This window comes from Arachis ipaensis, chromosome B9 (assembly GCF_059453495.1).
Source record: "Arachis ipaensis isolate K30076 ecotype BB chromosome B9, ASM5945349v1, whole genome shotgun sequence".
Classification (NCBI taxonomy): Eukaryota; Viridiplantae; Streptophyta; class Magnoliopsida; order Fabales; family Fabaceae; genus Arachis; species Arachis ipaensis.
In genome coordinates this window covers 108,862,383-109,006,561 of record NC_142444.1, presented here as the reverse complement: position 1 = coordinate 109,006,561, position 144,179 = coordinate 108,862,383, and the positions used below count along the sequence as shown (strand labels likewise).

At 38.7% G+C, this 144,179-nt stretch overlaps 1 non-coding gene and 3 pseudogenes across 1 annotated transcript; 1 reads left to right on the top strand and 3 right to left on the bottom strand.

Moving 5' to 3' along the window:
* The first annotated feature begins 16,074 nt into the window (after nucleotides 1–16,074).
* On the top strand, nucleotides 16,075–16,906 carry LOC107616974 (uncharacterized; annotated as a pseudogene).
* A 26,381-nt stretch (nucleotides 16,907–43,287) lies between these two features.
* On the bottom strand, nucleotides 43,288–43,951 carry LOC148545857 (uncharacterized; annotated as a pseudogene).
* Nucleotides 43,952–67,356: 23,405 nt separating this feature from the next.
* On the bottom strand, nucleotides 67,357–111,502 carry LOC148545856 (uncharacterized; annotated as a pseudogene).
* Nucleotides 111,503–118,388: 6,886 nt separating this feature from the next.
* LOC148545855 (small nucleolar RNA R71) lies at nucleotides 118,389–118,496 on the bottom strand. Its single transcript, XR_015901125.1, has one exon. It is a non-coding gene; the product is annotated as a small nucleolar RNA R71 (small nucleolar RNA).
* Nucleotides 118,497–144,179: the final 25,683 nt, after the last annotated feature.

Below are 144,179 nucleotides of genomic sequence, written 5' to 3'. Positions count from 1 at the left end.
CACCATGAAGTGACATTTTTCCCAGTTTAAGACTAGGTTGGTCTCTTGGCATCTCTTCAGGACAAGTTTCAGGTGATCAAGACAGGAGCTGAATGAGTCTCCATATACTGAGAAGTCATCCATGAAGACCTCCAGAAATTTTTCCACCATATCAGAGAAAATAGAGAGCATGCATCTCTGGAAGGTTGCAGGCGCATTACACAGCCCAAATGGCATCCTTCTATAAGCAAACACTCCAGATGGACATGTGAATGCTGTTTTCTCTTGATCCTGGGAATCTACTGCAATCTGGTTATAGCCTGAGTAGCCATCCAAAAAGCAGTAATAATCATGACCTGCCAGTCTTTCTAGCATCTAGTCTATGAATGGTAAAGGAAAATGATCCTTTCTGGTGGCTGTATTGAGCCTTTTGTAGTCAATACACATGCGCCACCCTGTAACTGTTCTTGTAGGAACCAGTTCATTTTTTTCATTAGGGATCACTGTCATGCCTCCCCTTTTTTGGGACGACTTGGACAGGACTCACCCAGGGGCTATCAGAAATAGGATAAATAATCCCAGCCTCTAGTAATTTGGTGACCTCTTTCTGCACCATTTCCTTCATGGCTGGATTCAGCCGTCTCTGTGGTTGAACCACTGGTTTAGCATTATCATCCAATAAGATTTAAAGCAGAGCTTATGATCACTGGAAAAGTGTCATCTTCTCCCAGAAATACATATTTCAGGGATGGTGGTAATGGTTTGAGCTCGGGTTTAGGAGGTTTTTCCTCTTCTAGAGGAAATTTCAGAGGCTCTTTTATCTCCTCTGAATCCTCCAAATCAGGCTGAACATCTTTAAAGATGTCTTCCAACTCTGATTCGAGACTCTCAGCCATGTTGATCTCTTCTACCAAAGAGTCAATAAGATCAACTTTCATGCAGTCTTTTGATATGTCTGGATGCTGCATGGCTTTGACAGCATTCAACTTAAACTCATCATCATTGACTCTCAGGGTTATTTCCCCTTGTTGGACATCAATGAGGGTTCGTCCAGTTGCTAGGAAGGGTCTTCCTAGAATGAGAGTAGCACTCTTGTGCTCCTCCATTTCCAGCACTACAAAGTCAGTGGGAAAGGCGAATGGCCCAACTCTGACAATCATGTCTTCAATCACGCCTGATGGGTATTTAATGGAGCCATCAGCAAGTTGGAGACATATCCGGGTTGGTTTAACTTCTTCGGTTAAGCCAAGCTTTCTGATAGTGGATGCAGGTATTAGGTTGATGCTTGCCCCAAGATCGCACAAAACTGTCTTGGTGCAATTACCTTCTAATGTGCATGGTATCAGAATGACTGCACTGCATTCTTAGAATGACTGCACTGCATTCTTCAGTGAGGAGAACTCTTTCTGTTTCTCTCCAATCCTTTTTATGACTCAAGATCTCTTTCATGAACTTGGCATAAGAAGGTATTTGCTCAAGTGCCTCTGCAAATGGAATCTTTATTTCAAGAGTTTTGAGATAATCTGCAAAGCGAGCAAATTGCTTATCATGTTCCTCTTTCCGGAGTTTTTGAGGATAAGGTATATTGGCTTTATATTCCTCAACCTTAGTTGCTGTAGGTTTATTGCCTACAGAAGTGGCTGAAGAAGCCTTTTTAGAGGGGTTGTCATCAGCACTTGTGTGTGTCTGATCCCTCACTGGCAATTGAGTGCCAGAGTTAGAAGCTGGAGTGACGTGAGACGCCAATTCCTTGTCTGTTCCTGGCGTCTGAACGCCAGAACTGTGCCCATTTTGGGCATTCAGCGCCAGATCTTGCCCATTTTGGGCGTTCAATGCCAGATCCTTGCTTGTTTCTGGCGTTGAATGCCAGTCCTTGCTTGTTACTGGCGTTGAACGCCAGTCTTGGGCATGGTCTGGGCGTTCAGCGCCAGCCTTCCACCAGATTGCTGGCGTTTTAATGCCAGAATTACTTTTCCTTGGGCTCTTACTGTCCTCAGGTGAATTTTGGGTGGTTTACTCATTCCTTAGCTCTTTGCTGCCTTGAGGTGGGGTATTTAATGTTTTCCCACTTCTTAATTGAACTGCTTGGCATTCTTCTGTTATTTGTCTTGACAGTTGCTGCTTTGTTTGCTTCAATTGTTCTTCCATATTTATATTAGCCATCCTTGTCTCTTGTAGTTTATCCTTGAATTCGGCTAACTGCTTTGTTAGAAAGTCCAATTGCTGATTGAATTCAGCAGCTTGTTTTATAGGGCTGAGTTCAGCAGTTACTGTTTTAACCTCTTCTTTCATGGAAGGGTCACTGCTTAGGTACAGATGCTGATTCTTGGCAACTGTATCAATGAGCTCTTGAGCCTCTTCAATTGTCTTTCTCATGTGGATAGATCCACCAACTGAGTAATCTAGAGACATCTGAGCTCCTTCTGCAAGCCCATAATAGAAGATGTCTCACTGAACCCACTCTGAAAACATTTCAGAGGGGAATTTTCGTAGCGTCTCTCTGTATCTCTCCCAAGCATCATAAAGAGATTCCTTATCTCCTTGTTTAAAGCCTTGGATGTCCAGCCTTAGCTGTGTCATCCGTTTTGGGGGAAAGTATTGATTCAGGAATTTTTCTGTCAGCTGTTTCCATGTCCTTATGCTGGCCTTAGGTTGGTTATTTAACCACCTCTTAGCTTGATCTTTTACAGCAAATAGAAACAGTAATAGTCTGTAGACATCCTGATCTATTTCCTTATCATGTACTGTGTCAGCAATTTGTAAAAATTGTGCCAGAAACTCTGTAGGTTCTTCCTGTAGAAGACCGGAATATTGGCAACTTTGCTGCACCATGATAATAAGCTGAGGATTCAACTCGAAGCTACTGACTCCAATGGAGGGTATGCAGATGCTACTCCCATATGAAGCAGTAGAGGGGTTAGCATATGACCCCAGAGTCCTCCTGGACTGTTCATTTCCACTTAGATCCATGATGGAGAAAGGGAGATGATGAAAAAATAAAAAAAAAATTTATCTTTATTTATTTATTTATTTATTTATTTATTTCAAAAATAAAATAAATTAAAATAAAATAAATAAAAATAGGTGAAGATTTTCGAAAAAATGAGGGGAGAGAAAGTGGTAAGGAAGTTTTGAAAAAGATATGAGTTGGAAAAGATTTTTAATTTTGAAAAAAAATCTGAATTTTTTTAAAAATAATTTTCGAAAATTTGTTTTAGAAATAGAGAGAAAAGATATTTTTTTGAATTTAGTGAGGAAAGAGAAAAACAATAAAATAGCACAAGATTTAAAATTTTTTAGATCTAATGCTCCTAGTTTTCGAAAATTTTGGAGGGAAAACACCAAGGAACACCAAACTTAAAAATTTTAAGTTCAAGACACAAGGAAAACTCAAGAACACTTTGAAGACTCACAAGAACACAAGAATATGAACAAGAAAACACCAAACTTAAAGTTTGGCACAAAATTTAATCAAGGGAAAATTATTTTTGAAAAAGATTTTTAATAAAACTGGTGCCCAATCATCAAGAACATAAACCAACACTCTAGCCAATTGGGCAATAAATGTAACACTTGTTTTGAAGAAGGATATTTTTAACCAAGAACAATAATAAGAGACTCTAAACCAAAAGGACAAATTTTCCTAATCTAAGCAACAAAATAAACCGTTAGTTGTTCAAACACGAACAATCCCCGGCAACGGTGCCAAAAACTTGGTGCACGAATTGTGAATCACACTTTTCACACTCGTACCACTAACCAGCAAGTGCACTGGGTCGTCCAAGTAATACCTTACGTGAGTAAGGGTCGAATCCCACGGAGATTGTTGGTTTGAAGCAATCTATGGTTATCTTGCAATTCTTAGTCAGGAAGTCAATTATATTTATCAGTTGAGTTGCGAATAAACAAGAGAGCATGGATTAAAGGTTACTTGTTGTGCAGTAATATGTTGGAGTTTTGGAGATGCTTTGTCTTCAGAATCTCTGCTTTCCTCTGTCCTCTGATTCATGCACGCACGTCCTCCTATGGCAAGCTGTGTGTAGGTGGATCACCGTTGTCAATGGCTACCATCCATCCTTCCAGTGAAAAGGGTCCAGGTGCGCTGTCACCGCACGGCTAATCATCAGCAGGTTCTCAGTCGTACCGGAATAGGATTTACTATCCTTTTGCATCTGTCATTACACCTAGCACTCGCGAGTTTGAAGTTCGTCATAGCCATCCAATCCCAGAATCCTACTCGGAATACCACAGACAAGGTTTAGACTTTCCGGATTCTCATGAATGCCGCCATCAATCTAGCTTATACCACGGAGATTCTGATTAGGAAATCTAAGAGACATTCATTCAATCTGATGTAGAACGGAAGTGATTGTCAAACACACGTTCATGGATTGAGGAAGGTGATGAGTGTCACTGATCATCACCTTCTCCATAGTTAGGCGCGAATGGATATCTTAGATAGGAACACGCATGTTTGAATGAAAAACAGAAATACTTGCATTAATTCATCGAGACACAGCAGAGCTCCTCACCCCCAACAATGGAGTTTAGAGACTCATGCTGTCAAAGAGTACAAAGTTCAGATCTAAAATGTCATGAGATTCAAAGTAAGTCCCTAAAAGTTGTTTAAATACTAAACTAGTAACCTAGGTTTACAGAGAATGAGTAAACTATAACAGATAGTGCAGAAATTCACTTCTGGGGCCCACTTGGTGTGTGATGGGGCTGAGACTAAAGCTTTCACGTGCCTGGGGCTGTTTTGGGCATTCAACGCCAGCTTTGGATCCTTTTCTGGCGTTGAACTCCAACTTGCAACTTGTTTCTGGTGCTGGACGCCAGAATTGGGCAGAGAGCTGGCGTTGAACGCCAGTTTACGTTATCTATCCTTGAGCAAAGTATGAACTATTATATATTGCTGGAAAGCCCTGGATGTCTACTTTCCAACGCAATTAGAAGCACGCCATTTGGAGTCCTGTAGCTCCAGAAAATCCATTTTGAGTGCAGGGAGGTCAGAATCCAACAGCATCAGCAGTCCTTTTTTAGCCTGAATAAGATTTTTGCTCAGCTCCCTCAATTTCAGCCAGAAAATACCTGAAATTACAGAAAAACACACAAACTCATAGTAAAGTCCAGAAATATGAATTTTGCCTAGAACATACTAAAACATACTAAAATCTATATGAAATTAACCCCAAAAAGCGTATAAAATATCCGCTCATCAAAAAGATTTTGAAATTAGCAATAAAAAAGATATGATTGAGAAGATATGATCGCAATTTATTAAAAAAAAGATATGATTGAAAAGATATGATTGAAGAAATTAAAAAATTTGATTTTTGAAAAAGATTTGAAAAGATCAATTTTTGAAATTAGAATTTTGACTTAACTAAAAAAAAGATATGATTTTGAAAAATCTTTGACTAATTTAATGCAAAATTTCGAAATTTATGAGTAAAATAAGGAAGAGATATTTTTTTGATTTTTGAATTTTAATGAGGAAAGAGATAAACAACAAAATGACACTAAACTTAGAAATTTTAGACCAAAACAAAGAGAACAAACAAGAAAACTTTGAATGTCAAGATGAACACCAAGAACACTTTGAAGATCAAGATGAACACCAAGAACAAATTTTTGAAAAATTTTTAAGTAAATAAAAGCACAAGGGACACCAAACTTAAAATTTTTAGAAAATTAAACACAAATTTTCAAAAATTTAAAGGAAAACACAAAGAAGTCACCAAACTTCGAATTTTTTTAAAGATCAAGAAAGAACTAAGAACATGCAAATTCGAAAAATTGAAAGAAAATAAAAGCATGCAATTGACACCAAACTTAAAATATAAAACTAAACTCAAATAAAAAGACTCAAATTTAGTGACTCTAAACCGACAAAAATAAATTATTCCTAATGTAAGCAACAAAATAAACCGTCAGTTGTCCAAACTCGAACATTCCCCGGCAACGGCGCCAAAAACTTGGTGCACGAAATCACAATCACACTTTTGCAATTCCGCACAACTAACCAGCAAGTGCACTGGGTCGTCCAAGTAATACCTTACGTGAGTAAGGGTCGATCCCACAGAGATTGTCGGCTTGAAGCAAGCTATGGCTATCTTGTAACTCTTAGTAAGGATATCAATAATTCTCAGATTTAATTGTAAAAAGTAAAAAAACATGAAATAAAGACTTGTTATGCAGTAATGGAGAACAGATTGAGGTTTTAGAGATGCTCTGTCTTTTGAATCTCTGCTTTCCTACTGTCTTCTTCTTCACACACGCAAGGCTCCTTCCATGGTAAGCTGTATGTTGGTGGATCACCGTTGTCAATGGCTACCATCCGTCCTCTCAGTGAAAATGGTCCAAATGCGCTGTCACCGCACGGCAAATCATCTGTCGGTTTTCACTCATGCTGGAGTAGGATCTATTGATCCTTTTGCGTCTCTCACTACGCCCAGCTGAAAGAGACGGAAGATTGATGGTTTAGAAGTTATAGTAAACTCTCGTTGCAAGTATAGTTACTAAACCAAGCAATCAACCTTTCTTACAAACGTTTTGGTTGTCACAAGTAATAAACCCCTTTAAAATTGATAACCGAGTATTTAAACCTCGGGTCGTCTTCTCAAGGAATTGCAGGGAGGTATGTTCTTATTATTGGTTATGAGTTTGTAAATTGGGGGTTTTGAAAGTAAGGAAGCAGTATGTTGAACAATAAGAAAAATAGTAATAATAAAATAAACTCTTGGCAAGGTATTAAAACTGGAAGTCCTATCCTGGTTATCCTTATCAATTGTAATGAGAATTGGATTTTTCTCCCACCTTGTTAACCTCTAACTATGAAGGTAAGTTAAGTGGATGAATTAATTTTTATTCCTCAGGTCCTAGTCTTTCCTTGGGAAAAGTCAGAGTTATTGGAATTTGAATTAATTCTTGAAGAATTCCAATTTTTAATCAACAATGAGTTTGATAACTCAAGAGTCACCAATTATTTAACCAAAGCCAAAAGGAAAAATATCTAAATTAAATTAAAAGCATTCATATAAATAAAGCAAAGCAAAATTAAATCTGAAAATACCTCGAATTGTATTCACAAAAGAAATTAAATCTAACATGGATATTCATAAATTAAATTGGAAAAATAAATAAAAGAAACATTGAACCTGTGATCGCAAAAGATGAAATAATCATAAAGTGAAAAGAATCCTAATTCTAAATCCTAAGAGAGAGGAGAGAACCTCTCTCTCTAAAAACTACATCTACTCCTAAAATTGTAAATGTGAAAGCTTGTCATGTATGGATGTATTTCCCCACTTTATAGCCTCTAATATGTGTTTTCTGGGCCGCAAACTGGGTCGAAAACAGCCCAGAAATCGCTGGAGAAGAAATCTGCCACGCTAGTTTTTTGCCACTGCAACGCGTCCGCGTGGATCACTCGACCGCGTCACCTAGCGTCAGGGAAACTATGGCATATTATATATCAAATCGAAGCTCCGGACGTTAGCTTTCCAACGCAACTAAAATCGCGTCGTTTGGACCTCTGTAGCTCAAGTTATGACCGTTTTAGTGCGAGAGGGTCAGGCTGATAGCTTTGCAGTTCCTTCAACTTCTTGTATTCCTTCCACTTTTGCATGCTTCCTTTCCATCCTCTAAGCCATTCCTGCCCTGTAATCTCTGAAAACACTTAACACACATATCAAGGCATCGAATGATAATAAGAGAAGATTAAACATATCAAAAATTAAGACCAAAGAAGCATGTTTTCAATCAAAGCACATAATTAGGAAGGCAAATGTAAAACCATGCAAATAGTATGAATAAGTGGGTAAAGATTGATAAAATCCACTCAATTGAGCACAAGATAAACCATAAAATAGTGGTTTATCAACCTCCCCACACTTAAACATTAGCATGTCCTCATGCTAAGCTCAAGAGAAGCTATAAAGGAGTGAAGAGGAATGGTAGAATGTATGAAATGCAACCTATCTATATGGATGCAACTAAATGCAAAAATGTTTCTACCTACTTGGTCAAAAGTAAATAAGTTCTCCAAGACAAATATAAATCAAATTCCACTAATCTAAATCATACAATAAAAGACAAGTAAACTTGTAAGAAGATAGCTTATGAAAGAAGGGAACATAGAATTAAGCATTGAACCCTTACTAGTAGTGTATATGCACTCTAATCACTCAAGTGTATAGGGTAATTTACTCTACTCTTCTCTAATCATGCTTTCTAAACTTTGTTCTTCATCTATTCAATCAACAAATATTTAATGTACCAATGCAAACATCATGAGGTCTTTTCAAGGTTGTAATGGGGCTAAGGTAAGGGTGAGGGTATATATATGGCTAAGTGAGCTATAAATTGAATCTTTAATTAACCTAAGCTTTCACCTAACATATACTCTATATAATTCTAATTCATGCCTAGCTACCCAAAATTCTCACTTTTGTATCACATACTCATGTATCAACTTTTCTTTAATTTTATCACATATGCATTGATTTTTTTCATTAACTTAACATTGGGGTAATTTTGTCCCCTTATTTAATTTGCTCTTTTTCTTTTCTTTTTCTCTTTCTTTTTTTTTTAAATAGAAAAATAAACATAACTTATCAATGCACATGAATTTTTAATTTTTCTAGTCTCACATGAGTAGGTACCCAAATTCCAAATATTTTATCAAATTAAAAATATAACACATTTCCTTATTAACCCATGTTCCCATAGTTTCTCCACACTTAATTAACACACTATCTTAAGCTAACCAAAGATTCAATTAGGATAATTAGTTTGTTTTCCGCTTAAGGCTAGTGATGTGGTAAAATATAGAACAAATGGGGATTAAAAAGCTCAAGGTGGCTAACAAGGGTGATGTAAAGGGTAGGCTTATTTGGGATAAGTGAGCTAAAATCAAATAATGGCCTCAATCATATGCAAGCATGTAAATACACTAAATAATGGACATATAGAATGGAACAAAGAAAAGATTGCAATCATAGGGAAGAAAACACACAAGAATAAAATATTTATGGTTAAATAATGTAACCATGTAATTAGGCTCAAAATCTCACAGGTTGTGTGTTCTTTAACTCAAAAATCATGTTCTAAATACAACTTCTGATAAGTTTAACACAAAAATTTTTCAATTTAAATTAGTGAAATATTATAAAAATTTCTTGAAAAAGAAAATATTACTTCAACCAAGTAATAACTAAATGCATAAAATCAAACAAACATGCAATTAAATATGCAAATGCAACAATGAATAAACAAAGAAAATAGAATATTGGTGTTGAAAAAAATAACTAACCTTCGGAGATCGGTATCGACCTCCCCACACTTAAAGATTGCACCGTCCTCGGTGCATGCTAAAATGTACAAGTGGATGGGTTGTTCCAACTGACGCTTTTCTCCAAAGATTGTGCAGATGGACTTGTTTGTCTCCCCATGTAAACGTCTTCTGCTTCCCTTCCGGGTGGCCATCCTAAAAGAAAAAGGGAAGAAAGGTAACCCAGTAATAGAGATAAGAAAATAAGTGAAGTATGGGTGGGTTAATGCCAAATGAAAAGGGTCTCATTTACATGGAAGCTTCAACATGTACGTGAGAAAACAATAGAAGCCATGGCATACCAGTGGTACAAAATTTGTAACAATGGGGAAGAGAGTGCAAGACAATAGAAATTAATGTCAATGCAAAATTAATACAAATATCATAAAAGATTAGTATTGACTTAAATAATATTACCCAACAGTGTAAAACAAGTCACTGAGCACCAAAATAAATTCAAGAAAAGATGCAACAGTTGAATAAGAAAATTGTAACACCAATGGAAAAAAAATAATAAATTTAGAAAAGAAAATTAAAATGCAATGAATGAAAGTATGCAATTAAGTAAAAGAGAATGAAAGTAAAGAAGGAAGAAGAAAAGAAGAAAGAAATAAGAATGGAAAAGAAAAATTTGGGGAAGAAAAGATAAGATATTTGGCTGATCTGGATAAGCTGTGCGGCGCAGGCGACGCGGACGCGTGGGTGACGCAGTCGCGTGGTGCGCGATAAGGTTGGGTGACGCAGACGCGTGGGGCACGCGATCGCGTGACTCGATTTGTGCTAGTGGCACGAGTGTAGTCTCGTGGTCGCACAACTCTCTGTTCAAAACTTAGTATTGCCAAAATCCAGGGTGACGCGGTCGCGTGGTCGACGCGATCGCGTGAGTGGCCATCAATGGGTGTATGATGCGGACGCATGAGCCATGCGTCCGCGTGGTAAGGCGTGTGCGATCAGCACCAGTCTAGCACCACTCTCGCACAACTTTCGGTCGTGCACCCTTTCTTACGTCGATTTCCAGGTCACGCAGCCGCGTGAGTGACGCGGACGCGTGGGAGGCAGGTTCCCCATGTGACGCAGACGCGTGGGATGATTTGTGCTAAAGGCACGCCTCCAGCCACGCTACCGCGTGACTCTCTGTTCGATTTCTTTTCTTCACAACGCACATGTGACGCGGACGCGTCAGCGACGTTGCCGCGTGCGTGTTTTTTTTTTAATGCAAAATACAGAATGCAGTGCTAATATGAATGTTATGCAAAACTCCAGGTTTAATACAATAAAATAAAATAAAACTCGAAAACAAATAAAACTAAATAAAAATGAAAAAGGAACGATCATACCATGGTGGGTTGTCTCCCACCTAACACTTTTAGTTAAAGTCCTTAAGTTGGACATTTGGTGAGCTTCCTGTTATGGTGGCTTGTGCTTGAACTCATCCAGGAATCTCCACCAATGTTTGTAATCCCAATGGCCTCCGGGATCCCAAATCTTGTTTCTACACCCGTCTTCAAGTTGATTATCATGATTCCATCCGGGTGGTTCAGCCTTAGAATTCTTACTGAGGCGTCCAAACAACTTCCTAGACCCATTCAATCGAGCTCTACACCAACCTTTGCGTTTAAACTTAAAGCTTCCAACCATAATGAACCTTGCAGGACAATTCTTACCACTGGCCATCTTTCTCTTACTCTTAATGCCACAAAGAGCTCTAAGTTGACCATCTGTCTCAAGTAAACCATATTCAAGTGGAAAAGTAAAAGTTAAGGATAAGAGTTTTACCCACTTGAAGGTTGTATTGGATGGTAATAGCTTTGTGGGAGAGGTCTCCAACAAGTTTGGCACGGAGATTTCAAGCTCCATTTCCTTAAGCTCTTCCTTGACAATTTCCACCTCTTGATCAACCCCTTCCAATTCTTCAACCAGGGTATGCCTTGGAGGTTGTACACCCTCCTCAACATCAAATGCAACCGTCTTGGAAGGAGGTTCTATGTCTTGACTTTCCCATGGAGGTTCAGCATCTCGCAAGTCTTCAACCACTTTTTTCTCTTCAATAATTACTTCTTTGTCCAGTAGTTTTAATATAAAATCATACTCATCTTGATGATTTTCTTTTCATGACAACTCCTTTGAACTATTCTTTCATCTTCAAGGGTCTTTACTACCTGCACCTTTAGGGCCTCCTCTAGCTCCTTATGAAGTATGGATTCGCAAAGATGATCCCTTCTCTCTTGTTCCATGTCAATAGCATCATTGGGATCATGTTGCTCTTGGATTAATGGATGTAGGTGCTCTTCCATGGATGGTAGTAATGGGATGGAGAGATCATTCTGTGGTTGAAACGGAAGTGCACTAGAGCTTGAGGGTTGATTGTTGAAGGTATTTGGTGGTCCGATTTGGGCGAAGAGAGCTTGTATAGTAGAGTTTAGATCAAAACGAAGAAAACAACTAAGAACAACTTGAAGGTCAAGATGAACACGAAGAACAACTTGAAGATCAAGATGAACACCAAGAATAACTTTTTTTTTGAAAAATTTTTAATAACTAAATAAATACCAATAACCTCTTAATTTATGAAAAAGCAAAAAAAAAAAAAAAAAAATAAAAACAAAAAATCAAGCAAAAGAAAAATATTTACAATAACCAATAATAAGGCATACGTTTGCAATTCCCCGGCAACGGCGCCATTTTGAAAGAGACGGAAGATTGATGGTTTAGAAGTTATAGTAAACTCTCGTTGCAAGTATAGTTACTAAACCAAGCAATCAACTTTTCTTACAAACGTTTTGGTTGTCACAAGTAACAAACCCCTTTAAAATTGATAACCGAGTATTTAAACCTCGGGTCGTCTTCTCAAGGAATTGCAGGGAGGTATGTTCTTATTATTGGTTATGAGTTTGTAAATTGGGGGTTTTGAAAGTAAGAAAGCAGTATGTTGAACAATAAGAAAAATAGTAATAATAAAATAAACTCTTGGAAAGGTATTAAAACTGGAAGTCCTATCCTGGTTATCCTTATCAATTGTAATGAGAATTGGATTTTTCTCCCACCTTGTTAACCTCTAACTATGAAGGTAAGTTAAGTGGATGAATTAATTTTTATTCCTCATGTCCTAATCTTTCCTTGGGAAAAGTCAGAGTTATTGGAATTCGAATTAATTCTTGAAGAATTCCAATTTTCAATCAACAATGAGTTTGATAACTCAAGAGTCACCAATTATTTAACCAAAGCCAAAAGGGAAAATATCTAAATTAAATTAAAAGCATTCTTATAAATAAAGAAAAGCAAAATTAAATCTGAAAATACCTCGAATTGCATTCACAAAAGAAATTAAATCTAACATGGATATTCATAAATTAAATTGGAAAAATAAATAAAAGAAACATTGAACCTGTGATCGCAAAAGATGAAATAATCATAAAGTGAAAAGAATCCTAATTCTAAATCCTAAGAGAGAGGAGAGAACCTCTCTCTCTAAAAACTACATCTACTCCTAAAATTGTAAATGTGAAAGCTTGTCATGTTTGGATGCATTCCCCCACTTTATAGCCTCTAATATGTGTTTTCTGGGCCGCAAACTGGGTCGAAAACAGCCCAGAAATCGCTGGAGAAGAAATCTGCCACGCTGGTTTTTTGCCACTACGACGCGTCCGCGTGGATCACGTGACCGCATCGCCTAGCGTTAGGGAAACTACAGCATATTATATATCAAATTGAAGTCCCGGATGTTAACTTTCCAACGCAACTGGAACCGCATCATTTAGACCTCTATAGCTCAAGGTATGATCGTTTTAGTGCGAGAGGGTCAGGCTGACAGCTTTGCAGTTCCTTCAACTTCTCGTATTCCTTCCACTTTTGCATGCTTCCTTTCCATCCTCTAAGCCATTCCTGCCCTGTAATCTCTGAAAACACTTAACACACATATCAAGGCATCGAATGGTAATAAGAGAAGATTAAACATATCAAAAATTAAGACCAAAGAAGCATGTTTTCAATCAAAGCACATAATTAGGAAGGCAAATGTAAAACCATGCAAGTAGTATGAATAAGTGGGTAAAGATTAATAAAATCCACTCAATTGAGCACAAGATAAACCATAAAATAGTGGTTTATCACCAGCACTCGTGAGTTTGAAGCTCGTCACAGTCATCCCTTCCCAGATTCTACTCGGAATACCACAAATAAGGTTTAGACTTTCCGGATCTCAGGAATGGCCGCCAATAATTCTAGCTTATACCACGAAGACTCTGATCTGAATCAGGAGGCTAGAGATAAGCACTCAATCTAAGGTAGAACGGAGGTGGTTGTCAGGCATGGGTTCATAGGTTGAGAATGGTGATGAGTGTCACAGATCATCACATTCATCAAGTTGAAGTACGAGTGAATATCTTAGAATGGAAGCAAGCGTGATTGAATGGAAAACAGTAGTAATTGCATTAATTCATCAAAACACAGCAGAGCTCCTCACCCCCAACCATGGGGTTTAGAGACTCATACCGTAGAAGATACAATATGAAACGTGTAGAGTGTCATGAGGTACAAGATGAATCACTAAAAGTAGTTTTTATAATAAACTAGTGACCTAGGGTTACAAAAAATGAGTAAGCTAGAATAGTTAGTGTAGAAATCCACTTTCGGGGCCCACTTGGTGTGTGCTTGGGCTGAGCATTGAAGCTTTCATGTGTAGAGACCTTTCTTGGAGTTAAACGCCAGCTTTTGTGCCAGTTTGGGCGTTTAACTCTAGCTTTAATGCCAGTTCTGGCGTTTTGACGCCAGAATTTCTATGCTGAATTGGAACACCGGTTTAGGCCATCAAATATCGGGCAAAGTATGTACTATTATATATTGATGGAAAGCCCAGGATGTCTACTTTCCAACGCAATTGAGAGCGCACCAATTGGACTTCTATAGCTCTAGAAAATCCACTTTGAGTGCAGGGAGGTCAGAATCCAATAGCATCTGTAGTCCTTTTTCATCCTCTAAATCAGATTTTTGCTCAGGTCCCTCAATTTCAGCCAGAAAATACCTGAAATCACAGAAAAACACACAAACTCATAGTAAAGTCCAGAAATATGATTTTTGAATAATAACTAATAAAAACATAATAAAAACTAACTAAAATATACTAAAAACATACTAAAAACAATGCCAAAAAGCGTATAAATTATCTGCTCATCACAAGTGCACTAGGTCATCCAAGTAATACCTGGGTGAGTTAGGGTCGATCCCATGAGGATTGTGATTTGAAGCAAGCTATGGTTATCTTGTAAATCTTAGTCAGGCGGATAGAAAAGTTGATTGTTTGTTTAAAGCGCATAAAAGTAAAATAAATAAAACGTTACAAGGTTGATGGTGAATGCAATGATATAAAGATGGTTATCTTGTGATTTAAAGCAAGCTGTGGTTATCTTATAAATCTTAGTCAGGCGGATAGAAAAGTTGATTGTTTGTTTAAAGCGCATAAAAGTAAAATAAATAAAACGTTACAAGGTTGATGGTAAATGCAATGATATAGAGATGGTTAAGGCTTGGAGATACTTTGTTCTTCTAGATTAATCCGGTCTTACTGTCTACTCCAACTGTGAATGATTTCTTCTATGGCAGGCTGTATGTGATCAACGCCTTTCTTAAGGGATCGCCAATGCTATTCCAGATCTGAACTCCAGGGTTAGTGCATATCCAGTCTGATTGAGGGTGAAGCTCCTACAGTTCATTCTCTTTAGTGGTCCTACTCAAAACGCCACAGACAAGGTCGAATCTTTTGGATCAGAGAATGCTGTGCCTTTGGTTCTAGCTTCTACCACAAAGACTCTAATCTCCCCGTACCTCAGCTGAACTGGTGTCTCGAGAAGTCCCCAACGAAGTGGTGGATTAGCCGTCTAAGAGATGTATAATCAAGCTGGTGGTTCATCATTCACTACAAGAAAAAAGGTCTATGGCCACACTTTTTTTTGCCACGCTTTTATTCGGGATACGAGTTGCCGGTCTAAGATAACTTTTATCTAATAGTAGGTATTATGTATGGTCTCGGAACCTGTGAGTCTAGCTTCACGCTCGATACAGGAAAGAGAAGAGCTGCTAGCAGCGGAGGATGTTCTTTCGTATATGACTTCTATAGCTTTCCTAAATAGAGTACCTAATTCTTACTGCTTGTTCATTCCGGGTATGCGCAATCAGTACGATTGATTCCTTTAATAAATAAGGCCATTAGCCTTTTAATTCTTTAATTCATTCGTTGGAATCACTAGTAATCGCGGATCAGCATGCCAGCTAAAAGCAAGAACTCAAGATCGTACCTCGACCGATTAGTCAATGGCCACGTTTTTGTGAGGGTGGCGATGGAATATAGATTCAGCCATGTTTTTTTCGCCACGCTTCAAAAGCGTGGCGAAAAGGGTCAATGGCCACGCTTTTGTAAGGGTGGCAGTTGAATAGAGATACGGCCACGTTTTTTTTCTGCCACGCTTCAAAAATGTGGCCATAGACAAAAACAGGGACGTTTTGAAAGCGTGGCAACAGGGTTTCACTACAGTGGCGTTTATAAAGCGTGGCCATATCCTAGTGCTCTTTTGCCACGCTTTTAAAGCGTGGCCATATCCTGATGCTCTTTTGCCATGCTTTAAAAGCGTGGCCAAAAGACTTTTAAAAAAATAACCTAATAACCCGCCCCAAATCCAATAACCCCTCATTGGCAATCTCCCCTCGCTGCACCATTTTGAGGATTTGAGGAGAAGAGCTCAGATCCCCGCCCTCGCTGTGCCATTTTGATGTCATCGCCATTCCCTTCCTGCTTTCGGCCATCCCACACCCACCGTAATTGTCCTCCACCACCGGCGCCACCAGGCTCCTCGAACCCCAACCTGACCACGTACCTGTACCACACCGACACGGGCCTCGTGACTCTAACATGGTCACGCTCTATCTTAGGCCGCTCCCTCCACGCCCACGTCCACAACCACAACCCCTTCGATTCCCCTCTTCCATACAAAGCCCTTCATATTCTGGAAGAAGCATGGATCCAAAACCCTCTCTTCCACTACGTGACTCTTCTGGAACCTCTCCAAGGCCAAGTTCTCTTCCTCATTCTCCCCCGAACCCCACTCCTCCTTCTACCTCGCTCTCGTCGTCCACAACCGCATCATTCTCCTCCTTGGCGATTTCCCCAAAGACGCCTACTCCAAGTCCAAGGCTCTCCACGCTAACAACCCCCACTCCCTACTCCTCAAGAAGGAACACGTCTTTGCCGACACCTTTTACTCCACCACCACCATTTTTGGCGGCAAGACCCGCTGTATTGAAATCGACTGCGGCTCCTCCAGGGATAACGACTCTGCCTCCTCCAAGCTCTCTTTCTCCGTCGACGGCGACAGGGTGCTGCATATAAAGCGCCTCAAGTGGAAGTTCAGGGGGAATGAGAGAGTTGAAAGAACGGAGGGGGCACCAGAGCTGTCACGGAGGGAGCGCCGGAGCTTCTCCCGAAAGAGAAGGATTCAGAAGGCGACGAAGGTGGAAATGAACAAGGACAACAATGGAAGGCGTCAGAGGGAGAAGAACGAGCTAGCGACTCGCCTTGCGAAACTGAGTCGCAGCGCGGCGTGATGAAGAGTTCAGATAAACCTCCGAAGGGGTCGAATTCAGGAACCCTAGCTGCTGAATCACCTGTTGTGAACAATCGGAGTGATGGTACAGTTTAGTTTCAATGAGTATTTGCCTTTTTTTTAATCTTCAAAAATCTAAATGAGTGATTTCTTTGTGGTGAAATGGTTCGGTTGGGGAGCCCTGCTATGCCGCATATGGATGTCAAAGCTGAAAGTAAGGTTAGAGCATTTCCATGATAACTTGTTACTATTTTTATTATGTTTCTTAAATTGAGATTTTAAGTATTGTTTTGCTGTGATCGTTTTAAATTTTGTGGGAATCTCACTCTTCATGTTCATCTGCTTGAAGTTGTAAATTGTACTTATACATATGTGATACGTGAGAAGGGCTGGTTTTGGTTATGGTTAGAATTTTTTGAGCTGCCTGGTTTAGGGTTGTTCTTATCTTTCTTAATGTTGAGTGTATAGTCTGAGCTGCCTGGTTTAGGGCTGGCTGGTTTTGTTTATTGTGCTGTTTTGGTGTTGAATTCTGGACTTGTGATTGCTGTTTATTGTATTTTTTTTCATTGTCCAAAATAGATGCTGTGAAAGTGTTACTGTTTCATTAATTTTTCTTGGTTTGTTGTTGTTGAGTGCTGCTCTGCTTGTTGCTTGGTCCATATTAATTTATCAGCCGAGGATAAACTGAATTCAACATGGAGAGAGGCTTTCATGAAGGCATATAAGTCTATGAACAAAGAGCTCAGCTCACATCCGAATTTGGACTGCTTTTGTAGTGGGAGCACGGCTGTCACTATAGTGAAGCAGGTAACACACTGGACTGCTATTCTATATCTCTCTGTTTATTTTTTCTTTAATTGCTATTATTATTGTAAAAGAAAAGAAATAGAAAAAACACCAATCTCCAATATTGGTAGTTATACTATGACAATTGTTGAATGTTTCGTGGAAGGAAAGATATGTCTAAAGCTTTTGGAAAGTGAAAGTGAAGTTATTAGAAACTGAGTTTTTTAGTAGTTCCCATCTGACTGTTTTGTTTTGTCTCCTGCTAAAATGGTACCTTTTCTTTCTTTTCCCATATGCATCTTAAAAAATAATAAATAAATAAAATCCTGAGGAACATTATTGCTCTTATAATTTTAGAAAAATTATTACTTAAGATTATTTTTCCTCTCAATATATATATGTGCATTTTTCGATACTTGAACTTACATGTTCTTATCATTTATACAAAGAGTAAATTATTTATTACTATTTTTAATATTTTTTATGTTTTAATAGTGTGTCACCATTATTTATTGAATTGATGAAAAATTTAATTAACTGCTAGATTGGTATAAGCTTCGCATGTACGACCATTGTTAATCATAGGTTTTGCATTTTTGTAAATATGGACTTTGTAATCAGACACAAATACAAGAAGCCAGAAAGATCTTTAGTCTTTTTGAGATATTTATTATATTAAAATATATTTTGCTTCAAATTGATGCTATCATATTATTGGTACTAGACAAGGACTTCAAATCTTTGACTAATGCTAGTGCTTATTGTAAGGCAGAGAGTGGTTGGCACAAGAAAGATGAAATCCTTGATGACAGTTGGGTTCAGCAAAGTAGAAAGAAAGGGCCATCTACCTCGCATCTTGATTGATTGAATTGGGAGGTGCTTGTTGTCAATGAGCATATCTTCAAGTTTGAACTTTGAAGCAAGTTCCCTAGTGCTGTTGAGATGTTAGGTTATGCTTCTCGAATTTCAGGTTATTTTTTCAACCATTTGGATTGTGATAAGGAAAATACTAATCAACTATGATATGGTTTGCGTATTTGTTTGTCCTTGGTTTTATTCAATTTCTAGTGCTGAAGGAAGTTACCACCAGCATTGAATCAGGGGAAAATTAGCTTTTTGTTTAGTTTATTAAGTAATGTTAGTACCAGAGATACATTGATTCACAAATGCTGTTAATTATTCAACTCAATTTTTCGAAGGTTTTTATGAAGTATACTAGGATTGTATCATAACATTATGCTGTAGTTTTTTGTAGATCTGTGTTTTCAGTAAATAATCAATCGAAGATTGTAAGCAACTGCTTGGATAGGAAGTAACAAGCATAAGCATTTTCCAAAATTTATCTTATAGGAATAGCTTATTGATTTTCCATAATTTTGGGAAAACTAGAAACAACCTGTGCTGCTTTGCTCCTATGTTCCTTCCCACTTCTTCCGTGTTTGTTTATGACTGGTCAGTCTTCTCTGCTCCAAAGGTCACTGATTCTGCTGGTATGTTGTGAACGTAAAGATTTTCCCTCAAATTGTTACCTTGTTGCTGAATTAAATACAGATTGGTAGGTAGATTCACTGAAATGACCCAAAATGAATAAGTTCTTTTCAGCTGGAAGGCAAAATTCTAATTTAAGTCCTAACAAACAAATTTTCAATTTGTTTTTACTGTTTTATTTTTGGCAGAATTTGTGTGTATTGATTGTAGAGTTAGTATATTTTGTGTTTTTGAACAATTTAGTGTAGTTAGTGTACTTATTGCCCCCTTTTTCGCTTAACTATTATCTTGGAGTTTAATTCATGCTTGAAATTGCACGATCATGCGTACATTCTAGCAAAAGAGATGCTCAATCCAATCCTTTGGACTATCTGTAACTCTATTTTCATGCTCAATATTAGATAGAATGCATAGCTAAATTTATCTAGATTTTCTTTATTCATTTGTTCCATTTTCTACTTTTTATGATATCTGCGTTAATTTACTGTTCCCATTTTTCTTCTTCCAGATTCCAGAACTGTGATGGCAATTCTTGGTAATGGTCTCCTCTAATTATCATTCTTTTTTATCCCCCTCTCTTGTCATGTCCCAGTAGCAGTTTCTCATCCCCTTGCCCCCTCAAATTATATAAATAGCTCAAAGTATAGCGTTTGATTTAATCTGATTTTGATATATATTAGTATGCAGGACCTGTTGAAGCGGTAGATGATGTAACAGGTGGACTGAAAAGCTGTAGTTTTCTCTCCAATCAAGATGATTAGGCTTTACCTGAGTTCTCAATTTAGTGTAGTTAGTGTAAATTGCAGTGGCATTATAGCTTGTAGGATTTAAGTTGTATTGTTTCTGTATTTTTCTTCCATTTTTAGTTTTGAAATTTGAACTCGAGATTTATTTTGTATTTGAGTATTAGTTTTTTAATATATAAAACAATAGCAAAAATTATATGTCACTAATTATTATTTGATTTGTCTTATAATAAAAATTGCATACTATATTTATAAGTTTGGTAATAAAAAAGAACTGAAAATTTTATATTTTGTATCGATGAAGGTAAAAATTAGAAAAAGAATTTTTTTTTTTAACTTTATAAGGCTATTGCCACGCTTTCAAAGCGTGGCTGTATCTCTGGCTATGGCCACGCTTTAAAAGCGTGGCCATATCTCTCTCTATCGCCACGCTTTGAAAGCGTGGCCATATCTCTCTATATCGCCATGCTTCAAAAGCGTGGCCATATCTCTCTATTGCCACGCTTCAAAAGCGTGGCCATATCTCCCACATATGGCCACGCTTTTAAAGCGTGGCCATATCTCCCACATACGGCCACGCTTTAAAGGGTGGCCATTTGTAAAAAGCGTGGCAAAAGAAAAAGCGTGGCAATAGAGCAACCGCCACGCTTGCATACGCTACCCTTTCAAAAGCGTGGCAGTAGCTCAAAAAGCGTGGCGAAAAGCTATCGCCACACTTTTTTCAGCTTTTCGCCACGCTTTTGTTTTCTTGTAGTGATTGTCCGATGAAGAACTCACTCTAAACCCATGTAGAATGAGATAACCTTTTTCCGGTTTAACTCATTCATAATGATGAGGAACAAATATACATCTTAGAATAGAGAATCAAACACGTATTGAGATAGAACAGTGGTACTTTATTAATCCATAAAACTCAGCAGAGCTCCTCCCCTCAACCTAGGAGGTCTAGAAACTCATACTGATAGAAAATACAATGTGAAATTTGAAAATATGTTAGAGGTCTCTAAAAGATGTAAAAGTTATCAAATAAATACTAGACTAATGACTAAGGATTACATAAAAAGGGTAAAACAGTCTTTTAGTGCTAGAATCCACTTCTGGGGCCCACTTGATGAGTGGTTGGGCTGAGCTTGATTGAAATCCACGTGCTAGGAGGCCTCTAGGGCATTGAACGCTGGCTAGGGGGTCCTTCTTGGGCGTTAGATGCTGGTCTCTTCTCCTTTGGGCATTGGACGCCAGAATAGGGCAAGAGGCTGGCGTTGAACGCCAGTTTTGGGCCTTCAATTCTGAAGTAAAGTATAGACTATTATATATTTCTGGAAAGCTCTGGATGTTAGCTTTCCACAGCTATTGAGAAATCTCCATTTGAAATTTTGTAGCTCCAGAAAATCTCTTTCGAGTGCAAGGAGGTCTATTTGGACAGCCTCTGCAGTGCTTTGTTTGTCTCTGAATCAGACTTTTGCTCCAGCTCCTCAATTTCAGCCAGAAAATACCTAAAATTGCATAAAAACACATAAACTCAAAGTAGAATCCAAAAATGTGAATTTTGCACTAAAACATATGAAAGCTTAATAAAACTTAAACAAAACATATTAAAATCTATATGAAAATGATGGCAAAAAGCCTATAAAATATCCGCTCATCATAACACCAAACTTAAGCTGCTGCTTGATCCCAAGAAACCAAAAGTAAAGTAGGATAGAAAGAAGAGTAAGATACAGTAAATATTTGAGTTTTCAGCGAAGCTCAGTTTTAATTAGATGAGCGGGACTTAGTAGCTTTTTGCTTTTGAATAGTTTTGGCATCTCACTGTCCGTTGAAACTTAGAAGTGTTGGTTTCTTTAGGAACTTAGAATCCAGATGATATTATTGACTCTCCTAGTTCAGTTCTTTTTTATTCTTGAACATAGCTTTTGGAGTCTTGGCCGTTGATAAACCACTATTTTATGGTTTATCTTGTGCTCAATTGAGTGGTTTTTATCAAGTCTTTGCACACTTATTCAAGCTTTTGGAGTCTTGGCCGTTGATAAACACTGTATGTGGTATGACTGGCTTCTTGGTGAAGACAACTCTCATGCCAGGTGAGAAGCTTTCAGTGGGGACTTTTTTGTCCCTCCAGCCTTTAGGTACTTTCTTCTTAGCACCTTTGTTCTCAGTACTTGTTGATGGCTGCCCAACACCAAACTTAGAATTGGTGTTTGGGGGCTTAGTAAAGCTTTGCACTGAAAGAGATGGTTAGAACACTAAGTGTTGCATAGTTATCTCTCTTTTTTCAGAGGGAGAGTTGGGGTGAGGCATCTTGAACAAGATGTGATCCTTTCCTAGTTGTAGAATCAGTTTTCCCTTTGCTACATCAATGATAGCATTGGTAGTGGCTAGGAAAGGTCTTCCAAGGATGATGGATTCATCCTCATCTTCCCCACTATCTAAGATAATAAAGTTTGCAGAGATGTAAAGGTCTTCAACCTTTACCAATACATCCTCTACTAAGCCATATGCTTTCTTCATTGACTTGTTTGCCATCTCTAGTGAGATGTTTGCAGCTTGTACCTCAAACATTCCCAACTTCTCCATTACAGAGAGTGGCATGAGATTTATACTTGACCCTAGGTCACACAGAGCCTTCTCAAAGGTCATGGTGCCTATGGTGCAAGGAATTAGAAAGCGTCCGGGATCGGGAAGCTTTTGAGGCATCTTCTGCTGAACCAAAGTATTGAGTTCTTTGGTAAGCACTGGAAGTTCTTCCTCCAAAGGTTTTGTACCAAAAAGCTTGGCATTTAGCTTCATAAGAGCTCCTAGGTACTGAGTAACTTGCTCTTCCCTAGTGTCCTTATCCTCATCTGAGGATGAATATTAATTAGAACTCATGCACTGCAGGAGTGCATGCAAGGGAACCTCTATGGTCTCTATATGAGCCTTGGATTCCTTTAATTCTTGGATAGGAATTTCTTCAGTGGATGCTAAACACCCAGTAGGTGTGCCAATACTAGCGTTCAACGCCAGTTCTGGTGGTTCTTTGGGCGCTGAAAGCCTATCATGCATCCCTTCATTGGCGTTCAACTCTAGTTCCTTTGCCAAGTTGGGTATTGAACGCCCAGGAGGGACCTCCTTCCTGGCGTTCAACGCCATATTCCCTGGCTGAATGCTGAACGGGCAGAAAATTGCCGATTAAGAATTTATAATAAGAACAGCGTTGCAAGTACAGTTTTTAAATGATGAAAACTCTGCTTATCAATTTAAAAGGGTTGTCACAATTTTAGAATAAAAATACTAGGAGTAGAAATCCCAGGTCGTCTCCCAACGAGTTGACAAAGGAGTGCTATTTTATTAGTCATAAATTTTCTGTGAAATTTTAGAGTTGGAGAACGGGAAATTAAAATAATAATAAATTAAAGTACTGGAAATTAATAGGAGATTTTATGTATTAAAATAAAAAGGCTTGACTGGGAGAAGATTAATTGGAAGTTCTATCCTTGTTGAATTTTTCCAAGTATAATGGTAATAGGTTGTTGTTTCTGCTTAGTCATCCCTTACCGAATAAAGGAAAGTCAAGCAACTGAACCAGCTCCAGTTCACAAGTCCTAATCCTCTCCTATGGAAGGATTAGCGTTAGTGACTAGAGAGCCAGCCAACAACTTCCAGTTCCCGACTCTTGAGTATTCCAACACAAGGGTCTCCTTTTAATCAACTCCCAAGTCAAGTTGGGAGTCTACTCCATTGACATGAATACAATTTTCATAAACGGTAAAAGGGGAAGAAAAGAAGACATGATAAACTAAATAAAATAATAACTAAAAATTAATTAAAGGTAAAAATAGTTCTTTGCATTAATAAATCCCAAAATCATAAACATACGTATCTGAACAGGGTTAATGGGCGATTAAAAGAGTACGAGAAAAAGAAAACAAACTAGAATAATGGCAACTTCAACGGAGGTAGTGACTCTTCTCGATATCCAAATCCAAAGCATAAACTCTAAAACTATGAATGTGAAGAAAACCTAGAGGAAGTAGTGATTTTTCTCTAAGATTCAAAACTAAAAACTAAAAACTATACGAATGAGAATGTGTGTTGAGTCTCTGCTTCTGGCTCTAGTCTGTGTTTCTGGGCCAAAAACTGGGTCCAAACTCAGCCCAAAATCGCCCCCAGCGTCTTCTGCGTTATCTGCACGTGGCGCATGTCACGCGTACGCATCAGTCACACGTACGCGTCGATGGTCTTCTTCGCGTGCCACGCGTACGCGTCAGTTACGCGCATGCATCGCTGTGCAAATCTCCAATTCACGCGGATGCGTGAGTCATGCGTGCGCATCGCTTCTTGCTGGTTGTCTCCTTTATTTCTTGTGCTCCTTCCATTTATGCAAGCTTCCTCTCCATCCTCTAAGCCATTCCTACCCTATATAGCCTGAAAATACTTAATACACAGATCACGGCATCGAATGGTATAAAGGGGGATTAAAATACACAATTTAAAGGTTTAGGAAGCAAGTTTTCAACCATAGAACAAATTTGGGAAGGAATTGTAAAATCATGCAAATTGTATGAATAAGTGTGCAAGGACTTGATAAAAACTACTCAAATTAGCACAAGATAAACCATAAAATAGTGGTTTATCAATCTCCCCACACTTAAACATTAGCATGTCCTCATGCTAGGCTCAAGGAGACAAAAGGACTGAATGGAGGAAAGTAAGACTCATGAGATGCAACCTATGTATGTGAATGCAACTATATGCTAAGATGTTTCTCTTCACTTGGTTAAAGGTAAACAAGTTCTCCAAGACAAAAATAAATCAAATTCCACTAATTTAAATCACACAATAAAAGGCAGGCAAACTTGTAAGAAGATAGCTCATGAAAGCAGGGAACATAGAATCAAGCATTGAACCCTCACTGGTAGTGTATATGCACTCTAATCTCTTAAGTGTCTAGGGTTAATCACTTTACTCTTCTCTAGTCATGCTTTCTAAAACTTTGTTCTTTATCTAACCAATTAACAAATATTTAGTATATCAATGCAAACATCATGAGGTTTTTTCAAGGTTGTAATGGGGCTAAGGTAAGGGTGAGGATATATGTATGGCCAAGTGAGCTATAATATGAATCCTTGACTAGCCTAAGCTCTCACCTAACACACACACTCTCTGTACTTCTAAAATCATGCCTAGCTACCCAGAATTCTCACTTTTGCATCACATACTCATGTATCAAATTTTTCTTTAATTTCACCACATATGCATTGATCTTTTACTAAACTTAACACTGAGGTAATTTTGTCCCCTATTTATTTATTTATTTATGCTAATTATATTTTTTTTAAAATTTTTTTTGAACATGGAAGTAAACATAACATTTCAATGCATATGGTTTTTTCTGGTTTCACATGAGTAGGCACCCAAATTCCCAATATTTAAATAAAGTGGAAACACAACACATTCCTATTAACCCAAGTTTCCCACAATTCCCCACACTTAGTTAACACACTATCTTAAGCTAACCAAAGATTCAAATCAGGTAATTAATTGTTTTTCTGCTTAAGGCTAGTGATGTGGTAATATAAAGAATAAATGGGGATTAAAAGGCTCAAAGTGGCAAACAAAGGTAATTGGAATGGTAGGCTATTTGGGATAAGTGAGCTAACAACAAATGATGGCCTCAATCATATATATGCATGCAAATACACTAAACAATGGACATATAGAATGGAACAAAGCAAAGATTGCAATCATAGATAGGAAAACACACAAGAATAAAAATCATGGTTAAATAATGTAACCATATAATCAAGCTCAAATCTCACAGGTTTTGTGTTCTTAGCTATAAACCATGTTCCAAATTACAATCTTCAAAACAAGTTTAACAAAAATTTTCAATTTAAATTAGTGAAATGCTATAAAATAGGGTCTCGAAGAGAAACTCATTACTTTAACCAAGCAAAACATACATGCAAGCAACTACTATCATGAAATCTATCCTATCAAACAAAAGAAAAAGTCAAATATTGGTGTTAAGAGAGAGAAGTCACCTCCGAAAGTCAAGGACTGACCTCTCCACACTTAAGGCTTGGCACGGTCCTCCGTGCCATCAGTAAGAAGCAAGATAGGGCTGGAAGCATCGCCTCCGCTGTCTGGTTCGCCTTGGCTTCCTGTGCTACTGGATGAAGGGAGTCCGGGGTGTCCTTCTGTTCTGGAGGTGGATAAGTACCAACAATGAGTTCCTTCAGGTAGTTGTATCGGCGCTGGTTACGGCGCTCCATTTGTTCCATCCGCTGGTCTTGCCGGTCGAACCTCTCAAGGATCTGAAGGAACATCTGATGGGTGGATGGTGCTTGTGGTGTGGATGATGGTGGAGTAGAAGAAGGAGGAGTATCCAAAGGTGGGCCTGCAGGCTGGCTCGCAGAAGGAACTGGTGGCCTGATGTACTTCCCATTCGGGACATACTGGTCGGCTCTAGAGATCATGACCTTCGGGTCTCCTGCCCGATAGGACACACCTGCTGCAGAGACTAATTCTGAAACCAAGGCGGGAAAAGGCAGGTTACCCGCAATCTATACATGTCCCATTGCTTGCCGGATGTGTCGGGACAGGTTGAGGGGTTTCTCTGTCAGGATGCACCAGATGAGGACAGCCATGTCCGTTGTGAAGGTGGACTCATGAGTGCTCGAAAAGATATAGTGGGACATAATCTGTGCCCACACGCGAGCCTCCAAGGTGAGTGACTCGGCTGAGATGCTCTTGGGTTTTGACCGATGCGGCCCATAGATCCAGGTGCTGCCAGGTTGGGCTATAACTCTAAGGACACTATCCCAGTCGAACTGATACATCTGGCGCTTAAGAGAGGCTTCTTGAAATGCATCTGATCCTCTGGACTAGGTGGAAGATCCAGTATGCTCTGTATGGCACTCTCGGAGACAGGGACTTGCTGCTGACGAACATAGACAGTCTACAGGGTAGGCGTGTAGAAGTTGGAGCAGAACTCAACTACCCATGATAAGTTGGCCTCCCGCGGCTGCCTCTTCAAAAATCCCCACTGTCTCCTCTCTATTCGGGGCTTCATAAAATCAATAAAGTGTGTTGGAACAATGAGTAGATGCTCATTGTTGTAGTTCCTCTTGGCTAGGATGGGGAACATCTGTTCGCAGTAACGGTTAGTGAACCATGTGGAGTCCCGTGCGGGAAAGGCTTTTTCTGATTCATCAATTTTAATGAGCCTCTTCACCCGCTTTGTTGGCGGCTTTACGCTTGTAGATGGAAGCGCTTTAGCCGGAACTCTCTTGGTTCCTCTCCTTGCTGGTGTCTTGTCAATGGCTTTCCCTTTGCCTTTCTTGGTACCCATGCCTAAGGAAGAAAGAAAGAGGAAGACTGTGAAAGATATATATATATATATAACTAAAAACAGGAGGGAGAAAATTCCAAGTGATAATGAATGCCAAAGAAAAGATAGGAGCTTAAATACATGGTAGCTACAACATGTAGGTAAGACAGCAATTAAGATCAAGAATGCAATTCATAATAATTAGATGCATGAGTGTTTATGGCATGTAGAAACAGGCATGAGAAGCATAGCTCAAGCATCAAGTATTAAATGTGCCAAATTAAAGAGCACTTGTAATGATGACAATTGTGAATGATAATCCCAATTACATGTGGATTACAAATGTTGTGAAAAAGAGGCATTCAAGTAAAAGAGTAAAAGAAAATATGATTCAAAAAGCCATAAGAGCTTTTTCACAAACACTTGGTATGCAAGGTAAAATAGGAATGAAAATAATGTATCCAAATGTATATGAGAGCCAAAATTAAATGTCAATTGTCAAATCACTCCTCATAATATCCACAAGCGTAATGATAATAAGGTACTATCCAAATAAAACTCCAATACCAACATAAAAATGCATGAAAAGGAATGAAAAAGAAACCATAAATAGTGAAGCTAAAAGAAAAATTGAGAAGAAAGAAGAGTAATTAAAAGCAATAATTGAAAAGAAGAAGGAAAAAGTAGAGGGAGAAAAGAAAAGAACCTGATGTAGAAGATGGAAAGGGAAGGAAGAAAATAGTAGATAATAAGAAGGAATAAGGAAGAAAGAGGGAAGAAGAAAGAAGAAAGAATGATGATGGAAAGATAAATAGGATTGGGGGAGGGAAGATTGGAAATCAGGTGGTGTACTGGTTTAATTGTGCGTCGCATGCAACACGTACACGTACGGCACACGTACGCGTGAGTAGCATAAGTTTTAAACGATGCGTACGCGTGATAGTGGGATGTGCCAATCGCGCGAAGGTAGCCCTGCGCATGCACAACTCTCGGGTTGAAACGCATGAGGGCCAAACTCACATACGACGCGTGCGCGTCAGGTACGCGCACGCGTGGATGGCCATGGAACGAAAATGACACGCACGCGTCTGGGATGCGTACGCGTGATGAGGTTTGTGCTGCTAGCACAGTTCCAGCCCCACACCAACATAACTCTTTGGCCAAACCCCCTTTTATGCCAATTTTCAGGGTCACACGTACACGTCAGGGATGCTTACGCGTGGGCTGGGAAAAGCGCAAGCGACGCGCTCGCGTGAGGTACGCGTATGCGTGGGCTTGCTTGTACGCAAGACACGCTTCCAGCAACACTCCGGCCCAACTCTCAGGTCAATTCCTTGGTGGTGCGAACTCACACATGACACGCACGCGTCAGGGACGCTTGCGCTTCGCACACTCCCTTTTTTTATGCAGAATGCAGAATGTAGAATACAAAATGCAGATTGTAGAATGCAGATGATTATGCAGGACTTAAGAAGGAATACTGTGAAAAATAATATAAAATAAAACTAGGAATAAAAAGGGACGATCATACCGTGGTGGGTTGTCTCCCACCTAGCACTTTGCTTTTACGTCCATAAGTTGGACGGTCCGCAAGCTCAGTCTGCTTCTGTTGGTGGATCCTCCAAGAGAAAGATCTCTAGCTCCTTATTGTGCTTCATCTTCTCACCATGATACAGCTTTAAGCGATGTCCATTGACTTTGATGAATTTGGAGCTTGAAGGATGACTCAGGTGGAAGACTCCGTATGGCTCTGCCTTCTCTACTCTATAGGGGCCTTCCCATCTTGAACGCAGCTTGCCTGGCATGAGCTTCAGCCTTGAGTTGTAAAGGAGAACTAGCTCCCCAGGTCTGAACTCTCTTCTTTTGATATGCTTGTCATGCACAGCCTTCACCTTCTCTTTGTATAGCCTGGAGTTGTCATATGCTTCAAGTCGAAAGGTCTCCAGTTCTGCTAGTTGCAGCTTCCTTTTAGCACCAGCCTTCTCAAATCCCATGTTGCATTCCCTTACAGCTTAGAAAGCCTTGTGTTCCACCTCCACTGGGAGGTGACAAGCCTTGCCATAGACTAAGCGGAAGGGGCTCATTCCTATGGGTGTCTTGTACACTGTCCGATAAGCCCAAAGCGCATCTACAAGTATGGTGCTCCAGTCCTTTCTATGAGGCTTGATTATCTTCTCCAATATACGCTTTATCTCTCTATTAGACACCTCGGCTTGCCCATTGGTCTGGGGATGGTAAGCTGTTGCTACCTTGTGCACAATGCCATGTTTCTTCAGTAGACCTGTTAATCTCCTGTTACAGAAATGAGTGCCTTGATCACTCACAATTGCTTGTGGTGATCCAAAGCGACAGATGATATGATTTATAACAAAGGAGATAACAACGTTAGCATCATCAGTACGGGTAGGAATTGCTTTCACCCATTTAGAAACATAATCTATAGCTAACAATATATATAAGAAACCACTAGAGTTTGGAAATGGACCCATGAAGTCAATGCTCCAAACATAAAAAATTTCACAGAATAGCATAAGCTGTTGGGATATCTCATCCCTCTTGGATATATTTCCAAACCTTTGGCATGGGGAACAAGATTTACAGAAGGCAGTTGCATCCTTAAAAAGAGTGGGCCACCAGAATCCATAGTCTAAAATTTTTCTAGCAGTTCTTTGAGGGCCAAAATGTCCACCACTTTTAGAGGAGTGGCAGGCCTCTAAAATTGACTGGAATTCTGATTGAGGCACACACCTTCTAACTATCTGGTCAGCACCATACTGCCATAAATATGGGTCATCCCATATATAATATTTGGACTCACTTTTCAGCTTGTCCTTCTGATGCTTAGTAAAATTGGGAGGGAAGCTATGACTAACTAGATAATTAGCTATAGGTGCATACCAAGGGACTACTTCAGATATTGCGTGCAAGCTATCAAATGGAAAAGCATCATTGATAGGAGTGGAGTCATTCTTAATGTGCTCTAGGTGACTCAAGTGGTCCACCACTAAATTCTGAGAACCACTCCTATCCTTAATTTCTAAATCAAATTCTTGTAGCAACAATATCCAACGTATTAACCTTGGTTTGGACTCTTTTTTATCTAGTAAATATTTTAGAGCTGCATGGTCTGAGTATACTACCACCTTAGTACCAAGTAAGTAGGCTCAGAATTTATCCCGAGCAAAAACAATAGCCAGAAGCTCTTTTTCATTGGTTGTGTAATTAGACTGAGCAGCGTCTAAGGTCTTAGAAGCATAAGCAATTATGAAAGGATCCTTACCTTCGCGCTGAGCCAGCGCCGCTCCTACTGCATGGTTGGAGGCGTCACACATAATCTCAAAAGGCTGGCTCCAGTTTGGTCCTCTCACAATCGGAGCTTGAGTCAAGGCAATCTTCAGCTTATCAAACGCTTTCATGCAGTCCTCACTCAGCTCGAACTCAACATCCTTCTGCAACAGTCTGGATAAAGGCAATGCTACCTTACTGAAGTCCTTGATAAATCTCCGGTAGAAACCTGCATGATCAAGGAACAAACAGACTTCCCTCATGAAAGTGGGGTATGGTAAACTAGAAATCACATCTACCTTTGCTGGATCCACAGAAATACCAGTATTAGAAACAACATGTCCTAGCACAATAACTTGTTTTACCATAAAATGACATTTTTCAAAATTTAATACAAGGTTTGAACTAACACACCTGTCTAATACTCTAGCTAAACTATCCAAGCAAAGGTTAAATGAATCACCATACACACTAAAGTCATCCATGAAAACTTCCATACAGCTCTTAATAAGATCTGAAAAAATACTCATCATGCATCTTTGGAAAGTAGCCGGTGCATTACATAAGCCAAAAGGCATCCTCTTGTATGCATACGTTCCAAAGGGACATGTAAAAGTAGTTTTCTCCTGATCTTCAAGAGCTATATGGATTTGAAAATAGCCAGTGTAATCATCTAAAAAGCAGTAGTGTGATTTACCTGACAAGCGATCAAGCATCTGATCGATGAATGGCAGGGGGTAGTGATCCTTACGAGTAGCCTGGTTGAGGGGCCTGTAATCAATGCACACCCTCCAGGAGTTCTGCACTCTAGTTGTCAGGAGCTCTCCATGCTCATTCTTCACTGTTGTGACTCCAGACTTCTTGGGCACCACTTGTACTGGGCTGACCCATTCGCTATCTGAGATGGGATAGATGATATCAACTTCAAGCAATCTGGTCACTTCCTTCTTGACAACTTCTAAGATGGTGGGGTTCAGCCGCATTTGAGGTTGACGGACAGGCCTTGCTCCCTCTTCTAAAAATATCCGGTGCTCACAAACCTGAGGGCTGATGCCTACTATATCTGCCAAGCTTCACCCAATTGCTTTCTTGTGTCTTCTCAGCACACTAAGCAGTCGCTCCTCCTGTTGGGAAGTGAGTTCCCTTGAAATAATAACTGGGAGCTTCTGATTATCCTCAAGGTAATCATACTTGAGGTGGGGTGGAAGGGGCTTCAACTCTATTTTCTGCTCATGGCTAGGCACTTGATCATCTGGAGCTAGTGATGGTGATAATGTATCTTCATCTCGTTCAGAGGGCTTCCCCACACTTGCACCTTGCTCCATGTGCATCTCTTCTATTTCTTCTTGGTGAACTGCAGCTATAATTTCATCAATGATGTCACACTAGAAGACAGAATGATCTTCCGGAGGATGCTTCATGGCTTCATCCAAGTTGAAACTTACTGCTCTGCCATCTATCTCAAAGGAGCAAGTTCCTGAGAAAGCATCCAATTTGAACTTTGAAGTCTTCAGAAATGGTCTTCCAAGCAGGATGGATGATGGTCTTCCTGAGTCATTAGGGGGCATCTCCAAGATGTAGAAGTCAATTGGGAATGTGAGCCCCTTAATGCTCACTAGCACGTCCTCAGCAATTCCGACCACTGAGATTATACTTTTATTTGCCAAAATAAAACGTGCTGCCGACCTTTTTAAGGGAGGGAGCCTCAAGGCATCATATATAGATAATGGCATAATATTCACACACGCGCCTAAATCACACATGTAGTCAAAAAATTTTATACCCTCTATAGTAATAGTAACCATGCATGGACCTAGATCACTACATTTTTCTGGTATATCACCCATTAAAGTAGAAATAGAGCTACCTAGAGGAATAGTTTCTAAATCCTGTACTTTATCTTTATTCATGCATAAATCTTTTAGAAACTTAGCATGCTTAGGTACCTGGCGAATGGCATCAAAAAGGGGAATGGTTACCTCAACCTTTTTTAAGATCTCCACCATCTTGGGGTCTAGCTCCATCTGCTTCCTGGATTTCCTAGCAAGGTGTGGAAATGGAATGGGAATGGCTTCTCTTGTAATTTCATCTTCCTTTGGTGCTTCATTCCCTGGTTAAGCTGCTTCTTCTTCAACCGTGTCCTATACTTCCTCCTCTTCTTCAACTTCCTCTACCTCAACAATGTCTTCAACTTGAATGTCTTCCTTTGAGCTTGGCTCCTCATGACTCCTCTCTTGTAGTGTGGTTCCGGACCTTAAAGTGATGGCATTGATTCCACCTTTGGGGTTGGGTAAAGGTTGAGAAGGAATTGCACTGGAGCTGGAAGGTTGATTGTTGAGGGTAGATAATGATTCCATCTAGGAGACGAGCGTTTGTAGGGTAGCGTTCAGACCATTTATGGTAGAGGTAAGTGTATTCTGAATGTCTTGTTATTCTTGCACAAGAGAGTGAAGCATCTCGTCATTAGAAGAAGAAGGGGTAAGTAATTTGAGGGGCCTGCTGTTGGTTATTCTGAGGCGCTTGGGACTGCCTTTGGTGAGATGCTCTGTAAGGCTAGTTTTGGTTCTGCTGATGGTAAGGAGGGTTCTGCTGTTGTTGTTGTTGTTGTTGTTCCACCTCTGATTTCTACTGTTGTCTCTGCCTCCTCGGTTGTAGTTGTCCCTCCATCTCTGGTTAGAATTATCTCTCCACCCTTGGTTGGAATTGTCTCTCCAGCCTTGGTTGGAGTTATCTTGCCAACCTTGATTGTAGCTTCCACCTTGGTTATAATTGCTGCCTTGTTGATAGTATCCTTGATTCGGCCGGTTATAGAAATTATGAGTAGCTGCCAATGTGTTGTCTTCTTGTTGGAGTTGCAAACACTCATCAGTGTATTGAGTATAACAGGCACATATTCCGCACACTCTCTGAGGAACCAACTGTTGACACTGTTGTTGTGGGGGAAGCTGAGGTTGTTGTTGATTTAGCTGTAGCTGCTTCAGTATGTTAGTCATCTCTCCCAGAGTTTGTGTGAGAACAACAGTCTCACTACCAGAGGAAACCTCCGCAATAGCCTTGGGATGGTTGTTCCTGTGCTTGACATTCTGAGTAGGCTCAGCTAGATCGGTGATCAGTTGCCAAGCTTCTGTCGCCGTTTTGTACTTCTTCAGAGAACCATTACTCGCAACATCTAATGTAGTCTTATCCTGAGATTTCATGCCTTGTGTGAAGTAGCTGATCAACACCAACTGGTCAATCTTGTGGTGGGGACATGAGTCTAAGAGATTTCTGAAGCGCTTCCAATATTCATATAGAGTCTCTGACTCACCTTGGATAATGCAGGAAATTTCTTTTCTTAGTCTGTCTGTAACTTCAGCTGGAAAGTATTTTTCCAGGAACTCCCTTATGAGCAGATCCCAATTAGTAACAACTTCTTTAGGTTGGGTGTAGAACCACTCCCTTACCTTTCCCTAAAGAGAAAACGGGAAGGCATATAGCCAAATCGTAGTCTCATCTGCACCATGACGCCTAGTAGTTGAGCAAGCTGTTTGAAAATCTCTAAGGTGCTTGATAGGCTCTTGAGCAGGTAAGCCATGAAACTTGGGCAATAAGTTGATTAGCGCAGTCTTCAGTTCAAAATCCTGGAGAGTAATCCTTTTGGGTGACGCGCTTGATACGGTTGCATTGTAAAGCCTGGAGCTCCTGCCTCCTGGAGAGTAATCCTTTTAGGCTCCGCCATTATTACCTGCACGTAAATCAACAGAATCAGTAGAAGAGGAGCTTGTTTCTTCCTCAGATGGCGCTTCAGATTCGTCCTCAGATGAGATTGGTGAATTGGTAAGAACTACTTCACCATCCTCAGAGGTTAACCGACAGCGAGCTTGCCTAATACGTGAAATAGTTCTTTCAATTTCAAGGTCAAATGCGGCTAAGCTCGAATCAGGTAGTGAACGCGTCATTCAATGAAAGAAACATACAGCTCATGGTAATAAAATAAAATAAAATATGCAAATATGTAAAATAAAAAATATGTACACCAACCAATAATTTATCACACTATTGCAACTCCCCGGCAACGGCGCCAAAAATTGAACGGGGGAAAAATTGCCGATTAAGAATTTATAATAAGAATAGCGTTGCAAGTACAGTTCTTAAACGACGAAAACTCCGCTTATCAATTTAAAAGGGTTGTCACAATTTTAGAATAAAAATACTAGGAGTAGAAATCCCAGGTCGTCTCTCAACGAGTTGACAATGGAGTGCTATTTTATTAGTCAGAAATTTTCTGAGAAATTTTAGAGTTGGAGAACGGGAAATTAAGATAATAATAAATTAAAGCACTGGAAATTAACAGGAGGTTTTATGTATTAAAATAAAAAGCCTTGACTGGGAGAAGATAAATTGGAAGTTCTATCCTTGTTGAATTTTCCCAAGTGTAAAGGTAATAGGTTGTTGTTTTTGCTTAGTCATCCCTTACCGAATAAAGGAAAGTCAAGCAACTGAACCAGCTCCAGTTCACAAGTTCTAATCCTCTCTTATGGAAGGATTAGCGTTAGTGACTAGAGAGCCATCCAACAACTTCCAGTTCCTGATTACTCTTGAGTATTCCAACTCAAGGGTCTCCTTTTAATCAACTCCCAAGTCAAGTTGGGAATCTACTCCATTGACATGAATACAATTTTCATAAACGGTAAAAGGGAAAGAAAAGAAGACATGATAAACTAAATAAAATAATAACTGAAAATCAATTAAAGGTAAAAATAGTTCTTTGCATTAATAAATCCCAAAATCGTAAACATACATATCTGAACTGGGTTAATGGGCGATTAAAAGAGTACGAGAATAAGGAAACAAACTAGAATAATGGCAACTTCAACGGAGGTAGTGACTCTTCTCGATATCCAAATCCAAAGCATAAACTCTAAAACTATGAATGTGAAGAAAACCTAGAGGAAGTAGTGATTTTTCTCTAAGATTCAAAACTAAAAACTAAAAACTATGCGAATGAGAATGTGTGTTGAGTCTCTGCTTGTCCTCTGGCTCTAGTCTGTATTTCTGGGCCAAAAACTGGGTCCAAACTCAGCCCAAAATTGTCCCTAGTGTCTTTTGTGTTTTCTGCACGTGGTGCATGTCACGCGTATGCGTCAGTCACGCGTACGCGTTGATGGTTTTCTTCACGTGTCACGCGTACGTGTTAGGTACGCGCACGCGTCGCTGTGTAAATCACCAATTCATTCGCACGCGTGAGCCATGCGTGTGCATCACTCCTCGCTGGTTGTCTCCTTTATTTCTTGTGCTCCTTCCATTTATGCAAGCTTCCTCTCCATCCTCTAAGCCATTCCTGCCCTATATAGTCTGAAAACACTTAACACACGGATCACGGCATCAAATGGTATAAAGGGGGATTAAAATACACAATTTAAAGGTTTAGGACGCAAGTTTTCAACCATAGAACAAAATTGGGAAGGAATTGTAAAATCAAGTAAATTGTATGAATAAGTGTGCAAAGACTTGATAAAAACCACTCAAATTAGCACAAGATAAACCATAAAATAGTGGTTTATCAAATGCCCAGTGAGGGCTTCCTCACTGGCATTCAATGCCAGCTTTGATGCCTGTTTGGGTGTTGAACGCCCAGTGAGGTATTGCTCACTGGCGTTCAACGCCAGCTTCGATGCCTATTTGGGCGTTGAACGCCTAATGAGATGCTCTTCACTAGCATTCAATGCCATCCCAGTCTCTCCAGATTCGGCCTCAGCCTCTATGGTGATGGCGTTGCACTCTTTTCTTAGGTTTACTTCAGTGTTACTAGGAAGAGTATCAGAGAAAGTTTCAGGGATTCTCTTGCTCAGTTGACCAACTTGTACCTCCAAATTTCTAACGGAGGATCTTGTTTCAGTGATAAAACTTTGAGTCGTCTTAGAGAGGCTGGAGACTAGAATGACTAAGTCAGAAAGGATCTGCTTAGGAGTCTCCATATTCCCATGAGAAGATGGGAATGGTGGTCTATTGTTGAACCTGTTTTGGTTCCTTCCACCTTGATTGTTGTTGAAGCCTTGTTGAGGCTTCTGTTGATCCTTCCATGAAAGGTTAGGATGATTCCTTCATGAGAGATTGTAGGTGTTTCCATAGGGTTCTCCCATGTAATTCACCTCCTCCATGGTGGGTTGATCAGGATCATAAGCTTCTCCCTCAAAGGAAGCTTCTTGATTGCGGCCAGCTGCAGTTTGCATTCCACTCAAATGTTGAGAGATCATATTGACCTGTTGGGTCAAGATCTTGTTCTGAGCTACTATGGCATTCAGAGCGTCTACTTCAAGAACTCCTTTCTTCTGAGGGACCCTATTGTTCACAGGATTTCCCTCAGAGGTGTACATGAATTGGTTGTTTACAACCATCTCAATGAGTTTTCTTGCCTCTGCAGGCATTTTTTTTCAAGTGGAGTGATTCACCTGCAGAGCTGGCCAATGATATTTTGGACATTTTAGATAGACCATCATAGAAAATTCCTAGTATAGACCATTCTGAGAGTATGTCAGGAGGATACCTCCTGATCAGTTGCTTGTATCTTTCCTAAGCTTCATAGAGGGATTCACCTTCTTTTTGTCTGAAGGTTTGAACTTCCACTCTAATTTTACTCATCCTTTGAGGAGGGAAGAATTTGGCCAAGAAAGCATTGACTAACTTTTTCCAAGAGTCTAGGCTCTCTTTTGGTTGAGAATTCAACCATATTTTAGCTCTGTCTCTAATAGCAAAAGGAAAGAGCATAAGTCTGTAGACCTCAGAATTCACTCCATTAGTCTTAACAGAATCACAGATCTGCAAAAATTCAGATAGGAACTAATGTGGATCTTCTAGTGGAAGTCCATAAAATTTGCAATTCTGTTGTAAAAGAGAGACTAACTGAGGCTTAAGCTTAAAGTTGTTAGCTCTAATAGAAGGTATAGAGATACTTCTTCCATAGAAATCAGAGGTAGGTATGGTGTGTAACACCCTACCATACTTAATCTTATGCTTAAGTCATAAGACTGAGATAGTAAGGTATTATGACCTCTAAGAATAGAGAAAAGGATACTTAACTAGGAGCCTTGAGACAGGGGTAAAACAAAATCGAAAAATAAAAAGCGCAACGCTCAGGAAAGGATTACTTGCATGCTAAGAAATCTAATAGGAACATGATAAAGATAAGAAAAAGAATAAAGGAAAGCCAAGGAAACAGCATAACTAGCCCCTGACTCAGCCTGTGAAGCTAAGGCTGGCAAGAGGATATATATATATATATATATATATATATATATATATATATATATATATATATATATATATACATATGTACAAATAGAAAACCAAAATACACCCAAGGACTGCTTCGCTTCCCAGGATCCAGACGCCTAGCGAGGAGCCTCTCGACCTGCATCTGAAAAACAACAATACAATATGGAATGAGAACCGGAGGTTCTCAGCATGGTAAAAGTGCCACGCATATAATAAATAAGGTCCTGAGAATGCTATAGGCAATCCTAGAACTTCATTATTTAATTATCCAACTTAATTACTAAAACAAAAATCATAAACAGGGGTAGGTATTCTAAATCTACCTAACTTACTCAATTTCAATCTACACCTATCACCAAACCATTTCTCCATTTCCTCCATCCCTCCATCATCCATAATGTAACAGGAACAAACAACCAAACAAGTTCAAGCACAAGTAATGAACATATAATACAAGTAGCAAATATACAAGTAGCAGGTGATATATATCAATCAGGCATTCCCAATTAAGGCGTAGCAAACAAAGCACACATATGCATATGATGAATGTCTATCCTACTGGCCGTGAGCTCACGTGTCAGTTATTTTTACCAGAACCCGACACATCTGGTAGCTAACCCAGACATTGGTCTCTAGGTTGCGCATCTCCAGGAGGATCATAAACGAAAGAGAGTGCCTTTCCACATCGAAGGAGTGTGCCTTTTCACCTTCTCCTGGAGGATATACGAAGGAGAGTGCCTTTCCACATCGAAGGAGTGTACCTTTCCACCTTGCAACCAGAGAAGAATGTGGGGGAAACAATACGAAGGAGAGTGCCTTTCCACCTTCCCCACATCTGCATCACGACAAGAGAGGGAACTACCATCCTCAACTTGCCATATCGACCATTTCGGCCACACACAGTCATTCCCAAATCTCATCATTTATCATCATCATTTCCTTACATTCGTTCTTTATAGCCATAACAACATGTATTGATTTAGCTTTCACATCGTTCTCTTATAATTCATCACGTTTACCCTTTCCAGGTCCCGACCAAACCATTTATCAAACTCTTCTCAACCTCTTTAATATCGAATAATCTTAAAATCAACCCAACTCTAACATTAAATCAATCACATCACACGAAGATTAAACTTTAACTTCTCGAACCCATGACTATCACTAAGACATCCTCGACACTCTATTTTCTTTTTTGTTTTTAATATAACAAATAAACTCAGAATTGTGCAAACTTTATGTTCAGGAATTTATCTTGAAATAAGCTTTCTAACAAACTAAAGATCATAATTTTCTGATTTCTCTAGTCTCAAGAATAAAAGAAAAACTGTGACTGCTCTACAGTGCATAAAACCAGAAAACAGCAGCAGTATGTGATATTCAAAATTCAATATAAAATCCAAGTTAAATCCAATGACTTTAAAAATTAATATAGTTAAACTTTACTCATCCAGGTTTCTTTCTCAATTGGTTCTGAGTTAATGCCATTTTTAATGAAGAAGTTATATTACCTGGAAGTTAAATACAAATGAGTCAAAATCTGTTTTAGAAACCAACAAGCTTAGTACCTTTTAATTTGAATAACTTTTATTACAAAACTCCAATTAAGCTAAATTTTGGTTTGGGAACTCCTAGATCATCCAAGAACAAGTCTGTCTTAGTTGTAACCCAATTTCTATTCAATTTTAAGAGTTACAAGCATTGGAAGTTGGTGCATAACTTGCTGAAATCTGTTTCTTTTCAGCTTTGACCACCAATATTCAAAAATTCACAACTCCCAATCCTCAACTCTTAAAATTCTTAAGTTTTAGAGAAATAAAGCAAGTTAATCAAATTTTATAACAAAATTGGTTTCGCTCCAAAACTCAACTCGTAGAAGTCGCAGCAAGACAAAGAAGTTGCTGCTCTATTTGACCTTTTCTGCTGCTGGACAGATTTAACAACCTAACTTTAAAAATTTGCCATAAATTGTATCTTAAACAAAAAAGTCCCAAATTTTCCAGTTTAGTTTCTTGTATACCCATGTTTAGCCCAAACTTAGTCTTATACAATTCCTATCATTACATAATTAGTTACAGTATATGCAATACCACCACAACACAACTCTATATTCTTATTAACAAACACCAACCCTAATCCATCATAAATAAATATAAGAGCACACCATTAATAACTTCCACACCTCATAATTCTAATATATATCCACCAACAAATCTATTCCAATAACATTACAAGACTAATCATTAAATATAACAAACAATTCAACTTATCCTATGGTTCCTCTAACCTAAGTTTTCACAACACCGTAAGTATTAAACGTGCGAAACTTAAATCATACCTTGGCCGATCACTTAATTCACCCAAGGAAGCCTCTCAATACAAAATTACAGCCCTTCCAAACTCAACTAAAACAGCCATAAACTAAGCTTTGATCACCAACAAGCCTCCAAATATTCCCAATTAAATTCCAATGCATATATACCCACTTAATCTACACCTAATACATATACATATTCTAATTTCAGTTTTCCCATAATAAATATAAGATTAAGCTAGGGTTAGGGTATCCTTACCATACCCATATGCTCAATAGCTTGAACCCATAAGTCCCGGAAGCTAACTTGAACCTAGAACACAAGAATTGAACAATTTTTAACTTAATTGTTCATGAATTTCCGAAATTAAGGAAATCTGGCTGAGAAGGAAATAATGAGTTACCTACCAAATTGTTCCATGGGTTTCGTAGAGCTCGTCGCGGTGAACGTGTATTCACAAACGGTTCGTCAATCGAAGCTCCGGATCAAAAGTTATTGAGAGGTGAAGTTTGAGTGAGGGTTAGGGAGCTCTCTTCCTCCCCCAACCTGTTTAGCGTGTTTGATGCAGAATGGGGAAGAAGAGCTTCTGTCTCCTTTTTAAGTATGGGTCCGGTTGGACCCACGGTCCGATTTGGACCCCGGTTCAACCGGTTCGGTCTTTCCGATCCAATTTTGGGCCAAATTTTCGAAATTGATATCAAAATTCTCGTTTCGACGAGCTCTATCCTATTTTGATATTAGTTTTGCATTTTTAACTTTTCTAATTAAAATGCAATTTATTAACTAATTATTTACCGTTTTTAGTGGGGTTTACATGTTACCCACCTAATTAGGAATTTTGCCCTCAAAATTCAAAGTGAGTTACCTGAAAAGAGGTGTGGGTAGTCCTTCCGCATCTCTGACTCAAGCTCCCAGGTATGTTCTTCAATACCATCCCGGCTCCAAGCTACTTTACCGAGGGAACCTCCTTTCTGTGTAGATGCTTGCTGCTGGTATCATCAATCCTAACTGGAGTTATTGGAAGCGTTAGATCTTCTCTCACTTGGACTGATTTCGGTTCTAGGACATGACTAGGATCAAAAGTGTATTTACAAAGCTACGATACATGAAACACATCATGCAGGTTCGAGCGATGTGATGGTAGAGCGATCCTATACGCCATTGGTCCGATGTAACGGGGATTTAGCTTTTCAGTTTTTGATTGGTCATCCGATTCTAGTTCATTGAAGTGATCTTCAGGAATAGGTATCTTCTTCCTTCCAACTTGAGAAATCGTTTTCTTAGATCCGCCTAACTCTTTGTCGGCTTTCATAGTAAGAATTCTAACTCAGATTTGCGTAACTTTTTCTTTGTTGTCTCGACTATCAAATTCAGGAACTAAGGTATTCGATGCTCTAGTAATACAGGGGCATTTAGTGCTATATGAAGCTCCATCCTCTATCCTAGTCCTCGACGATCTATGTCGAAATCGGTAATTACTCTTCCTTACTCCCGGTGTAGGACCTCCAATGGTTGCAGTATTCCAATTTATGCTTTATTCTTTATTTCTGGCTACCCAAAAATATCTTCTCTGATTCATGGTACGTCTTAGCAGTTTCAGGGTAAGTTTGAAAATCCTGTCTCGTAAGTTCTGAAAAATAGTTTCTCATCTCAACTTCCAATCTCGACACATAACTCTCTTTTGGTATCTTCCTGATTCAACATGCCTCAATACTCTTAGTATCTCCTTATCACCATTATTGCGCTCCCCAAGTCCTTGACTCCATGATCTCTATTCCGGCATTTGACATATAAATCTCTTCTTAATTCCCTTTATTTACCAGACTTCGACATCTTTGATGGCTCCTTATTATCTCGTTATGCGTCCCGTACCTCATCGATTCCACGTTGTAACCTAGCAATGGATTTAGACCAACACTTCCAACACTCTCATTCTTCCAACTTAGAACTTTAACTCGTCTAACATTTTCTCCTTTGGAATTAACGTCCAAGAATTTTTTAGAAACTTCTTATTTAGGGCGTCTATCACAACCTCACGACGTTGCATCCGCATGCATCTTAAGTTTTTCAATAATACATCGTAGTAATTCCCTAAACGGTTTCTTAGGCTCAAGTGATCCGAGCATTGGCATGAAGGTCAATCTTCTTTCTATGGCTCAAAGGCTTTCATCGGATCCTGGTAATTTATTCCCACGGTGTACCTCATTGCATCTATTTAGTCACGAGCGATACGATCGGTGAGGATTAAGGCTCTAAATTCCTTAGTAATGTCACATGTTCGTTTTGTGTTCAAAGGTCTTGCTCTAAGAAATCAACGTCTCTCTGGTTACAGCTGAGATTCATACGCAATACTAATATAGGCTCGAGTTGATTTTCAATGAAATATTAAGCTTGAAAGACGAATGAATAGTGTGAACATTGTTCGTGAGAAAATAGAAAGAGTTTTATATACGGTCAATCAGAGTTATATCAACATAATAGAATGCACAAGAAGAAGAATTTAGGTGCATCTCAAGAAAGAAAACCAGACCAAAAACATTTGATAGTATGGATTAGTGTGATATCTCACTTCCTATATACAAATAAAATTTTAGGTATCAGTTTCAGTTTACCTTTTCCTTCTTGTGACCCACCATCATCTTGGGCCCTCTTACGTGAATAGACTATTGTTCCATTCTCCTAATTCACTTATCTCTAAAAGTCTTGATTATTCATCCAACGCCAACTAAAAACTTCACTAAACTCTGTAGGCTTTGACGACAATACCCTATTCGGAACGATTTAATTTGGTTCTAAGTTTTAACCTAGGTCTTTCTTCTCTATCTTAGACTATGAGTAATCATGGTATCCTGGAATAATTCATTGCTTCTCAAATCCAATCATTGCATTTACCTTAACCTGGTGATTATGATCTATCTGCATCATGAGTTTCCACCACGTGGATTAGGATAGTCCTTAACTAGATGCCTGGGTGATCCGCACCGGTAACACAAACCTTGCTTGTTTTTATGCTTCCTATTCGGTCGGTAGTTCTCAGTCCTCTTGAATTCTTGACTCCTTGGTGCCAAATTCTGATGGTGATCTCTTCGGTGGGACTCTCGGTTATCATTCTTTGCCACAACTGCGTTCTTCACACATTCTTCAGCTATCCAGCTCTTGTTCACAAGTTCAGAAAACACCCGAATCTCCATAGGTGCTACAAAGCTCTGAATGTCACTCCGAAGACCTCCTTCATACTTAATGCATTTTCACTCAGCAAAGTCCTCAGGAGCTCCCTGACAAATCCGTGAGAAATGACACAGTTCCTCAAACCTGCTAGTGTACTCAGTGATGGTCATCTGACCTTGTTTTAGCTGAAGCAGTTCAAGTTCCTTAGTATTTCTGGCTGAACTGGGAAAGTATTTCTTATAGAATTCTTCTCGGAACAACTCCCAAGAGATCACAACCCCATCAAGCTGCGGAATGCGCCTCACGCCCTACCACCAATGCTGAGCTTCACCTTGCAGCTGGTAGGTCCCAAACTCAACCCACTGTTCTTCAGGAACCTGCTGAGCCTGTAATGCTCGCTCAATGGCTTGTACCCAGTTATCTGCATCAGTAGAGTTCAAGGTTCCTCTGAAGGTCGGAGGATGAACCTTCAAGAAGGAGGAAAGCGTCATAGGACCATTATCGCCGTTGTTGCCATTGTTACCATTATTTATTTGGTTTCCTAGGGCTTCGGCTGTCGCTTGCATCGCCGCGGCCATATTCCCTAGAGTAGCCATGAAGTCTACAGGATTAGGAATATTCCCTGTCGCTTCAGGCATAGCATTGCCTAGTCTGCCTCTACCTCGCCCGCGTCCACGTCCGCGAGTCGACATCTGGTCCCTATACATACCAACCAAGTGATATCAAGTTGATCAGTCTCAATATCGCAAGTCTAGTTCTTTAAGTTCCAAATGCATACTCATGGACGTTTGTGCCACATATATCAATTAGATTTCCTAATAGCACATAGACACATACACAGAGAATGCACAGAAGCATAATCAGTTCGTCCTCAGGCTCTATAGTAACGAACTGCTCTAATACCATAATGTAACACCCTACCATATTTAATCTTATGCTTAAGTCATAAGACTGAGATAGTAAGGTATTACGACCTCTAAAAATATTATATATATATATATATAATAATAATAATAATAATAATAATAATAATAATAATAATAATAATAATAATAATAATAATAATAATAATAATAATAATAATAATAATAATAATAATAATAATAATAATAATAATAATAATAATAATAATAATAATAATAATAATAATAATAATAATAATAATAATAATAATAATAATAATAATAATAATAATAATAATAATAATAATAATAATAATAATAATAATAATAATAATAATAATAATAATAATAATAATAATAATAATAATAATAATAATAATAATAATAATAATAATAATAATAATAATAATAATAATAATAATAATAATAATAATAATAATAATAATAATAATAATAATAATAATAATAATAATAATAATAATAATAATAATAATAATAATAATAATAATAATAATAATAATAATAATAATAATAATAATAATAATAATAATAATAATAATAATAATAATAATAATAATAATAATAATAATAATAATAATAATAATAATAATAATAATAATAATAATAATAATAATAATAATAATAATAATAATAATAATAATAATAATAATAATAATAATAATAATAATAATAATAATAATAATAATAATAATAATAATAATAATAATAATAATAATAATAATAATAATAATAATAATAATAATAATAATAATAATAATAATAATAATAATAATAATAATAATAATAATAATAATAATAATAATAATAATAATAATAATAATAATAATAATAATAATAATAATAATAATAATAATAATAATAATAATAATAATAATAATAATAATAATAATAATAATAATAATAATAGTAGAGAAAATGATACTTAACTAGGAGCCTTGAGACAGGGGTAAAACAAAATCGTAAAGTAAAAAGCGCAACGCTCAGGAAAGGATTACTTGCGTGCTAAGAAACCTAATAGGAACATGATAAAGATAAGCAAAAGAATAAAGGAAAGCCAAGAAAACAGCATAACTAGCCCCTGACTCAGCCTGCAAAGCTAAGGCTGGCCAGAGGATATATATATATATATACAAATAGAAAACCAAAATACACCCAAGGACTGCTTCAATTCCCAGGATCCAGACGCCTAGCGAGGAGCCTCTCGACCTGCATCTGAAAAACAACAATACAATATGGAATGAGAACCGGAGGTTCTCAGCATGGTAAAAGTGCTACGCGTATAATAAATAAGGTCCTGAGAATGCCATAGGCAATCCTAGAACTTCATTATTCAATTATCCAACTTAATTACTAAACAAAAATCATAAACTGGGGTAGGTATTCTAAATCTACCTAACTTACTCAATTTCAATCCACACCTATCACCAAACCATTTCTCTATTTCCTCCATCCTTCCATCATCCATAATGCAACAGGAACAAACAACCAAACAAGTTCAAGCACAAGTAATGAACAGATAATACAAGTAGCAAATATACAAGTAGCAGGTGATATATATCAATTATGCATTCCCAATTAAGACATAGCAAACAAAGCACACATATGCATATGATGAATGTCTATCCTACTGGCCGTGAGCTCACGTGTCGGTTATTTTTGCCAGAATCCGACACATCTGGTAGCTAACCCAGACATTGGTCTCTAGGTTGCGCATCTCCAGGAGGATCATAAACGAAGGAGAGTGCATTTTCACATCGAAGGAGTGTGACTTTCCACCTTCTCCTGGAGGATATACGAAGGAGAGTGTCTTTCCACATCGAAGGAGTGTACCTTTCCACCTTGCAACCAGAGAAGAATGTGGGGGAAACAATACGAAGGAGAGTGCCTTTTCACCTTCCCCACATCTGCATCACGACAAGAGAGGAAACTTCCGTCCTCAACTTGCCATATCGACCATTTCGGCCACACACAGTCATTCCCAAATCTCATCATTTATCATCATCATTTCCTTACATTCGTTCTTTGTAGCCATAACAACATGTATTGATTTAGCTTTCACATCGTTCTATTATAATTCATCACGTTTACACTTTCCGGGTCCCGACCAAACCATTTATCAAACTCTTCCCAATATCTTTAATATCGAATAATCTTAAAATCAACCCAACTCTAACATTAAATCAATCACATCACATGAAGATTAAACTTTAACTTCTCGAACCCATGACTATCACTAAGACATCCTCGACACTCTGTTTTTTTTTCTGTTTTTAATATAATAAATGAACTCGGAATTTCACAAACTTTATGTTCAGGCATTCATCTTGAAATAAGCTTTCTAACAAACCAAAGATCATAATTTTCTGATTTCTCTAGCCTCAGGAATAAAGAAAAAACCGTGACTGCTCTGTAGTGCATAAAACCAGAAAAACAGCAGCAGCATGTGATATTCAAAATTCAATATAAAATTCAAGTTAAATCCAATGACTTTAAAAATTAATGTAGTTAAACTTTGCTCATCCAGGTTTCTTTCTCAATTGGTTCTGAGTTAATGCCATTTTTAATAAAGAAGTTACATTACCTGAAAGTTAAGTAAAAATGAGTCAAAATCTATTTTAGAAATCAACAAGCTTAGTACCTTTCAATTTGAATAACTTTTATTAGAAAACTCCAATTAAGATAAATTTTGGTTTGGGAACTCCTAGCTCATACAAGAACAAGTATGTCTTGGTTGTAACCCAATTGCTATTCAATTTTAAGAGTTACAAGCATTGGAACTTGGTGCATAACTTGTTGAAATCTGTTTCTTTTCAGCTTTGACCACCAATATTCAAAAATTCACAACTCACAATCCTCAACTCTTAAAATTCTTAAGTTTTAGAGAAATAAATCAAGTTAATCAAATTTTATAACAAAATTGGTTTTGCTCCAAAACTCAACTCGTAGAAGTCTTGATGACATGTCACCATGTCATGTTTTTCTATGCTTTTTCATACAAGAAATTTATGATTAGTGCTTAAATATTGCATTCTTTGGTGATTAAATGGTATATTTCTTTGATCTTTTGATTTGATAAACTTTGTAGGAAATAAGAAGAAAAAGAAGCAAAAAGAGCACAAAATAAGCTAAAAAGAAGAAAATAGGAATTTTGGGCACACTTTGAAGTTGGAGCAAACTTTGGAGGCTTAGGCCACGCTTCTAAAAGCGTGACCCATGACCAAATCAAGAAAGAGAAGCGTGGCCCAAACGAAGAAAAGCGTGGCTCAAAACAAAGAGCAAGAGAGGACAAAAAAGCTTGAGCTAAAGTTTGCCTCAAACTTTAGCTCAAACTTTTGGAGGAGCTTGACTACACCCTGGAGGGAGCAAAAGCTTGCGCCAACGTTTGCCTCAAACTTTTTGGCAAACGTTGGCACCACAAAACAAACACCCTGGAGGAAAAAGCTTGCGCCAACGTTTGCCTCAAGCTTTTTGGCAAACGTTGGCGCCACACACCTCACAGCCTGAAGGGGTATACTTCTAACAAGAATAACTTGAGCTACAGAGCTCCAAATGAGGTGATTCCAAAAGCAATGGAAAGTAGGAATCGAGAGCTTTCCAAGCATATATGGCACTGCATGGTGGACACTAAAATTGAGGGAGAAAACTGCCCCGCAATGTGCATAAACGAACATGGTGGCAACCTGCAGTGAGGCCAACTGACCCCTGCACCTTCGACGGAGTATAACTCGAGCTGTGGAGCTCCAATTGATGCGCTTCCAAAGGAATTGGAAAGTAGACATTTAGGGCTTTCCAACAATGTATAATAGTATGGGGTGAACAATATGTTTGAGCCTCCAGAACTGGCATTTTCGACCATGTTTGAGGCAAACTTTACCTCAAACGCTGCACACCAAGGCTAGCGACCTTGTCCTCTTCAAATGAGCATAACTTGAGTTGTAGATGTCCAATTGAGGTGATTTTAATTGGGTTAGAAAGCTGACATTCAGAGATTTCTAACCATATATAATAGTCTATAGTGGGCATGAAATTTGCAGCGTTGACAAGCAGACAAAGTAGTACCCCAACATGCATGCAAGAAGGCCCAACGTTTGGCTAAAAGTTTGACCTCAAACTTTAGCCCAAACGTTGGTAGCAGCAAATAAGGGCAGCTGGTATAAAAAGTTTGAGTAAAAGTTTGCCTCAAACTTTTACTCAAACTTTTACTCAAACTTTTATGATTCATGGCCCGGTTCACAATGGGTTTCTCTCCAACTCCAAGAGCAATCAACAGAGGCTTTTGTCAACCCAATTCCATCAAGAGCAAGGGCTCAATTGACACCACTCAAAGATACAAGAGATAGTTAGAATAGAAATTTCATTTTAATTGTAATTTGTTTTGAATTTCATTTTCATTTTGTAAAAATGCCTATATAAGGCATCATTCTCATTTTAGAAAGTAAGCCCGAATAGAGAGAATAGGAGGCGAGCTCCACTAGGGAGCATTAGGAATATAGAAATCTCTCTCTTTAGTTTTTTTTTTTGTTTTAAATCTTCGGTTGAGAATTGAAGAAATTCTGTTTCAATCTCACCTTGAGAATTCTCTCTGTTTTCTTCTTCTGCAATTTTAATCTCTCCTCTACTACAAGTTCCTTTGCTGCAAGTTTACAATTTAATTTACATTGAGCTTGATTTTGATCTTTGGTTCTCATTGCTTTCTGTTCTCACTAAATTCAATTTACATTCAAGCAATTTAATTCTTCTGCAAGTGCTCTGCATTTTACATTTCTGTTCATGATCTGATTTACTTTTCCTGCAAGTTTAATTTTCTCTAAGCTTTGATCTATTGCTCTCTTTAATTTCCAGCACCCACTCCCCTTTACATTTAATGCAATTTTACTTTTCTTGCAATTTAAGTTTTAGCTATTTTACTTTCTTGTTCTTTAAGTTACTTGCAATTTTACTTTCTGCACTTTATAATTCCTGCAAAATTACATTCTGTTGGCTTCAATTGTCACTCAAATCACTCAATGTTAGCTTGACTAAACTAATCACCCACTAAAGTTGCTTGATCCATCAATCCCTGTGGGATCAACCTCACTCACGTGAGTTTTATTATTTGATGCGACCCGGTATACTTGCCGGTGAGATTTATGTGTTTTGGAGAATTCGTTTTTCCGCAAAAACACCATTAAGTTTTTGGCGCCGTTGCCGGGGATTGATTTAGATCAACAATGATTAAGTGGGTGAGAAGTCTAGATCAAGCATTTTCTTTATTTTTGTTCTCTGTTCTAAGTTGAAACCAAGGTGTTTGAGTTATTGCCTCACTATGAAATTCTTTCTCTATGACATGAATTTCAAATTTCATTGATGTTTACAAAATACAAATGGAGTTCAACTCATCTTATGGTCAAACAAAATTTTATGGGATATCACCCACCATCACCAATCTCTAATGGTGGTTGGGAATATCACCAAGAAACTTCAAATTCTGGGCATTCCAATTCATGGAGCTATGCTTCAGAACCACAAGATGAGAAAGAAAATTATATGGGATATTTCCCTCCATCACAAAATGATGCAAGTCATGATTCTAATGGTGGCTGGGGGGAGCAAAACCAGAAAACATTTAAGAACCCATATTTCACTTATCAAGAGCCATCTTCACTTGAACGTACCTCCAATTCACTTATGCAAAATTGTCCAACCTCACCTTCCAGTTTTTCATCTGAAAATTTTTCATCACTGGACTTTGGCTCCACACAAAATTCTTGCCAAAGCTCACCACCCACACAAATTTCAATGAACCAAGGCCTCTCAAAGCTTGAGATCATGTTTGAAAAATATGAGAGAGAGGCACAAAAATTCTGGAAAAGGCAAGAAGCTCTCTCCAAAAATATGAATGGAGATTTAGAGAAAATAAGGAGGAGCTTAGAACCACTGAGAAAGAAAAATGAAGGCCAATTGATGGATATGAAGGAGAAAGTGGAAGAGCAAGATAAGGAGGTCACTGCATCAAGTGAACTTTCAATGAAGAATGAGGTGGTTGAAAATGAAACTGCACTTGAGATGACAAGAGCACATGGCAACTCACAACTCTCACAAACCTCCCTGGACCAAAACGCCTCAACACTTGAATCCATGATTGAAAGGTATGAAGAGGAGATGAAGAAAGCTTGGGAAGATCAACAAACCTCCTCAATGAAAAAGCTATTAAGTCAAATGTTGGGTGCAAGGGAGGAAGTGGAAGAGCAAGAAAGTGAGAAAGACAACCAAAGAATTTCAAACTCAAGTGAAGCAGAGAAGTACATGAAGGAAGAATCCACAGAACCACCATTGCAAGAGACTCTTGATGAAGACAAAACTCCAATAATCACACAGCAACCAAGTCGTAAATTCAAGGAAGTGAAGGCAATTAACAAAAGCACCAAGAAGAGGATTGTGACCAAGCTACAAAAGACAATATTCATGAAGAAAAGAAGGTTAACTCCAAGCAATCCTCCCCCTGATCCAGCAAGCAAGCTCAATCAAGCCATTAACAAAAGAAAGCTTGCTGAGGAGAGACTAAGACAGGGGGTAATAGCTGAATCTTCTCCTCCCTTGAGGTCATTCCTCTTAACAAACTGGAAGAAGAGGAAGAAAGTAAAGAACAAAATGCCAACAGTAGGTAACGTTTCTCTTCTATTCTTTGTCTTCTTTCTTTGCTTTGTTTAAATTCAATAAATTGGCATATGGTTACATTCTAAGTTTGGTGTTGCCATGCAACACATTGTTTTCAATCTCTTTGGATGATTGCATCAATTCTACATGGAAGTGTCACACTAAGATTCTAAGTTTGGTGTGCCACTTAATTTTCTATGCAATACATCCAGCAACATCACTTGTTTGCATAATCATAATGCCTTACAGTGTTATCTTTCATTTAGTTAGACAATTTTAGTTTTCTTTTTTTTGAGTCATTTTCTTGTTTTTAAATGCTTTCTTTTATTTACTGTGTTTGTTAATACACTACCAAGAGAGCTTTATTCATGATAGATTCTTGGCTTGGTAATTGTATTTAGCATATAACAGTTTCTTTCATTTAGTTTTATTTCAAATAAATTGACATGTGGTTGCATTCTAAGTTTGGTGTTGCTATGCAACAAAAATTTATTTCCAATCCTTACAAGATACTTGCATCAATTCTAAGTGAAAGTGTCACACTAAGTTTGGTGTGCTACTTATTCTTTATGCAAAGTATTATGCTCACCTTCTTAAGTTTGCAATCACAAGGTCTCTGTCTCCTGTGCCTTGATTGTTATCTTTAATTTTGCTTGTTTAAAACACATGTACTACTAACTTTTCATTGTGTAAGACATTCATGATCCATCTTAGCCCCATAGCTATTGTTCTAATTGTTGCTTGAGGATGAGCAAACATTCTGAGTTTGGCAAGGGAAGGAGGAGGAATAGAGGAAAAAGGACAATAATAATGAAGATGAACTACAAGGTTGTAGAGTTCCTTTTCTCCTCATTTGTTTTCCAGCACTTAAAATGCATGATTGTCTTTATGTTCTCTGTGTGCATGTGTGGTATGAATAAGCATAGCTTGAATACTGATTTGCAACATGGTGCCATGCCATTATGACTACCAACTTGAGTTTTGTAAAGCTTAAAGCAGTAAAGTATCATGATCATAAACAAACAAGGCATTAAAGAAGATTTTAGCATGTGCATAAAAGTATTGGAAAGCTAGTATGATTAATTGTTGCTCAATTGCATTGGATTTTATTTAATTGAAGTTTTCATCTAGTACATTTTGTGAAATCTTTTGAAAATCATGAAAACCTTGAAGAAGCAAATACAATTAAAGCAAGAAAAGAAAAAGGGAAAGAATGAGAAAGCTGAAGGCTCTGAGTACCAATGGCAATTTATTTGCTAAGTACTTGTGGTGTTTATGTATCAAGCCAAATGCTTGAAAACAAAACATTTAGAAGTCAAGGTTAGGTTCAAAGTGCAAAAGCACTCCCTCAAAGCTCAAGGCTCTGAGCATCAATGATTAGAGAGTCAAGAAAAGAAAAGAAAAAATTGAGATTAATAAAGTCCTCTAATCAAATGCTTGTGGTGCTTATGTATCAAGTGGTAATACTTGAAAACAAAGCATTTAGAAGTCGTAGCTTTGTTATCAACTCATGGGGCAAAGCACCCAAAAGGAGAAGCTAAATAAGAAAATCAAAAGCTTGTTTCAAGGAAGAAATATAAGAGAAAGATTTCATAAATTGAGCTAGATAGAAACATCAATCATTTACATCTCTTTTGCGATTGTAGCATGCTTAGAAAACTAGCTTACCATGAAAATTGAGCTGCTACTCTTCTTACCTTGGATTGTCAATCTTTAAATGCATGATTCTTTTCTTGCTTGGGGACAAGCAAGGTTTAAGTTTGGTGTTGTGATGACATGTCACCATGTCATGTTTTTCTATGCTTTTTCATACAAGAAATTTATGATTAGTGCTTAAATATTGCATTCTTTGGTGCTTAAATGGTATATTTCTTTGATCTTTTGATTTGATAAACTTTGTAGGAAATAAGAAGAAAAAGAAGCAAAAAGAGCACAAAATAAGCTAAAAAGAAGAAAAGAGGAATTTTGGGCACACTTTGAAGTTGGAGCAAACTTTGGAGGCTTAGGCCACGCTTCTAAAAGCGTGACCCATGACCAAATCAAGAAAGAGAAGCGTGGCCCAAACGAAGAAAAGCGTGGCTCAAAACAAAGAGCAAGAGAGGACAAAAAAGCTTGAGCTAAAGTTTGCCTCAAACTTTAGCTCAAACTTTTGGAGGAGCTTGACTACACCCTGGAGGGAGCAAAAGCTTGCGCCAACGTTTGCCTCAAACTTTTTGGCAAACGTTGGCACCACAAAACAAACACCCTGGAGGAAAAAGCTTGCGCCAACGTTTGCCTCAAGCTTTTTGGCAAACGTTGGCGCCACACACCTCACAGCCTGAAGGGGTATACTTCTAACAAGAATAACTTGAGCTACAGAGCTCCAAATGAGGTGATTCCAAAAGCAATGGAAAGTAGGAATCGAGAGCTTTCCAAGCATATATGGCACTGCATGGTGGACACTAAAATTGAGGAAGAAAACTGCCCCGCAATGTGCATAAACGAACATGGTGGCAACCTGCAGTGAGGCCAACTGACCCCTGCACCTTCGACGGAGTATAACTCGAGCTGTGGAGCTCCAATTGATGCGCTTCCAAAGGAATTGGAAAGTAGACATTTAGGGCTTTCCAACAATGTATAATAGTATGGGGTGGACAATATGTTTGAGCCTCCAGAACTGGCGTTTTCGACCACATTTGAGGCAAACTTTACCTCAAACGCTGCACACCAAGGCCAGCGACCTTGTCCTCTTCAAATGAGCATAACTTGAGTTGTAGATGTCCAATTGAGGTGATTTTAATTGGGTTAGAAAGCTGACATTCAGAGATTTCTAACCATATATAATAGTCTATAGTGGGCATGAAATTTGCAACGTTGACAAGCAGACAAAGTAGTACCCCAACATGCATGCAAGAAGGCCCAACGTTTGGCTAAAAGTTTGACCTCAAACTTTAGCCCAAACGTTGGTAGCAGCAAATAAGGGCAGCTGGTATAAAAAGTTTGAGTAAAAGTTTGCCTCAAACTTTTACTCAAACTTTTACTCAAACTTTTATGATTCATGGCCCGGTTCACAATGGGTTTCTCTCCAACTCCAAGAGCAATCAACAGAGGCTTTTGTCAACCCAATTCCATCAAGAGCAAGGGCCCAATTAACACCACTCAAAGGTACAAGAGATAGTTAGAATAGAAATTTCATTTTAATTGTAATTTGTTTTGAATTTTATTTTTATTTTGTAAAAATGCCTATATAAGGCATCATTCTCATTTTAGAAAGTAAGCCCGAATAGAGAGAATAGGAGGCGAGCTCCACTAGGGAGCATTAGGAATATAGAACTCTCTCTCTTTAGTTTTTCTTTTTGTTTTAAATCTTGGGTTGAGAATTGAAGAAATTCTGTTTCAATCTCACCTTGAGAATTCTCTCTGTTTTCTTCTTCTGCAATTTTAATCTCTCCTCTACTACAAGTTCCTTTGCTGCAAGTTTACAATTTAATTTACATTGAGCTTGATTTTGATCTTTGGTTCTCATTGCTTTCTGTTCTCACTAAATTCAATTTACATTCAAGCAATTTAATTCTTCTGCAAGTGCTCTGCATTTTACATTTCTGTTCATGATCTGATTTACTTTTCCTGCAAGTTTAATTTTCTCTAAGCTTTGATCTATTGCTCTCTTTAATTTCCAGCACCCACTCCCCTTTACATTTAATGCAATTTTACTTTTCTTGCAATTTAAGTTTTAGCTATTTTACTTTCTTGTTCTTTAAGTTACTTGCAATTTTACTTTCTGCACTTTATAATTCCTGCAAAATTACATTCTGTTGGCTTCAATTGTCACTCAAATCACTCAATGTTAGCTTGACTAAACTAATCACCCACTAAAGTTGCTTGATCCATCAATCCCTGTGGGATCAACCTCACTCACGTGAGTTTTATTATTTGATGCGACCCGGTATACTTGCCGGTGAGATTTATGTGTTTTGGAGAATTCGTTTTTCCGCAAAAACACCATTAAGTTTTTGGCGCCGTTGCCGGGGATTGATTTAGATCAACAATGATTAAGTGGGTGAGAAGTCTAGATCAAGCATTTTCTTTATTTTTGTTCTCTGTTCTAAGTTGAAACCAAGGTGTTTGAGTTATTGCCTCACTATGAAATTCTTTCTCTATGACATGAATTTCAAATTTCATTGATGTTTACAAAATACAAATGGAGTTCAACTCATCTTATGGTCAAACAAAATTTTATGGGATATCACCCACCATCACCAATCTCTAATGGTGGTTGGGAATATCACCAAGAAACTTCAAATTCTGGGCATTCCAATTCATGGAGCTATGCTTCAGAACCACAAGATGAGAAAGAAAATTATATGGGATATTTCCCTCCATCACAAAATGATGCAAGTCATGATTCTAATGGTGGCTGGGGGGAGCAAAACCAGAAAACATTTAAGAACCCATATTTCACTTATCAAGAGCCATCTTCACTTGAACGTACCTCCAATTCACTTATGCAAAATTGTCCAACCTCACCTTCCAGTTTTTCATCTGAAAATTTTTCATCACTGGACTTTGGCTCCACACAAAATTCTTGCCAAAGCTCACCACCCACACAAATTTCAATGAACCAAGGCCTCTCAAAGCTTGAGATCATGTTTGAAAAATATGAGAGAGAGGCACAAAAATTCTGGAAAAGGCAAGAAGCTCTCTCCAAAAATATGAATGGAGATTTAGAGAAAATAAGGAGGAGCTTAGAACCACTGAGAAAGAAAAATGAAGGCCAATTGATGGATATGAAGGAGAAAGTGGAAGAGCAAGATAAGGAGGTCACTGCATCAAGTGAACTTTCAATGAAGAATGAGGTGGTTGAAAATGAAACTGCACTTGAGATGACAAGAGCACATGGCAACTCACAACTCTCACAAACCTCCCTGGACCAAAACGCCTCAACACTTGAATCCATGATTGAAAGGTATGAAGAGGAGATGAAGAAAGCTTGGGAAGATCAACAAACCTCCTCAATGAAAAAGCTATTAAGTCAAATGTTGGGTGCAAGGGAGGAAGTGGAAGAGCAAGAAAGTGAGAAAGACAACCAAAGAATTTCAAACTCAAGTGAAGCAGAGAAGTACATGAAGGAAGAATCCACAGAACCACCATTGCAAGAGACTCTTGATGAAGACAAAACTCCAATAATCACACAGCAACCAAGTCGTAAATTCAAGGAAGTGAAGGCAATTAACAAAAGCACCAAGAAGAGGATTGTGACCAAGCTACAAAAGACAATATTCATGAAGAAAAGAAGGTTAACTCCAAGCAATCCTCCCCCTGATCCAGCAAGCAAGCTCAATCAAGCCATTAACAAAAGAAAGCTTGCTGAGGAGAGACTAAGACAGGGGGTAATAGCTGAATCTTCTCCTCCCTTGAGGTCATTCCTCTTAACAAACTGGAAGAAGAGGAAGAAAGTAAAGAACAAAATGCCAACAGTAGGTAACGTTTCTCTTCTATTCTTTGTCTTCTTTCTTTGCTTTGTTTAAATTCAATAAATTGGCATATGGTTACATTCTAAGTTTGGTGTTGCCATGCAACACATTGTTTTCAATCTCTTTGGATGATTGCATCAATTCTACATGGAAGTGTCACACTAAGATTCTAAGTTTGGTGTGCCACTTAATTTTCTATGCAATACATCCAGCAACATCACTTGTTTGCATAATCATAATGCCTTACAGTGTTATCTTTCATTTAGTTAGACAATTTTAGTTTTCTTTTTTTTGAGTCATTTTCTTGTTTTTAAATGCTTTCTTTTATTTACTGTGTTTGTTAATACACTACCAAGAGAGCTTTATTCATGATAGATTCTTGGCTTGGTAATTGTATTTAGCATATAACAGTTTCTTTCATTTAGTTTTATTTCAAATAAATTGACATGTGGTTGCATTCTAAGTTTGGTGTTGCTATGCAACAAAAATTTATTTCCAATCCTTACAAGATACTTGCATCAATTCTAAGTGAAAGTGTCACACTAAGTTTGGTGTGCTACTTATTCTTTATGCAAAGTATTATGCTCACCTTCTTAAGTTTGCAATCACAAGGTCTCTGTCTCCTGTGCCTTGATTGTTATCTTTAATTTTGCTTGTTTAAAACACATGTACTACTAACTTTTCATTGTGTAAGACATTCATGATCCATCTTAGCCCCATAGCTATTGTTCTAATTGTTGCTTGAGGATGAGCAAACATTCTGAGTTTGGCAAGGGAAGGAGGAGGAATAGAGGAAAAAGGACAATAATAATGAAGATGAACTACAAGGTTGTAGAGTTCCTTTTCTCCTCATTTGTTTTCCAGCACTTAAAATGCATGATTGTCTTTATGTTCTCTGTGTGCATGTGTGGTATGAATAAGCATAGCTTGAATACTGATTTGCAACATGGTGCCATGCCATTATGACTACCAACTTGAGTTTTGTAAAGCTTAAAGCAGTAAAGTATCATGATCATAAACAAACAAGGCATTAAAGAAGATTTTAGCATGTGCATAAAAGTATTGGAAAGCTAGTATGATTAATTGTTGCTCAATTGCATTGGATTTTATTTAATTGAAGTTTTCATCTAGTACATTTTGTGAAATCTTTTGAAAATCATGAAAACCTTGAAGAAGCAAATACAATTAAAGCAAGAAAAGAAAAAGGGAAAGAATGAGAAAGCTGAAGGCTCTGAGTACCAATGGCAATTTATTTGCTAAGTACTTGTGGTGTTTATGTATCAAGCCAAATGCTTGAAAACAAAACATTTAGAAGTCAAGGTTAGGTTCAAAGTGCAAAAGCACTCCCTCAAAGCTCAAGGCTCTGAGCATCAATGATTAGAGAGTCAAGAAAAGAAAAGAAAAAATTGAGATTAATAAAGTCCTCTAATCAAATGCTTGTGGTGCTTATGTATCAAGTGGTAATACTTGAAAACAAAGCATTTAGAAGTCGTAGCTTTGTTATCAACTCATGGGGCAAAGCACCCAAAAGGAGAAGCTAAATAAGAAAATCAAAAGCTTGTTTCAAGGAAGAAATATAAGAGAAAGATTTCATAAATTGAGCTAGATAGAAACATCAATCATTTACATCTCTTTTGCGATTGTAGCATGCTTAGAAAACTAGCTTACCATGAAAATTGAGCTGCTACTCTTCTTACCTTGGATTGTCAATCTTTAAATGCATGATTCTTTTCTTGCTTGGGGACAAGCAAGGTTTAAGTTTGGTGTTGTGATGACATGTCACCATGTCATGTTTTTCTATGCTTTTTCATACAAGAAATTTATGATTAGTGCTTAAATATTGCATTCTTTGGTGCTTAAATGGTATATTTCTTTGATCTTTTGATTTGATAAACTTTGTAGGAAATAAGAAGAAAAAGAAGCAAAAAGAGCACAAAATAAGCTAAAAAGAAGAAAAGAGGAATTTTGGGCACACTTTGAAGTTGGAGCAAACTTTGGAGGCTTAGGCCACGCTTCTAAAAGCGTGACCCATGACCAAATCAAGAAAGAGAAGCGTGGCCCAAACGAAGAAAAGCGTGGCTCAAAACAAAGAGCAAGAGAGGACAAAAAAGCTTGAGCTAAAGTTTGCCTCAAACTTTAGCTCAAACTTTTGGAGGAGCTTGACTACACCCTGGAGGGAGCAAAAGCTTGCGCCAACGTTTGCCTCAAACTTTTTGGCAAACGTTGGCACCACAAAACAAACACCCTGGAGGAAAAAGCTTGCGCCAACGTTTGCCTCAAGCTTTTTGGCAAACGTTGGCGCCACACACCTCACAGCCTGAAGGGGTATACTTCTAACAAGAATAACTTGAGCTACAGAGCTCCAAATGAGGTGATTCCAAAAGCAATGGAAAGTAGGAATCGAGAGCTTTCCAAGCATATATGGCACTGCATGGTGGACACTAAAATTGAGGGAGAAAACTGCCCCGCAATGTGCATAAATGAACATGGTGGCAACCTGCAGTGAGGCCAACTGACCCCTGCACCTTCGACGGAGTATAACTCGAGCTGTGGAGCTCCAATTGATGCGCTTCCAAAGGAATTGGAAAGTAGACATTTAGGGATTTCCAACAATGTATAATAGTATGGGGTGGACAATATGTTTGAGCCTCCAGAACTGGCGTTTTCGACCACGTTTGAGGCAAACTTTACCTCAAACGCTGCACACCAAGGCCAGCGACCTTGTCCTCTTCAAATGAGCATAACTTGAGTTGTAGATGTCCAATTGAGGTGATTTTAATTGGGTTAGAAAGCTGACATTCAGAGATTTCTAACCATATATAATAGTCTATAGTGGGCATGAAATTTGCAACGTTGACAAGCAGACAAAGTAGTACCCCAACATGCATGCAAGAAGGCCCAACGTTTGGCTAAAAGTTTGACCTCAAACTTTAGCCCAAACGTTGGTAGCAGCAAATAAGGGCAGCTGGTATAAAAAGTTTGAGTAAAAGTTTGCCTCAAACTTTTACTCAAACTTTTATGATTCATGGCCCGGTTCACAATGGGTTTCTCTCCAACTCCAAGAGCAATCAACAGAGGCTTTTGTCAACCCAATTCCATCAAGAGCAAGGGCCCAATTAACACCACTCAAAGGTACAAGAGATAGTTAGAATAGAAATTTCATTTTAATTGTAATTTGTTTTGAATTTTATTTTTATTTTGTAAAAATGCCTATATAAGGCATCATTCTCATTTTAGAAAGTAAGCCCGAATAGAGAGAATAGGAGGCGAGCTCCACTAGGGAGCATTAGGAATATAGAACTCTCTCTCTTTAGTTTTTCTTTTTGTTTTAAATCTTGGGTTGAGAATTGAAGAAATTCTGTTTCAATCTCACCTTGAGAATTCTCTCTGTTTTCTTCTTCTGCAATTTTAATCTCTCCTCTACTACAAGTTCCTTTGCTGCAAGTTTACAATTTAATTTACATTGAGCTTGATTTTGATCTTTGGTTCTCATTGCTTTCTGTTCTCACTGAATTCAATTTACATTCAAGCAATTTAATTCTTCTGCAAGTGCTCTGCATTTTACATTTCTGTTCATGATCTGATTTACTTTTCCTGCAAGTTTAATTTTCTCTAAGCTTTGATCTATTGCTCTCTTTAATTTCCAGCACCCACTCCCCTTTACATTTAATGCAATTTTACTTTTCTTGCAATTTAAGTTTGAGCTATTTTACTTTCTTGTTCTTTAAGTTACTTGCAATTTTACTTTCTGCACTTTATAATTCCTGCAAAATTACATTCTGTTGGCTTCAATTGTCACTCAAATCACTCAATGTTAGCTTGACTAAACTAATCACCCACTAAAGTTGCTTGATCCATCAATCCCTGTGGGATCAACCTCACTCACGTGAGTTTTATTGTTTGATGCGACCCGGTATACTTGCCGGTGAGATTTATGTGTTTTGGAGAATTCGTTTTTCCGCAAAAACACCATCAAGTCTTAGGAAGACAAAGAAGTTGCTACCCTGTTTGACCTTTTCTGCTGCTGGACAGATTTAACAACCTAACTTTAAAAATTTGCCATAAATTGTATATTTAACAAAAAGGTCCCAAATTTTCCAGTTTAGTTCCTTATATACCCAAGTTTAGCCCAAACTTAGTCTCATGCAATTCCGATTATTACATAATTAGTTACAGCATATGCAATACCACCACAACACAACTGTATATTCTTATTAACAAACACCAACCCTAATCCATCATAAATAAATATAAGAGCACACCATTAATAACTTCCACACCTTATAATTCAAATATATATCCACCAACAAATCTATTCCAACAACATTACAAGTCTAATCATTAAATATAACAAACAATTCAACTTATTCTATGGTTCCTCTAACCTAAGTTTTCACAACATCGTAAATATTAAACGTGCGAAACTTAAACCATACCTTGGCCGATCACTTAATTCACCCAAGGCAGCCTCTCAACACAAAATTACAGCCCCTCTAAGCTCAAGTAAAATAGTCACAAACTAAGCTTTGATCACCAACAAGCCTCCAAATATTCCCAATTAAATTCCAATGCATATATACCCACTTAATCTACACCTAATATATATATATATATATATATATATATATATATATATATATATATATATATATATATATATATATATATATTCTAATTTCAGTTTTCCCATAATAAATACAAGATTAAGCTAGGGTTAGGGTATCCTTACCATACCCATATGCTCAATAGCTTGAACCCATAAGTCCCGAAAGCTAACTTGAACCTACCAAATTGTTCCATGGGTTTCGTAGAGCTCGTTGCGGTGAACGTGTAGTCGCAAACGGTTTGTCAATCGGAGCTCCGGATCAAAAGTTATTGAGAGGTGAAGTTTGAGTGAGGGTTAGGGAGCTCTCTTCCTCCCCCAACCTGTTTTGCATGTTTGATGCAGAATGGGGAAGAAGAGCTTCTGTCCCCTTTTTAAGTATGTGTCCGGTTGGACCCACAGGTCCGATTTGAAATCCGGTTCAACCGGTTTGATCTTTTCGGTCCAATATTGGGCCAAATTTTCGAAATTGATATCAAAATTCTCGTTTCGACGAGCTCTATCCTATTCTGATATTAGTTTTACATTTTTAACTTTTCTAATTAAAATGCAATTTATTAACTAATTATTTACCGTTTTTAGCGGGGTTTACATGGTGTAGTCACCAAGAACCTTTCTTGCCTCTCCTTCGTGATTAGGCTCGGCTACCATGCTTTCAGCTTCTTGTTCGAAATTTTCTGAAAAGTTTCTTCTGGAGTGTTGTGCTTTAGCTTATTGTAAACGCCTCCTTAGAGTTTTTTCAGGTTCAGGGTCAGGATTAAAGAGAGGCTCTTTATCTATATTCTTGGTCATAAACAAGAAAAGAAAACAAGAAAGATGAAGAATGAGAGCTCTATGTTCAATAATAAAGGACTCCCTGTGAGATGTGAAGAATAAAGGAAAGACGAATGAAGATAGAGAGGAGAGAAGAAGAATTCGAATAAGAGAGAAGAAGAATTCAAAAGTTAGAAGTAAAAAGAGAAAATATTTTTGTTTTTATTTTTATTTATTAATTAATTTCAAAAAATTAAAGCTAATTAACTAAAATATTTGAAAATTAGATGATAAACTTTTGAAAATAGAAGAGAGAGATAGAAGAAATTTTTTGAAAATAGGAGAGAGAAGAATTAGTTAGGAAGTTTTGAAAAAGAAGAGAGAGAAAACAGCTAACTAATTAAGAAATATTTGAAAACAAGATAAGATAGAAGATTAGAAATGATTTGAATTTAAAATTTGAAATTAGAAAAGATAAGATAAAAATTTGAAAAAGATTTTAAAGAGATAAGATTAGAAATTTGATTTTTGAAAAAGATTTGATTTTGAAATTTAAAATTTAAAATTTAAAATTTTAAATTTTAAATTTTAAATTTTGAAACTGAATTTTAAAATTTGAATTTGAAATAAGATAAGATAAAGTTTTTGAATTTTAAAGAAAGTTAAAAAGATAAGATAAGAATTTAAAAAAGATATGATTTTTTAAAAGATTTGATTTTGAAAAGATTTGAATTTTGAAATTTAAAACTAAGATAAGATAAGATAATGATTTTGAAATTAAAATTTGAAAAAATTGTTGCTTTTTTTGAAAATTGAGATAAAGATAAGGAATGATATTTTATTTTTTTTTATTTTTGAATTTAATGAAGAAAGAGAAAAAAATAAAAAGACACCAAACTTAAAAATTTTTAGATCTAAGACACCTAGAATTCGAAAATTGCAAAAAAAAAAAAAACACAAAGAGACACCAAACTTAAAAGTTTTAAGATCTAACAAGAAGAAAAACAAGAACACTTTGAAGATCAAGAAAAACACCAAGAACAAAACTCAAAGAATTCAAAGAAAACAAGAACATACAAAGGATACCAAACTTAAAAATTTTGAAAACCAAAGACACAAATTTCGAAAATTTTTAAAAGAAAAAACACAAGGAAAAACCAAAATTAAAGATTGACACAAGATTCAACTAAAAGACACTATTTTTGAAAATTTTTAGAAAAAGACTCAAGAAATTCAAAAATCCATCAAGAACAAGAACAAAGACTCAAACCATAGATCAAGATTAATAAAGAGAAGAAAATATTTTTGAAAGCTTTTTGAAAAGAAAATAAAAGTCTCAGATAGAATAAAACTAAACCTATAAAGAAAAGGAAATTACCTAATCTAAGCAACAAGATAATCCGTTAGTTGTCCAAACTCGAACAATCCCCAACAACGGTGCCAAAAACTTGGTACGCGGAATTACACTTCGCACAACTGAACCAGCAAGTGCACTGGGTCGTGCAAGTAATACCTGAGTGAGTCAGGGTCGATCCCACGAGGATTGTGATTTGAAGCAAGCTATGGTTATCCTGTAAATCTTAGTCAGGCAGATAAAAAAGTTGATTGTTTGTTTAAAGCGCATAAAAGTAAAATAAATAAAACATTACAAGGTTGATGGTGAATGCAATGATATGGAGATGGTTAAGGCTTGGAGATGCTTTGTTCTTATAGATTAATCCGGTCTTACTGTCTACTCCAACTGTGAATGATTTCTTCTATGGCAAGTTGTATGTGATCAACGCCTTTCTTAAGGGATCACCAATACTCCTCCAGATCTGAACTCCAGGATTAGTGCGGATCCAGTCTCATTGAGGGTGAAGCTCCTGCAGTTCATTCTTTTGATGGGTTGAAAATGAAATTCCAACACCTAAACTCACCGGCAAGTGGACCGGGTCGCATCAAGTAATAATAACTCACATGAGTGAGGTCGATCCCACAGGGATTGAAGGATTGAGCAATTTTAGTTAGGTGGTTGATTTAGTCAAGCGAACAAGTGTTGATTTGAGTGATTTGTATCCAACAGAAGCTAAATTGCATGAAATTTAAAGGGAGAGGGATAAATGACTGTAAATTAAAGAGCAAAGGAAGTAAAGAAGCTGAATCTTAAAGTGTAAGTAATGTAAATTGCAGAAACTTAGATTGCAAGAAATGTAAATGACTGAAGCTTAAAGAAATATAAATTGCTTGAATTATAAAAGGATTTAGGAACTGGGATTACAGAAATTAAACAAGAAAAAAAGTAAATGACAATCAGCAGAGAAGTAGAAGAAGAATTGAGATGCAGCAGATCTAAACAAGAAAAGGAAAATTACTTGAGAAACCAAACAGAAAGTAAAATGCAGCTCAATTGCAATAGCTAAAGGAAAGTTGAAGATCTCAGGGGTGGAGGAGACTAGAAAATAAGTCTAGATCTCAAGTTCTTCCTTGATCCAACAAGAGAGTAATTGCAAGAGAAGCAGAAGACAATTGCAGAAGAAGTGGAAGATGAAAGCAGTAAAGAGAACTTAGATCCAAACCACAATTCTTTGAAATTATGCAGAAATTAAACAAGAGAGATCTTAGATCAAGAATAAAACAGAATTCCTTCAATTCTTAATCCAAGATTCAAAACAAAGAGTAGGAGGTGCAGACATAAGAACAAGGAAGAAGAGAGATCAATTCTCCTTCCCAATTCTCCAAAATAAACTCAGAGATCCAAAATCAAAGTAAAGCTCTCAAAATTACAAGTGAAAATTCTAAAAGAAGGTAAAACGTCCTTTCTAAATCAAACTAACTTCTATTTATACACTTCCTATTTATGGATTTTAGAATTTGGAGTGGACTTTTTAATTTGGTGAAGAATTGAATTAAATTAAAATTTTGGTTGATTTTTGGGCCCATGGGTGATTCCTCCCAGTAGAGTGCTCGATTGGTGCCAAGAGCATCACATTCTCCCTTGCCTTGGTCTTGCAATGTGCGTGACAAGCTCCAGGGTAGCACTCAGCTTTCCCCAAGAGTGCAGCATTGCCTTGTCTTGGCGTGCCAAATTTGCGCGACAAGCTTCCCTCTTGGCCGTGTCAAGTCTCGCGCCCACAAGCCTTGTTCCGTGTCAATGTTGCTAACAAATAAGGAAGGTAGCGCTCAGTCAATGCCAAGAGCGCAGCATCCTTCTCCTTATTAACGAGGCTCCAGGTTTGACCCTTGGTGGAAGCATTTCAACACTAATTCCCTTGTGAGGACAACAAAGGCAGCGCATGCCTTGAGTGGGGCGTCCTTAAGTTCGAACCTTTGGGGAATGCATTTGGCCAATTTTTGACTTATTTTCCTTGATGAGTAGCACCCCTTCCTCCCCTTAGGTGCTTGGTTCGATCCTTGGGGCTTTCATTGGCAAACATTACCCCTTGCAATTATTTTGGATGGAGCCCGATAAAGTGAGTGGCATTAACCGAGCATTGTGCTTTTCCTTTGCTTCCTTGGTTTATTTTTGTGCTCGGTTAAGTGGGAGAGCACAGCATTGATGCTTTGCTTCCCTGGCCTTGAGTGGCACTCTTATGGAGAGCGCTGAGCTCTTGGAGAGAGTGCAATGGTTTCTTTCCTTTGTTGAGCCACGCTTTCTCTTCCTTTAGCTACGCTTCCTTGGCCACGCTTTCTTGTTTTCTTCTTTTTCTTCACCTACAAGTAATCAAAACAACTAATCAAAGTATCACCAAATTCACAAGGTTTATAAATCATTCAAAAACCAATTAAATTTAGCTTAAACCTCATGATTTAATATCAATTAAAGGGTGGTTGATTGATTCAATAAAACCATGCAATTCCACTCCAAACCACTTATTTACAATGCAAGAAAGTGCATAAAACCTAATGAAACAAGTAAAAAATGCTTGAAAAGCTAGCATAAGATGACTTGTCATCACAACACCAAACTTAAACCTTACTTGTCCCCAAGCAAGCACTAAACATAAGAGAAAATGAAATGAAACAGAGAAGTATGCATATCCTTATTTAGCAAATAGTTGAACTTGGTTCATGGGGTTTTATGCAGACAATGATAGCTTATTTATTAAGTGCTGTTACATAGGATATGCTTCCTCAAAGGCTCACTAAGGTTGCTGCTATAATACTTCACTTTTGCTTGTTCCCTTGCTAGCTTTTCCTTCTTTATTTTGCTTAGAGAGCTTATTACTCATTGAAGGCTTGGTGGCAAATGTTGCAGCAGCCTTTTGGCTTAATTTTGCTCAATATTTCTTCACCACAGACACATGGCTCACATTTTCTTCCTAGGATCATTGATGCCCAGCATCTCTTTGGATTACTAAGTGTTTTGTAGCTAGGTTGCTCTTGATTGTGGACTTTTGGTTGGCAATCCCAAATCAGTTGATCTAAGTGGCCAAGTTTCAAAATACTCCTCAGAAGCTACTTGTCCAAGCATATCCTAGTACAAAAATACCACAGGCATATGTCCTAGGGTCTAAGCTATTGGTGTCTAGGCTTATTGTTTGTTTCTTTGCCAATTCTTGGCTTTTCTCTTTCTTTTTCTTTTTGTTTTGATTCATTCTCAAGGGAACTTTCATTAATTGACAGATTATAGCAGCAAACTAACTCACACTTCAAGGAATATGTTATTATGCAGCTTTTTGTTTTATGAGCTAACAATTGATTCAAACAAATACCACCACTAACTTTCATTCTAACTTTTGCAACATTGAACATTCACTTTTCTAGTTCAAACATTTTTTTTCTTTTATTCAAGCAGCAAGGAAACAAAACAAAATTCAAGCAAATGAAGGATGACAAGATTATGCAGATAGCATTCTTTAGCGAATTTTTCCACTTGTAACTAAATGAACATTTTAGCCAGACATATAGGGATTCCCAAGTTAAAATATTCCATCAACAACAAGGGTTAAGTGCAAATACAACCTCTTGGTTTGCAGCTTTTCATTCTTCTTTATGTTGTGTCCCTTTTGAGTCCTAATGCAGACTGTCTTTAATTGTTGGCTGTTTTCCTGCATAATCCTCAAAAGTTGCTTGCTTTTCAAGCCCTTTAAGCAACTGGTTAGTATGCAAAACTTAGTTGTGGGCTTTTGAGCTTATTTTGGTGTGTGAACACCAAACTTAGTCTCTTGCAAATGCTTCTTATGTAGCAATTTAACCATATGTGAGACCCTTCTGTCTTTGCTAAAGGTAATTGAACCATAGACTAGAAAACAGCAGATTGGTTAGCTAGTTTATCTGATTGCTTGAAGCTAGCATTATGCAGAAGGTGAGAAAGTGTTTTATGATAAGATTTTTGGTGGAACACCAAACTTAGAATCCTTCATTCTCCCTTAGATTTTTTTGGTGTGCAATACCAAACTTAGCTTCTTGCAATACAGAGAAAACTAATTAACCTTTTTATTCAAATAGCTACGAAAAGAAAACTACCTCAGGTTGGGTTGCCTCCCAACAAGCGCTTCTTTATTGTCACTAGCTTGACATCTTTCATTCTTTGATCAGTTTAAATTCTGAACCTCCTTTTCCTTGTCCCATTGACCTCATAAGTAAGGCTTTGCTCTGTGTCCATTTTCTGTGAACTGACTTTTGGTTCCCTCATCTAACAATTCAAGGCTTCCATAAGGGAGAACTTTTGTCACCAAGTAAGGGCCAGTCCATTTGGATTTGAACTTGCCAGGGAAAATTTTGAGCCTGGAGTTATATAGGAGTACTTACTGTCCTGGTTTGAACTCCTTCCTTGAGATCATCTTGTCATGCCACCTCTTGGTCTTTTCCTTGTATATCTTAGCATTGTCATAAGCTTCTAGCCTGAACTCATCCAACTCATTTAGTTGTAGCAGCCTTTTCTCCCCTGCTGCTTGAGAATCCAGGTTGAGAAGTTTAGTGGCCCAAAAAGCTTTATGTTCAAGCTATATAGGGAGGTGACTGATAAACCCCGATGTCAGTTCACACTTATTCGCAAGAAATGCATAGTTTTGTGTTTACCTTCCAATATTGCTCTATATAGGAAAACATGCTTATTTTGCCTCAAAATTGCCATATTTTAATTCTCTTCTATTGCCACTCGATGTCGTGATGTATTTGTTGAGTAATTTCAGGAATTATAGGGTAGGAATGACTTAAAAGAGAGGAAGAAAGCATGTACAAAAAGGGAGGAACTTGAAGAATTTAAATCTTGGGAGAAGCAGCATCGGCGCGCCCGTGCACTCCACGCGCACGCGTGGATGGGATTGGCTAGAAGCGGCGCGCAAGGAGGGACGCCTCCGCGCGGATCAGGAAATTTATATCTACGCGCACGCGCACTTGGCGCGCATGCGTGGAAAGCTGCACGTGACCTCATTAAAAGAAATCGTGCCTGGCGATTTCTGAGGCTCATTAGGCCCAATTTCAAGCTATTTCTGCATGGAAAAAGACCCAAGGATGCTAGGGGAAAGGGAGAGATCACTCATTTTACACAAGGACACAATTTTAGCTAGTTTTTGGTTCTTTTGTTGTTCTAGAGAGAGAAACCCTTGTTCTTTTCTAGATCTAGTTTTAATTTGATCTTTCCTTGTTGATTTGTGACTTGGATCTTGTTAAATACTAGTTTTAATTGTTCAATTTGAATTCCTTGTTACAATTTACTCATATCTTGTGATAGTTATGAATTCTTGTCAATTATCATTTTATACCCATTTCATGAATGTTATGAATCTTGACTTGTTAATGTTGCATTGATGATTTCTATATTTAGCTTTGTTGTTTGGATGATCATATGTTGATAATTGTTAGTGGGTACTTGTAGAATTCAATTTAATTGCCATTTTGAACATGTCTTTTGTTAATGCTTACCAAGTGTTTGATGAATTGTTTACTTTGATTATGGAGTAGTCTTTTTCACTCTTGGCCTAGGTCAAGGGAATTGGGTAAACTTAAGTCATTGGGTCTAATGGATTTGATGATTTGGGAGCCCTAGGTGGTCAATTTGATACTCATTGACGCCAACCCACTACTAATTTAATTAGTAGGTAGGTTAGGACTTATGGGTTGATGTGACCAAAGCCATTTGACGTACTTCAAGTCTAGGGGTAGATATTACGTACCTAAGACTTTGAGGGTAGACTTAATGAGCTTGGTTCCTTATAATTGTCAAGATATAGTTGTTAGACAAGGATGGTGACCCCAATTCCCTAGCCTAGCCAAGAGTTGCTTTTATTATTCATATTTGAAAATCAACTTTTTCAACCAATTGCTTTAGTTGTAGTTTCTTGTTTGGGTTATAATAGAATTAAGTGGAATGTTGTTTATTCATTGAAAGCACTCATGTTTTGTTTAGTTAATTGAATTAGTCGTTGCATTTTAAGATTACTTGCTTGTTAAGATTCCCATTTATTTTCATGCTCATAACTTACAATCCCGGATTTCTAAGCAATGTCGAAGCACATGTTTGCCCATTCCTTGTGAGACGACCCGAGGTTTGAATACTTCGGTTATTTCTATTGGGGTTGAACTTGTGACAACCAAATCCCTCTTCTAAATTTGATACGACCCGAGGATTGTTGTTGGTAGAGCTATACTTGCAACGAGGTTTTATTGAAGAGAACCTTTGCAAATACACACCCCTTGGGCCGCTCTATCAAATTTCTGGCACCGTTGCCAGGGAATGGTTGCAACGTATGCCTTGATATTGGTTATGTGAATATGTGAATATTGTAGATATTTTACTTCTTTCAATACCTAGCTATAGTTTAGATTTCTTTTACATTTGTGCTATGACTTTCAAGTTTGATGACTCGGTCTCAACCGAATTCTAGCTTAGCCAATTTTGATCCCGAGATTGAAAGAACTTTGTTACACACTCGGCAAGCTAGACGGCGGTTGGACTATACGCCTAGTACTTCGGCTTCTCTTGAGAAAAATACCGAATCACTAGATGTTACCGAGAGTGACTTGGAGTCCGCTACTTCCTATTCTTCTGTTGGCATTACTGATACATCTTTGCATCCTACAGGTGAGCCACACATGGCGGAGCCACGCCGGATCACTTTGCATGAGCAAGGAGCTCCGGATATCATACTTCAACCGTCGCAAGCAAGGTATCCTAACCTTAATCCGAACTTTGAGTTGAAGAGTAGCTTGATAAATCTACTTCCTAAGTATCATGGGTTGCCGGGTCAAGACCCCATCTGACATTTGAAGGATTTTCATGTTGCTTGTTCTACGGCTCAAAGGCATGGAGCCGATGTGGTAGCTATCATGGTTTTTGCCTTCCCTTTCTCTCTTGAAGCACAAGCAAAAACATGGTTCTATTCGCTACCGGATGAGATTGTGACTAATTGGGATTTCTTGAGAAGAGAGTTTCTTGATAAGTTCTTCCCACCGGAGAAGACTGAATACATCCAGAAAGAGATTTCGGGCATAATGTAAAGAGACCAAGAGAGTTTGTACGAGTATTGGTCTCAGTTCAAGAGGCTATTGGAGTCATGTCCACACCACGGAATGACCACTAATTTGCTCATTAGCTACTTTACCAGAGGTCTTTGTGCAGAAGATAGAAGATTGCTTATCTCCTCTAGTGGCGGTTCCCTTTCGAAAAATAAGATGGAGGGAGAAGCTTGGGATTTGATAAAGGATGTCGCTGAATCTACACAACATACAAGGGTGAGAAGTAATCCTCTCAAGGGTGTGGTGGAACCATCCCCTTCCGAAGCAAGTCTAACCAAGGCACTTGGGGATATGGCCGCCATCCTTACACAAATCCAAAGGGATCAAAGGGAGTATTACTCCATCAAGGCCGTCCAAGCCCCACCTCCAGTTGCTCAACTTGAAGGCCCTCCTAGAATTTGTGGTTTGTGCTCAAGCACCACACATTACAACGACCAATGCCATCAAATTCAAGAGGAACATGCCCTTGTGGTAGCCAATGTGAATTACAATAACCGTCCACCCTACCCTCCTCAAGGTCAAAATAATTACCATCAAGGCGGTAATTAACATCAAGGGTGGAGGGATAATGCGTGATAAACCACTATTTTATGGTTTATATTGTGTTTAATTGTGTGGTTTTATCATGATCTTTGCCCACTTATTCATTAAATAAGCATGCATTTATATTTCCTTCCTAAAGATGTTTTATGGTTGAAAACTTGCTTCCTAGAGACTTTTAATTATGTATTTTATTTCTCCTTTATTTCATTCGATGCCGTGATCTGTGTGTTAAGTGTTTCAGGCTTTATAGGGCATGAATGAGTTGGAGATTGGAAGGGAAGCCTGCAAAAATGGAAGGAACACAAGAAATTGAGGAGATGACCAGCGAGAGGCGACGCGGCCACATGGATGACGCGACCGCGCGGAAGAGAGCAAATTGCAGTGACGCGGTCGCATGGATGACGCGACCGTGTGGCATGGAATAGCACGAGTGACGCGGCCGCGTGGACGACGCGCCCGCGTAGTAAAGCGAAACGCGAATGACGCGTCCGCATGAGCGACACGATTGCGTGACGTGCGCGATCTGCATAATTTGCAGAATCGCTGGGGGCGATTGCGGGCCGTATTCTGACCCAGTTTTTGGCCCAGAAAGGCAGACTAGAGCTAGAGAACATGCAGAAACCAAGGAGAAGATTCATTCCGCATAGTTTTTAGTTTTCAGATCTAGTTTTCACTCCTCCTCTAGGTTTTCTCTCTACACATTCATAGTTTAGGATTGGTTATTTTCATTATTTTTGCATTGGGATATTGAGAAGAGTTATTGCCTCATCAAGACTTCGTCATTCTAGTTTGTTTTCTTTACTTAGTTTACTCTTCCATGTTCTTTGCTTTGTTTAATTTTACCATTGGAATATTTTTAGGATTATTTAATACAAGGATCACTTTTATTTTTAATTAATCTTTTCCTCATTATTTACAATGTCTTTCTTTTATTCTTTTTCATATGCTATGAATTTTACATTTACAATGAGTGAGTAGTTCCGTAACTTGATGGGGAGTTGATTGAAAGGAACCCTTGAGTTGGAAGGTTTAAGAGAAAGATTGTAATTGGGTTATTGTTGGTTTACTCTCTAGTTCCTGACACCAATCCTCCTGAGAGTGGATTGGGACTTGTGGATAGAACAGCATTCCAACTTGTTTGACCTTCCCCTACTTAGTAAGGGATAACTAAACGAAATAACTCTCAATTGTCAATTAATCTTGAGAGTATTCAATCAAGAATAGGGCTTCCATGTAATCAACTCCCAGTCAAGGCTTTTATTTAAATCTATATAAATTCTCTAATTTAATTTTCTGCCATTCAACCAAAACCTTTTTGAAAATATTCTGATTAATAAAATAGCACCCTTTCCTACAACTCGTTGGGAGACGACCTGGGATTCATACTCCCAGTATTTTAATTTTAAATTTCTGTGACACCTTTCTAAATTGATAGGCAAATTTCTGGCAAGTTAAGAACTATACTTGCAACGTATATAAATTAACAATTTTTAATTCGATAATTTTTGCCCGCATCAATTTTTGGCGCCGTTGCCGGGGAATTGCAAACGTGTGCCTTATTATTGGTTATTGTAAATATTTACTTTTTGCTTGTTTATTTGTTTTTATTTTTATTTTTATTTTTTCATAAATTAAGAGGTTATTGGTTTTTATTTAGTATTAAAAAAAATTTAAAAAAAAAAAATTTTTTTCTTAGTGTTCACCTTGATCTTCAAGTTGTTCTTCGTGTTCATCTTGACCTTCAAGTTGTTCTTAATTGTTTTCTTCATTTTGATCTAAAAATTTTAAATTTGGTGTCATTTTATTGTTTTTCTCTTTCCTCATTTAATTCAAAAATATATTTTCTCTTTATTTTAATTGAATTTTCAAAATTTGCATTTAAAATTTTTCAAAAATCATATCTTTTTCAAAATCTTATCTTATCTTATTTCAAAAATCAAATTTCGAAATTCAATATTTAAATTCAAATTTCAAAAAAAAATTTTAAAAATTCAAATTTCAAAAAAAAATTTTAAATTCAAAATTTCAAATTTCAAAATTTAAAATTTAAAATTTAAAATTCAAATTTCAAAATTTAATTTTCAAATTCAAAATTTAAATTTCGATAACCTTTTAATTTAAATTTATTTTTATTTTTGTTTTTAATTTTTTATTAGCTACTATGAATTCTCACTCCTCTCGCTTCATGTTTGATTCGAATGTTGTTGTTAGGAATGGAAACTATAATGAGAACTGGCATCAAGGTTGGAAGAATCAAAGATGGGAGGAGCCACAAGGATTTAATCAACTCTCATGGCAACAACCACCTCCAATGGACTATCAACAACCATTCTGTGATGCATATCAAGGCAATGCTATGGTGAGCGCTCTTTTGATTATCAACAACCACCACCATACGCCTATGAACCCCCTCCTCAACATAACTTTGGACCACCAAACTCACAAGCCCCTTTCCGCCATTCACCTCCATATGACCCTAACCCTCAACCACCATACCAACCACCTTATGAGCCATATGAACCATATATAGAACCACCCCAATTCCAACCCAATTACACACAAGAACCACCACTTCAATATTCACCATCTCAATATCCATCAATCTAAGAGCACTATGATCCTATTTATGAAAGCCGAGTGCATCAAGAGACAAAGGATCCTTTCAAAGAAACAGTGGATTGATTTCAGGCAACCATTCGTCAATTGGGGCAAGCAATAAATCGATTAGCTTCCTGATGTTCGGACACTCAAGGAACCCCATGGCTTCATGTGGACAATCTAATGAAGAACGTAGCATGAAGGAGATACTAGAAACTCCAGTGAACAGTACAGAGCATGACTTTGTACTGGAACAAGTGGAGGAAGCCGGAATTATTGAAGAAGAAGAAGTGGTTGAAGACTTAGGAGATGCAGAACCTCCATGGGAAAGTCCAGTCATAGAACCCTCTTCCAAGACGTTTGAAATTGATGCTGAGGAGGGTGTACAACCTCCAAGGCATATCACAGTTGAAGACTTGGAAGAGGTTGATCAAGAGATGGAGATTCAAGAAGAAGAAGCACAACCTCCCTTGCCCTTGGAAAGAAATGAAGAGGAGATTGAATTGGAAAAAAGCTACCAAGAGGAAGAGGTTGAAATTGAAGAAACTTACAAAGAGGTGGTAATTATCAGAGAAGAGCACAAGGGAGTGGAACTTGCAATTTCATTAAAAATACCTCCCCCTAAGTTGCCATCATCCTTCACAACATTCAAGTGGGTAAAATTCATATCCCTTAGCTTTCTAATTCCACTTGAATATGGGCTACTGGAGACGGATGGTCAACTTAGAGCTTTTTGTAACATTAAGAGTAAGAGGAAGATGGCCAGTAGTAAGAATCGTCCTGCAAGGTTCATCATGGTTGGAAGCTTTAAGTTTAAACGCAAAGGTTGGTGTAAAGCTCAATTGAATGGGTCTAGGAAGCTGTTTGGTAGCTGCAGTGAGAATTCAAATTACTTATCACCCAGTTGGAAAAATACAGATCCCGACAAGGATGGGTGTAAAAGCAAGATTTGGGATCCTGGAATCTGCTCTGACACTTGTTACCCCGGGAGCCTAAGAATCTGTTTGAAGCTTCTTAAGGGCTTTACATGCTTAGTTTGGGACCCCGGAGGCTACTGGAGATGTAAACATTGGTGGAGATTTTTGGATGAGTTCAAGCACAAGCCACCATAACAGGGAGCTCACCAAATGTCCAACTTAAGGATTTTAACTAAAAGTGCTAGGTGGGAGACAACCCACCATGGAATGATCGTTCCTTTTTCAATTTTAATTTTATTTAGTTTTGTTTGTTTTTGAATTTTATTTTATTTTATTGAACCTAGAATCATGCATAGCATTCACATTAAGCATTGCATTCTGCATTTTACAAAAAAAAAATCTCACGCGACGCGACCGCCTCAGTGACGCGTCCGCGTCGCAAGGAGATGGGTGAAAAATAAAAAAATGAACAGAGAGTCACGCGAGAGCGTGGTTGGAGGCGTGCCAATGGCACAAATCGTCCCATGCGATCGCGTCGCTGATGCGACCACGTCATACGGGAATAATGGCCTCCCACGCGATCGCGCGCCCCACGCGGCCGCGTGACTAGGATTTCGGCGTAATAATGGTGCACAGCTGAAAGTTGTGCTAGAGTGGTGCTGGACTAGCGCTGGACGCACAGTCCCCCTCACGCGACCGCGTGTCCCACGCGACCGCGTCGTACCCCAAAAACTGCTCACTCACGCGATCGCATTCCCCATGCGATCGCGTCACCTAAAATTTGGCATTTAATGATTTTGAACAGAGAGTTATGCGAGTGCGAGGCAACCCTCGCGCCACTGGCACAAACCGGGTCACGCGATCGCGTGACCGACGCGACCGACGCGACCGCGTCAATCACCTTAAGCGCAAGTCGCGCGACCGCGTGCCCCATGCGATCGCGTCGTTTGCGGCGCACAGTTTTCCTAATTTTGCCAAATATCATATCTCTTTTTCTCCCCAAATCCTATTTTCTCTTTTCCCTCCTTATTTCTTCCTTCCCCCTTCTTCCTTCTATTTCACCTTTCACTCTCTCTCTCTCACCTCCATTAACAAGGTTTTATTTTCTTCTTCCCTCCTTCCTCTTCTATCATTCCTTTTATTTTATATGTTATTTTATTTTCTTTTCTTTTTCTTTTCATTATTCATATTTTCTTTCTTCTTCTTTCCTTTTTACATGGTGTTAGAATTTTATTTGAGTCATTATTCTTCATTATATGCTTGTGTATTGCAAATTGTTTGGCAATTATATATTATTTTCTTTAAAGGGTTGCTTGCATGTTCACTTTAATACTTTCTATACCTTATTCACCATGCATGCTATGTGTTTGTGAAAAAGCCCATATGGCATTATGCACCTCTCTACATTATTCTATTCTACTATTCAATGCTTGCTTTTCATAAACTCCCTCTACTATTGTATTAATTAAACTTAATTATCAATACAAACGTGATGGTTTGTTATAAAGTGATGCTTGATCTATGCTACTCATGCCCTTTTCCGGCATGCCAATAAACACCTTGCATTCACTTGTTATTATATGCACTAGTTATTTTCCAATAATGACTTTTCACATGTACTCATGAGAATGTGTTAATGTCAGCTACCTCCTAATGTGCATCCATCACCACCTTTTCCGTTCTCTTCCTTGCTATTATCTCTTTGAAATTAATTTACTTTCTCTTCCCTTTTTCAGGATGGCCACCAAGAAAGGAAAGGAGAAAGCTACTCCCAAACCACCAGCAAGAAGAGGAACTAAAAGAGCACTAGTGGCAGAACCCTCCTCCACTGCAGTAAAGCCCTCAACAAAGAAGATTAAGAGGATAATAAAGGTTGATGATAAAGAAAGAGCCTTTCCAGCAAAGGACACTGCACGATTTTCCAATCGTTACTGTGAGCAGATGTTCCCCATCCTGGCAGAAAGAAATTACAACAACGAATACCTTCTTCTCCTCCCGCCCAATATTGCTACCTTTGTTGAGCCGCAAATTGCCCGAAGATAATGGGATTTCCTACAGAGACAGCCAAGGCAGGTCAATCTTTCTTGGGTAGTCGAGTTCTACTCCAACTTCCACCTGCCAACTCTGTAGTCTGTCTATGTTCATCAGAAGCAAGTCCCCATTACAGAAGAGGCCATTCAAAAAGCTCTATGTCTTCCCCCTATTCCAGACGGAATGGACGCCTTTCAAGAAGCCGCACTCAAGCGCCATATGTACCAATTTGACTGGGAAGCTGTTCTCAGAGTTATCGCACTACCTGGCAGCCGTTAGATCTACGGATACCATCGTACCCGCCCTAAGGGAATATCGGCTTCAGCACTTACCTTGGAGGCTCACGTATGGGCACAGATCATGTCCCATTACGTCTTTCCAAGCACTCACGAGTCCTCCTTCACTGCGGACATGGCCGTTCTACTATGGTGCATCCTTACAAACCAGCCTCTGAATCTACCAAGACATATCCGGAATGCCATGGGACACATACAAATTGTGGGCAACCTACCTTTTCCCGCCTTAGTCTCAGATCTTGTCTCAGCCGCCGGAGTTTCTTGCAGAGCTGGAGACACCAAAGCCATGCTTCCATGGGATGATCAGTATGTCCCCGATGGGAAGTACCTTAGACTTCCAACAGCCACTATCAGCCAGCACACTGAACCAGTTGAAGACATCCATTCTTCAACACCACAAGCACTTACAACAGACGAACTGCTCCAGCAGATAATCGAAAGGTTGGATCGGCAAGAACAGAAAGCAAAGTTAAGAGAGCGCCGTAACGAGCGCTGATTCAAACACCTCAAGGAGCTACTCAAGGGACACTTCAAGGACTCAGACACACCGGACTCCACTTCTTTTACCAGCACAGGGAGCCATGATGGTCCTGACTGTGGAGATACTGCTACCAGCCCACCCCTGTTCCTGACAGATAGCACTGAGGACGGTGCAAAGCCTTAAGTGTGGGGAGGTCGGTCAGTACCTGACTTCCGGAGGTAATTTCTCTTCCCTAGCACCAATAAATTAGGATATTTTAGTTAGATTTTCTTTTTTTTATAGAATAGGATAAACTGCATAGTAATAGGTTAGTTGCATGCATGTTCTACTTGATTGAAAAGACAATAAGTTTCTTCTAAGACTTTATCTTTGGAACAAAATTTCACTAATTTTTAAAATTTTTTTATGATAAATCTGCTTGAAGTTGTATTTGGAACATGATTTTTGAGCTAAAGAACACAGAACCTGTGAAGATTTGAGCCTTTATGTATGGTTACATTATTTAACCATAATTATTTTATTCTTGTGTGTTTACTTCTCTATGATTGTAATCTATATTTTCTTTCATCCTATATGTCCAATATTTATTATATTTGTATGCCTGCATATGATTGATGCCATTATTTGTTTAAACTCACTTATCCAAATTAAGCCTACCCTTTTCAATTACCTTTGTTAACCACTTTGAGCCTTTAAATCCCATTTGTTCTATATTTCACCACATTACTAGCCTTAAGCGGAAAAACAATTGTATATCCCAAATTGAATCTTTGGTTAGCTTAAGATAGAATTGTGTGTGCTAGTTAAATATGGGAAATTATGGGAACAAAAGTTATTAAGGGAATGTGTCATGATAATACAATGGGAATTTGGATACCTACTCATGTGAAACTATAAGAATTAAAAATCTATGTGCATTGATAAGCTATGTTTATTTTTATGTCTATATTTTATAAAAAAAATCAATAAACAAATAAGGGGACAAAATTACCCCAATGCTGAATTAAGAATTCAAAGATCAATGCACATATGATAAAATTAAAATAAAAAGTTGATACATGAGTATGGAATGTAAAAGGGAATTCTGGGTAGCTAGGTATGAATTCTAAGGTTACATTAAATATATAAAGGTTGGGTTAATTAAAGATTCAATTTATAAGCTCACTTAACCATAATCAGTGAGGGTTCAATACTTGAATTTCCATGTTCTCTGCTTTCATGAGCTATCTTCTTGCACTTTTATCTGTCTTACTGTATAATGATAGAATTAGTGGAATTTGATTTGTAATTGTTTTGAAGAGCTTATTTACTTTTGATCAAGTGGGTAAGAATCATATAGTTGCATTCATATATATAGGATTGCGTTGCATTGCATGAGTTTCTACATGTTCATACTTATTTATTTTATCTCCTTCAATTAAGCATGAGGACATGCTAATGTTTAAGTGTGGGGAGGTTGATAAACCACTATTTTATGGTTTATATTGTGTTTAATTATGTGGTTTTATCATGATCTTTGCCCACTTATTCATTAAATAAGCATGCATTTATATTCCCTTCCTAAAGATATTTTATGGTTGAAAACTTGCTTCCTAGAGACTTTTAATTATGTATTTTATTTCTCCTTTATTCCATTCGATGCCGTGATCTGTGTGTTAAGTGTTTCAGGCTTTATAGGGCATGAATGAGTTGAAGATTGGAAGGGAAGCCAGCAAAAATGGAAGGAATACAAGAAATTGAGGAGATGACCAGCGAGAGGCGACGCGGCCGCATGAATGACGCGACCGCGCGGAAGAGAGCAAATTGCAGTGACGCGGTCGCATGGATGACGCGACCGCGTGGCATGGAATAGCACGAGTGACGCGGCCGCGTAGACGACGCGCCCGCGTGGTAAAGCGAAATGCGAATGACGCGTCTGCATGAGCGACGCGATTGCGTGACATGCGCGATCTGCATAATTTGCAGAATCGCTGGGGGCGATTGCGGGCCGTATTTTGACCCAGTTTTCGGCCCAGAAAGACAGACTAGAGCCAGAGAACATGCAGAAACCAAGGAGAAGATTCATTTCGCATAGTTTTTAGTTTTCAGATCTAGTTTTCACTCCTCCTCTAGGTTTTCTCTCTACACATTCATAGTTTAGGATTGGTTATTTTCATTGTTTTTGCATTGGGATATTGAGAAGAGTTATTGCCTCATCAAGACTTCGTCATTCTAGTTCGTTTTCTTTACTTGGTTTACTCTTCCATGTTCTTTGCTTTGTTTAATTTTACCATTCGAATATTTTTAGGATTATTTAATACAAGGATCACTTTTATTTTTAATTAATCTTTTCCTCATTATTTACAATGTCTTTCTTTAATTCTTTTTCATATGTTATGAATTTTACATTTATAATGAGTGAGTAGTTCCCTAACTTGATGGGGAGTTGATTGAAAGGAACCCTTGAGTTGGAAGGTTTAAGAGAAAGATTGTAATTGGGTTATTGTTGGTTTGCTCTCTAGTTCCTGACACCAATCCTCCTGAGAGCGGATTGGTACTTGTGGATAGAACAACATTCCAACTTGTTTGACCTTCCCCTACTTAGTAAGGGATAACTAAACGAAATAACTCTCAATTGTCAATTAATCTTGAGAGTATTCCATCAAGAATAGGGCTTCCATGTAATCTACTCCCAGTCAAGGCTTTTATTTAAATCTATATAAATTCTCTAATTTAATTTTCTGCCATTCAACCAAAACCTTTTTGAAAACATTCTGATTAATAAAATAGCACCATTTCCTGCAACTCGTTGGGAGACGACCTGGGATTCATACTCCCAGTATTTTAATTTTAAATTTCTATGACACCTTTCTAAATTGATAGGCAGATTTCTGGCAAGTTAAGAACTATACTTGCAACGTATATAAATTAACAATTTTTAATTCGCCAATTTCTGCCCGCATTAATGCGCAAGGAAGCAATCAAAACCAAAGATGGAACAACTCTCCTTCTCATCACAACACTAACCAATCTTCATCCCAATACCATCACAACAACACCAACTACCAAGCCAACCAAAGCCACTCCAACCAAAACCAAAATAACTACACCAAGTACCAAGCACCATACCATAGACAACAAAACCAAACTCCTCCATCTTCCAACAATCAAGTTGAAAAGCTTTGGGCCGCTATGGAAAAACGAGATGAGAGTAACAAGGCTCAATTTGATTCCTTGAGTACCCAATTGGCTAACTTCACCAACTTGCTTTCAAGGATGAACATGACAAACCAACCACCAAACCCCAATAACAATACTAACCAACCCTCAAGTTCTTCTAACCTCCCATTCCAACCCCAACCAAACCCAAAGGGCAGTCTCAACGCCATCACTCTAAGGTCAGGGACTACATTAGAGGTGATACCTCCAAGGGTCATGGAGGATATTCATGAGGAAGAGGTAGTTGTTGAAGCTCAACATGAAGAAGAGGTGGTACACAAAAGGCATGAGGAAGAAGGAGTAAACCTCAAGGAACCCAAGAGGAAAGCTATAGTGGATGAGTCAATTCCTATCCCATTTCCTTCCATGGTGAAAAAAGCGAAGAAGACACCTGAATTTGATCTGAACATACTTCAAGTGTTCAAAAAGGTTGAGGTAACCATACCACTCCTTGATGCTATTCAACAAATTCCAAAGTATGCAAAATTTTTGAAAGACTTGTGTACACACAAGGATAAGATAGGAGAATTGGAGACATTATCCTTGGGTAGTTCAATTTCTTCCTTGATGGAACCTATTCCAAGAAAATATGGTGATCCTGGACCGTGCTTAGTGTCTTGTTGTATTGGTGGATACACTTTTCATGATTGTATGTGTGACTTGGGAGCCTGTGTTAGCATCATGCCGCTTTCTATTTATGTGCGGTTGAATTTAGCTCCATTGAAGAAGTCAGCGACGAGGTTTGCCTTAGCCGATAAAAGTGTGATCACAGTGATGGGAATAGCAGAAGATGTACTCGTGGTAATTCAGGATTTGGTTTTTCCGGTTGACTTTTACATCCTTGAAATGCCTCCAGCAGAAAATAGAAGTTCATCCTCTGTTCTACTTGGTAGACCCTTCCTCAAAACCTCAAGATTCAAGTTAGATGCCTTCACCGGTGTATATTCCTTCGGGGTTGGAGATAAGACTATCAAGTTCAATTTAGAGGAAGCCATGAAACACCCTCCCGAAGAACATTCCATGCTCCGATGTGATGTGATTGATGAAGTGGTAGCGGAAGTGCAAAAAGAAGATCATGGCAAGTTGTGCTACCCCGTTGTTGAGGAGACGAATGACCAAGATGATGAACAAGAGGAAGTTGTCAAGAATGAGTCCCATGAGCTTGATAAAAAGGAACCTCATCTTGAGACAAAAAGTGAACTGAAGCCCCTTCCATCTCATCTGAAGTATGCTTTCTTAGAGAATAACCAAAGGTTTCCGGTCATTATTGCTAGGGAGCTCTCAAGTGAAGAAGAGGGAAAGCTCCTAGATGTTCTAAGAAAGTACAAGAAAGCAATAGGATGGAGCCTAGCGGATATTGTGGGAATTGACCCCTGCAAGTGCATGCATAGGATATTTCTCCAAGATGGAGCTAAGCCGGTTAGGCAACCGCAAAGGAGGCTCAACCCAACCATCCTCGATGTAGTGAAGAAAGAGGTCACCCGATTACTGGATGCGGATATCATATACCCAATTTTCGACAGTGAATGGGTGAGCCCGGTTCAAGTTGTTCCCAAGAAGTCGGGCATCACAACGGTCAAGAAGGACGATGGTGAATTGGTCACTAAAAGGGTACAAAATGCGTGGCGAGTATGTATTGACTACAGAAGACTGAACGCCGCCACACGGAAAGACCATTACCCCTTACCCTTCATCGATCAGATGCTAGACCGCTTGGCAGGTAAATCTCACTACTGTTTTCTTGATGGATTTACTGGCTACTTTCAGATACATATTGCTCTTGAAGATCAGGAGAAGACCACGTTTACTTGTCTGTTTGGCACCTTTGCCTATAAAAGGATGCCATTTGGACTATATAACGCACCCGCTACTTTTCAGCGGTGCATGACGAGTGTCTTCTCCGATCTAATGAAGGATTGCTTGGAAGTTTTTATGGACGACTTCAGCATTTATGGTATCTCATTCGATTGTTGTTTAAAGAGCTTGGCCAAGGTCCTAGCTAGATGTGTTGACACTAACCTTGTCTTAAATTTTGAAAAATGTCACTTTATGGTACGACAAGGTATAGTGTTAGGACATGTAGTATCTCATGAAGGCATTTCTGTAGACCCGACCAAGGTCGACGTTATCACCACTTTGCCTCACCCCTAATCCGTGAGGAAGGTCGGCTCGTTTTTGGGACATGCAGGATTTTACAGGTGCTTTATCAAGGACTTCAGCAAGATTGCTTTGCCATTGTCGCGTCTACTCCAAAAAGATGTGGATTTTGAGTTTGATAGTGAATGTGTGAAAGCTTTTGAAGAGCTAAAGAGAGTTATTACCACAGCACCCATTGTGCGAGGCCCCAACTGGATGTTGCCATTTGAGATAATGTGCAATGCGTCAAACTATGCTGTAGGTGCCACGCTTGCACAGCGCAATGGTAAACTCCCCTTTGTCATTGCTTACTCTTCTAAGACACTAGACGCAGCACAATCCAACTATACCACTACTGAAAAAGAACTCCTAGCCATTGTTCATGCTTTAGATAAATTCAGATCTTATTTGCTAGGTTCAAAGATAGTGGTATACATGGATCATGCAGCTTTAAAGTACTTATTGACAAAGAATGAGTCAAAACCTAGACTCATACGTTGGATCTTGCTTTTGCAAGAATTCGACATTGAGATTAGGGACCGGAGTGGATCTCAAAACCTGGTTGCGGATCACTTAAGCCGCATTGAGAATTTAAAATTCGATCCATTTTCGATCAATGACTCATTCCCATTGGATAGTTTGCATGCTGTGTCGGATAGCTTTCCTTGGTTTGCCCCAATGGCGAACTACTTGGTTGCGAAAATCTTCCCTCCCAACTTTTCGAAAAATCAAAGGGACAAGTTGAGGAGTGATTCCAAATACTATATTTGGGATGACCCTCACTTGTGGAAGAGGGGCGTGGACCAAGTAATTCGAAGATGTGTCCCGGAGTCTGAATTCCAACCAATTCTTGATGCTTGTCACTCGTCTGAATGTGGTGGCCACTTTGGCCCACAAAGGACCACTAAAAAAGTGTTGGATTGCGGATTCTGGTGGCCAACCTTATTCAAGGATGCTAACCGGTTGTGTATGTCTTGCCATCAATGTCAGAAGTCAGGAAACACATCCTGAAGGGATGAAATGCCTCATCAACCTATGTTGTTCTGTGAGATATTTGATGTATGGGACATTGACTTTATGGGACCGTTTCCTAACTCTAGTGGGTATCTGTATATTCTGTTAGTGGTTGACTACGTGTCAAAGTGGGTGGAGGCCATACCTACCCGCCTTGACGATACCAACACCGTTGTTTCTTTCATTAGGAATCACATTGTATGCCGTTATGGGTCGCCACGAGCAATCGTGAGCAACCAAGGATCCCACTTTTGTAACAGGAGAGTAGAAGCATTGCTCAAGCGCTATGGAGTGTCGCATAAGGTTGCTACTGCTTACCATCCGCAAACAAATGGGCAAGCGAAAGTGTCCAACCGGGAAATCAAGAGAATCTTGGAGAAAGTGGTCAATCCACAAAGAAAGGATTGGAGCCTCCGGCTAGGAGATGCACTATGGGCGTATAGAACAGCCTACAAGACTCCGATAGGGATGAGTCCCTTTCGGATTGTCTATGGTAAGGCGTGCCACCTTCCGGTGGAGATTGAGCATCGAGCCTATTGGGCGGTCAAGCAGTGCCACATGGATTTAGCCAAGGCGGGTGAAGCTAGGAAGTTACAACTAGAAGAACTTGAGTGTTTGAGGAACGAGTCATATGAGAATTCCCGAATTTACAAGGAAAAGACTAAGGCATTCCATGACCATCACATCCGGAAGAAGGACTTTCAAGAAGGTGATGAGGTCCTCCTCTACAACTCAAGGCTCCGATTTATGCCTGGTAAACTCCGTTCTAGATGGGAAGGACCTTTCAAGGTGAAGGAGATGAAGCCCTACGGGGTGGTGGAATTGTTTGATCCCAAGAGTGAAATAACTTTCAAAGTGAATGGACATAGGGTGAAGAAGTATCTAGGTTGCAAGCCCTCAAAGGAGCTATATGTGTACATATTGGAGGATGCACCAAGGAGAGAGGAAGCTTAAGAAGAGGACCGTCCAACTTAAGGACGTTAAAGAAAAGTGCTTGATGGGAGGCACCCCACCGTGGTAAGATCTTCCTTGTTTATACCATCTTATTTGTATTCTTAGTTTCTTATGAATTTTGTGATCTTTTGATGATTGATTGAGTGCATAGGAATGCTAGCTTTGTTGCTTTTGTTGGATAGATAGGATGTTCATGTAGATAGGATGTGAAAATGACAAAGAAAAACAAAAATTCTCTTTGCAGAAGGGCACCGACGCGCCAGCGCACAGTGCGTGCGCGCGCCGGTAGCGAAATTTCACCCTTGGGCCAAAAACCCGAGAGTTATGCCCACTTCGTGCCCAACTCACGCCAGGCACTCGCGCGTCCGCGTAGATGCCGCCTGCGCGCACTCTGGCAATTTAACCATCGACGCGCTAGCGCACGATGCGCGCCTGCGCCGATGGAGATATGTGGACTCTCTGGTACAAAAACCAGAGAGTTGTGCCACAATCGGGCCAACTTTGTGCCAAAACTCACTCGTCCACGCGTTGTGCACATCCGCGCCAGTTGCGAAACACCTCAAGCACGCATTCGCGCAAGGTGCGCGTCCGCGCACTTGCCTCACTCATTCATTCTGGTACAAAAACCAGAGACTTGAGCCAACTTTGTGCCACTTTTGTGCCTGAGGCACAACTTCCCTCGCACGCGCGCACCATTGACGCGCACGCGCCATCTGCTAGCACCTTCACCGACGCGCCAGCGCACCTTGTGCGCGCGCCGGTTGCGCGAGTCAGTTTAATACCTTCGCGCCCTGCCCTGCTTTTCTTTCCCTCAACCCTTTCTCTTCCTTATTTTCTTTTTCTTTTCATCCATCACTTCTCTTTTCTTCTTCTTGTTCTTCCAAAATCCACCACCATTGTCTCCGGCCACTCACCGGTGATAACCCCTCTTTCACGGTGGCACTACACTTCTTCTATCTTCTCTCTCATCTTCACAAAAGAAGATTCAACCTTGCTTTTTCATACTCATCAAGGTTTAGCTTCTTCCATTCCTTTACTTCCATTTTTCCTTGCATTGTTTCTTCTAATTAGATGCTTCTTATTGTTTTACTTAGTTTCCATTTTACTTGCATGATGATGTTTCTTGCTTTTGTTTGCTTGCTTTTTCCTTATTTTTCCATGGATATTGAATTTGAGCTTAATGTGCATCCATAGATTTTTTGCCATTCTTTCTCTTACCTTTACCGTTGTGTGATGTTTATGTGATGATTGATGTTTCATTTTGGGCTTTGAATTGATTTAGTATCTCATAATTGCTCATTGCTTGATTATTGCACGCCAAGTGTTCGAGAAAATGCACATATATCATTTTGGCTCAATTTAGCCATGTACTTTCCGAATTGTGCTCCCTCCTCATTCACTTGCTTTCTCTTAAATGCACTGAGTCTAATTTGTATGCTTATAGTTGATACTTACCAATTAAATATTCATTGAACATGACTTGATTTTTATTATGGATGCTTGAGACTACTCTTCTCATGCCATTGCATGCTTTACTTCCTCTTGCATCCCATGTCAAGTATTGTGACCCTTGCCTTTACATTCACTATGGGCACCACAAGTCACTTGCATGTTTTCGCTAAATTGATTCTTGGGTTTAATGTTTTCCTTCATTCTCTCCCTTTTTAGGATGGCCACCAAGAAAGGCAAGGAGATAGCTCTAAGGAAACCAGCCGCAAAAAGGGCACCCCAAAAATCAAACTCTAAAGCGCGCTCTTCATTAGGAGCCAAACCTCCATCTAAGAAAGGGAAGACACCCGCTCCTCTTGATGAGAATGACAAGGGCAAATCGGCAAAAGATTCTTCAAGGTTCCCCAACCGCTTCTGTGAACTTATGTTCCCTTCCATAGCTGTAAGGAACTATCACCCTGAGCATCTACTAGCTCCGCCGGACAAGGTTGCTCCTTATATTTTGCCCCGCATTGAACAGCGAGGATGGGAGTTTCTCTTGAGGAAACCAAAGGAAATCAACCTCTCTTGGGTGGAAGAATTCTACACTAATTACCACCTGTCCTCTCTTCAATTGGTATACATGCGCCGGAAGCAAGTCTCAGTTTCAGAAGAGGCTATTCAGCAAGTGCTTAATGTTCTACCAGTGCCAAGTGACATGGATGGCTACCAAGAAGTCTTACGTCAGCGAGGAAAGTATGGATTTAATTGGGACTCGATTCTCCAAGTCATTGCTGAGCTAGAGGCATTTTGGATCCAAGGTCAGCTTCAGATGAGGCCTAAGTCCATTGATGCTCGCTTCCTCACTGTGGAAGCTAGAGCTTGGGCCCAGATCCTATCTCACTATGTGCTGCCTAGCACCCACAAGTCATCCTTCATGGCAGACCTCGCCTTGCTTATTTGGTGTGTTCTCACGGAAAAGCCGGTGAACATTCCGCTTCTTGTCAAGCAAGCGATGAGTCACGTTCACGACTGGGGTAATTTGTATTTTTCAGAATTGGTATCTGACTTAGTTGCTGCTGCGGGTGTTTCTTGGGAAGCCAAGGATAAGAAGATTATAGTTCCAACTAAGAGCGATGTGGTCCCAAGCGGGAAATACCTACACCTTCCCATGAGCAAACCAAGCCTCGACAAGGTCCCGCCACTTCTTTTTCCTTCTAGCTCATCATCACCACCACTGAGATCCACACATCAAAGGATAGAAGATCTTCATCGGAAGCTTGATAGATATGAGCGGCACAACCACCGCCGATATACCTACATCAAGAAGCTTCTGCATTGTGTTGCCCCTAGCATGGAGGAACCCGAAATATTCACATCCACCTCAAACCCAAGCGATGGGAGTTCTGATGAAGGGGATAGTGAAGGTTCCGGTGCTGACCGTCCCTTGCGTATTATTCGTAGCACGGAGGATCGTGCTAATTTCTAAAGTGTGGGGAGGTCGTTCGACTGATCTCCATAGGTAACATTCTCTTCCCCTCATTACCCATGGATTTATCTTTTGCTTAGAAGTTAGTATAGTGCATGTGTAGTTAGTTTTGCTTGTAAATACCTTTGCATGATGGTTAGTTTCTTTAGAGTTACTTGGTCAAAATAATAACTTCCTTTCCAAGAAACTGTGTTTTGGGTGACCTACCAAAATTCTAAAAAAATTTTTTTTTTGCAGTAAACTTGCTTTAAGAATGTATTTTGGAACATAGTGATTGAGCTAAGAACACAAGCATGAAAGTTTTGAGCCTATTGTATGGTTACATCTTTTAACCATTATTTCCACTCTTGTGTGCATATCTCTCTCTATGATTGTGATCCTTGCTTTGTCTGATTCTATATGTCCATTGCTTTGTGTATGAATGCATTTACATGATTGAGGTCATCAATTCAATAGTCACTTTTTCCAAATGACCTTAACCCTTTTATCTACCATTGCTAACTAATTTTGAGCCTATGGTAAACCCCCTTTGTTCTTGAAAATAGCACATCAACAACGCTAAGCAAAAAACCATGAATGTCCCTAAATTTGAATCCTTGATTAGCTTAGGTAAGTTAGGATATGTATCATTCAAATAGGAGGGTATACTTGGGAAATTCGGGTAGATATATAGGCATGTAATTGTAGTGTAATTGAAAATTCTAGGATTTTGGGAACATACTCATGTAGTGAATGATTAAACCATATGCATTGACATTTTGGTTCACAAAGAAACCCCAAGAAAAGGGGATGTATAAGGAAAAAAAAAGAGAAAAAGAAAGAAGAAAAGAGAAAGAAAGCAATGAAAGGGGACAAAGACGCCCCAAGATAAAGTAATAAAAACAATGCATATGGGCGTGAATTGAAAAGAATGCATGAGTATGCAAAAAGGGTAAAATTCAAGGGTAGCTAGGAATGTATTGTAGTTTTATAGGTTGTTCTATGTGTCTAGTGGATCCTAGGTTGATCAAGGACTCAAATTTTGAACCCACTTGGCCATATACATCCTTACCTTCACCCTAGCCCCATTACAACCCATGAATAAGACCTCATGATACTTGTAAGCATGCATTAAGTAATTGTTGATTGTTAGATAAAAAACATATCTTGGAAAGCATGATTAGGAGAAGATTGAGTGATGAACCCTATACATTTGAGCGAATAGAGCGGATACACTTCCGATGAGGGTTCGATGCTCAATGCTTGTTCCCGGCTTTCACAAGCGTTCGTTTAGCAAGTCATATGCATTCCATAGTGATGTTCAATTTGGTAGGATTCGTAGGATTCATGAATCACATACTATTTTCACCCTACATGCTCACGTGTATTCTTGGAGGATAGATTTACTCTTGACCAAGTAGGTAGATGATTTTACATTAGTTGCATGCATCCACTTAGATAGTTTGCATTTCATAAACCCTTTTCTCACCATGATCTTTGGTCTTTTTATTTTAAGCATGAGGACATGTTTGGTTTAAGTGTGGGGAGATTTGATAAACCCCGATTTTGTGGTTTATCTTGTGCTTATTTTGGGGGATTTTATCAATATTTCTCACACTTATTCGCAAGAAATTCATAGTTTTGTGTTTACCTTCCAATATTGCTCTATAATGGAAAACATGCTTATTTTGCATTAAAATTGCCATATTTTAATTCTCTTCTATTGCCATTCGATGCCGTGATGTATTTGTTGAGTAATTTCAGGAATTATAGGGTAGGAATGACTTAGAAGAGAGGAAGAAAGCATGTACAAAAAGGGAGGAACATGAAGAATTGAAATCTTGGGAGAAGTAGCATCGGCGCGCCCGCGCACTCCACGCGCACGCGTGGATGGGATTGGCTGGAAGCGGCGCGCAAGGAGGGACGCCTCCGCGCAGATCAGGAAATTTATATCTACGCGTACGCGAACTTGGCACGCACGCGTGGATCACAAAATCAATCGGCGCGCACGCACGCATGGCGCGCATGCGTGGAAAGCTGCACGTGACCTCATTAAAGGAAATCATGCCTGGCGATTTCTGAGGCTCATTAGGCCCAATTTCAAGCTGTTTCTGCATGGAAAAAGACCCAAGGATGCTAAGGGAAAGGAAGAGATCACTCATTTTACACAAGGACACAATTTTAGCTAGTTTTTGGTTCTTTTGTTGTTCTAGAGAGAGAAACCCTTGTTCTTCTCTAGATCTAGTTTTAATTTGATCTTCCCTTGTTGATTTGTGACTTGGATCTTGTTAAATACTAGTTTTAATTGTTCAATTTGAATTCCTTGTTACAATTTGCTCATATCTTGTGATAGTTATGAATTCTTGTCAATTATCATTTTATACCCATTTCATGAATGTTATGAATCTTGACTTGTTAATGTTGCATTGATGATTTCTATGTTTAGCTTTGTTGTTTGGATGATCATATGTTGATAATTGTTAGTGGGTACTTGTAGAATTCAATTTAATTGCCATTTTGAACATGTCTTTTGTTAATGCTTACCAAGTGTTTGATGAATTGTTTACTTTGATTATGGAGTAGTCTTTTTCACTCTTGGCCTAGGTCAAGGGAATTGGGTAAACTTGAGTCATTGGGTCTAATGGATTTGATGATTTGGGAGCCCTAGGTGGTCAATTTGATACTCATTGACGCCAACCCACTACTAATTTAATTAGTAGGTAGGTTGGGACTTATGGGTTGATGTGACCAAAGCCATTTGACGTACTTCAAGTCTAGGGGTAGATATTACGTACCTAAGACTTTGAGGGTAGACTTAATGAGCTTGGTTCCCTATAATTGTCAAGATATAGTTGTTAGACAAGGATGGTGACCCTAATTCCCTAGCCTAGCCAAGAGTTGCTTTTATTATTCATATTTGAAAATCAACTTTTTCAACCAATTTCTTTAGTTGTAGTTTCTTGTTTGGGTTATAATAGAATTAAGTGGAATGTTGTTTATTCATTGAAAGCACTCATGTTTTGTTTAGTTAATTGAATTAGTCGTTGTATTTTAAGATTACTTGCTTGTTAAGATTCCCATTTATTTTCATGCTCATAACTCACAACCCCGGATTTCTAAGCAATGTCGAAGCACATGTTTGCTCATTCCTTGTGAGACGACCCGAGGTTTGAATACTTCAGTTATTTCTATTGGGGTTGAACTTGTGAAAATCAAATCCCTCTTCTAAATTTGATACGACCCGAGGATTGTTGTTGGTAGAGCTATACTTGCAACGAGGTTTTATTGAAGAGAACCTTTGCCAATACACACCCCTTGGGCCGCTCTATCAGTGACAAGATTTGCCATATAACAGCTGAAAAGGGGACTTTCCAATAGGAGTTTTGAATGCTGTCCTGTATGCCGAAAGTGCATCTTCTAATTTTCTAGCCCAATCTTTCCTGGTTGCTCCCACAATCTTCTCTAAAATTCTCTTTAATTCTCTATTTGTAAGCTCAGCCTGGCCATTGGTTTGAGGGTGGTATGGTGTAGCTACTTTATGAATCACTCCATATTTGTGAAGGAGTTTCTCCATCTACTTGTTACAAAAATGACCCCACCATCACTTACAAGTCCCTTAGGTACTCCATATCTAGTGAAAATGTGCTTCTTTAGGAATTGAAGAACAATTTGTGCATCACATGTGGTCGTGGCTATTGCTTCCACCCACTTTGAGACATATTCCACTGCTACCAAAATGTATTTGAAGGAGTAAGAAGAAGGGAAGGGCCCCATGAAATCTATGTCCCAAAGATCAAATAGCTCCACTTCAAGAATGAAATTTTGAGGCATTTCATTCCTTCTTGTCAATCCTCCAGCTCTTTGGCATTCATTACACTGGTGAACAAACTCCCTGGTATCCTTGAAGATGGTTGGCCAGTAAAATCCACTCTGCAATATTTTAGCAGCTGTTCTCTCTGGTCCAAAGTGTCCAGTATATGCTGAACCGTGACAATGCCACAATATATCTTTCATTTCATTTTCAGGGACACATCTCCTAATCATTCCATCAGAGCATCTCTTGAATAAGAAGGGTTCGTCCCACACGAACTTCCTTGCTTCATTGAGTAACTTCTTTACTTGTTGTTTGGAAAATTCTTGAGGTATCTTCCTTCCCACTTTGTAATTTGCTATGTCAGCAAACCAAGGTGCTTGTTGAACTTGGAAAAGATGCTCATCAGGGAAATTCTCGTTTACTTGCTGTGATCTATCTTGATTAGCTTCTTGTGGCACTCTTGATAAATAATCTGCCACTTGATTTTCACTCCCCTTCCTATCTCTCACTTCAATATCAAATTCTTGTAGTAACAGCACCCACCTAATAATCCTTGGCTTTGAATCCTGTTTAGACATTAGATACTTGAGAGCAGCATGATCAATATATACTATAACCTTTGAACCAATCAAGTATTGCCTAAACTTATCAAATGCATATACAATTGCCAAAAGCTCTTTCTCAGTGGTGGTATAATTTTTCTAGGTTTCATTTAACACCTTGTTGGCATAATATATGACATGGTGTAACTTGTCTTTCTTTTGCCCCAGTACAGCACCAATAGCAAGGTTACTTGCATCACACATAAGTTCAAAAGGTAAGTTCCAATCAGGGGGTGTGATAATTGGTGCTGTAATGAGTTTTCTCTTTAAAGTTTCAAAGGCATGTTTGCAGTTGTCATCAAAGATGAAGGGGCTATCAATCATTAGCAAATTGCTCAATGGTTCTGCTATCTTTGAAAAATCTATAATGAACCTCCTATAAAAGCCAGCATGCCCAAGAAAACTCCTTACTGCTTCCACATTAACAGGTATAGGAAGTTTTTCAATGATTTCTATTTTAGCTTTATCAACTTCTATACCTTTGCATGACACTTTATGCCTGAAGAACTGAAGATTGATGGTTTAGAAGTTATAGTAAACTCTCGTTGCAAGTATAGTTACTAAACCAAGCAATCAACCTTTCTTACAAATGTTTTGGTTATCACAAGTAACAAACCCCTTTAAAATTGATAACCGAGTATTTAAACCTCGGGTCGTCTTCTCAAGGAATTGCAGGGAGGTGTTCTTATTATTGGTTATGAGTCTTGTAAATTAGGGGTTTTGAAAGTAAGGAAGAAGTATGTTAAATGATAAGAAAAATAAAATAGTAATAATAAAATAAAATCTTGGCAAGGTATTAGAACTGGAAGTCCTATCCTTATCAACTGTGATGAGAATTGGATTTTAATCCCACTTTGTTAACCTCTAACTATGAAGGTAAATCAAGTGGATTAATTAGCTTAATCCTCAGGTCCTAGTCAATTCCTATGGAAAGACTAGAGTTATTGGAGCAACTCCCAATTTCAACCACTGCTTTATTTGACAGCTCAAGAGTTACCAATTACTTAGCCAAAGCCAAAAGAAAAAAAATATCTAAATTAAATTAAAAGCATCAATATAACTAAAGCAAAACAATCTTAAATCTGAAATACCTCAAATATTATTAATTAAGAAAATCATAACATGAATGTAGCATAAGCCAAATTAAAAAGATAAATAATAATTAAAAGTATATAATAAAAGTAGAAAATAAATAAGAGGAACATTGAACCTGTACTTGAAGAGAAGTAATCCTAAAATTAAGAGAAATCCTAATCCTAAATCCTAAGAGAGAGGAGAGAACCTCTCTCTCTAAAAACTACATCTAAAAACCTAAAATTGTGAATTATGAGCTTCTCCTTATGAATGAATAGATTCCCCCACTTTATAGCCTCTAATCTGTATTTTCTGGGCCGAAAACTGGGTCGAAAACAGCCCAGAAATCGCTGGAGAAGAAATCTGCCACGCTGATTTTCGGAACTGCAATGCATCCGCGTGGAGCGCGCGTTCGTGTCGCCTAGCACCAGGGAACCTATAGCATATTATATATCAAATCGAAGCCCCGGACGTTAGCTTTCCAATGCAACTGAAACCGTATCGTTTGGATCTCTGTAGCTAAAGTTATAGCCATTTGAGTGCGATGAGGTTAGGTTGGACAGCTTAGCAATTTCTCCAACTTCTTGTATTCCTTCCACTTTTGCATGCTTCCTTTCCATCCTCTGAACCATTCCTGCCTTGTAATCTCTGAAATCACTTAACAAACATATCAAGACATCTAATGGTAATAAGAGAGGATTAAACATAGGGAACTTAAGGCCAAAGAAGCATGTTTTCAATCAAAGCACATAATTAGAAAGGCAAATATAAAACCATGCAAATAGTATGAATAAGTGGGTAAAGAGTTGATAAAAACCACTCAATTGAGCACAAGATAAACCATGAAATAGTGGTTTATCAACCTCTTCACACTTAAACATTAGCATGTCCTCATGCTAAGCTCAAGAGAAGCTATAAGAGAGTGAAGAGGAATGGTAGAATGTATGAAATACAACCTATCTGTATGAATTTAACTACATGCAAAATGTTTCTACCTACTTGGTTAAAAGTAAATAAGCTCTTCAAGACAAACATAAATCAGATTTCACTAATTCAAATCATATAATAAAAGACAAGTGAACTTGTGAGAAGATAGCTCATGAAAGTAGGGAACATAGAATCAAGTATTGAACCCTTACTGGTAGTGTATATCACTCTAGTCTTTCAAGTGTATAGGGTAATTCACTCTACTCTTCTCTAGTCATGCTTTCTAAAACTTTGTTCTTCATCTAACCAATCAACAAATATTTAGCATATCAATGCAAACATCATGAGGTCTTTTTAGGGTTGTAATGGTGCTGAGGTAAAGGTAAGGATATATGTATGGCCAAGTGAGCTTTATAAAGTGAATCCTTGATTAGTTTAAGATCTCACCTAACATATACATACTTTATAGAATTTAAAATACTTTACCTAGCTACCCAAATTTTTTCCACTTTTATATTTCATGCTCAAGTATCAAACTTATTTTTGAATTTTGTCCCATGTGCATTGATTCTTTTTATTTTGCATTTGGGGTAATATTATTTTTTTCTCTTTTCTTTTCTTCTCCCTTTTTTTTTGTATCCCCTTATTTAATTACTTAATATTTTTTTTTCAATGCACATGGTAATTTAATTATTTTGATTTCATATGAGCATGCTTCCCAAATTTTCAAATAACTTATTCAATTTAATTCCCTACTTTTTCATATCATCCCATGTTCCCATAAAATTCCCCACACTTAAATTATACACAATATCTATCTTAAGCTAACCAAGGATTCAACTTGGGATTTTTATTTTGTTTTTCTGCTTAAGGCTAGTAATGTGGTTATGAAATAGAAGGGGGTTAAAAAGTTCAAAGTGGGTAACAAGGGTGATGTGAAAGGTAGGCTTATTTGGGATAAGTGAGCTAATAACAAATAATGGCCTCAATCATATGCAAGCATGTAAATACACTAAATAATGAACATATAGAATGGAACAAAGCAAAGATTGCAATTATAGAGAAGAAAACACACAAGAATAAAATATTTATGGTTAAATAATGTAACCATGTAATTAAGCTCAAAATCTCACAAGTTGTGTGTTTGGCTCAAAAACCATGTTCCAAATACAACTTCAAACAAGTTTTAACACAAAAATTTTGATTTTAAATTAGTGAAAATTTTTCAAAAATAGGGTCTTAAAAAAGAAACTTATTATTTCTCAACCAAGCAGTAGCTAAATGCATAAAATCAAACAAACATGCAATTAAACATGCAAATACAATAATGAACAAACAAAGAAAATAAAACAATGCTATTGAAAAGAAGGTATCTAACCCCTGGAAGTCGGTATCGACCTCCCCACACTTAAAGATTACACCGTCCTTGGTGCATGCTAAGATGTGCAAGTGGATGGGGGTTGTGGTTCCTCAACTGGGGCTCTTTTTGTTCCTTTCTTTGCTGGTGGTTTGGGAGTAGCTTTTTCTTTACCCTTCTTGGTGGCCATCCTGAAAAGTGAAAAAGGAAAGTAACCTTTAAAGCTAAGGGTTAGTGCAAGGAAGAGAGCGGGAAAGGTGGTAATCAATGCACAATAAAGAAGAATGAAGTTAACAGATGGTCATGACTTCATGTGAAAAAGTTCATCAATGGAAATATAGCAAGTGCATGTAATGACAATTAAATGCAAGATGTTTATTGGCATGCTGGCAAAGGCATGAGTAGCATAGATCAAGCATTCATTCAATGTCCAAATTAGATTACCAAGTCTTTCAAACTAACAACATATTTGTAATAACAATTATATTTAAGTAGTAAAATATAAAAAGAGTTTTGTGAAAAGCAGGCATTTAGAGTAGTAGAATAAAAGAAATTCAAAAATAGTACACAATGTCATACGGGCATTTTCACAAACACGTAGCATGCATGGTAAATAAGCTATTGAAAATAATAATTTGAACATGCAAGCAACCCCTTAAAAAAATAATATATAATTGCCAAACAATTTGAACACCAAGTAATGAGAAATAATGAGTCAAAGAAATTTCTAACACCAAGTAAAAAGGAAAAAGAAAGAAAAAGAAAATATGGATAATGAAAGGAAAAAGAAAAGAAAAGAAGATAACATAAAAATAAGAAGAATAATAAAAAAGTAAGGAGGGAAGAAGAAAAAGAAGAAAAACCTTGTTAATGGGGGTAAGAGAGAGAGTAGAAAGTGAGAAAGAAGGAAGAAGAAGAAAGAAGAAAGAAAGAAAGAAGAAGGGAAAAGAAAATACAGGATTTGGTGAAAAGAAAGATAAGATATGTTGACAAATCAGGAAAGCTGTGCGGCGCAAGCGACGCGGCCGCATGGGGCACGCGGCCGCACGAATTGCGCTTATTCGGATTGACGCGGTCGCGTGACCCATTTTATACTACTGGCGCGAGGGCAGCCTCGCGCTCGCACAACTCTCTGTTCGAAATCTTATTTTGCCAAATTTTGGGGGGACGCGGTCGCGTGGTCGACGCGATCGCGTGAGTGGCCATTATAGGGGTATGATGCGGACGCGTGAGCCATGCATCCGCGTGGTAAGAATTTTGCATTCAGCACCAATCCAGCACCACGTTAGCACAACTTTCGGTCGTGCACCCTTTTTCACGTCGATTTCCAGGGCACGCGGCCGCGTGAATGACGCGGTCGCGTGGAAGGCCAATGTTCCCACATGATGCGGACGCGTCAGCGACGCGGTCGCGTGGGTCAAATTATGCTAAAGGCGCGCCTCCAGCCATGCTCTCGCATGACTCTCTGTTCAATTCTTTTCTTCCCAACGCACTAGTGACGCGGACGCGTCAACGACGCTGCCGCGTCGCGTGCGTATTTTTTTTTTTAATATATGCAATTATGCAGTATGCAATGCTAATGTAGATGGTATGAATAATTCCAGGTTCAATAAAATTAAAATAAAATAAAAACAAACAACATGAAATAAAATTGAAAAAGAAACGATCATACCATGGTGGGTTGTCTCCCACCTAGCACTTTTAGTTAAAGTCCTTAAGTTGGACATTTGATGAGCTTCCTGTTATGGTGGCTTATGCTTGAATTCATCCAAAAATCTCCACCAATGTTTGGAATGCCAACAGCCTCCGAGATCCCAAACTAGGCGCAGAAAGCCTTCAAGTAAGTTAAAGCAAGTGACAAGGCCCCAAGAGTGTTGACTTCTAGACTGAATTCCGGGGTCCCAAATCTTGCTTTTGCACTCGTCTTCTTGTTGATCATTATGATTCCATCCGGGTGGCAAGCAATCTGAATTCTCACTAAAGCGGTCAAACAACTTCCTAGACCCATTTAGTTGAGCTTTACACCAACCCTTGCATTTAAACTTTGAGTATGCAACCATGTTGAACCTTGCTTGACAACTCTAACCACTAACCATCTTTCTCTTACTCTTAATGCCACAAAGAGCTCTAAGTTGACCATCCGTCTCCAGTAGCCCATATTCAAGTGGAATTAGAAAGCTAAGGGATATGAATTTTACCCACTTAAATGTTGTGAAGGATGATGGTGACTTAGGTGGAGGTATTTCTAACGAATTTGCAGGCTCCACTTCCTTGTGCTCTTCTCTGACAACTTCCACCTCTTTGCAAGTTTCTTCAATATCAACCTCTTCCTCTTGGTAACTTTCTTCCAGTTCAATCTCTTCTTCATTGCTCACCAAGGGCATAGGAGGTTGTGCTTCTCTTTCTTGAATCTCCATCTCTTGATCGACCTCTTCCAAGTCCTTAACCATGACATGCCTTGGAGGTTGTACACCCTCCTCAACATCAAATGCAACCGTCTTGGAAGGAGGCTCTATGTCTTGACTTTCCCACGGAGGTACAACATCTCTTAAGTCTGCAACCACTTCTTCCTTTTTAATAATTGCTGCTTTGTCCAGTTGTTTAAGTATAAAATCGTACTCATCTTCGATGATTTTCTTTCCATGACAACTCCTTTCAACTACTCTTTCATTTTTAAGGGTCTCTCCTACCTTTACCTGTAGGGCCTCCTCTAGCTCTTTATGAAGTATGGATTCGCGAAGATGATTCCTTCTTTCCTGTTCCATATCAATAGCATAATTGGGATCATCTTGCTCTTGGATTGATGGATGTGGGTGCTCTTCCATAGAGGGTGGTGATGGGATGAAAAGATCATTATGTGGTTGAAAAGGAAGTGCACTAGAGCTTGAGGGTTGAATTTTGGAGGTAGAGGGTTGGTTCATGCGGGATATAAGATTTTGGAGTGTAGAGGTGAGACCATTGATGTTAGAGATGAGTGTATTATTATCCAATGGAGGTTGGGGTGGATCTATGTATGGCTCATTCGGTTCATAGGGTGGTTGGTATGGTGGATGTGGGTTAGGGTCATATGGAGGTAAATGGTGTAAAGGGGCTTGTGAGTTTGGTGGTTCAAAGGTATGTTGGGGAGGTGATTCATAAGCACAGGGTGGGGCTTGTTGGTAATTACAAGGGGGTCCACCATATCTATCAGAGTGGTCCTTGCCCATCATATCTTAGAGGGTGTTGTTGCCTAAAGGGTTGATCAGATCCTCTTGGCTCCATCTATCTTTGATTGCTTAGACCTTGATGCATATTCTTGTTATAGCATCCACTCCTTTCAACAGATTTAGAACCAAACTCAAAGCGAGAAGGGTGAGAATTCATGGTAGCTAATAAAAATTAAAAACGAAAATAAAAACAAATTTAAATTAAAAGGTTATTGAAATTAAAATTTTTGAATTTGAAAAATTAAATTTTGAATTTTGAGTTTTTAAATTTTGAAATTTGAAATTTGAATTTTTAAATTTTGAATTTTGATTTTTGAATTTTAAAATTTTGAAATTAAAATTTTGAATTTTAAATTTTGAATTTCGGAAATTAAATATTAAAATTTAAAATTTGATTTTTGAAATAAGATAAGATAAGATTTTGAAAAAGATATGGTTTTTGAAAAATATTTGAATTTTGAAATTTAAAACTAAGATAAGATAAGATAAAAATTTTAAAATCAAAATCTGAATTTTTTTTATGGAAAATTCGAAAATTCAATAAAAATAAAGAGAAAAGATATTTTTGAATTAAATGAGGAAAGAGAAAAATAATAAAATGACACCAAACTTAAAATTTTTAGATCAAAACGAAGAAAACAACTAAGAACAACTTGAAGGTTAAGATGAACACGAAGAACAAATTTTTGAAAAATTTTTAATAACTAAATAAAAACCAATAACCTCTTAATTTATGAAAAAGCAAAAATAAAAACAAAAATAAAAATAAATAAACAAGTAAAAAGTAAATATTTACAATAACCAATAATAAGGCACACGTTTGTAATTCCCCGGCAACGGCGCCATTTTGAAGAACTGAAGATTGATAGTTTAGAAGTTATAGTAAACTCTCGTTGCAAGTATAGTTACTAAACCAAGCAATCAACCTTTCTTACAAATGTTTTGGTTGTCACAAGTAACAAACCCCTTTAAAATTGATAACCGAGTATTTAAACATCGGGTCGTCTTCTCAAGGTATTGCAGGGAGGTGTTCTTATTATTGGTTATGAGTCTTGTAAATTGGGGGTTTTGAAAGTAAGGAAGAAGTATGTTAAATGATAAGAAAAATAAAATAGTAATAATAAAATAAACTCTTGGTAAGGTATTAGAACTGGAAGTCCTATCCTTATCAATTGTGATAAGAATTGGATTTTAATCACACTTTCTTAACCTCTAACTACGAAGGTAAATCAAGTGGATTAATTAGCTTAATCCTCAGGTCCTAGTCAATTCCTATGGAAAGACTAGAGTTATTGGAGCAACTCCCAATTTCAACCACTGCTTTATTTGACAGCTCAAGCGTTACCAATTACTTAACCAAAGCCAAAAGGAAGAAAATATCTAAATTAAATTAAAAGCATCAATATAACTAAAGCAAAACAATCTTAAATCTGAAATACCTCAAATAATATTAATTAAGAAAATCATAACATGAATGTAGCATAAGCCAAATTGAAAAGATAAATAATAATTAAAAGTATATAATAAAAGTAGAAAATAAATAAGAGGAACATTGAACCTGTACTTGAATAGAAGTAATCCTAAAATTAAGAGAAATCCTAATCCTAAATCCTAAGAGAGAGGAGAGAACCTCTCTCTCTAAAAACTACATCTAAAAACCTAAAATTGTGAATTATGAGCTTTTCCTTATAAATGAATGAATTTCCTCACTTTATAGCCTCTAATATGTATTTTCTGGGCCGAAAACTGGGTCGAAAACAGCCCAGAAATCGCTGGAGAAGAAATCTGCCACGCTGATTTTCGGAACTGCGATGCGTCCGCGTGGAGCGCACGTTCGCATCACCTAGCGCCAGGGAAACTATGGCATATTATATATCAAATTGAAGCCCCGGACGTTAGCTTTCTAACGCAACTGGAACCGCGTCGTTTGGATCTCTGTAGCTAAAGTTATAGCTGTTTGAGTGCGAAGAGGTCAGGTTGGACAGCTTAGCAATTTCTCCAACTTCTTGTATTCCTTCCACTTTTGCATGCTTCCTTTCCATCCTCTGAGCCATTCCTGCCCTGCTATCTCTGAAATCACTTAACACACATATCAAGGCATCTAATGGTAATAAGAGAGGATAAAACATAGGGAACTTAAGGCCAAAGAAGCATGTTTTTAATCAAAGCACATAATTAGGAAGGCAAATGTAAAACCATGCAAATAGTATGAATAAGTGGGTAAAGAGTTGATAAAAACCACACAATTGAGCACAAGATAAACCATGAAATAGTGGTTTATCAATGCCCAAGAACTATCCCTTCAGGAACCATGAAATGGCATTTCTCCCAATTCAATACCAGGTTAGTTTCTTGGCATCTTTTCAAAACAAGAGTTAAATGATGCAAGCAAGTGTTAAATGAATTGCCAAAGACAGAAAAATCATCCATGAATACTTCTAAAAATTTTTCCACCATATCAGAGAAAATGGAAAGCATACACCTTTGAAAGGTGGCTGGGGCATTGCATATCCCAAATGGCATCCTCCTGTAGGCGAAAATTCCAAATGGACATGTGAAAGAAGTCTTTTCTTGATCCTTGGGATCCACCACTATTGGATTGTACCCAGAATACCCATCCAAGAAGCAATAATAGGCATGGCCGACCAATCTTTCCAGTATTTGATCAATGAATGGGAGAGGGAAGTGATCTTTTCTTATTGCATCATTCAACCTTCTTTAGTCTATGCACATCCTCCATCCAGTTACTGTTCTGGTGGGGATCAACTCATTCTTCTCATTGGTGATGACTGTCATTCCTCCTTTTTTTGGTACAACTTGAACCGGGCTCACCCATGAGCTGTCAGAGATTGGAAAGATTATCCCATCATTCCATTGCTTCATGACTTCTTTTTGAACTACCTCCTTCATGGCTGGGTTAAGCCTTCTTTGGGGTTGAACTACAGGCTTTGATTCTTCTTCCAACAGAATTTTATGCATACAAATGGCTGGGCTAATGCCTTTGATATCCTCAATTGTCCAGTCCAAGGCTGTTTTGTGAGCTTTCAACACTTCAATCAACCTTGTTTCTTCTTCCATGTTCAAGGAGGAGTTTATGATTACTAGCAAGGCTTTTGCTTCCCCAAGAAACACGTACTTGAGGTGAGGAGGAAGAGGCTTCAACTCTTGTTTTGGCTTATCCTCTTTCTTGTCTTCAATGGATATTTTTGCCACTTCCTCTTCTTGTTCCTCCTGGTGCTCTTGATAATTGGCTTCAAACATTTCTTCTACCAAGCTTTCTATCATATCCACCTTCATGTAGTTTTCTTGCTCAAAGGGATGTTGCATTGATTTGAAAACATTGATGACCATTTGTTCATTGTGCACCCTAAAGGTCATTTCTCCTTTTTCTACATCAATAGTAGCTCTTGCTGTAGCTAGAAATGGTCTTCCCAAAATGATTGAGTTGTTTCCTTCCCCTTCTGTGTCCAAGATCATAAAGTTTGCAGGGAAGATAAATTTTCCAACCTTCACTAGTAGATTTTCCACAATCCCATTGGGTGTCTTGATTGATCTATCAGCCATCACTAGTGACATCCTGGTAGGTTTGATTTCTTCTGTAGCAAGCTTTCTCATCATTGAGAGAGGCATCAAGTTGATGCTGGCACCTAAATCACATAGAGTGTTTTCCAATGTCATCTTGCCTATGGTGCATGAAATCACAAAGCTCCCTGGATATTTAAGCTTTGGTGGGATACCCCTTTGGATCACAGCACTACATTCTTTAGTGAGCATAATGGTCTCCTTCTCATGCCAGCTTCTCTTTTTGTTAATGAGCTCCTTCAAGAATTTTGCATATAGAGGCATCTGCTCTAATGCTTCAGCCAAGGGAATATTGATCTCCAATTTCTTAAAGTCTTCAAGGAATTTAGGAAAGTGTTGATCCTTAGTTTTCTTGTTGAACCTTTGGGGGTATGGCAAAGGAGGTGTGAAAGTCTTCACTGCATGCTTCTGCCCTTGAGATGCTTCCTCCACTACCTGCTTCCCTTTCCTTAATTCTTGTGGCTGGTCATCCTTCTCTTCAAGCTTCTCTTGAGCTTGTTTGCTTGCTGTCACCTCTTCCTTACTGCTAGCTTTGTCATTGTCTATAGGCCTCTTATTATTTTCTTTGTTGCTCACCAAGATCTTTCCACTCCTCAATTGGATGGCTTTGCATTCCTCTTTAGGATTTGGAATGGTATCACTTGGGAGTGAGCTTGTTGGCCTTTCAATCACAATTTGCTTGGACAATTGTCCCATCTGCCTCTCTAGGTTTCTTATTGAGGCTTCTTGGTTCTTGCTTGTTATCTCTTGGTTCTTCAGCATTTTTTCTAGCAACATCTCTAAGTTGGAGATTCTTTGGGTGTCCTGTGATGGTTGTGGCTGGTTGTGAGATGGTGAAGGTTGATGGTAGGTATTTTGGTTAGTGGTTTGGTTATTGGGTGGATAGTAGCTGGAATTTGGGTGGTTGTTTTGAGGTTTTCTGTATGGATTGGGATTAGTGTTTTGCTGGTTGTGGTTTTGGTTGTTTCTTGAGTTGTTTTGGTTTGAATTTCTTTGCCATGGTTGTTGGTTTTGAGTGTGGTTATCTCCCTATCTTAGGTTTGGATGGTTCTTCCAAGATGGATTGTAGGTGTCACCATAAACCTCATTCTGGCCAGAGCCTTGGTTGTTCACATATTGAATCTGTTCTTGCTGCTGATCTTCTTGACTCTCTTTATTTTGCCCCCATGTGGTTGATGGTTGGCTTGTGTTTACTACTGCAACTTGGAGGCTATCAATCCTTTTAGCCATTTGCTCAAATTGTTGTTGGATTTGCTGCTGCATTATTTTGTGCTGAGCTAGGATTGTGTCTACTCCTTCCAACTCTAGCACTCCTTTTCTTTGTGATGGCTGGCGTTGTCTCTGATGGCCAAAGAAGTATTGATTGTTTGCCACCATATCAATGAGGTTTTGAGCTTCCTCTGCTGTCTTCATCAATTGTAAGGAGCCTCCGACTGAATGATCTAGTGCTTCCTGTGCCTTCATAGTCAAACCTTCATAGAAGTTTTGAAGGATGTCCCATTCATTAAACATCTCAGGGGGACATTTTCTAATTAGGGCCTTGTACCTCTCCCATGCCTCATAGAGAGATTCAGCATCCATTTGTGTGAAAGTTTGCACCTCAGTCTTAAGCCTGATGATCCTTTGAGGAGGGGTAGAACTTGGCCAAAAATTTATTCACTAGATCCTCCCAGCTAGTGATGCTTCCCTGTGGAAAGGTTTCAAGCCATTGAGCTGCTTTGTCCCTCAATGAGAATGGGAACAGCAGTAATTTATATGTCTCTAGAGGCATACCGTTGGATTTGACAGTATCACAAATCCTTAGAAAAGTGGATAAGTGTTGGTTTGGATCTTCAAGTGGCCCTCCTCCATAGGAACAGTTATTTTGTAACAAAGTGATGAGTTGTGGCTTCAATTCAAAGTTGTTTGCATTGACATTTGGGCTAAGGATGCTACTCCCACAATGTCTAGGATTTGCAAATGTATAAGAAGCCAATACTCTCCTTGGTGGTTGACCATTGTTGTTGGCCACTCCTACTGGTGGGTTCGTTGAGAGTTCTTCCATTTCTTGGAATTCTTCCTCTGAATTCTCTTCTCCAACAATGCCTTTCCCTCTTTCTTCTCTTCTTAACCTTCGAAGAGTTCTTTCGTCAGTTTCAGAGAAGGTAGGGATCCCTCTCCTTGCTTCTGTCATAAAACCACAACAACAAGAAACACAAGAGCACTCTGTAACTTGAGTGCAGTGAGAGTTAGTAGAGACAAAGTCTCAAATAGTTAGTGTGCTTGTTAGAAATTAAAGAAATAGAAAAGAAAAAGTGCTTGATCTAGACCACCACCTTACTTAATCATTGTCAATCTAATCAATCCCCGGCAACGGCAGCAAAAATTTGATGGGTTGAAAACGAAATTCCAACACCTAAACTCACCGGCAAGTGGACCGGGTCACATCAAGTAATAATAACTCACATGAGTGAGGTCGATCCCACAGGGATTGAAGGATTGAGCAATTTTAGTTAGGTGGTTAATTTAGTCAAGCGAACAAGTGTTGATTTGAGTGATTTGTATCCAACAGAAGCTAAATTGCATGAAATTTAAAGGGAAAGGGATAAATGACTGTAAATTAAAGAGCAAAGAAAGTAAAGAAGCTGAATCTTAAAGTGCAAGTAATGTAAATTGCAGAAACTTAGATTGCAAGAAATGTAAATGACTGAAGCTTAAAGTGTAAGAAATGTAAATTGCTTGAATTATAAAAGGATTTGGGAACTGGGATTGCAAAAATTAAACAAGAAAAAAGTAAATGACAATCAGCAGAGAAGTAGAAGAAGAATTGAGATGCAGCAAATCTAAACAAGAAAAGGAAAATTACTTGAGAAACTAAACAGAAAGTAAAATGCAGCTCAATTGCAATAGCTAAAGGAAAGTTGAAGATCTCAGGGGTGGAGGAGACTAGAAAACAATTCTAGATCTCAAGTCCTTCCTTGATCCAACAAGAGAGTAATTGCAAGAGAAGCAGAAGACAATTGCAGAAGAAGTGGAAGATGAAAGCAGTAAAGAGAACTTAGATCCAAACCATAATTCTTTGAAATTATGCAAAAATTAAACAAGAGAGATCTTAGATCAAGAATGAAATAGAATTCCTTCAATTCTTAATCCAAGATTCAAAACAAAGAGTAAGAGGTGCAGACGTAAGAACAAGGAAGAAGAGAGATCAATTCTCCTTCCCAATTCTCCAAAATAAACTCAGAGATCCAAAATCAAAGTAAAGCTCTCAAAATTACAAGTGAAAATTCTAAAAGAAGGTAAAAGGTCCTTTCTAAATCAAACTAACTTCCATTTATACACTTCCTTTTTTGGATTTTAGAATTTAAGTGGACTTTTTAATTTGGTGAAGAATTGAATTAAATTGGAATTTTGGTTGATTTTTGGGACCATGGGTGATTCCTCCCAATAGAGTGCTCGGTTGGTGCCAAGAGCATCACATTCTCCCTTGCCTTGGTCTTGCAATGTGTGTGACAAGCTCCAGGGTAGCGCTCAGCTTTCCCCAAGAGTGCAGCATTGCCTTGTCTTGGCGTGCCAAATTTGCGCGACAAGCTTCCCTCTTGGCCGTGTCAAGTCTCGCCCCACAAACCTTGTTCTGTGTCAATGTTGCTAGCAAATAAAGAAGGTAGCGCTCAGTCAATGCCAAGAGCGCAGCATCCTTCTCCTTATTAACGAGGCTCTAGGTTCGACCCTTGGTGGAAGCATTTCAACACTAATTCCCTTGTGAGGACAACAAAGGCAGCGCATGCCTTGAGTGGGGCGTCCTTAAGTTCGAACCTTTGGGGAATGCATTTGGCCAATTTTTGACTTATTTTCCTTGATGAGTAATGCCCCTTCCTCCCCTTAGGTGCTTGGTTCGATCCTTGGGGCTTTCATTGGCAAACATTACCCCTTGCAATTATTATGGATGGAGCTCGATAAAGTGAGTGGCATTAACCGAGCATTGTGCTTTTCCTTTGCTTCCTTGGTTCATTTTTGTGCTCGGTTAAGTAGGAGAGCACAACATTGATGCTTTGCTTCCCTGGCCTTGAGTGGCGCTCTTATGGAGAGCGCTGAGCTATTGGAGAGAGCGCAATGGTTTCTTTCCTTTGTTGAGCCACACTTTCTCTTCCTTTAGCTACGCTTCCTTGGCCACGCTTTCTTGTTTTCTTCTTTTTCTTCACCTACAAGTAATCAAAACAACCAATCAAAGTATCACCAAATTCACAAGATTTATAAATAATTAAAAAACCAATTAAATTTAGCTTAAACCTCATGATTTAGTATCAATTAAAGGGTGGTTGATTGATTCAACAAAACCATGCAATTCCACTCCAAACCACTTTCTTACAATGCAAGAAAGTGCATAAAACCTTATGAAACAAGTAAAAAATGCTTGAAAAGCTAGCATAAGATGACTTGTCATCAATCTTACTCAAAACGCTACAAACAAGGTCGAATCTTCCGGATCAGAGAATGCTGCACCTTTGGTTCTAGCCTCTACCACAAAGACTCCAATCTCCCCGTACCTCGGCTGAACTGGTGTCTCGAGAAGTCCCAACGAAGTCGTGGATTAGCCGTCTAAGAGATGTATAATCAAGCTAGTGGTTCATCATTGTCCGATGAAGAACTCACTCTGAACCCATGTAGAATGAGATAACCTTGTGCTGGTTTAACGTATTCATAATGATGAAGAACAAATATACATCTTAGAAAAGAAAATCAAACATGTATTGAGATAGAACAGTAGTACTTTATTAATCCATAAAACTCAGCAGAGCTCCTCCCCTCAACCTACTGATACTGATAGAAAATACAATGTGGAATTCAAAAATATGTTAGAGGTCTCTAAAATATGTAAAAGTTCTCAAATAAATACTAGACTAATGACTAAGGATTACATAAGAAGGGTAAAACAGCCTTTTAGTGCTAAAATCTACTTCTGAGGCCCACTTGATGAGTGTTTGGGCTGAACTTGGTTGATCTCCACGTGCTAGGAGGCCTCTAGGGCATTGAATGCTGGCTAGGGGGTCTTCTTGGGGGTTGGACGCTGGTCTCTTCTCCTTTGGACGTTGAACGCCAGAATAGGGCAGGAGGCTGGTAAAGAACTGAAGATTGACGATTTAGAATTCAGAATAAATTCTCGTTGCAAGTATAGTTTCTAAACCAAGCAATCAACCTTTCTTACAAAAGTTTTGGTTGTCACAAGTAACAAACCCCTTTAAAATTGATAACCGAAGTATTTAAACCTCGGTTCATCTTCTCAAGGAACTGCAGCGAGGTGTTCTTATTATTGGTTATGAGTTTTGTAGATTGGGGGTTTTGAAAGTAAGGAACAAGTAATTTAAATGACAAGTAAAATAAATAAATAACTGTAAAATAAACTCTTGGCAAGGTATGAAAATTCGGAAGTCCTATCCTAGTTATCCTTATCAATAGTGATGAGAATTATATTTTGCTCTCCACTAAGTCAACCTCTAACTATGAAGGTAAGTCAATGGGATAAATCAATTTAACACCTAAAGTCCTAGTCAACTCCTAAGGGGAGACTAGAGTTATAGGAATTTAAATCAATCAGCAAAGATAACAATTATCAATCACAATGAGTTTGACAACTCAAGAGTTACCAATTAATCAACCAAAGCAAAAAGGAAAAAATCTAAATTATTTATATAAATAAAGGAAAGCAATCATAATTCTGAAATACCTCAATTTATATTAAATAGAAAATCAATCTAAACATAAAGAGTTCATAAGCCAATCTGGCAACATAAGTAATTGAATGAGAGCATTAAAGTATCTGGAAGTAAAAGAGAAATATAAAGTAAAAGAAATATTGAACCTAATGAAGAGTTGAAATTCTAAATTGAAATAATAAGAAATCCTAATCCTAAAACCTAAGAGAGAGGAGAGAACCTCTCTCTAAAAACTACATCTAATTCATCCTCAGTGAATAATTGAAGACTCGTTAATAAATGAAAGCTTTCCCCCACTTTACAACCTCTAATCTGTGACTTCTGGACTTGGATCTGGGCCAAAAAGGGTTTCAGAAATTGCTGGGAGCATTTTCTGTAATTTCTGGTGCATGGCGTCTGTCACGCGTCCGCGTGGGTCACGCGGTCGCGTCATCTGTAGTTTTCCTTGTCACGCGTACGCGTCATCTGTGTACTGCTCATGGCGCACGTCCGCGTCAGTCACGCATTCGCGTCGCTGCCTTTTCGCGCTGGTCATGCGACCGCGTCGTCCATGCGTTCGCGTCACTGCCATTTTCTTTAAAAACTCCATTTTGTGCTTTCCTTCCATTTTTGTATGTTTCCTTTCCATCCCTTAAGTCATTCCTGCCTTAGAAGATTTGAAACTTCTCAACACACAAATCATGGCATCGAATGGTAATAAAAGGTGATTTAAAATAATTATTTTTAAAGCATAGGAAACATGTTTTTCACATATATCACATAATAGGGAAGAGAAAGTGAAACCATGCAATTTACATGAATAAGTGGGTGAAGGATTGAATAAATCACTTAAATTAAGCACAAAATATATCATAAAATATGGGTTTATCAACCTCCCCACACTTAAACGATAGCATGTCCTCATGCTAAGTCCAAGATAAAGAGTAAGGTAAGGTTAAAGTGGTGGAATCTCATGCAATGCAATCTACTCTAAATTCAAACTACCTAAATGAGCCATGCAATTCTAATTATTATTCACTTGTATATAAAACTTACATGTAGTTAAATTAATTCACATCCTCAAGGAATCATATATGTGCATAGCCAAACCCTAGATAATGTTAAAGCACTTTTACAATTGAGATGGGTAAAAATATTTTTACAAACTTGCAAGACAATTAACAATTCAAGCAGAGATATATGGTGATGAGCTATTGAACCCTCACTGGATTTTGTGTTTACTCTCTAGTAACTCAGTGTTTATTGGGTTAATCACTCTATTCTTCTTTTTATCCTTACTTTCTATAACTTTGTTCTTCATCTAACCAGTCAACAATTATAGAATACAGATGTACAAAAATCATGAGGTATTTTTCAAGGTTGTAATGGGACCAAGGAAAAGGTAAGGGTATATGTATAAGGCTAAGTGAGCTAATAAGTGAATCCTTGATTAGTCTAAGATCTCACCTAACATACATATTTTGTAATTCAAAGTTTCTTAACCTATTTGTCCAAATTTTCTCACTTTATATTGCAAGCTCATGCATTAACTTTAATTTTATCCCATGTGCATTGATTTTGTTTAATTTGCAATTGGGGAATTTTTGTATCCCCTTTATTAAATACCGAAAAAAATAAATTTTTTTTAATGCACATGGTAATTCAATTGTTTTGATTTCACATGAGCATGCTTCCCAAATTTTTATTTTGAAACATCTTTATTCTTTTTAACTTTCCATCTTTGTTTCTATCATCCATGTTCCCATAAAGTTTCCCACATTTAAACAACACACAATTTCTATCTTAAGCTAACCAAGGATTCAACTTGGGATTTTTATTTTGTTTTTCTGCTTAAGGCTAGTAATGTGGTTTATAGAACAAGAGGGGATTAAAGAGCTCAAGGGGGCTAACAAGGGTGATGTGAAAGGTAGGCTAATTTGGGATAAGTGAGGAAAAATTTAAATGATGGCCTCAATCATCTCTTAGTATGTATATAAACTCTATAATTGGACATATAGATTAAAACAAAGTAAAGAACACCAGAATAAAAAAGAAGGACAAAACACACAGGAATAAAAATTATGGTTTAAATGTAACCATACAATTAAGCTCAAAACTCACAGGCTGTGTGTTCTCTAGCTCAAAAATCATATATCAGTTTCACATGTCATGCAAGTAAAAATTAAGAGTTCCCATTATTCTCAATGTAAATCTTAGGGTGCCTTTAAAGTTTTAGTGTTGTTCCTTGATGAAATGTTGTTAACTAACTAACATGTAATGCTATATATACAAGGGGTGTGGATTGTTTTGATTATGTTAAAGTCTCTAGTTTACTTCCTTTTTATTTTTAATTTAAACCAAACTATCATATACTAAAAGGGTAAACTATACTAATTAATCCACATATTTTATAACTAATAAGTTTAGAACTGCAACTAAACTAAATGGCTAAAATATAAACTAAAGTGCAAAATGCGGAAATAAAGTAAAAATATAGCAAAAGAACAATGTATAAGTACTGAAAAGTAAAAATAAAGATAAAAATACAGAAAAATAAACAAAATAAGATAAAAAGAGTCTGTAGTGGTTCACCAAAAAGATATGCCAGGGATGGCTACCTCCCCACACTTAAAATAAAACATCGTCCGCGATGCTCACTCAAGCTGGGTGTGAAGGAATGTCATCACCGGAAGGGTGGGCTGCTGGAGTCTCTGTGGTGGCCTGAGGGTCTACAGACTGGATAAGGGTAGGAGGATCTGTCTGCTGCAGTGGAGGCTCTGACTGGATAGGAATCTCTGTATCTGCAGCCTGTATCTGGTGTGGCTCCTCCTACTGTGGCGCAGCCTGCTCTGAGCCTGCATGCTCGACCTCTCTCTGTGGATGGGTCTCCTCCTCATGCTCGTCTGCCTCCTCCTCAGATGGCTCTGATGGTGTGTCAGGCTCGGAGGGGAAGTCGCTGCCAGATCGGATCATCATCTTGAGGTGCTCATAGCGTCGCTTGTTGCGATGTTCAGATCTCTTATATCGCCGCTTGTTGCGGCACTCCATCTGGTCCAGCTGCTGGAATAAGCGGTGCACCAGGTGGTAAACGGGCTCTGAGGCAGGTGGAGGTGCAGTGGGTGGGGCTGGTGCAGCAGTGGAAGAAGAAGGGGGCAGCTGAAGGTGTGGCTGTCTCATCAGAAGCGGTCAGGAATGGAGGTGTATAGCCTAAAGCTCGAAACTTCCTGCTGTAAGGGATAATCTTCTTGCAGTCCGCAGCAGGTGGCTTCTCATCAGCATCCTCCGAAGGCACGTCAGCTCGACGGCCTAGCTGGGTGACCTGGTAAGGAAAAGGAAGGGTGCCTCTGACATGGACCCTAGCCATATAGTGCCGGATGAATCGTGACAGATACAGGTCCTTACCCTCCAGCACACACCAGAGAAGGGTGATCATAGTAGCAGGCAGCTCCGTGTCATGAGTGCTTGGCATAACAAAGTTACTCAGGATCTGGTGCCAGAGCCGAGCCTCATCATTCAGATACATAAGCTTGATTCCTTTAGGCATTGTGGTGTTCTTACCCATGACCCATGGGACAGTCGGATCAAGGGCTAACCTCTCCTTGACAGCATCCCAGTCAAATCGCATAAACCTCATATCCTCTTCAGCCTTTTGGTAACCGTCAGGCTTATCGGACTTAGGCTGAAGGCGCAGAATATCCTCAATGGCTTCCTCAGTTACCAATATCTGTTTCCCTCTGAGGTGCACTGCATCCAGGGAAGTCTTGAAATAGTTGCAGTAAAACTCTCTTACCCAGGAAGCATTGACTTCTGTCAGGTTTCTCTCCAAGAAGAACCAGCCTCTCTGTTTGATCTGATCAGAGGTGTACTGTTTTAGTTCTTCTGGAAATTTCAGAGTTCGCTCCAGGTACAGGTTTCTAGAGGTGGCAAACATTGGATACTTCAGCTCACAGTATCAGTTTGCAAATTTAATTGGAACATTAGCAGGGAGGAGCTGGCCAGCCTTCTCCTGCGGGGTAAAATGCTTTTCCCGCCAGGAGTCATCATGCATAATGTCCAGGATAGGCATAGAGGATTCACCTCTTTTCTGTTTGCCAATTGTGGCTTTGCCTTTTCCTTTTCTTTGAGGGTCAGACATCCTGAAAAACAGAAATCTAGGATATAATAAAAACAGGAAAACAAGTAGGCAAATAACAAGATAAGCACATAGTGGCAAAGGAGCAGTAGAATTATGAAATGAGTTGAATAATTGTGCATTTTGGATTGTTTCGGAGTTAAAAAGCTGAGATGAGAAATTACATTCCAAAATATGTTATAAGTAGAATACCTGTTAATTAGGAAAAATAATAATCATGCCATGAGTGAAAAAGTTGAAGGAGTTAGGTAAAAAGCAAGGAGAAGTTAGAAAGTTAAAAGTGGTTAAAAGTGAAAAAGTGGAAAGCAGTGAGTTAGGAGAAAGAAAGTTAAAGTAAGTGGCATTGAGAATTGTTTCCTAAGTAACAAGAATTTCATAAATTTAAAGACTAGTCAACTCATATGCAAAAATATCAGGATAGTGATGATGATTCATAAAGATATAAAAATAGCAAAAAATTAAAATCGAATCATCAATAGTGCAATTTATTAACCAGGAAATCGAAAGGAATAAGAATGCTAGCCCATGCATTCATGAAGTGGTTTGGGAAAAGTTAAGTAATGCCAAATTCAAATTGCCAAAACCAAAATATTTACTAAAATCAAAACAATTTACAGAAAATTGGGCAGCATTCCGGCTAAAATTGGATGTTCCCGAGTAATAAACAGCAAGCAGAATAGTTCATAGAAATTAAAATAAATCTGCAAATAGACATAAATAATATGAACATGAAAGAGCAGTCTCAATAGCAGCATGAACAGTAAGAACATCATATGAACAATACTAACATCACAGGCAGAACAGAATTGCAGAATAGGTAAAACAAGCAACAAGTACGGTGCAATTAGCAGGCCTAAATTCACTAACCACATCCTAGCTACCTAACCACCTAGAATCCACTACAACAAACATCTCTAACTATCCTAATTCTAAACAAAAACTAAAAAATATGCAACTAACTATGAATGAAAGAAAAATGGCGTTCAGCGGAACCTGGTGGTTAGAGGCACAAGTATGGAACGAAGAGAGGTGGTCGGAGTGGGGTGGTATTGGCGGCAATGCGGCGGTGACATAGAGCGGTGCGGCGGCGAACCGTGGTTGACGCGGCGGTGGTTTGGTGGTGCTAGGTTAGGGTTGGGGTAATGGTAGAGAGGAGGTTAAGGAGGAAGGAATGGAGGGGGTGAGGGTGTTGGTGGTGGGAGGCGCGGCAGTGATGGTGCGGTGGCGGTGGCTGGCCGTGGTGGTGGAGTGGAGAGAAAGGGGAGGAGAAGGAGAAGGAGGGGAGAAGGAAGAAGGAGGGGGGTGGGCGTCGCAGTGGGTCCGGGTTGGTGGGGGTGGTGCAGCGGTCGGAGGTGGTTGGGGTAAGTGGTGGTGGTTGTGGGTAGCGAGGGGCTGAGAGGGAGCAGTGGGGGGGCTTTGGGGGGGAGAATGGGCGCGATGGGGGTAGGGTTTCACGTCACTGGAGTTAGTGGATTTGAATCCACGCGAACGCGTGGGGCACGTGGTCATGTGGCTAGAGGGGAATGGGGTTGACGCGATCGCGTGAGTGACGCGATCGCATGGAATGGGTAAAAGGATCAATGACGCGGTCGCATGAGGCACGCGACCGCGTCACTGGAAATTGTGCTAAACGCACAAGTCCAGCGTCGTTTCAGCGCAACTCTCTGTCTCTATTTAGGGTGTTGTGCAATCCACGTGACGCGGACGCGTCGCTCACGCTTTCGCGTGGGATGGGTGTTTTGCAAGTGACGCGATCGCGTCAGAGACGCGGATGCGTGGGCCGTTTTGTGCTAAACGCACACTAGCCGCACGATTCCATCCCAGATTTCTGGGCGTTGGATTTTTACGCCGATTTCTAGATCACGCGTTCGCGTGATTGACGCGGACGCGTGGGAGGTGGTTGTCACAACTGACGCGAACGCGTTAGCAGTGCGGTCGCGTCGCACGCTTTCCCTTTTTTTTATATATGCAGGTATGCAATTATGCAGTATGTAATGCTAATGCAAATGCTATGAGTGACATCCAGGTTCAATAAAAATAATATAACATAAAATCAAACAGTACAAAATAAAAATTGAAAAAGAAACGACCATACAATGGTGGGTTGTCTCCCGCCTAGCACTTTTAGTTAAAGTCCTTAAGTTGGACATTGGATTAGCTTCCTGTTATGGTGGCTTATGCTTAAATTCATCCAGAAATCTCCACCAATGTTTGGAATGCCAACAGCCTCCGGGGTCCCAAACTAGTCATGTAAAGCTTTTGAGAAACTTCAAACAGGTTCTCAGGCTCCCGGGGTGACGAATGTCAGAATAGATTCCAGGATCCCAAACTTTGCTTTTAAATCCGCCTTTGTCTTGACCTATATTTTTCCATCCGGGCAGTTTAGAAATAGTATTCTCACTAGGATGACTAAATGTCTTCCGTGACCCATTCAATTGAACTTGATACCAATCCTTGCACTTCAAATTGAAACGTGAAACCTTATTGAATCTTGTACACCAGCTCTGAGTATGAGCCATTTCCCTCTTACTCTTAAAGCCACCGAGAGCTCTAAGCTGGCCATCTGTTTCAAGCAAACCATATTCAAGTGAAAAAGTAAAGATAAAGGTTAAGGATTGTACCTTCTTGAAGCTTGTATTAGGTGGTAATGGCCTTGAGATAGGTGTTTCTAGTGGTTTTGTAAGTTCTATTCCCTTGTAATCTTTTGTGAATTCCTCCACTTCTTTGCAAAATTCTTCAGCTGCAACTGCGTCCTGATCAAAGTCTTCTATGTCTTCCTCATCACTTAAGTCATATGTTGGAGGTTGAGAGAAATCTACATCGACGTTATCTTCGTATTCACTTGGGTAAGGTTCTTCAGGCTCAAGGATATCAGTTGCGGATGCGAGTTCGTGACTAGGAGAGCTTGATTCAAGATCGTCACTGCCCATGGAATCAACTTCTTGGTCTGTTCTGTCCAATTTTTCACAAGGCATATGCTGTGGAGGTTGTGTACTGTCCTCCTTGGCATCAATTTCGGACTTCTCAGCGGAATCCTTTACGGTTCTTGATTCCCATGGAGGTTCAGCATCTCCTAAATCTTCAACCACTTCCTCCTCTACAACTATCATGGCTTCTTGATGAGCGGATAATTTATACGCTTTTTGGCATTGTTTTTACATAGTTTTCAGTATAATTTAGTTAGTTTTTAGTATATTTTTATTAGTTTTTAAATAAAAATCACATTTTCTGGACTTTACTATGAGTTTGTGTGTTTTTCTGTGATTTCATGTATTTTCTGGCTGAAATTGAGGGACTTGAGCAAAAATCAGATTCAGAGGTTGAAGAAGGACTGCAGATGCTGTTGGATTCTGACCTCCCTGCACTCAAAGTGGATTTTCTGGAGCTACAGAACTCCAAATGGCGCGCTCTTAATTGCTTTGGAAATTAGACATCCAGGGCTTTCCAGCAATATATAATAGTCCATACTTTGATTAAGGATAGACGACGTAAACTGGCGTTGAACGCCAGTCCCATGCTGCATTCTGGAGTCAAACACCAGAAACAGGTTGCAAAGTAGAGTTAAACGCCAAGAGAAGCCTCTACACGTGTAAAGCTCAATGCTCAGCCCAAGCACACACCAAGTAGGCCCCAGAAGTGGATTTCTGCATCAATTACTCATTTTGTAAACCCTAGTAACTAGTTTAGTATAAATAGGACGTTTTACTATTGTATTTACATCTTTAGTTTTATCTTTAGATCACGTTTGGGGGTTGGCCTCTCGGCCATGCCTGGACCTTCATCACTTATGTATTTTCAACGGTAGAGTTTCTACACACCATAGATTAAGGTGTGGAGCTATGCTGTTCCTCAAAGATTAATGCAAAGTACTACTGTTTTTCTATTCAATTCAACTTATTCCGCTTCTAAGATATTCATTCGCACTTCAATATGATGGATGTGATGATCGTGACAGTCATCATCATTCTCAACTTATGAACGCGTGCCTGACAACCACTTCTGTTCTACCTTAGATTGAATGGATATCTCTTGGATATCTAATACAGGGGACCGAGTCCGAGTTATTAGTGTCTTTGTGGTATAAGTTAGAACCCATGGATGGCCATTCCTGAGAACCGGAAAGTCTAAACCTTGTCTGTGGTATTTCGAGTAGGATCTGGGAAGGGATGGCTGTGACGAGCTTCAAACTCGCGAGTGCTGGGCGTAGTGACAGACGCAAAAGGACAGTAAATCCTATTCCAGTATGATCGAGAACCGACAGATGATTAGCCATGTAGTGACAGCGCATTGGACCATTTTCACAGAGAGGATGGGAAGTAGCCATTGACAACGGTGATTCCCTACATAAAGCTTGCCATGGAAAGGAGTAGGAAGGATTGGATGAAGACAGCAGGAAATCAGAGGTTCAGAGGGACGAAAGCATCTCTATACGCTTGTCTGAAATTCTCACCAATGAATTACATAAGTATCTCTATCCTATTTTATTTATCTTTTAATAAACTATAATCTCTTAATATATTTGAATCCGCCTGACTGAGATTTACAAGGTGACCATAGCTTGCTTCAAGCCGACAATCTCCGTGGGATCGACCCTTACTCACGTAAGGTTTATTACTTGGACGACCCAGTGCACTTGCTGGTTAGTTGTACGAAGTTGTGAAACAGATATAAGATCATAAACATGCGTATTGAGTTTTTAGCGCCGTTACCAAGGAAGGAATGATCACGATTTCGCACACCAAGTTTTTGGCGCCGTTGCCGGGGATTGTTCGAGTTTGGACAACTGACGGTTCATCCTATTGCTCAGATTAGGTAATTTTATTTTATTTTTAAGCTTTTTATTTCTTATATTCGAAAAATACAAAAAAAAAATTTTTCTTTTTTCGTTTTTCCCAATTAATTTTTCGAAAAATACAAAAAATTTGCAAATTCATAAAATCAAAAATATTTTTGTGTTTCTTGTTTGAGTCTAGAGTCAATTTTTTTTAGTTTGGTGTCTTGCATGTATTTCTTTTTCTCAAGAATTTTCGAAAATTCATCATATGTTCTTCATGATCTTCAAGTTGTTCCTGGCCAGTCTTCTTGTTTGATCTTCATATTTTCTTGTTTTGTGTCTTTTCTTGTTTTTCATATGCATTTTTAATTTGTTAGTTTCTAAAGTTTGAAAATTTCTAAGTTTGGTGTCTTGCATGTTTTTCTTTCATTAAAAATTTTCAAAAATAAGTCTTGATATTCATCTCGATCTTCAAAGTGTTTTTGGTGTTCATCTTGACATTCATAGTGTTCTTGCATGCATTGTGTGTTTTGATTCATAATTTTTATGTTATGAGTCTTTTTCATGTTTTTCTCTTTCTTCATTAAAAATTCAAAAATAAAAAATATCTTTTCCTTATTTTACTCAAAATTTTCGAAAATATGATTTGATTTAGTCAAAAAGTTTTTAAATTTAATTGTTTCTTATGAATCAAATCAAATTTTCAATTTAAAAATCTTATCTTTTCAAAATCTTTTTCAAAAATCAAATCTTTTTCATTTTACCTTCATATTTTCGAAAACTTTTTAAATTTGATTTTCAAAAGCTTTTTTATTTTATTTCTTAATTTTCAAAATCTTTACTAACATTTAATATGATTGATTGAAAAATTTCAAGTTGTTACTTGCTTATTAAGAAAGATTCAATCTTTAAACTCTAGAATCATATCTTTTTAGTTTCTTGTTAGTCAAGTAATCAACTTTAGTTTTCAAAATCAAATCTTTTTAATTTTCTTTTCAAATCTTTTTCAAATTAAAATTTCAATCATATCTTTTTCAAATTCAATTTTAAAATCTTTTCTAACTTCTTATCTTTTTAAAATTTATTTTCACATCCTATCCTTTTGTTTCAATCACATCTTTTTAAATTTCAATAATATCTTTCTTAAAAACAAATTTCAAAACTTTTTCAATCAATCTTATCTTTTTGTTTCAATCATATCTTTTTCAAAACTACCTAACTAATCCTCTCTCTCTTATTTTCGAAAATTCCCTCTCTCCTTTTTCAAAATTCCTTTTTAATTAACTAATTGTTTTAATTTTAATTTAATTTCAACTTTAATTTTCGAAATCTAACTTTCAATTTTAATTTTTATTTTAATTAAATTTTGAAATTCTCTCTCTCATCTCCTTCTATTTATTTATTCATCTACTAACACTTCTCTCCCATCCAAAAATTCGAACACCACCTCCCTCTCTGTGTTCGAGTTTTTCCTCTTATCTTCTTTACATTACATTCTTTTCTTCTTCTACTCACATAAAGGAACCTCTCTCTACTGAGGCAAAGAGGATCCCTATTATTTTCTGTTTTCTTCTTTTTCATATGAGCAGGAGTAAGGACAAGAACATTCTTGTTGAAGCAGATCCTGAACCTGAAAGTACTCTGAAAAGGAAACTAAGAGAAGCTAAAATACAACAATCCAGAGACAACCTTACAGGAATTTTTGAACAGGAAGAGGAGATGGCAGCCGAAAATAATAATAATGCAAGGAGGATGCTTGGTGACTTTACTGCACGTAATTCCAATTTACATGGAAGAAGCATCTCCATCCCTGCCATTGGAGCAAACAACTTTGAGCTGAAATGTCAATTAGTTTCTCTGATGCACCAGAACTGCAAGTTTCATGGACTTCCATCTGAAGATCCTTTTCAGTTCTTAACTGAATTCTTGCAGATCTGTGATACTGTTAAGACCAATGGGGTTGATCCCGAGGTCTACAGGCTTATGCTTTTCCCGTTTGCTGTAAGAGACAGAGCTAGAGTATGGTTGGACTCTCAACCCAAAGATAGCCTGAACTCTTGGGATAAGCTGGTCACGGCTTTCTTAGCCAAGTTCTTTCCTCCTCAAAAGCTTAGTAAGCTTAGAGTGGATGTTCAAACCTTCAGACAGAAAGAAGGAGAATCCCTCTATGAAGCTTGGGAGAGATATAAGCAACTGACCAAAAAGTGCCCTTCTGACATGCTTTCAGAATGGACCATTCTGGATATATTCTATGATGGTCTGTCCGAGTTATCAAAGATGTCATTGGACCATTCTGCAGGTGGATCCATTCACCTAAAGAAAACACCTGCAGAAGCTCAAGAACTCATTGACATGGTTGCTAATAACCAGTTCATGTACACTTTTGAGAGGAATCCTGTAAGTAATGGGACGCCTCAGAAGAAGGGAGTTCTTGAAATTGATACTCTGAATGCCATATTGGCTCAGAACAAAATATTGACTCAGTAAGTCAATATGATTTCTCAGAGTCTGAATGGAATGCAAGCTGCATCCAACAGTACTCAAGAGGCATCTTCTGAAGAAGAAGCTTATGATCCTGAGAACCCTGCAATAGCAGAGGTAAATTACATGGGGAAACCCTATGGAAACACCTATAATCCCTCATGGAGAAATCATCCAAATATCTCATGGAAGGATCAACAAAAGCCTCAACAAGGCTTTAACAATGGTGGAAGAAACAGGTTTAATAGCAAGCCTTTTCCATCATCCACTCAGCAAAAGACAGAGAGTTCTGAGCAGGATCCATCTAGCTTAGCAAACACAGTCGCTGATCTATCTAAGGCCACTTTAAGTTTCATGAATGAAACAAGGTCTTCCATTAGAAATCTGGCAGCACAAGTGGGCCAGCTGAGTAAAAGAGTCACTGAAACCCCTCCTAGTACTCTCCCAAGCAATACAGAAGAGAATCCAAAAAGAGAGTGCAAGGCCATTGATTTAACCATCATGGCCAAACCTACAAGGGAAGGAGAGGACGTGAATCCAAGTGAGGAAGACCTCCTGGGACGTCCAGTGATCAATAAGGAGTTTCCCTCTGAGAAACCAAAGGAATCTGAGGCTCAACTAGAGACCATAGAGATTCCATTGAACCTCCTTATGCCATTCATGAGCTCTGATGAGTATTCTTCTTCTGAAGAGAATGAAGATATTACTGAAGAGAAAATTGCCAAGTACCTTGGTGCAATCCTAAAGCTGAATGCCAAATTATTTGGTAGTGAGACTTGGGAAGATGAACCTCCCTTGCTCACCAATGAACTGAGTGATCTGGATCAATTGAAATTGCCTCAGAAGAAACAGGATCCTGGAAAGTTCTTAATACCTTGTACCATAGGCACCATGACCTTTGAGAAGGCTCTATGTGACCTTGGGTCAGGGATAAACCTCATGCCACTCTCTGTAATGGAGAAACTGGGAATCTTTGAGGTGCAAGCTGGCAGAATCTCATTAGAGATGGCAGACAACTCAAGAAAACAGGCTTATGGACAAGTAGAAGACGTGCTAGTAAAGGTTGAAGGCCTTTACATCCCTGCTGATTTCATAATCCTGGATACTGGGAAGGAGGAGGATGAATCCATCATCCTTGGAAGACCCTTCCTAGCCACAGCAAGAGCTGTGATTGATGTGGACAGAGGAGAATTGATCCTTCAACTAAATGAGGATAACCTTGTGTTTAAAACTCAAGGATCTCCTTCTGTAACCATGGAGAGGAAGCATGAAAAGCTTCTCTTACTACAGAGTCAACCAAAGCCCCCACTGTCAAACTCTAAGTTTGGTGTTGGAAGGCCACAACCAAACTCTAAGTTTGGTGTTGAGCTCCCATATCCAAACTCTAAGTTTGGTGTTGGAAGGCCACAACCAAACTCTATGTTTGGTGTTGAGCTCCCATATCCAAACTCTAAGTTTGGTATTGGGAGGTCCCAAACTTGCTCTGATTATATGTGAGGCTCCATGAGAGCTCACTGTCAAGCTATTGACATTAAAGAAGCGCTTGTTGGGAGGTAACCCAATGTTATTTAATCATTTTTATTTTATTTTCTCTTTATTATTTCATGATTTATTAGGTTGATGATCATGTGGAGTCACAAAAACTAAAACAAAAAAAAAATCAAAAACAGAATGAAAAACAGCATTGAAAACAGAACACCCTGGAGGAAGGGCTTACTGGCGTTTAAATGCTAGTAAGGAGCATCTGGCTGGCGTTTAACGCCAGAACAGAGCATGAAACTGGCGTTAAACGCCAGAAACAAGCAGCAGTCTGGCGTTTAAACGCCAGGATTACACCCAGAGGAAAGCTGGCGTTAAATGCCAGAAACAAGCATCAGACTGGCGTTTAACGCCAGAAACATGCACCACACTGGCGTTCAACGCCAGAAACATGCTATAGACTGGCGTTGAATGCCCAAAACAAGTATGGAAGTGGCGTTTAACGCCAGAAACATGCTACAATCTGGCGTTAAACGCCAGGATTGCCTACAGAGGGCGTTTACACGCCTAATTGGAGCAGGGATGTTAAGTCCTTGTCCCCACTGGATCTGTGGACCCCACAAGATCTCCTCAGAATTTGTGGACCCCACAGGATCTCCACCTACCCTTTTTCTCTCCTTTTCACACCTTTTCATGACTCTCTTCCCCAAATACCCCTCACCAATCAACTCAATCACTCTTTCCCATCACCTCTTCACCAATCACATCCATCTTCTCTTCCTCATAAACCCCACCTACCTTCAAAATTCAAAATAATTTCCCTCCCAAACCCAACCCTAAATGGCCGAACCCTAAACCCCTCCCCACTCCTATATAAACCCCTCATTTCTTCTTCATTTTCACACAACACAACCCTCTCTTCACCCTTGGCCGAAATCACTTCTCCCTCCATCTCCTCCATTTCTCTTCTTCTTCTACTTCTTTCTTTCTTCTTTTGCTCGGGGACGAGCAAACATTTTAAGTTTGGTGTGGTAAAAAAGCATTGCTTTTTATTTTTTCATAACCATTTATGGCACCTAAGGCCAGAGAAACCTCTAGAAAGAGGAAAGAGAAGGCAATTGCTTCCACCTCTGAGTCATGGGAGATGGAGAGATTCATCTCTAAGGTCCTTCAAGACCACTTCTATGAAGTTGTAGCCAAGAAGAAAGTGATCCCTGAGGTTCCTTTCAAGCTCAAGAAGAATGAGTATCCGGAGATCCGACTTGAGATCCAAAGAAGAGGTTGGGAAGTTCTCACCAACCCCATTCAACAAGTCGGGATCCTAATGGTTCAAGAGTTCTATGCAAACGCATGGATCACTAGGAACCATGATCAAAGTGTGAACCCAAATCCAAAGCATTGGCTTACCATGGTTCGGGGGAAATACTTAGATTTCAGTCCGGAAAATGTGAGGCTGGCGTTCAACTTGCCAATGATGGAAGAGAACTCACGCCCCTACACAAGAAGGGTCAACTTTGATCAAAGGTTGGACCAAGTCCTCAAAGACATATGTGAGGAAGGAGCTCAATGGAAAATTGACTCAAGAGGCAAGCCGGTTCAACTAAGAAGGCATGACCTCAAACCAGTAGCTAGAGGATGGTTGGAATTCATTCAACGCTCAATCATTCCTACTAGCAACCGGTCTGAAGTTATTATAGACCGGGCCATCATGATCCATAGCATCATGATTGGGGAGGAAGTGGAAGTTCATGAGATTATACCTCAAGAACTCTACAAGGTGGCTGACAAGTCCTCTAATTTGGCAAGGTTAGCATTTTCTCATCTCATTTGCCACCTCTGCAATTCGGCTGGAATTGACATAGAGGGAGACATCCTCATTGAAGAGGATAAGCCCATCACTAAGAAAAGGATGGAGCAAACAAGAGAGCATGGACCTCAACATGAGCATGAGGAAATTCCTTACCATGAAATCCCTGAGATGCCTCAAGGGATGCACTTTTCTCTACAAAACTATTGGGAACAAATCAACACTTCCCTAGGAGAATTAAGTTCCAACATGGGACAACTAAGGATGGAGCACCAAGAGCACTCCATCATCCTCCATGAAATTAGAGAAGATCAAAGAGCTATGAGGGAGGAACAACAAAGACAAGGAAGAGACATAGAGGAGCTCAAAAACTCCATTGGCACTTCAAGAAGAGGAAGACGCTATCCCCACTAAGGTGGACTCATTCCTTAATCTCCTTGTTCTTCTATTTTCCTGTTTTTTGTTTATTATGCTTTATGTTTGTGTCTTCATGATCATTAGTATTTACATGTTTATGCCTTAAAGTTATGAATGTCCTATGAATCCATCACCTCTCTTAAATGAAAAATGTTTTAATTACAAAAGGACAAGAAGTACATGGTTTTAAATTCATCCTTGAAACTAGTTTAATTATCTTGATGTGGTGACAATACTTTTTGTTTTCTGAATGAATGCTTGAACAGTGCATATGTCTTTTGAAGTTGTTGTTTAAGAATGTTAAATATGTTGGATCTTGAAAGAATGATGATAAGGAGAAATGTTATTTGATAATATAAAAAATCATAAAATTGATTCTTGAAGCAAGAAAAAGCAGTGAATACAGAAAGCTTGCGAAAAAAAAAAAGAAAAATGGCGAAAAAATAATAGAAAGAAAAAGAAAAAGTAAGCAGAAAAAGCCAAAAGCTCTTAAAACCAAAAGACAAGAGCAAAAAGCCAATAGCCCTTAAAACCAAAAGGCAAGGGTAATAAAAAGGATCCCAAGGCTTTGAGCATCAGTGGATAGGAGGGCCTAAAGGAATAATATCCTGGCCTAAGCGGCTAAACCAAGCTGTCCCTAACCATGTGCTTGTGGCGTGAAGGTGTCAAGTGAAAACTTGAGACTGAGCGGTTAAAGTCAAGGTCCAAAGCAAAAGAAGAGTGTGCTTAAGAACCCTGGACACCTCTAATTGGGGACTTTAGCAAAGCTGAGTCACAATCTGAAAAGGTTCACCCAGTTATGTGTCTGTGGCATTTATGTATCCGCTGGTAATACTGGAAAACAAAGTGCTTAGGGCCACGGCCAAGACTCATAAAGTAGCTGTGTTCAAGAATCAACATACTGAACTAGGAGAATCAATAACACTATCTGAACTCTGAGTTCCTATAGATGCCAATCATTCTGAACCTCAATGGATAAAGTAAGATGCCAAAACTATTCAAGAGGCAAAAAGCTACAAGTCCCGCTCATCTGATTGGAGCTAAGTTTCATTGATATTTTGGAATTTATAGTATATTCTCTTCTTTTTATCCTATTTGATTTTCAGTTGCTTGGGGACAAGCAACAATTTAAGTTTGGTGTTGTGATGAGCAGATAATTTATACGCTTTTTGGCATTGTTTTTACATAGTTTTCAGTATAATTTAGTTAGTTTTTAGTATATTTTTATTAGTTTTTAAATAAAAATCACATTTCTGGACTTTACTATGAGTTTGTGTCTTTTTCTGTGATTTCAGGTATTTTCTGGCTGAAATTGAGGGACTTGAGCAAAAATCAGATTCAGAGGTTGAAGAAGGACTGCAGATGCTGTTGGATTCTAACCTCCCTGCACTCAAAGTGGATTTTCTGGAGCTACAGAACTCCAAATGGCGCGCTCACAATTGCGTTGGAAAGTAGACATCCAGGGCTTTCCAGCAATATATAATAGTTCATACTTTGATTAAGGATAGACGATGTAAACTGGCGTTGAACGCTAGAAATAGGTTGCAAAGTGGAGTTAAACGCCAGAAACAGGTTACAAACTGGCGTTCAACTCCAAGAGAAGCCTCTACACGTGTAAAGCTCAATGCTCAGCCCAAGCACACACCAAGTGGGCCCCGGAAGTAGATTTCTGCATCAATTACTCATTTTGTAAACCCTAGTAACTAGTTTAGTATAAATAGGACTTTTTACTATTGTATTTACATCTTTAGTTTTATCTTTAGATCACGTTTGGGGGCTGGCCTCTCGGCCATGCCTGGACCTTCATCACTTATGTATTTTCAATGGTAGAGTTTCTACACACCATAGATTAAGGTGTGGAGCTCTGCTGTTCCTCAAAGATTAATGCAAAGTACTACTGTTTTTCTATTCAATTCAACTTATTCCGCTTCTAAGATATTCATTCGCACTTCAATATGATGGATGTGATGATCGTGACAGTTATCATCATTCTCAACTTATGAACGCGTGCCTGACAACCACTTTCGTTCTACCTTAGATTGAATGGATATCTCTTGGATATCTAATATAGGGGACCGAGTCCGAGTTATTAGTGTCTTCATGGTATAAGTTAGAACCCATGGATGGCCATTCCTGACATCTGGAAAGTCTAAACCTTGTTTGTGGTATTTCGAGTAGGAACTGGGAAGGGATGGCTGTGACGAGCTTCAAACTCCCGAGTGCTGGGCGTAGTGACAGACGCAAAAGGATAGTAAATCCTATTCCAGTATGATTGAGAACCGACATATGATTAGCCATGCAGTGACAGCGCATTGGACCATTTTCACAGAGAGGATGGGAAGTAGCCATTGACAACGATGATGCCCTACATAAAGCTTGCCATGGAAAGGAGTAGGAAGGATTGGATGAAGACAGCAGAAAAGCAGAGGTTCAGAGGGACGAAAGCATCTCTATACGCTTGTCTGAAATTCTCACCAATGAATTACATAAGTATCTCTATCCTATTTTAATTATCTTTTAATAAACTATAATCTCTTAATACATTTGAATCCACCTGACTGAGATTTACAAGGTGACCATAGCTTGCTTCAAGCCGACAATCTCCGTGGGATCGACCCTTACTCACGTAAGGTTTATTACTTGGACGACCCAGTGCACTTGCTAGTTAGTTGTACGAAGTTGAGAAATAGATATAAGATCATAAACGTGTGTATTGAGTTTTTAGCGCCGTTACCAAGGAAGGAATGATCACGATTTCGCACACCACTTCATCTACTCGTTCCAGTACAAAGCCATGCTCCTCATTGTCCACCGAGGTCTCTAGTGTCTCCTTTATGCTACGCTCTTCTGTTGATTCTCCACATGCAGCCATGGGAGTACCTTGAGTTCTCAGATGTCGGGAAGCTATTAAATTTACTACCTTAGTTACGGCAGTAGTGAGTTCCAGTACGCCCTTTTCTATCTTTGCTTGCCCTTGAAGAAGAACACGAAGTTTGTCATTCACTGGAGGTTGGGGTGGGTGTGAGGTTTCATTGGTTGGGGGAAAGGGTTCAAAATAAGAATGTGGTGGTTCTTGGGAGTAATTGGATTTGGATTGTGGTGGATAAGGGTCATATGGTGGTGAATGGTGAAAAGGAACTTATGAGCGTGGTTGTTCAAAGCTACGTGGAGAGGATGGTCTATAAGCACAGGGTGGGGCTTGTTGGTAATTACAAGGGGGTCCACCATGTCTGTCAGCTTGGTATGCATTGTAGAGCGGTCCTTGCCCATGATATCTTGGAGGGTGTTGTTGCCTAAAGGGTTGATCAGGGCCTCTTGGCTCCATCCATCTTTGATTGCTTAGACCGTGATCCGTATTCCTATTATAGCTTCTATTCCTTTCAACAAATTTAGAACCAAACTCAAAGCGAGAGGGGTGAGAATTCATAGTAGCTAATAAAAAATAAAAAGAGAAAAACAAAAACAAATAAACAAATAAAAGAAAAATATTTACAATAACCAATAATAAGGCACACGTTTGCAGTTCCCTGGCAACGGCGCCATTTTGAAGAACTGAAGATTGACGGTTTAAAATTCAGAATAAATTCTCGTTGCAAGTATAGTTTCTAAACCAAGCAATCAACCTTTCTTACAAAAGTTTTGGTTGTCACAAGTAACAAACCCCTTTAAAATTGATAACCGAAGTATTTAAACTTCAGGTCGTCTTCTCAAGGAACTGCAGGGAGGTGTTCTTATTATTGGTTATGAGTTTTGTAGATTGGGGGTTTTGAAAGTAAGGAACAAGTAATTTAAATGACAAGTAAAATAAATAAATAACTGTAAAATAAACTCTTGGCAAGGTATGAAAATTCGGAAGTCCTATCCTAGTTATCCTTATCAATGGTGATGAGAATTATATTTTGCTCTCCACTAAGTCAACCTCTAACTATGAAGGTAAGTCAAGGGGATAAATCAATTTAACACCTAAAGTCCTAGTCAACTCCTAAGGGGAGACTAGAGTTATAGGAATTTAAATCAATCAGCAAAGATAATAATTATCAATCACAATGAGTTTGACAACTCAAGAGTTACCAATTAATCAACCAAAGCAAAAAGGGAATAATCTAAATTATTTATATAAATAAAGGAAAGCAATCATAATTCTGAAATACCTCAATTTATATTAAATAGAAAATCAATCTAAACATAAAGAGTTCATAAGCCAATCTGGCAACATAAGTAATTGAATGAGAGCATTAAAGTATCTGAAAGTAAAAGAGAAATATAAAGTAAAAGAAATATTGAACCTAATGAAGAGTTGAAATTCTAAATTGAAATAATAAGAAATCCTAATCCTAAAACCTAAGAGAGAAGAGAGAACCTCTCTCTAAAAACTACATCTAATTCATCCTCAGTGAATAATTGAAGACTCGTTAATAAATGGATGCATTCCCCCACTTTACAACCTCTAATCTGTGCCTTCTGGACTTGGATCTGGGCCAAAAAGGGTTTCAGAAATCGCTGGGAGCATTTTCTGTAATTTCTGGTGCGTGGCGTTGATAAACCACTATTTTATGGTTTATATTGTGTTTAATTGTGAGGTTTTATCATGATCCTTACCCACTTATTCATTAAATTAGCATGCATTTAGATTTCCTTCCTGAATTTTTTACATGTTTGAAAACTGCTTTCTAGAGACTTTAATTATTTATTTTTAATTATCCTTTATTCCATTCGATGCCATGATCTGTGTGTTGAGTGTTTCAGACTTTACAGGGCATAAATGAGTTGGAGATTGGAAAGGAAGCTAGCAAAAATGGAAGGAACACAAGAATTTGAGGAGATAACCAGCGAGAAGTGACGCGGTCGCATGGCTCACGCGACCGCGCGAAAGAGAGCAAATTGCAGGGATGCGGCCGCATGGCTCACGCGGCCGCGCGGATTGGAAAAGCTTTGGCGACGCGGTAGCGTGGACAATGTGAACGCGTGGCGAGGAAAAGCGCGAATGACGCGTCCGCATGGACGACGCGATCGAGTGACATGCGCGATCTGCATAATCTGCAGAATTCGTTGGGGGCGATTTTGGACCCTATTTCGACCCAGTTTTTGGCCCGGAACAGAAGACTAGAGTCAGAGAACATGCATAAACAAATAACACATTCATTCAGAGACAGTTGGAGATCTAGTTTTTACTCTCTTAGGTTTTTCTCTCTAGGTTTTTAGAATTTTAATTTTCAATTGGTCTTAGCATTGGAACATTGAGAAGAGTTATTTCCTTATCAAGACTTCATCATTCTAGTTTGTTTTCTTAACTTGGTTTCATTCTTCCATGTCCTTTGCTTTGTTCAATTTTGTCATTCAGATACTTTTGTGATTATTTAATGCAAGGATTATTTCCTTTTAATTTAATTTCAATTCCAATAATCATGTCTTCTTTTAATTCCCTTTCATATGCTATGGATTCCTTATTTACAATGTGTGAGTAGTTTCTTTACTTGATGGGGAGTTGATTAAAAAGAACTCTTGAGTTGGAGGGATTGAAGGAGAAATTTGTAATTGGGTTAAATGTTGGATTGCTATCTTGTCACCAACGCCAATCCCTTTTAACTAAGTGGGTTGCAACTTGTGAACAGATCTGGCATCCCAGCTTGTTTGACTTTCCCTTACTCAGTAAAGGATAACCAAACAGAACAACCATTAATTATAAATTAATCTTGCAATCACTCCATCAATAGTAGAAATTCCAACCAATCAACTCCCAGTCAAGGCTTTTATTCATATTATTTAAATTTCCTCAATTTACATTCCAATTTACTTAGCTCAACTTCTTGAAACATCTGATTAATAAGATAACACACTTTTCTGCAACTCGTTGGGAGACGACCTGGGACTTAAAACTCCCAGTAATTTTTAATTTAATTTTCTGTGACATATTTCTAAATTGATAGGCAGATTTTCGGTGAGTTAAGAACTATACTTGCAACATAACCATTTTAATAATTTTTAATTCACCAGCTTCTGCGTCTCATCAATTTTTGGCGCCGTTGCCGGGGAGTTGCAATAGAGTGCTAATTTTATTAATTAGAATTTATTTATTTGTATTTTATTTTATTTTGCTACTATGAGCTGCATGTTTCTTCCGTCAAATGACGCGTCATCATTCACTTCCTGATCCGCGCTTGCTAATATTCGATCCTGAAATTGAAAGGACAATTTCACGAATAAGGCAAGAACAGCGTCGGTCAGCCCGCTCTGAGGGCGAATCTGAAAGTGAATCTGAGGAAGAAACCAGCCCCCATTCTACTAATTCGGTTGTTTTACGTGCAGAAAACATGGCAGCTAGGAGAGTTACCATCCAGGAGGAAGGATCCCCTAATTTTACAATGCAACCGTTTCAAGCGCATCATCCAGCGGTAGCTACAGATTTTGAAATAAAGCTCGCACTGCTAAATTTGATGCCCAAGTTTCATGGCCTACCTGCTCAAGAGCCTATCAAGCACTTGAGAGATTTCCAGGCAGCCTGTTCTACTGTCAGGCGTGATGGCACTGATGAAACTTCAATTTTGCTGAAAGCTTTTCCGTTTTCTCTCGAAGGAAAAGCAAGAGAGTGGTACTACACTCAACCTCTAGCAAATGTATCCAACTGGGATACACTCAGAAAGGAGTTTCTGGAGAAATTCTTTCCATCTGAAGTTACTGATAAGCTAAGGAAGGATATCTCCACAATTGTTCAAGATGACAATGAGACTCTCTTTGAATACTGGGAGTGCTTCAATAATCTTCTGGAAGCATGCCCCCACCACATGATCGATAAGATCGTGCTACTCAGCTATATTACACAGGGTATGAGGCCCCAAGATAAGACCATACTGGAAAGTGCCAGCAATGGGTCTATGAAGAAGTACAAGACCACTGATGAAGCTTGGCAATTGATCAGTGATTTAGCTGAATCCACTAGGAACCACAGACAAAAGTCAGGCCGTTCAAAAGCTGTTGCAGAAGTTTCTTCTAACAGAGAGACTGCTGCTCTAACTCAAAGCATCTGTGAAATGACCAACTTACTGAAGCAAATGCAGTTGAGTCTACAAGCTCAGCAAACTCAACCTCCACCACAGCAAAACCAACAACTAGTCCCACAAAGAATTTGCGAAATCTGTGCTGATTATAGCCATTACACTGATGAATGCCCGCAGCTCCAACAAGAAGACAACATGGTGGCATCCACTCACAACTTCTATGACCGCCCCAACCAAGGGTACAATCAAGGTGGAAATAATAACCATGGATGGCAGGACAATTCAAACCAGAATTGGAGGGACAACAATAACAGAGGAGGCAAAGATAATCAGGAAAATCAGAGGTGGAACAATAACAATAACAGGCAGCAAAATCAACCTTACAGAGCACCTCACCTGAGGCAGAACCAAGGACCACAGAACAATCAGCAGCAAACCTCTCAATTTACCCATTCTTCTTCACCTTCTACCGAAGACCTACTGCAATCTTTTGAGAAAAGACATCTGGTCATGGAAAGTAACATCATGAATAGTATTAATGCCAGTCTGAATGGTTTCACCTCTACTATGTAAGCTTTTATGACACAGCTTGGATCAGCACAAAATTCCAGTAACCAACCTTTAACCACCACTGGAATCCCCTCTCAACCATTACCCAATCCAAAGGGAGGCATTAATGCTATCACCCTGAGGTCCGGAACCACACTGTAGGAGAGGATTCAGGAGGAACCAAGCTCACCAGAATACGCCTCAGCTGAAGAGGCGGTAGAAATCGAAGATGTTGAAAAGGAAGAGGATATACAAGACATAGCTGAAGAAGAGATAGCTCAACCACAGGAGGAAGCACCAAAAAGTGCAGGCACCACAGAAAACACTACTCCCATTCCATTTCCACAACTTGCAAGGAAGCCCAGGAAGCAGCTGGACCCCGATCCTAAAATGGAAGAGATATTCAAAAAGGTTGAGGTAACTGTTCCCCTTTTTGATGTTATTCAGCAGGTACCTAAATATGCAAAGTTTCTAAAAGACTTATGTATCCATAAAGACAAAATTAATGAATTAGAAACTATTCCTTTAGGTAGTTCCATATCTGCTTTAATGGGAGGATTACCTGAAAAATGTAGTGATCCAGGTCCTTGCATAGTTAGTTGCACTATTGGTGGTGTAGTACTTTATGATTGCATGTGTAATTTAGGAGCATGTGTCAGTATAATGCCTTTGTCTATATATGATGTTTTGAGGCTCCCTCCCTTAAAAAAGTTGGCAGCTCGTTTTGTGTTAGTAGATAAAAGCATTATTACAGTGGCTGGAGTTGCTGAAGATGTTTTGGTGAACATTAAAGGGCTCACATTTCCCACTGATTTTTATAACTTGGAGATGCCCCCACAATGATTCAGATAAGCCATCATCAATCCTACTTGGAAGACCATTCCTGAAGACATCAAAATTCAAATTGGATGCTTTTTCAGGAACATACTCCTTTGAAATAGATGGCCGCATAGTAATCTTCAATCTGAATGGAGTCATTGACAACCCCCCAGAAGATCGTTCTATCTTCCAGTGTGATGTCATAGACGAAAGTGTGGCTGAAATTCAAGAGGAAGAGTTTGAAGAGAGGCACACCGGACAAGGTCCAAGTGTGGGGACCCTCTTAACTGACAATGGGAGCACTTTGCCATTTTCACAAGTCCCAGATAATCCAAAGCCCGCCCATGATCAAAAGTTAGAATTGAAACCTCTCCCTCCACATCTCAAATATGCTTATCTTGAGGATGAACAGAAGCTTCTGGTTATTATTGCAAGGGAACTGACTTCTCAACAAGAAGAGCAGTTACTTGATGTACTGAGGAAGCATAAGAAGGCAATTGGGTGGAGTTTGGCAGACATAGTGGGAATCAACCCTCAAGTATGCGAGCACAGAATATTTCTAGAAGAGGGAGCAAGACCTGTCTGTCAACCCCAAAGAAGATTGAATCCCACCATCTTGGAAGTTGTCAAAAAGGAAGTGACCAGACTATTGGAAGCAAGTATCATATATCCCATCTCAGACAGTGAATGGGTAAGCCCAGTACAAGTAGTACCCAAGAAATCTGGAGTCACTATAGTGAAGAGTGAGCATGGAGAGCTCATAGCAACTAGAGTTCAGAATGCTTGGAGAGTCTGCATTAATTACAGGCGTCTCAACCAAGCTACCCGTAAGGATCACTACCCACTTCCATTCATTGATCAAATGCTGGATCGCCTGTCAGGTAAATCACATTATTGCTTTTTAGATGGTTACACAGGTTATTTCTAGATTCATATAGCTCCTGAGGATCAGGAAAAGACTATTTTTACATGTCCTTTTGGGACCTATGCTTACAAGAGAATGCCCTTTGGCTTGCGCAATGCACCAGCTACCTTCCAAAGGTGCATGATGAGTCTTTTCTCTGATCTTATTGAGGACTGTATGGAAGTTTTTATGGACAATTTTAGCGTTTATGGTGATTCTTTTAGCCTTTGCTTAGATGGATTATCTCGAGTATTAGATAGATGTGTTAACACAAACCTTGTATTGAATTTCGAAAAATGACACTTTATGGTAAAACAAGGGATTGTATTAGGACATGTGGTATCTAATAATGGCATTTCTGTAGACCCAACAAAGATAAATGTTATTTCTAGTTTGTCTTACCCCTCTTCTGTGAGGGAAGTCCGTTCGTTCCTTGGCCATGCAGGTTTCTACTGGAGATTTATTAAGGACTTTAGTAAGGTGGCGCTTCCCTTATCCAGATTACTGCAGAAGGATATTGAGTTTGAGTTCAGTGAGGATTGCAAACAAGCGTTTGATAAGCTGAAGACTGATCTAACTCAAGCCCCAATTGTGAGAGGATCAGACTGGAGTCAGCCGTTTGAAATCAAGTGCGATGCTTCCAACCATGCAGTAGGAGCAGCGCTGGCTCAACGTGAAGGTAAGGATCCTTTTGTTATTGCCTATGCGTCTAAGACTTTAGACACTGCCCAGTCCAATTATACTACTACTGAGAAGGAGCTTCTTGCTATTGTTTTTGCTCTGGATAAATTTCGAGCTTATTTACTTGGTACTAGAGTAGTAGTGTATTCGGACCATGCAGCTCTAAAGTATCTATTAGCTAAAAAGGAATCCAAACCAAGACTTATACGTTGGATACTGCTGTTACAAGAATTTGATTTAGAAATAAAGGATAGGAGTGGTAATCAGAATTTAGTAGCAGACCACTTGAGTCGCCTTGAACATATTAAGGATGATTCTACTCCTATAGATGATAATTTTCCTTTTGACAACCTGCAAGCAGTATCTGAGGTAATCCCTTGGTATGCACCTGTTGCTAATTATTTAGTTAGCCGCACATTTCGTCCACATTTTTCTAAACATCAGAGAGACAAGCTGAAAAGCGAGTCTAAATATTATATATGGGATGACCCATATTTATGGAGATGTGGCGCTGACCAGATAATTAGACGTTGTGTGCCTCAATCAGAATTCCAGTCCATTTTAGAGGCCTGTCACTCATCTGAGAGTAGAGGACATTTTGGCCCTCAAAGAACAGCTAGAAAGATCTTAGACTGTGGATTCTGGTGGCCTACTCTTTTTAGAGATGCTGCTGAGTTTTGTAAATCTTGCCCCCCATGCCAGAAATTTGGTAATATATCCAGGAGGGATGAGATGCCTCAACAATATATGCTCTTCTGTGAAATTTTTGATGTTTGGGGCATTGACTTCATGGGTCCATTTCCAAATTCTAATGGATATTTTTATATATTGTTAGCTGTGGATTATGTTTCCAAATGGGTAGAAGCAATTCCTACCCGCACTGATGATGCTAACACTGTTGTTTCCTTTGTGAGAAACCATATTATATGTCGTTTTGGATCACCACGAGCGATCGTGAGCGATCAAGGCACCCATTTCTGTAACAGGAGACTAACAGGATTGATGAAGAAGCATGGGATAATCCATAAAGTTGCAACCGCTTACCATCCCCAAACTAATGGGCAAGCCGAGGTGTCGAACAGAGAAATTAAGCGTATCTTGCAAAAGATAGTAAAGCCCCATAGAAAAGACTGGAGCACCAAGCTACAAGATGCACTGTGGGCATATAGAACGGCATACAAGACACCCATTGGGATGAGTCCCTTCCGCTTGGTTTATGGAAAAGCTTGTCATCTCCCAGTTGAAATAGAACACAGAGCCTTCTGGGCAGTTAAGGAATGCAACATGGGAATTGAGAACGCCGAAGCTGAAAGGAAGTTGCAATTGCAGGAACTAGAGAACCTTTGCCTAGAAGCTTATGAGAATTCCAGAATTTACAAGGAAAAGATGAAAGCTGTGCATGATCAGAACATCAAGAAGAAAGAGTTCCAACCTGGAGATTTTGTCCTCCTTTACAAATTTCGACTAAGGCTCATGCCCGGTAAGTTGAGATCAAAATGGGAAGGTCCATATAGAGTAGAGAAGGCTGAACCATACGGAGTTTATCACCTAAGCCATCCTTCAAGCTCTGAACTTATTAAGGTTAATGGACAACGCCTGAAGCTGTACCATGGTGAGAATGTGCAGAAAAATAAAGAGCTTGAGATCTTCCGCTTGGAAGATCCCCACATCGCAGCAGATTGAGCTAGTGGAGCATCCAACTTACGGACGTTAAAGCAAAGTGCTTGGTGGGAGACAACCCACCATGGTATGATCGTTCTTTTCTTTGTTTTTCCTATTCAATAACTCCTCTCTTTATTAGTATTTTCGTGCATTTGCATTTCATGTCTTCATATTTCTTTTAAAAAAAAAAATAATTTTCACCACGCGACTCGATCGCATCAGCTGGGGAGGAGAAAACAAATAAACGAACAGAGAGTTCGGCTGGAGCGTGGCTGGAGGCGTGCCAATGGCACAAATCGACCCACGCGACCGCGTCCCTGACGCGTTCGCGTCACATGGGAATCATGGCCTCCCACGCGACCGCGTGCCCCACGTGGCCGCGTGCCCTAAGTTTTCGACGTAAAAGAGTGCACAGTAACATTCTGTGCGAGAGTGATGCTGGATTAGTGCTGGAAGCACAATCCTTGTCACGCGACCGCGTCGCCCATTTTATAATGCACACTCATGTGATCGCGTGACCCACGCGATCGCGTCACCCTAATTTGGCAATTAAAATAAATCAAACAGAGAGTTGTGCTGGAGCGAGGCTGCACTCGCGCCAGCAGCGTAACACGGATCAAGCGACCGCGTGACTGACGCGATTGCATCCCCTTACCTGACGCGCACCCACGCGAAGGCGTGCCCCACGCAGTCGCGTCGCATGCGCCGCACAGCTCAACCTAAATTGCCAAATTATCTTATCTTTCTCTCCCCCAAATCCTAATTTTTCTTTTCCCTCCTTATTTCTTCCCTCCCCCTTCTATCTCACATTTCACTCTCTATCCCTCTCACCACCATTAACAAGGTTTTACCTTCTTCTCCCTTCTTCTCTTTTCCATCATTCTTATTATATTATATATATTTTTATTTTCTTTTTCTTTTCTTTTTCTTTTCATTCTTTTTTTCAATGAATTTTTTTTCTTCTTCTTTTATTTTCTTTACATGGTGTTAGAAACCTTTTGAGTCATCATCCCTCACTATATGCTTGTGGATTATTGCAAATTATTTGACAATTATTTTTCTCCCATTTAAGGGATTGCTTGCATGTTCATCTTCATATATTCTATACCCTATTCACCATGCATGCTTTGTGTTTGTGAAAAAGCTCATGTGGCATTATGCACTTCTCTATATTGCTATACTATTCAATGCTTGCTTTTCACAACTTTCCCTTATTATTTTATTAATTGAATACAATTGTCAATACAAACGTGATGGTTTGTTACGAAGTAATGCTTGGTCTATGCTACTCATGCCCTTTGCCAGCATGCCAATAAACACCTTGCATTCACTTATTTTTATCTGCACTAGCTATTTTCCATTAATGGCTTTTCATATGTACTCGAGAGCATGTGTTAATGTCATCTACATTTTGCTGTGCATCATTCACCCTCTTTTCCGTTTCCTTCCCTGCTGTATATCTCTTTAAATTTAATTTTCTTTCTCTTCCCTTCTTTCAGGATGGCCACCAAGAAAGGAAAGGAGAAAGCAACTTCCAAACCACCAGCAAGAAGAGGAACTAAAAGAGCATTAGTGGCAGAGCCTTCTTCAACTGCCGTCAAGCCCTCAACAAAAAGAGTTAAGCGGATAATAAAAGTTGATGAAAAGGAGAAAGCCTTTCCAGCAAAGGACACTGCGCAATTTCCCAATCGCTACTGTGAGCAGATGTTCCCTATCATGGCAGAAAGGAATTATAACAATGAACACCTTCTTATCCTCCCGTCCAATATTGCCACCTTTGTTGAGCCGCAAATTGAGCGAAGACAATGGGGTTTCCTACGGCGACAGCCAAGGCAGGTCAATCTTTCTTGGGCAGTTGAGTTCTACTTCAACTTCTACATGCCGACCCTGCAGTCTGTTTATGTCCGGCAAAAGCAAGTCCCTATCACAGAAGAGGCCATTCAGCAAGCTCTGAGTCTCCCCCCCTATTCCAGTAGGAATGGACGCTTTTCAAGAAGCCGCCCTTCAGCGCCAGAGATACCAATTCGACTGGGACTCTGATCTCGGAGTCATCGCATTACCTGGCAGCCGTTGGATCTACGGATACCACCGTACCCGCCCTAAGGGAATCTTGGCTTCAGCACTTACCTTGGAGGCTCACGTATGGGCGCAGATTATGTCCCATTACGTCTTTCCGAGCACTCATGAGTCCTCCTTCACTGCAGACATGGCTGTTCTACTATGGTGCATCCTTACAGACCAACCTCTGAATCTCTCAAGACATATCCGGCATGCTATGGAACACGTACAAATTGCGGGCAACTTACCCTTCCCCGCCTTGGTCTCAGATCTTGTCTCAGTAGCCGGAGTTTCCTACAGAACTGCGGACACCAAAGCCATGCTTCCACGGGATGATCAGTATGTCACTACAAACCTTCCTACTGCTCCAGTTGAAGATAATCCTTCTTCAATACCACAAGCACCTACAACTGAGAAATTGCTCCAGCAGATAATCGAACGGTTGGATCGGCAAGAACAGAAAGCAAAGTTGAGAGAGTGCCATAACGAGCGCCAATTCAAACACCTCAAGGAGCTACTCAAGGGACACTTCAGAGACTCAGACACTCCGGACTCCACTTCCTTTACCAGCACAGGGAGCCATGACGACCCCGACTGTGGAAATACTGCTACTAGCCCACCCCTGTTCCTGACAGATGGCACCGAGGATGGTGCAAAGCCTTAAGTGTGGGGAGGTCGGTCAGTACCTGACTTCCAGAGGTAATTTCTCTTCTCTAGCACCAATAATTAGGATATTTTAGTTAGATTTTCTTTCCTTTATAGAATAGAATAAATTGCATAGGTTAGGATAGTTGCATGCATGTTCTACTTGATTGAAAGACAATAAGTTTCTTTTAAAAATATATCTTTGGAACAAAATTTCACTAATCTTTCAAATATTCTTATGATAAATTTGCTTGAGTTGTATTTGGAACATGATATTTGAGTTAAAGAACACATAACTTGTGAAAGATTTGAGCCTTTATGAATGGTTACATTATTTAACCATAATTATTTCATTCTTGTGTGTTTGCTTCTCTACGATTGTGATCTATATTTTGTTTTATCTTATATGTCCAATAGTTATTATATTTGCATGCTTGCACATGAATGAGGCCATTATTTGTTTAAACTCACTCATCCAAATTAAGCCTACCTTTTTCAATTACCTTTGTTAACCACTTTGAGCCTTTAATTCCCATTTGTTCGATATTTTACCACATTACTAACCTTAAGCCGAAAAACAATTGTATACCCCAATTTGAATCTTTGGTTAGCTTAAGATAGAAGTGTGTGTGCCAGTTAAGTATGGGAAATTGTGGGAACAAAAGTTGTTAAGGGAATGTATCATAAAAATTTAAAGGGAATTTGGATACCCACTCATGTGAAAATATAAGAATGAAAAATCTATGTGCATTGATAAGCTTTATTTATTTAATATATATATATATATATATGAAAAATCAATAAATAAGGGGACAAAATTACCCCAATGTTAAATTCAGAATTCAAAGATCAGTGCACATATAATAGAACCAAAATATAAGTTGATACATGAGTATGGATTGAAAAAGGGAATTCTGGGTAGCTAGGTATGAACTTTAAAGATGACATTAAGTGTATACAAGTTATGTTAGAGCTTGGGTTAATTAAAGATTCAATTTATTAGCTCACTTGACCAAATATACACCCCTACCTATACCTTAGCCCCATTACAACCTTGAAAAGACCTCATGATGTTTGCATTGGTATATTAACTATTGTTGATTGGTTAGGAGAAGAACAAAAGTTAGAAAGCATGATTAGAGAAGGATAGAGTGACCACCCTATACACTAGAGATTAGAGCGTACATACATTATCAATGAGGGTTCAATACTTGAATTTTCAAGTTCCTTGCTTTCATGAGCTATCTTCAGGCACCTTTATCCATTTTATTGTGTAATGATAAAATTAGTGGAATTTGATTTGTAATTGTTTTGAAGAGCCTATTTACTTTTGATCAAGTGGACAAGAATCATATAGTTGCATATATATATATATATATATATATATATATATATATATATATATATATATATATATATATATATATATGTTTGCATTGCATTTCATGAGTTTCTACATGTTCATACTTATTTCCTTATCTCCTTCAATTAAGCATGAGGACATGCTAATGTTTAAGTGTGGGGAGGTTGATAAACCACTATTTTATGGTTTATATTGTGATTAATTGTGTGGTTTTATCATGATCCTTACCCACTTATTCATTAAATTAGCATGCATTTAGATTTCCTTCTTGAATTTATTACATGTTTGAAAACTGCTTTCTAGAGACTTTAATTATTTATTTTTAATTCTCCTTTATTCCATTTGATGCCGTGATCTGTGTGTTGAGTGTTTCAGACTTTACAGGGCATAAATGAGTTGGAGATTGGAAAGGAAGCTAGCAAAAATGGAAGGAACACAAGAATTTGAGGAGATAACCAGCGAGAAGTGACGCGGTCGCATGGCTCAAGCGACCGCGCGAAAGAGAGCAAATCGCAGTGACGCGGCCGTATGGCTCACGCGGCCGCGCAGATTGGAAAAGCTTTGGAGACGCGGTAGCGTGGACGACGCGAACGCGTGGCGAGGAAAAGCGCAAATGACGCGTCCGCATGGACGACGCGATCGCGTGACATGCGCGATCTGCATAATCTGCAGAATTTATTGGGGGCGATTTTGGACCCTATTTCGACCCAGTTTTCGGCCCGGAACAGAAGACTAGAGTCAGAGAACATGCAGAAACAAATAACACATTCATTCAGAGACAGTTGGAGATCTAGTTTTTACTCTCTTAGGTTTTTCTCTCTAGGTTTTTAGAATTTTAATTTTCAATTGGTCTTAGCATTGGAACATTGAGAAGAGTTATTTCCTCATCAAAACTTCATCATTCTAGTTTGTTTTCTTAACTTGGTTTCATTCTTCCATGTCCTTTTCTTTGTTCAATTTTGTCATTCAGATACTTTTATGATTATTTAATGCAAGGATTATTTCCTTTTAATTTAATTTCAATTCCAATAATCATGTCTTCTTTTAATTCCCTTTCATATGCTATGGATTCCTTATTTATAATGCGTGAGTAGTTTCCTTACTTGATGGGGAGTTGATTAAAAGGAACTCTTGAGTTGGAGGGATTGAAGGAGAAATTTGTAATTGGGTTAAATGTTGGATTGCTATCTTGTCACCAACGCCAATCCCTTTTAACTAAGTGGGTTGCAACTTGTGAACAGATCTGGCATCCCAGCTTGTTTGACTTTCCCTTACTCAGTAAAGGATAACCAAACAGAACAACCATTAATTATAAATTAATCTTGCAATCACTCCATCAATAGTAGAAATTCCAACCAATCAACTCCCAGTCAAGGCTTTTATTCATATTATTTAAATTTCCTCAATTTACATTCCAATTTACTTAGCTCAACTTCTTGAAACATCTGATTAATAAGATAACACACTTTTCTGCAATTCGTTGGGAGACGACCTGGGACTTAAAACTCCCAGTAATTTTTAATTTAATTCTCTGTGACATATTTCTAAATTGATAGGCAGATTTTCAGTGAGTTAAGAACTATACTTGCAACGTAACCATTTTAATAATTTTTAATTCACCAGCTTCTGCGTCTCATCAGGCGTCTGTCACGCGTCCGCGTGGGTCACGCGGTCATGTCATCTGGAGTTTTCCTTGTCACACGTTCCCTTCGGTCACGCGTACACGTCATCTGTGTACTGCTCATGGCGCGCGTCCGCGTCAGTCTCCCGTTCGCGTCGCTGCCTTTTCGCGCTGGTCATGCAACCGCATCGTCCATGTGTTCGCGTCGCTGCCAGTTTCTTCAAAAACTCCATTTTGTACTTTCCTTCCATTTTTGTATGTTTCCTTTCCATCCCTTAAGTTATTCCTACCTTAGAAGATCTGAAACTTCTCAACACACAAATCACAGCACCGAATGGTAATAAAAGGTGATTTAAAATAATTATTTTTAAAGCATAGGAAACATGTTTTTCACATATATCACATAATAGGGAAGAGAAAGTGAAACCATGCAATTTACATGAATAAGTGGGTGAAAGATTGAATAAATCACTTAAATTAAGTACAAAATATATCATAAAATATGGGTTTATCAACCTCCCCACACTTAAACAATAGCATGTCCTCATGCTAACTCCAAGATAAAGAGTAAGGTAAGGTTAAAGTGGTGGAATCTCATGCAATGCAATCTACTCTAAATGCAAACTACCTAAATGAGCCATGCAATTCTAATTATTATTCACTTGTATATAAAACTTACATGTAGTTAAATTAATTCACATCCTCAAGGAATTATATATGCATAGCCAAATCCTAGATAATGTTAAAGCACTTTTACAATTGAGATGGGTAAAAATATTTTTACAAACTTGCAAGACAATTAACAATTCAAGCAGGGATATATAGTGATGAGCTATTGAACCCTCACTGGATTTTGTGTTTACTCTCTAGTCACTCAGTGTTTATTGGGTTAATCACTCTATTCTTCTTTTTATTCTTAGTTTCTATAACTTTGTTCTTCATCTAACCAATCAACAATTATAGAATACAGACATACAAAAATCATGAGGTCTTTTTCAAGGTTGTAATGGGGCCAAGGTAAAGGTAAGGGTATATGTATAAGGCTAAGTGAGCTAATAAGTGAATCCTTGATTAGTCTAAGATCTCACCTAACATACATATTTTGTAATTCAAAGTTTCTTAACCTATTTGCCCAAATTTTCTCACTTTGTATTGCAAGCTCATGCATTAACTTTAATTTTATCTCATGTGCATTGATTCTGTTTAATTTGCAATTGGGGAATTTTTGTATCCCCTTTATTAAATACCGAAAAAAATAATTTTTTTAATGCACATGGTAATTCAATTGTTTTGATTTCACATGAGCATGCTTCCCAAATTTTTATTTTGAAACATCTTTATTCTTTTTAACTTTCCATCTTTGTTTCTATCATCCATGTTCCCATAAAGATCCCCACACTTAAACAACACACAATTTCTATCTTAAGCTAACCAAGGATTCAACTTGGGATTATTATTTTATTTTTCTGCTTAAGGCTAGTAATGTGGTTTATAGAACAAGAGGGGATTAAAGAGCTCAAGGGGGCTAACAAGGGTGATGTGAAAGGTAGGCTAATTTGGGATAAGTGAGAAAAAATTCAAATGATGGCATCAATCATCTCTTAGTATGTATCTATACTCTATAATTGGACATATAGATTAAAACAAAGTAAAGAACACCAGAATGAAAAAGAAAGGCAAAACACACAGGAATAAAAATTATGGTTTAAATGTAACCATACAATTAAGCTCAAAAATCACAGGCTGTGTGTTCTCTAGCTCAAAAATCATATATCAGTTACACATGTCATGCAAGTAAAAATTAAGAGTTCCCATTATTCTCAATGTAAATCTTAGGGTGCCTTTAAAGTTTTAGTGTTGTTCCTTGATGAAATGTTGTTAACTAACTAACATGTAATGCTATACATACAAGGGGTGTGGATTGTTTTGATTATGTTAAAATCTCTAGTTTACTTCCTTTTTATTTTTAATTTAAACCAAACTATCATATGCTAAAAGGGTAAACTATACTAATTAATCCACATATTTTATAACTAATAAGTGGAACTGCAACTAAAATAAATGGCTAAAATATAAACTAAAGTACAAAATGCGGAAATAAAGTAAAAATATAGCAAAAGAACAATGTATAAGTACTGAAAAGTAAAAATAAAGATAAAAATACAGAAAAATAAACAAAATAAGATAAAAAGAGTCTGTAGTGGTTCACCAAAAAGATATGCCAGGGATGGCTACCTCCCCACACTTAAAATAAAGCATCGTCCGCGATGCTCACTCAAGCTGGGTGTGAAGGAGTGTCATCACCAGAAGGGTGGGCTGCTGGAGTCTCTGTGGTGGCCTGAGGGTCTGCGGACTGGATAAGGGTAGGAGGATCTGTCTGCTGTAGTGGAGGCTCTGACTGGATAGGAATCTCCGCATCTGCGGCCTGTATCTGGTGTGGCTCCTCCTTCTGTGGCGCAGCCTGCTCTGAGCCTGCCTGCTCGGCCTCTCTCTGTGGATGGATCTCCTCCTCATGCTCGTCTGCCTCCTCCTCAGATGGCTCTGATGGTGTGTCAGGCTCGGAGGGGAAGTCGCTGCCAGATCGGATAATCATCTTGAGGTGCTCATAGCGTTGCTTGTTGCGACGCTCAGATCTCTCATATCTCCGCTTGTTGCGGCACTCCATCTGGTCCAGCTGCTAGAATAAGCGGTGCACGAGGTGGTAAACGGGCTCTGAAGCAGGTGGAGGTGCAGTGGGTGGGGCTGGTGCAGCAGTGGAAGAAGAAGGGGCAGCTGAAGGTGTGGCTGTCTCATCAGAAGCGGTCAAGAATAGAGGTGTATAGCCTAAAGCTCGAAACTTCCTGCTGTGAGGGATAATCTTCTTGCAGTTCGCAGCAGGTGGCTTCTCATCAGCATCCTCCGAAGGCACGTCAGCTCGACAGCTTAGCTGGGTGACCAGGTAAGGGAAAGGAAGGGTGCCTCTGACATGGACCCTGGCCATATAGTACCGGATGAATCGTGGCAGATACAGGTCCTTACCCTCCAGCACACACCAGTGAAGGGTGATCATAGTAGCAGGCAGCTCCGTCTCATGAGTACTTGGCATAACAAAGTTGCTCAGGATCTGGTGCCAGAGCCGAGCCTCATCATTCAGATACATAAGCTTGATTCCTTTAGGCATTGTGGTGTTCTTACCCATGACCCATGGGACAGTCGGATCAAGGGCTAACCTCTCCTTGATAGCATCCCAGTCAAATCGCATAAACCTCATATCCTCTTCAGCCTTTTGGTAACCGTCAGGCTGATCAGACTTAGGCTGAAGGCGCAGAATATCCTCAATGGCTTCCTCAGTTACCAATATCTGTTTCCCTCTGAGGTGCACTGCATTCAGGGAAGTCTTGAAATAGTTTCAGTAAAACTCTCTTACCCAGGAAGCATTGACCTCTGTCAGGTTTCTCACCAAGAAGAACCCGCCTCTCTGTTTGATCTGATCAGAGGTGTACTGCTGTAGTTCTTCTGAAATTTTCAGAGTTCGCTCCAGGTACAGGTTTCTGGAGGTGGCAAACACTGGATACTTCAGCTCACAGTATCAGTTTGCAAATTTAATTGGATCATTGGCAGGGAGGAGCTGGTCAGCCCTCTCCTGCGGGGTAAAATGCTTTTCCCGCCAGGAGTCATCATGCATAATGTCCAGGATAGACATAGAGGATTCACCTTTTTTCCGTTTGCCAGTTGTGGCTTTGCCTTTTCCTTTTTCTTTGAGGGTCAGACATCCTGAAAAACAGAAATCTATGATATAATAAAAATAAGAAAATAAGTAAGCAAATAACAAGATAAGCACATAGTGACAAAGGAGCAGTAGAATTATGAAATGAGTTGAATAATTGTGCATTTTGGATTGTTTCGGAGTTTAAAAGCTGAGATGAGAAATTACAATCCAAAATATGTTATAAGTAGAATACCTGTTAATTAGGAAAAACAATAATCATGCCATGAGTGAAAAAGTTGAAGGAGTTAGGTAAAAAGCAAGGAGAAGTTAGAAAGTTAAAAGTGGTTAAAAGTGAAAAAGTGGAAAGCAGTGAGTTAGGAGAAAGAAAGTTAAAGTAAGTGGCATTGAGAATTGTTTCCTAAGTAACAAGAATTTCATAAATTTAAAGTCTAGTAAACTCATATGCAAAAATATCAGGATAGTGATGATGATTCATAAAGATATAAAAATAGAAAAAATTAAAATCGAATCATCAAAAGTGCAATTTATTAACCAGGAAATCGAAAGGAATAAAAATGCTGGCCCGCGCATTCATGAAGTGGTTTGGAAAAAGCTAAGTAATGCCAAATTCAATTTGCCAAAACCAAAACATGAATGAAAATTAAAATAATTTACAGAAAATTGGGCAGCATTCCTGCAAAAATTGGATGTTCCCGGGTAATAAACAGCAAGCAGAA